Here is a 120283-nt window from a genome sequence, read left to right on the forward strand (position 1 = left end):
ATCGTATTCCCCCACCCCCAGGAGGGGTTTCAAGCACCAGCAGAGGCAGCAAAATCCTGGAACCTCATCCAGCCCATAGGCTGCAGAGGTTGCCTTGCCAATAGGGATGCAACGATCCACCCATTTCAGTTTTCTTGCTTTCTCATTTTTCCGGTCTTAAATTCAGCTCTCCGTATTTCTGCAGCCTTTTAAAAATAGAAAATGAAAATAAAATATAAATGAACATTCACCGGCGTTTTAGTGAGTGCAAATTTCTCTTGACAAACACATGTTTGTTACGTGGTTTTGACTGGTGTGCACACTTTCCAAGCAATTCTCCTGAACATAATACATATCTGTACACATTGTTTGACTGGAGAATGGCATTGCAAAATTTGCATAAGTATGAATTTCGAAGGATGGCTCTATTTCAATTCTCATATTGTTTTGAAAAGTGCAAATCTGATAGATTCACCTTTGAATGTGGACTGAATCAAATTTCTCCCCTGTCCCTACTTATTGCTGATGACAGATGATGGTCAGGATTACCAAAGTTCTCAGGAAGGGGGCAACTTCAGCTCCCCACACCCCACCCCCGCCAGACTAGGTGTAAGGAAGCTGGCCCCTAGCATGCTGCCATGATGCTGTACTGGATACCAGCTTGGTTGATTCATGGTGCACCCACAGAAGGCACCATGGCCATTGCAGGAATGGAGAGTTGGTCCATACGTTGCTTGACTCCAACTCCCATCATCCAGCAAAGGGCAATGGTCAGGGACGATGGGAGTTGTAGTTCCCCTCCTTTGGGCTTTGGGTATAACAAAAAACATGGCTGTTTATGGCCAAGGATTTTATTTCTGTTCTGTTTCTGGGATAATTTCCTGCCCTAAGTGGACCAAGTTACACATGATGATTCTCATGTGTAGTTTGTCCTTGATGTGTTTTTCATGGATAAAAAGCTATTGAAGGCCGTGATCTAAAACTGGAAAACTGGAGAGCTCTCCTAAAGTTGAATTCCTCTATGCACAGAGAAAACATCCCTGAGACCCTTTTGGCTCCTACCACCCTAAAAGTCCCTGGGTTGCAGGCACTCTTTATCATGCCCTAACGAAGGCTTCCCACAGTTAGCCGATGAATTGTGTAAGTCATGACAGTTTGTCTCTGCTCTGCGGGGAGAATTCTATGATGATGAATGTGACTACGTGTAGAATTATACTCCATAGACTCTTTCTGAAAGTGCACTGGCCCAGATGAATGGGGGGGGGGATTGGTATCTTAGAAATTTGCCTCTGAATACCAGTTGCTGGAAATCAAGAACAGTCCAAGACATTTTTCTGCCTGGAGTGAAAGACAAGATGGCAACTTCACACTTCCATCCACTCTATAAGCAGAAGGTGATGGGTCTGGTAGCTGGAATTTACCTTCATAGTAGTAAGGAGACTTTGTCGTCCACCACACCTGACAGAAGTTGGCTTATTATGGAGGCCCACAGGACAGGCAGGGTGGTACACAATTGTATCCTCCAGCAGAGGGCAAGATGGCAGCTCCATCTAACCCTACAACATTTGACGCCTAGGGCAGTTGCCCCACTCTGCCTAATGAGAGGGCTGGCCTCCCATTGGGAATCTTTGTTTTTCCTCTGTTGCACTACTGAATAAAGCTTTCTCACTCAGGTCCTTCATGGATCTCACTCTCCCTTCCCCCTATAAACATGGGGTCAAGAGAGAAAACTTACCATATTCTAACCCGTTAGTGCTGATAGCTCTTTCTAGAGGACCCATAAAGTTTCAAATCTCCAGATGAGGCATTGCATCCCTCAACATCCCCTGCTTACAACCTGTGCAATGAAGTTTACCATATGTGCCCACAACTGCCCTTCTGCCTGAGGACAGCTTTTGATCAAATTGGTCAATAGCAATCAAGGCCCTGTGTCTGCATCAGTAGCCAATTGCCAGCAAGCTAGAGCTGGTGGCATACTGATGCCTTCAGCTAGTGCATACACACACAAACACCAACAATAAATGGGAAACTAACTTTGGGAAATTCTGTCTGCACATCTTTGAGGATGAATGAAGAAGCCCTTTGCACATATCCTAAACTGTACATTCGTTTGTTTGTACGACTTTAAAAAAACAAACCAAAAGCACACAATGGCTCTCACATCTTTATACTTCCAAGCTAGGCTTGGGGGAGATGGGCTTGATGTACTACTTGGAGGGTGCCCCATAAGAAAAGAAGCAAGTATTCACATGATCGACTTGTTTCTCTGCCATCCTCTCAAAGACGACTAAACACAATTAGTAATAGCTCAAAGAGATAAGTAGATTTGGGGGTAGAGTGCCCCATAGCTCCCATACAGGATGAGATGCCGTGTGTCTCAGTAACAGGCCCTCTAGCTGTTTGGTCTGAGCCCATTGCCGTGGTTTGAGGGAGTGCAGAAAGGAAAACTGTCAAGGGGTGCATGTGTCCAAGCCCCCCCTAGAACATCCCCCAAGTAACTGGCTATATGCCCAAGCCTGTTATTTCAGTAGCTGCCATAATGCTACACATTTGTCCAAGCTGCTTTCCTCTCTCTGCTCTGGCTGCAGGAAGTTCCCTTACTCCAGCAGAATGCAAGTCTCCGAATTCCTAGTTGCCCCTGACAATAGGGGTTTTGTGTGCATAGAGAGTGGAAGGAGCCCAGCTCCTTCTCAGGGCCAGCCCAATTTCTCTGTAGGACCAGGATCAGAGGTTGATTCCTAACATTCTTTTGGGACATTGATCAACCAAGACCAGTCACAAATAGACATTGTGGGTGCCTTCAGACTGTCGGGGTATTGTGGGAGGGATTAAAGCGCCTGCTGGGAAATTTAGACTTGCACATTTGAAATGGATTCAGCTACTCTGTTGCCCTAATTCAACAAATCTGCTTTGAAAAGGAAATGGATTTTCTGCAGTTAGGAAAGTGACTTGGAAATGTGCTTAAAAGTGTGGAATGGGTGAATGACTAACAGGAAGACCTATAAACTCCCCAGAAGCAAATAAGAATAAATGCAGGGTGAATGTTCATTGGCATATAACTTCCAACAAACAAATCAGAATGGAATGCACATAGAGACCGGAAATTATTTAATCTTCATGTAAACTTTGTGTAAATAGGTAATCTGGACATGGGCGTAGCCAAGGGAGGGCAGGAAGGGGCAATCCCCCCCAACAATAAAAACCAATAAAAATACATAGCAAACTGAGTTTTGGGGGGGGCAACAAAAGGCCTGCCCCTTCCCCAAAAAAATCCTGTCTATGCCCATGAAACTGGAAGAGCCCTGTGTTAATCTCTTAAGGCATGATACAGACTTCTGCATGGGCAACAGGAGAGCAGGGTCACAAAAAGTATGTTTGTGTACTCCGTACGTGTGCATATTTCACAAGGACGGAAAAGACACAAAAATGCAACTGTATAGTGGTACCTCAGGTTACAGACGCTTCAGGTACAGACTCCACTCACCCAGAAATAGTACCTCGGGTTAAGAACTTTGCTTCAGGATGAGAACAGAAATCGTGCGGTGGCGGTGCAGCGACAGTGGGAGGCCCCATTAGCTAAAGTGGTACCTCAAGTTAAGAAAAGTTTCAGGTTAAGAACGGACCTGCGGAATGAATGAAGTTCTTAACCTGAGGTGCCACTGTAGTATCCTGGGCCATTTGGACACACAATGAAATAAATAAACCTGAAGACACTATCATATTATAGCAACAGCCAGGAAGCAAAAGCAACAAGATGATACTTTTAATCGCATGTGCAAAGAGGTGTGGAAACTAGTTTACTGTTGTTGCCAGGGAAATCCTTCACATGGAGTGAAGCTAGGGTAGCAGTGGGTTTCTAGGTCTGGAGATACAGGTCATCTGAGAGCTGATTCTAAAGTCTACTGTGGGACAAGCAAATCAGCCACAGATGTAAGGAAATGCACGGGGTCAAGCATGAGAAGCTGTTGTGCGGGACTGTTGGGAACGGCGCCACCCACTGCTCCCCTGGGATGGCAAAACTGGTCCAGCTGGATGTGTCAACAAAGCTGGGCCAGAAATGATGCAGTGCCACCAGCATCAGTTCTGGTACATGACACAGAAAAAGCCTCCCCTTGGAAGGTAAAATAAGGGTCAATGTAAAATATACCTTACCAAGGTCTTTTGCAGGCAAGGGACAAAACAGTGCCTTCCCACGACATGTATAGAAGCTAGCTAGACTGGTCGTTGAACATGACTTCCACACTGGTGACAGGATGGTATCCTCTCCTGGCCAGCAGGCTAGCTTAGCGGGTGAAAGGGAAGACTACATAGCACCTGTGGCTCTGTCTTTTCCTCCCAACATCTCACCACCACTCCTCCAAAACCTCACTGCCCCTCACTCCAGCCTCCACCACCTCAGACGGATGCTTCACTCAACCTGAATGTAACAAAGGACAACTGGCAACCTCCATAAGCGCATCATGCCAGAGCACATGTTGCTGTTGAGGCATCAGCCAGGTGAAACATTCTACATGAGATGCTCTGCCTTTCACACTGAATGGCACCTGAGTCCTCCTCTCACCCTTACTCTTCCCCTAGTGCTGGCAGGGGCTGTTGGGACTTGTAGTCCAGCAACATCAGGAGGCCTCCAGGGGAGTGAAGACTCTCCTGGAACATCACACCTAGGCTTTGTCCTTCTTGCTGGTTATTCCTGCCATAAAGTTCACCCTTTATGTCAGGTACTCAGTAGGGCGTTCCCTTTAGTAGGGTATTCCCAGGCAAATCTGGCCAGATTCTCCAAGCAGCAATATAAGAAGTATTACATTTGGTTTACAACTGTCATTGTTCCCTGGGTTGCAGTGATAGGAGGAAGAAATGCTCACTAATCTGGAGCATTACTGCAGCCCAAGGGTTTGCCCCATATCCCAGAAGTACTGAAACAAACAAACCGGCGCCATCTGCCGGTCTGAAGAAGGACCAAGAGAAAGGCTGGTGATAATAAACAGAGATCGAGATGCTCCAAGGGCAGAACAGCAACTGCACACGTAAAAGAACTACACCTTCACGCACGAGACAGACACCTGAAGTAACGCACACAAGAATCTACACTTAGGAACATGTAGATTTCAGATTGTGTATGGTTTCGTGAATCCTAGTTATGCTCAGAATCGGCTTCTTGCATTTGCAGACGCACAGCTTTTAAAACGAAACTTGTCCCACTTACTTTGACCCACATTTCCCTTTTGCTTTCCACTTGTGAGACTTCTCGGGTGTCAAAGACCTTTCCAGCATTATGCTGTCCACACAACCGCTTGTGGGCTTAATTCAGACCATGCAAACATTATCGATTTCCCCCATTCGTGGACAGCATATGTATGTGTCAAGCTGGTTGCTGGCTCTGGTTTGGAAGTTATAACCTGTGTGGATTTTGCACAGCCTACCCTGCATATTTTGACATATTTGTGATCATGGGGGAAGACTGCATGGTCAGTCTCTGCAAAACAAAAAAAGAAACTGTTCCTCATCATCATCTCTAACCATACTCAACCTAATTGACTTAACATAGTTGTTGTAAGTATTATTGAGAACTTAGGGGAGGTTGTTGTTGTTGTTGTTGTTGTTGTTGTGAGAGCCAGTGTGGTGTAGTGGTTAAGAGCGGTAGTCTTGTAATCTGGGGAACCGGGTTCGCGTCTCCGCTCCTCCACATGCAGCTGCTGGGTGACCTTGGGCCAGTCACACTTCTCTGAAGTCTCTCAGCCCCACTCACCTCACAGAGTGTTTGTTGTGGGGGAGGAAGGGAAAGGAGAATGTTAGCCGCTTTGAGACTCCTGAAGGGGAGTGAAAGGCGGGATATCAAATCCAAACTCTTCTTCTTCTTGTTGTTGTTGTTGTTGTTGTTGTTGTTGTTGTTGTTGTTGTCTATATAGACAAAATAATAAGTCCAACATAAACAGGTGAGCAAGCTCAGTCTGCACCGGGGCTGAGATAATGCTGACCCGCAGTGGAAAATAAAGATCATGGTCATCTGCTTTTAGAAGAAGTAACATGACAATCCCACTCACCCCAGCTCTGGATTTATCAATGGGTAGGCGGATCCCACTTCCCCATTGTGACTCTGCATCACTATGCGGGTTTCACAACATATTTTGGTCAGAGTTTACGAGAAAAGGCGGGGGGGGGGGGAGGGAAGGGGAAATTCCAGTAAATGCCTCTAGTTCTTCATTCTTGAGAATAGGAAGTTAATGGACTTCTTGTTGGGACTTTTCAGTTTCTGCTTTAACAAGGAAAAAGGTCTTTGTTTTCTAACCTCTGCCTTATGTCAGGTCCTTGCAGTAGCTGTCAAATACTTATGCCTTTCCCCCATTAGCACTAGAGATACAGCTTAGTGTAGTGGTTTGAATGTCGGACTATGACCTAGGAGACCAGGGTTCAAATCCCCACTCAGCCATGAAGCTCACTTGGAGAACTTGGGCCAGTATCTGATTCTCAGCCTAACCTATTTTACAGAGTTGTGGGGATAATGTGAGGAGGAGGAGGAGGAGAACCATGTGTGCCACCTGAAGCTCCTTGGAGAAAAGGGTGAGCTACAAAGGCAATAAATAATAATAATAAGACTGTGTATTATTATACTGGGCACCTTCATGAGTTTCCCATCAGAGCTTTGTGGCAAAGAGAAAGGAATTGCCTCCCTTTAGAACAAGTCACTGATGAAGACGTGTCCTGGAGTCTTATCTTCCTCGCTGATCTGGTTGGGGTCAACAGGTCTTGATCTGGCGAGGGACTAAGCGTTCCCAGCTTGTAAACAAGCAGCCTTGGCTGCTAGCGCCCCCTCTGGGGAGAAACCTGTTCTCCCTGATTCTACTAAAGCCGGTTGCTTGCAGCTTCCGCTGTCCGTATGATGACATATCTGAACTTTGGTACCCCAGTTGCAAAAGGGGCCGTGGACCTGGGATGATCAGGGCAAGTGTCTGCTGATCAACCTGTGACAGCATGATGGTGATGAGTGTTCTTGGAATGGAAAGGAGGACTTTGAAGTTCAGGGAGAGATCAGGATGACTCAAGCTGTGCCCTGAATACAACAGACATTCTTGCCCTTTCACCTACTTTTCACACTTGCTCAGTTATAACACCACGTTATAAATCACAGGCACATAGGAAGCTGCCTGTACAGAGTCAGACCTGTGGTCACCATCCAGGAGTTCGCTTTTCTAACTAGACCTTGATCTGAAAGCATAGGTGCCAACTCCCTGGGACACTGGGTGCCCAAGCACCCGCAAAATTCCCCATGAAGGGGACAGGCACCCACAAATTTCAGTGCCAGGGCCATACACACTGCATGGCATCCATGGCCCTGGGCACCCACGGTCACGGGTCCAAGCTGGCACTTCTGTCTGAATGGCTGCATAAAAATTAAAAAGCACTTTGACGTGCTTTTGAACTGCTAGGTTGGCAGGAACGGGGACCAAGCAAAGGGAACTCACCCCGTCGCAGGGTTTCGAACAGCTGACCTTCCGATCAGCAAGTCCTAGGCTCAGTGGTTTAGACCACGGCGCTACCCACTGTGGGGTAGAGGGGTTTAGAGGGGTGCAAATGTGATTGACTAATCAGTCAATTTGTCATTAGTATTTGGGTGGTGCAAAGCTTGCTGGTATGTGTGTCTGTATTAACCAAAGCCAGTTCTAAACAGCATTGCACTTCAATATCAACAAAGCTCTAAAATGGTCCATATTCATTCAGCTTATGTTTAGAAGATTCAAAACTTAATTCTTCTGATGTGCTTTTAATTAATTCCCTGCCCAGTCCTGTAGCTCAGGGCAGTTTGCAGCATTTCTACGATATTTCTTCATGCTACCCCAGGGATGTGAAATTCAGCTTTATTTTGGCTTGAGCTTTTTTTTCACATGGCTAACCCTTCCCCACCCACTTTTTTTTTTGACAATGAGACTTCTGTGGAAGGCAGCTTGTGGCACGGAACTGAAGGCCACAATGGGAAGGTCCAGAATGGTCATAAAAATAGAAGCAGAGTGACCTTTGACTAGGAAGCCATTTCTCAGTTTTATTAGCTTGAGGAAAACAGGAAGTCTCATTGGCATAGCCAGGATTTTTGTTGGGGGGGAGGCCAGAACCTCAGTTTACTATGTTTTTTTATTATTGATTTTTGGGGGTAGCTGCCCTTCCCTGCCCCCCCCCCCGGCTATGCCCATGGGAAGTCTATTATTAGGATCAGAGGCCCATTTGGGTAATGACAGCTTGACTGTGCCGTCTTGTTTAGTTTGTCTCTGAAATGCAGGATGATGCTAAGAAGGTGTTGAGAAGGAATTCCAGAGTTTGATATTCCAGCACCCAGTGGGCTTTTCCTGGTTTTTAAAGGATGTACAAATTCATTAGGGTGAAGCTAGGAGTAGCCAGAGCAGAGAAACAAAGGACACTTCCAGACTATCACTATTTTGGGGTAGAATTCAGTCACATACCACCAAATCCAGGTTGTGCAATTGCAGTGGCGTAGCGTGGGTTGTCAGCACCCGGGGCAAGGCAAGTAATTTGCGCCCCCTAACCCGTGGATTTGCGCCCCCTAACCCATGGATTTGCCCTAACCCCAGATGTTGCGCCTGGTGCGGACGGCCCCCCCTGCACCCCCCACGCTACGCCACTGTGCAATTGCAGCTTTATTTCAACAATTTTGTAAATTTATTTTGACAATTTACATACCACTTAATTACAGTGGTCTCTAAGCAGTGAAGAAGAAAGCCAATAGCAAGGAAACTAAAAATCTGTTAAAGTGATGAATTCAGAATTAGTAAAATGCCTGAAGGAATAAAGAAAAATCATCAGCAGGTACCAGCAGTTCAACAGTCAGGGGCCCTGTCTGACCTCATCTGGAAGGCAGTCCCATAAAATTGGGCTTGCAATACGGAGTGCACGGCTCCTGGTGGACAGAGCCACGCATCTGAGCCATGGGGGACCATTTACAGTGACCCCAGTGAAGACCTCAGTGACCAGGCAGAGATATAAGGGATCAGGCAGTCCCCTAGGGTATTGTAGATTAAAGCAACCTGTCCCGGTAGCATATGGGCAGCCTGTGCAATTGGAAGGCCTTGCACAACAAACCTGCTTCCCCAAAAGAAGATCAAATATTTTGCAATAAGGGACTTCCGGGTCAGCGCCATCGGCAATGGTGGATTTCCTCTGACTCAGAGGAACCTGCTCCGCAAAAATCGGGTCTTGCCGCTGCGGCGAAGGCGGAGACCCTTTAAAAATCCCAGGCGGAAGAAGCCTGGGAACGTGGGATTCGGCTGACACCAGGAGCTCCCCCCCTACCCACAGGGAAACCCCTTTTCGGGGCTTCCGAAGTGACGCGGGGTGAGTGGCGCGGTGTTTCGAATCGACTGCTATTTTCGCGGAGTGAAGCCACACAGCTGTTGCCGGAGAGCGCTGACTTTTTTCTGTGGACATTTGGATTTCAAACAACAACCCATGAGTAGTACGGAAATTGGATGCTTAAAATATCTCTAAATTTGGCACCGATCGCGGAAGGTCCAAACAGGAAGTCCGCCTCCCCTTTCTGTAAATAATCTAAAGCAAAGAACCTGTCAACTAAGGTCGTGGAGAGTTTTTGTTTCTTTTTTTTGTAAAGGACTTTAATTCTACTGATTGAGACTATCAGAAAATTTTCTTGGAAGCAGGGGAGCCTGCAGGGGAAGAATAAAATTTGGGATTTGATGTGCCACCCCCCCCCCCGGACCCGGGAGTGGTCCGTGAGAGCCCGCTGATGAGGAACAGAATAATTTGACAGCTGTCAAGTTAGCTGTCAAGATACAAAAAGAGGACTTTGTTTTTATTGTCTATATTTGCTACAAGTTTGTATTTTAAATGAAGGAAGGACTGTTACAATTTAACATGTGGGACCTTTGGGTCTGTGCTGAGAGGAGTGAGAAGAAACTTAAATTCCCCTAGAGGGAGCTTTGGGATATTGCATCAAGGACCAGCTGAGAAGTTGGTTTTCGACCCTGGACTGTTTAAGAATGGCTGTCGGGAAGGAAATTCAGTTTTAATTGAATAGGACATTCTTTCTCTTGGGAAAGTTGCAAGGTCAGATAAATGTTTTGACTACAAATGTTACAACTTTGGGAACAAGAGTGAGTACTAATAATGAACTTGATAAGAACTCGGCACAGGAATTTTATTCAACTGAACAAACAGGGAAATTAGAGAAGGAGAACTATGTTGTCTCCGAAGCGAAGAAAGGGGGAGCCGTAACCCTGCAGATGCAAAAGGCGAGTTACAACTTGAAGCCTGACATGATGGTAACAAGGAGAAATAAATCTTGGAAGATGGAAGCCTGGCCTGAATTGGAAAGTGAAAAATGGAGGGATCCCCTTATGTGGAGACCAGATGACCTTTGGATTACAAATCTGATCCAGGTGGAAGTTGGAACTTTGGGGACCGTTGGATCTGAAAGGAGAATGAAACAAGATTTGGAATATTTTATAGGCCCTATTTTCAATTATGGAGGTTTGGCTGGAAGGAATGTGGATGCTGTTGGGTTGGAGCTTCCCCGAGATTTGACTTTTAATACTAAAAATTATCAAAAAGACTGGCAGAGGGGACATGAAAGAGATTTAAGAGCCTCGGATTTGAGATCTCCGGGCTGATGGCTTTCTGAGATTGATGGACTTATGCTGGGGACTGAAACCGGGAAGGGGTTTGGGTGGATTGGAAATTGGGAACTCAATATGTATATAATATAATTTCCTTTTTGTTTTTCTTTTAATGAGAGTAGGGAAATTCGTGGAATGGAATCTTTTTCGACCCTAGGGAAACGTACTAAGAATAAGTATTTAAAGTATACCCTTAAAAATATCGCAAAATCAAGGATTGTTAGAAAGATGTTGGAAAAAGAAAACTAGGTGGTTTTGGCAGAAATGATATAAAGGATTAAGTAAAAATGAACTGATGAAATTGATGAAAGAGAGAGCGCAAAACTATGATATATTAAAATAAATTATTAAGGTTAAAAAAAAGGTTGGAAGGATTTGCTGAAATGAAAATTTTTGAACTAGAATACAAAAATGGGAGGTGTGAGGAGGTCAAGGAAATAAGTAAAAGAAGAAAGTTATGTAAAGGTTTAACTTGCTTTTCTTTCTTTTTTTTTCCTTTTCTAAATGATTTTTGTACTTTTTCAGTCTTTTGTATTTCTTTTTTCTTTTTTTTGTAACCTTCAAACTCTGAATAAATATTATTAAAAAACAAAACAAATATTTTGCAATAAGGAAGGTGATGGGGAAATGAAATGGAAAGCATGGGACAGCATTTGTTTTGATGCAACGTTGTCTTACCTCCCTGCAAACAAGTCTGAACAAATGCTCATTAAGTAGCCAACATCGTCTAATCTCCCTGCAAACAAATCGAGATGAATGCTCAGTAAGCAGGTCGTCTGGAAGAGCCCCAAAAGAGTTTGAGGAAAGTATACAGGAATGGAGGTGCAAAGCAAAGTGGCACAGTGACTACTTGGCACCAGAGCTAAGCCTTCTTCTGGCTGGGCATTGGTTGGGGGCTTAGTTGCTACAACAGGAACAGGGCCAGTCCTAACATTAGGCGAGGTGGCCTTGTGAAGCAGCTGTTTTCAGGTGTGATGAAAGGCCATTGTTGTATTTTTGCTGCCAGGGTAGGCAGAGGTGCTTGTGGGATTTCCTGCTTCAGGCACCCAAATCTCTTGATTGGCCTTTGCTACTATGCTCCTGGTCTTGAGAGGAGGGATGCAACTTGCTGCCCCACCTTGTGCAGCGTTGGGTGGATGGGCAAGAACTATCATTCTTAAATGCTGTCTCCTTGCCCTTCTGACTTGCCTCTCACAGCAGCCTTGAGACAAATGTGCATCTCTCTGAGCTCCATGCACAGAAATGCATTGCCAAGAGCTGCTTCCTACTCTTGCTCACACTGGGAGTGACTGGCCTTATATAGAGATATCTACGATACTTTCATGTGTGCAGCCAACTTTCCCCAATAACTTATGATGGCATTTGGCTGAGTGTCCAGCACAGGATTAATGCTGCCATTAAGTAAACCTGCCTTTACAACCTCCCCTGCCAACTGAGAACTTCCATCAGCAGCTGAGATTTTTCTGTGCCCTGGACCCTTAACACTGTAACATGAATAAGAGCCCTTATTCACAATACACACATATTTTTAATATACTGGCTGATGCATCCTCCACTAAACTTCTACTTTCTCTTCTGGACTTCTAGAGCATTTCAAGCCCAAATCTCTATTTTAAAAGGGGGGGAATCGGTCTCATCTTCTTCATTTTCTCAATTCCATATCTTATACTACCCTCTGGTGTGCAGAATATGAATTACAGAAATCTCCAGTAAATTACTGAGTAGTCAAAGTATCACAGGATACTTGCAAGAGAAAACAAGCACAGCTACCCCTCTGAAATTTGAACCCAACAAACATTTATCAGTTGCCGGTATGTTTGATCTTAAAGGCCCAAGGGTGAAATGCCTCTGACTAGAACCTAATTTTTCTAGATTCTTAACTTTCAGAAGTAGTGAGATAAAATATTTTACAGCTATAAATCATGAACCCTTGTAGCTTATATATAAAATAATAAAGCATGCAATAGCAATTTTTGAGACTAGGATGCAAAATTGTCTGTATCTTTAAAGGGGTCATGAAAATAAGTCAGAAGCCAAAGATATGAAATTTTGGATTTATTATTAATAAGCGAGATAATCCATAAGGAAGCCAATGCACAAATTACACAAAAAGTGACACACACACCTGTATATGACCGGTGTAGGAAGCAGCCATTTCCCCTAGAAACATAGCACTTAAATTTAGATGATCTGGTGGCTATCTCTCTTTTTATCCCACTGACCACATGCAGTCTTTAAGATGTGCATAACTGCTCAGCCACCATCATTTTTGAAATAGAGAGACACTGCATCCGAGCTGTGCTTTTTTTGGGGGGGTAGCACATGGTCACATGGTGTGCGTTGCACACTTGTGCCAGAAAATGGTGGGAGTGGTATCTTTCAAATCACCAACCAGGGCTTCCAAACCAGGGGTTCCTAGTGCTTTCCAATCACTGCACTTCCATTGTAAACTGCAAGCATGCTATTGAGAAGTAGTGGTGACCGCTACTTTGAACGTGGTGCACTTGCTCCTGGACCCACTAATCTGCAATAGTTATCAACCAATTACTAATATATATGGCAAGGCTATTGAGAGGGTCATGGCACAGCAGCTGTAGGTGCTCTTGGATGAAATTGATTATCCAGACCCATATCAGTGTGGCTTCAGACCTTGTTTCAGAACCAAATTGACCTTGGCTGTCCGAATAGATGGCCTTCATAAAGAGAGGGATAAGGGGAGTGCAACCTTGTTTCTTCTGCTTGATTTCTCTGTGGCTTTCAATGCCATCAGCCTGGGCATCTTCTAGGACTGGTTCTACAAGGTGGGTGTCAGGAGCACTGCCATACAGCGGCTGTTGTCCTACCTGCCGAGTGGATTTCAGGGAGCATTGATGGGGAGACACTCTTTAGGCCCCTGGCACCTGTGTTATGGGGTGCCACAGGGCACTGTGCTATTAATATCTATGTGAGGCTGCTGGATGTGGTCATGAAGGGAGTTGGAACAAAGTGTCAGATGGCACACAGCTCTATTTCACTACAACATATGAATCTGGAGGAGGTGTGCAGGCTGTGGACCAGTGTCTGGGTGCTGTGGTGAGCTGGCTGAATCTGCAGGTGCTCCTGGATCCGTCTTTGTCACTTGAGGGACAGGCAACCTTGATGACTAGGAGTGACTTTTACCCACTTTGGTTGGTAAGACAGCTACAGTTCCTGGACAAAGATAGCTTGGCCACTGTGGTCTTGGCATTGGGAGAACAGCCTTTACCAAAGGTGTCATGGGCTTTGAAGATGCTCAAACTCAGGACAAAAAGGAGAAACGTGCCAAGAGGAAGGCACACTTGGCAAACCCTCACCATGATCAACTCCCACCTGGAAACCTATGTCCCCATTGGGGAAAGACGTGTGGATCCAGAATTGGCTTCCACAGTCACTTACGGACTCACTGTTAAGACCATGTTCATGGAAGACAATCTTACTTGGCTATGAGTGATTGCCAAGGAAGAAGACTACAATGCACTCTCTGTGAGGCTCAACCCAGAAGCTGCAGCCAGTGCAAAAAGCAGAGGCTAGATTGTTATCTGTGGTACCCCACTGAGGAAGCTGCACTGACTTCCAATATGCTAACCAAGCCTTAAGTTAAAGCCTTAAACAATTTGGGACCAGGTGACATATAAAGGACTGCCCTGTCTGCACTCCTCAGATGGGGCACTGCTGTGGGTATGGCATGCCCCAGAGAAATGCTTAGTTTATAACTGGATTTTTCATATTGTAGCTCCAGTCTGTCAGGAGCCGGCGTGAGAAGCAGGTCAGCAATAAAAAACACTGCTATGAGTGAAGTTAACTCTTTATTCAAAGGAACAAAACAGCTCAGCCCTAGTGGTCCCAGCAACCCATCCCAGTAGGTCTTGCCCCAGTGAGGCAGTTGTGAGGACCACTCTCTAAGCCTCCTCTCCCAATTCCTTCCCAAGCAGCTTAAAGCTTTGTCATCTTTTTTCTCATTGCGCTGCCCTCTTCCTTTCTCTGTGTGTTTTGGGAGACTGGAGGGGAGCTGGTTGCAGCAGGAGGGGGAGACTGGTTGGTCACTGTGAGAACAGGATGCTGGGCTAGATGAATTTTGGACGAGACAGGGCTCTTCTTATGCCATTTTGTTCTTATGGGCCAAAGAACTCACCTACATTTGCTGGTAGACACAAGTTGAGGGAGTCGACACTTCTCTCCCCATTCCCCCATCAGCCTAATGGAAGCTTTCTTAGTGCATCTGCAGGTGAGACAGCTGTTCTTTTTGTGGCAGGGATGAAAAGGACCATCTAGATTCTGCAGCATAAAGAGGTACGGGGCAGCATCCTTAGGAAGATGTTAGTTTTGCTGGCCAGGTTGTAGGGAATTGGTGGGAATCTAGGTGCATATAGGAAATCCCGTTTGCAGCAATGTTTAGGTGTGTGGGTGAGCATGTGAATGGGAAGACACATCCACAAACATTGGCAAGTCTCCAGTTCTAACAATGTACTGTGTGTGGCTTGAGTGATGCTTTTGACACAATTCCATGTGACAGGGACATAAGCAAACTAGGGAAATCTGAGCTAGGCGGAAATACTGTGACTTACAAAACTGGTTGGAAAATTACTGAAAAAATAGTTCTTAAAAGAATCCAAATACTGTTTTCATTTTACAGATGTTGAAATGGCGGCTCAAGATATGCCTCTCAGCAAGGCTCCAGTCATTCCAGCTCATCAAACGAGTCTTCCTCCTCTTCCCCACGAGCCGAGTGTGTAATGGCCTTCATCCACCGCTGCTTCAGCTCCTCCGTCTCTGCCACCAACGTATAGACCTGCTTGGACTGCACCAGTTGGAAGATGTGACGGGGGTCGCTCTGGGGCATCTCTTTGACTTGGTAGCCCAGCAGGGGGATGGAAGTGTGAGCCTTGACGTCCTGGGAGGCAAGTGGGAAGAGAGGGGGGACGAGAGACTCAAAAGGAAGCAATTCCAGATGTTCCAAACTGACAAAACCAACCCAGAGCTGCTCCCTGTTTAACAAGGGGATTGTTGTCAACGTGAGCTGGTTTTGCAATGTTTAAGGACTAAAACTATTCATGGCATGCAGCTGCATGTGTCTTCCCACTAATGTGGTTATTTCTTGGTTTTTACCAACGGCAGCCTCAAGAGGCCGCTGTAATTTAAACAGAGAAATAGCAGGGGATGCGGTCGCTTAAGCCTTTCCTCTCTAGCCATTTTTGCACTCAAGGTTTCTCCCATCAGGAACTGCCCGAGGAAGAGCTGGGAGCCTCTGCTCCTGTTTATGGTGGGCCTGTGTACTGAGCACTTAGAACAGCAGCTTGGGATATCTTGGCAATTAAGTACCCTCAAGGGATGGAGAACCAGTGTGGCCCCTCCAGGTGTCGTTGGACTCCCACTCCCATCAGATGCAGCCCGCATGGCCAATGGCCAGGGTTGATGGGAGTTGTAGTTTGGCAACATCTGAAAGGCCAAAGGTTAGCCACACCCATTGTGAACCATCTGAGCTTCCACACAAGAACAAATTCTCAATAAGCCCACACATACCTGGGGTGCAGCGTAAATGTACAGCACAAGAGGGTCATCTCGTGGGATCACAAACCAGCCACGCATGCTCCCCTTTCCGTTCTTATCCAACAGCTGCAGGAAACTGCACATCAGGCTCTGCCCCGATATTTCTGCAGACTCTTTCTGCCAATTAAACAAAAACACCACACCATTCCCTTAATGCTCTTTAGCCCAGAGGCCCCTACTGGCTCCTGTGTCTATAGAATGCAATCTACAGAATAGAACACAACGAACAGTTCAGGGACTCAGCTGCACAGCTGCAGATAAAACGTTTTAAAAGTGGTGTAAAGTGCAATATACAAATGGGACACTAGATGGTGATAGTGAGCTATGCAAAATTCAATGTGTTTTTCAAAACATTTTTTTAGAAAAGCATTTTCACAGTGTTTTTTATATGTGTGTAGATTCCACCCTGGGCCTGGTTGCACCAGTGGATAAAACAGGCAGGGAGAATGACTGTTTTCACTCCTTTCTGGGTCATAATGTAAGGGTGGTACAGTGATTAGAGTGTTGGATTAGGAACTGGGAGACTAGGGTTTGATTCCCCACTTGGCCATGAAGCTCACTGGGTGACCTTGTGCCAGGCACTACCTGTCAGGGCTGGAGTCAGGCATAGGTCATCAACAAAGCAATAACTCACCCTGGGCCAGTGAAGTAAACTCTTTATTCAAGGAAACAACCACAGCTCAGGCCTAGTGGTCTCAGCAACTCTTTCTAGGAGGCCTTGCCCTGATGAAGCAGTTGCAAGGACTGAAGGTCCCCACCTTCCCTATGCCCACTAGGACTCCTCCTCTCCAGGGTCTTTCCAACGCAGTCTCAGGCTGCGTCTGCACACAACCAGTCCCTGCTCTGCCCATTTCATTTCTCTGAGAGTTCTAGGAGACAAGTGGGAAGGGGAGCTGGTTGCAGCCTGTCTCTACTCTGCCTCTTGGCCACCCTCCCTCCAGCCTATGCTTCAGCACCAGAGTGTGAGCTGCTCTCTGCCATGGCTTCTTCACATTCACTAAATCCTGTCTCCTGTCCTGCTGCTGACACCTCCTCCTCCGAGTCTCCCTCTGACCACTAATCCCCTGTCTCTGAGCATTCTTCCTCTGGGGGTTCCCTGGGGGGGCGTTCCTGACTGGGGCTTCCCACCACTCTTCTTCATCCAGCCAGTCCACAGCACTCCCTCTCAGCCTAACCTCCCTCACAGGCTTGTTGTGGGGAATAAAGGAGGAGAGGGAGAACTACGTAAGCCACACTGAGCTCCAGGGATTAAAAGATGGGCTATAAATGCAATAAATAAATAATACATAGAAAACCTTCAGTGCCTTGTGTCAACATAATAGGGGCTGGAGGTCTAGTCTATTGGGTTTTCAATCTTCAGTACCATGGACAGAGTCCCTCTCACTCCCTTGTCCCCTGTCTTTCAGTTCCACTTCACACCTTTTCTGTGGCAACCAGGTTCCATCGCTATTTCCGGCAGTAAATATGTAGGGCGCAATGAGCAGATGCTTGTAGGGAGCCATTATTTGCCAGGACACTCCAGTGTTTCATCCCGTTCCGTTAGGTGTAAGCATCACCTCCTACTTACTTTACTTGCCTAATTTGAGGAACCTGAATGGACTGAAAGGAGGAAATCCAGCACAGGTGACCAAGCCATGGCTGAAGTGGAGGAAAGGCAGAAAATGGGGCGGGCAATTGACTGAGACAGAGAGGATGGAGACGTCTCAGCTCTGCTTCCTCCTCACCTCCAGGATGCCTTTATGCCTTGCCTGCCGCTCGTCGGGCAACAAATGCCCCGTCAGGAAGATGTAGCACTCCACGCAGACGCGTTTGGGCCCACTCTTGTCGTATTGCAATTCGGCCTTGTACTCGGAGCACCGGCCACACACCACCTGCCTCCAGGAGAGGAACCAAAGGGTTGCTGCAGTGTAGATTCACAGAGGAAACCCCCATTCTTCTTTAAAGAAGACCTGAACCAAAGCTGAACACAGAACTGGAAGAGTTCAGCATCTGTCCCCACCACCACCGGCACCCAGATGTGGCTGGACCAAGCATGGTCGCTCTTGGGATCAGTTCTCTGGACTGGCCCTAAACCAACTTGGAGTCCCAAGGCCCTTCCATGTGGCTGCCCCACCCAAAGGAACTCGGAGGAGGTGTACTCACATAGCCGCAGGCCCGGCAGTGGTGCCTTCTGCGTGTGATCGCATTGAACGGGCCCTTGCAACGCATGCACATGGTCACCAGCTTGTCCCTGATCCACTGAGGAGCCCGCTTGCCCAGCTCATCAAACTGGCAATGCTGAGGGTAAAACAGACCATAAGAACGTGAAGATTTACCCTGGTGGATATGATCACAGGGTGATGTAGTCTATCATCCTGTTCTCCCAGTGGCAACTAAGGTTCTATGGGAAGCCTGCAAGTCAATGTCAGCCGGGCTGGCAATAGCATAATGGCAAGGGTGGATCTGCTGTCTGAAGCAAAATACAAACTAATGCACGGGCCGCCCCTGCCACAAGCAGAACCTGAGTGCAACAGTGCTTTCAGCAACTTATGATTCCCAGCAACTAGTATTTAGGGGTATATTGCCTCCTACAGTGGAGGTGGAACAGAGCCATTGTGGCTAGTAGTCGTTGATAGGACTTCTCCTCCAGGAATTCGTCTAATCCTCTTTTAAAGCAATCCAGGACATCACTACATCTTGTGGGAGCGAATTCCACAATTAAGCTATGTACTGTGTGAAGGGGGGTGGAATCAAAGAACCACTGAGATGGACTCTCTGGCAATGAAGGCAATTATGGCTACACCTCACAGGGTCCAGGACACAGACAAGTATGAAGCCTCTTCCATATTGCTTGGCACCACTGCCAGAGCCTTGTTAGGTATAATTACCTCTTTCCTGCACATTCCACTCCTCTCTCTTGTCCGCCAATCATCACACACTTTCCATTTCCCTGTTGCAGATTTCAGAATGTTCACTCATGGCCTTCCTATTAGGCAGGCATGTATTGCTTTTAGCACTGGCTCAAAACTTTTTTATTCCAGCAAGCCTACCTAGGCATGTCATTTTAGCACGTCATTTTTGACAAAAGTGTTTTAAGATTACCCATTTTATCTTATATTTTTCATGTAACTTATATATGTGTGTGTGTGTGTGTGTGTGTGTGTGCTTTATTGGTATTTTTAATTTTTTTAAAAAATGACAGGATAAAGTAAGCTGCTTAGAGGTCTTTTGTTCTATTAAGTTTTCTATACATTTTGTGAAATAATTAAAATAATATAGGAAATGCTTTTAGAAGTGAGGTGGAGCCAGGAAGAGGAATAGAGGAGTGGAATGGACCGCCTCAGAGAGTAGTGGACTGTCCTTCACAGAAGGTTTTGGATAGCCATCTCCCAGGGTTTCTTTAGCTGTGGGTTCCTGCATTGCACAGGGTTGGACACCTCTACAATTCTATGATTCTATAATTCCATGAGTGAGTACAGTCAGGAGGATTACAGTTAAATCTTGCATCTCGGCTTCCGGCCCTTGGATTGCCACCTTGAAGGTCCCACTGCTTTTCTCCTTCTTGTCAATGGCAGACTCAAAGGCCTGGAGAAGAAAAGCAGAAGTTGAAATAAAGCTCTGAGGCTCAAGCCACACATGCAAGTGGTTGAAGCCACATCTGCCCCACTCACTTCTGAAGTATGGAAGTGGGGAGCTGGCAGTCAAGAGGTGCTAAGCTCTCCCCCTCCTCCCTGTCCCCATACCAAACGTTACCTACTCTTTTCCTCCCAGCAAGTTCTTGTAATAATCATTTACGATTTCATTGATTTTGTTAAAAATGGCAAACACTTTGCCTTTCTCACGGGGCAGGACCTTGACGTAGTGTAAAGGGTAGAAGCATGGGTTACCTTTATCCAATCATTCATCTCTTCCTGGGACCTGCGTAGAAAGAGAAGTCACCTGTTAGAGAAGAATAGTCCTCATCGTTCTGCATGAGAATCAGAAAAGGCAAAATTCTTATGTCAGTTACCTGGTTTGCAATTCTAGAGTTCGTTGTTTCCCTGATACAAGGAAAGCATAAGGAAACTGCACATCATTCAGCTCCCGAACCTGCAAGTCCAGATAAGTAAAACAATTAGCACTGATGTGGGTCAAAAGTTGCTGCTGCTGTTTCTCTGATGGCTTCCGCTGCTGTCATATTCAATTTACATCCATACCACTGAGATCAATGGACTTTAGTAACGGGTCTTTCAAGGAGTCTGCACCTCTCACTTAAGTAACGGGATTTCAGTCAGTCTACTCTGAGTAATGCAAGTGTTGGATATTTTCACACACAAACAGTGAATTTTATTTTTTCGTGCTTTGTTCCATGAGCTGTCCTGGTAATTTTTGGAAGTTGAAGGGATGGGCTACAAATTTGATTAAGTAAATAATCAACAAATCAAAGGGAAGAGAGCAGCAAGCAAACACCTGAACCAATCCACATGCAAAAGTTTGGCAGGGAGGGGAATGGGGACAACTCACCTGAAGCATGCAAATATTTAAAAGTCCCAATATGGTCAGATATATGCCATACCCTTCCTTGGGTAGCATTTATAAAACCATGGGCCAGATTCAGCTAGCTGTTCCTGCAGGCAAAAGCCCACTCAAAGACTTCTGCTAGCACAAGGGGGCTTTCCTCCCTGCACACACAAACACCCCCAAATTGGCTGAGGGGGGTTTAGGAGAACACCCAGAACAGGGTGCAGGGAGAATAGAAGGAATATTGTTCCTTCCAGCAAGCAGAAATGATTGCACTGAGACTGTGATCTCTTTAGCACCACATTGCATTCCTCCCCTTATCATTTTCCCCCCTACATATGCGTATTGGGGGGGGTTTACTCTGCTTCCTGCTCTGCTTGTTATATTTTTGTTTTATGTTTCTCCAGATGTCGCCATCCTGTGGAAAAATATGGGGCAGGGCCACCCCCCACCCCATGAGTATAATTAAAGGGAATAACCTGCAATGAAATTCTCTGACCTTCATGCCCTCCACATCGATCCGGCTGTGCACCTGAAACGCTGCGCCCACTTGGATGACTTTTGGCACACAGTACAGCAGCAAGTTATTGAACTGAGAGAGACAAGAGGTGGGGGAGAATAAAGCCTTGGTGGGAGGGGGGCACATCAAGTCTGAACAAAGAAGGGCCAAAAGAAGAGAGCGAATGTCAAATGAACCAGTCAATACAATAATGGTTTGTCTCGGTTAATCTCTCCCTCTGAAGACTAGAGACTTCAGAATATGAACCACTCCAAACAAGAGAAGAAGGAATTGTTGCCACCAATGGGTCAGGAAAGAACCCAGTGCATGTATCACTTAGTGCTATGCCAGCCTTTACATGACCTCCAGATGTTCTGGGCACCAACTTCCATCAGCTAATGAGGTACTTGGCTACTGCGGGGGGGGGGCATTTATTGCTGGCACACTTCTCATTCTCCCTGGTTGCTTGAAAATCAGAATACAATTATCATTTGGATTATGCACTTCAGAGGCAGGAGGGCAATAGCCCTGCTCTGCTGTTGCCTGCCCCCCCCCCAGCAGATGGTATTCATGAACATATCGCCTCTAAGCCTAGATGTTTCAAATAGCCACCATGACTACAACTAGTGGCCACTGAGTAAATTATCCTCCATGAATTCTTCTCATTCCCTTTTCAGTTCATCCGAGCTAATGTCCACCACCACATCTTGAGGCAGCAAATTCCAAAAATTATTTGGGTGAAGAAGTGCTTCCATGCCAATCAGTTTCATTGGCTGACTGTCTTCCTAGGTTCTAGCATAAGGAGAGAGGGAGAGAAACTTCTCAATCTATTTTCTCCACACTGCACATAATTTTCAGTGCAATCCAGCGCATGCTTACTCTCAGAAGCAAGTCTCATTGTATCCAGTGAGGTTTACTCCCATGTGGATATGCATAAGGCCACAGCCTTTGTAAGCCTCTGTCACAGTCTCAGTCACCTTTGTCCAAATCAAAAAGTCTCAGGAGTTTTAAGCCTTTATTTGTAGGGAATCAGATTCAAGGCTCTTATTATTTGCCCTTCCCTATACACTATACACTATACACGCGGGTGGCGCTGTGGTCTAAACCACTGAGCCTCTTGGGCTTGCCGATCAGAAGGTTGGTGGTTTGAATCCCCGCGATGGGGTGAGCGCCCGTTGTTTGGTCCCAGCTCCTTCCCACCTAGCAGTTTGAAAGCACATCAGGTGCAAGTAGATAAAGAGGTGCCGCTCCGGCAGTAAGGTAAACGGCGTTTCCGTGTGCTGCTCTGGTTCGCCAGAAGCGGCTTAGTCACGCTGGCCACATAACCCGGAAGCTGTCTGAGGACAAACGCCGGCTCCCTCGGCCAGTAAAGCGAGATGAGCACCGCAACCCCAGAGTGGTCTGCAACTGGACCTAACAGTCAGGGGTACCTTTACCTTTACCTTTATACACTGTAGACATACCTTGCATATCTTTCCAAACTCCTAAATATTTCTTTCTTTCTTTTATCCGAACAGCAGCACAACTTCTCTGAATTGTGCAAAAGAACACAGATGTCCAACAGCGATGTATTGCTATCTTCCCTTCCCACCATCCCCCAACCTGATTAATCTCTTACCAAGAACAGGTATTTCTCTGTTGTGTTGTTGTGCCGGAATGAGATTTTCTGAATGGGTCCCTCTTTTATCAGCTCGTTGGAAGGGTCCACGATGTCATCTTCAAGCCCCAGCCTGTGATACACCTCCCAAAGGTTCTGGAGTCGTTCCTGCAGGACCATCAGTATTAAGATGAACAAGACAGGGACCAAATAGCTCTGTTGCAAATGTCTCTGGCTGCAAGGAGTCACTCGCATGAGTTCAGTGCACTCACCATTTCTGCAATGGCAGCATTGGAGTGTTTGGCTGCAGTGAAAATCATTTCCAGGGCTTCTGCAAAAACACCAGAGAAACATTTAACTCTCAGGGCTCTCTCACACAACCCATTTGTACACCTGTATTCCTTGCTATGGCAGCACTGGAGGGGCACTCTGTGAGCCTTGGAGTATTTCCCCTTGTGCCCCATGATAAAATTACATTGGTGCCATGGACTGGTATTTTAATATGTACTAAGAATAAATCTAAAGAAGGAAATATGAAGATGGAGCGATCCTGGGTAACTAATAGGTGTGATCAGGTTTTTGAATATTGAATTGAGTCAATTGCATAAATATCATCAGCTCCTTTTGATTAACTGGATGATTGTTCTCCTTGCTTACATATATAAAGGGAATGTAAAAGTAATTACATGTATATATGCATACGTACATTTAAATTTAATAAAAAAGATATAGATGAACCAAGATCATATTTAGGAGGTGCAGGGAGTTTTCAAAACAATGACGTCAGTAACACATTGATGGACCTTCTATCTTTGTAGTTCTTAAAGCAACAGAAGTCCAGCCCTGAAGGGAATGAATGCAGTAAGCTCATTGCCCAATCTCCAACACTTTCCCAGGGTTCTTGCAGTTGCAGGGCACTGAGCAGGAGAAGGGAGGCACAAGCCTAGCAGGGGAATTGCAAATCAACCCTGGTATGAAAGCCTTAGAATCACTCAACTATCAGGTACATGTGTGTCACTGCTAAAGGACAGTCTCCTCCAACAAAACAACTCCTCTGTCAACTTTCTTCTTTGCCCACATCACAGAATGGACCAAATGGAGCTCTTACTCTCTGCATCCTCCCTGTCCAGTGCCTCTGGAGGTAGCTTTCGTATGTAATCCTTCAGAAGGAGTTCATATCTAGGAATTCTCTGTACTGGCTCCAGCATATGATGCTGCAAGGTTAAGTTGGCTGAGATCTCCCGTCTCTGCTCAGGATAGTAACAATAGCAGAAAGAGAAAGCAGAAGGCATCATAGACATGAGCATATAAACATTAAACTACAGATACTTGGCTGGCCTCACCACTTCACAAACCAAGATGACCATCTACTGCAACCTTCACCGACACGGTGGTCTCCAAATGTTTTGGACTACACCTCCCATCAGCCCCTGGGATGGCTGAGGCTGATGGGAGTTGTAAGCCAAACATCTGGAGGGCACCAGCTGGGTGAAGGCTTATCTATCATGTCTTGGTGGTGTAACAGATGGAAGAAATTTAATGCTTTGGTTCAAGTCTTTCTACAGCACAGAGATGGAATGTTTGAGGTCCTCTGGAAGCAAGAAATTCCCAGCCACTGCAGCAGAAGGAGTCCAGTGTCTCAGGAAGAACGTGAGACATGGGACCAACACAATCTTTTGAGACCTGGGGTACAGGGCTCACCAAGAAGCACAGAAAGAACTACAGAGCCTATTATCCCAGCTGAGAGCAGCTGGCTAAAGATTGGTGTAGAAGACATTAGTCACCAGGCTAGGCAAAATGGGTGAAGAAAGGCTAGTCTGGATGGAGAAGGCAGTGTCCTTCCAGTATTTTCTCAAGGAGAAGAAAATGCCTAAGTTCCATGCTACATATATGCATGTACAGTGGTACCTCGGGTTACATACGCTTCAGGTTACATACGCTTCAGGTTACAGACTCCGCTAACCCAGAAATATTGCTTCAGGTTAAGAACTTTGCTTCAGGATGAGAACAGAAATTGTGCTCCGGCGGTGCGGCAGCAGCAGGAGGCCCCATTAGCTAAAGTGGTGCTTCAGGTTAAGAACAGTTTCAAGTTAAGTATGGACCTCCGGAACGAATTAAGTACTTAACCCGAGGTACCACTGTACACAGTTATGGTGTGGGTGGCCTCCTGAAGCTACCCTGAGTTTTAAAAAAGGTTACTGTGCAATAAGCTCTGAGACCCTTTCTACAAGACCAAGTTCAAGGTGTTACTTTTAGTATTAACAGCTTGAGACCAGTTTACATGGAAGATCATCTGACTCCATATATACCCTCTTGACTGCTCCAGTCTGCAGAACTGGCACTACTACAGGTATCACATAATACTCATTCTGCATTTGTAAGGAATTAATCTTTTAGAAGCCACACTTCCAAACTCCCTGCCTATTGACATCAGGTAAGTGCCTTCACTGTTCTTGTCAGAGCCTGCTAAAAACGTTTTTCTTATATGTATATGCTTAATAAAAATTTAAAATAAAATAAAATAATAAAAATAAAAAATAAAAACATTTTTGTTCAGGGGAGCCTGCCCAGATATGTAGAATTTTGACAAGTGTTTTTATCAGGGTTTCTTTCTGGCTTATCATTGATTTTAATTATGTTTTGAAGCTTTCAAATTGTTTTATAATTGCGAATGACGTTCTTTCATTATTTTTGTAAACCACTTCAATGTGTTCCCCCACCCCAAACAAGCAGTATAAACATTTTATGAAAGAATAGCGAAATAATTTTCACCTGAATGCTTGAGATGAGTTCCTGGAATGGCAAGGACTTTTCGGACCACGTGGTGATCAGCTCGACTGCCTTGTCAAAGTTCTTCACGTATTCGCTATACATCTTCAGGAAAGGGGCTACCTTCTGGATGATGTCCCCAATCCTGGGATTGGAATCCCTGCAGGCAGAAGCCAAGAGAACAGGTCTGCTATTTGCATCTCTGGAAAGGCAGCCAAAATGGTCCAGGGAAGATGCTTTGGGAAATGCCTGCCTGCCTCTATCTCTGGTCTCAACTGCAATGCCCAAGCATCACTGGCACTGGTTTGTGACATCTGCAGGAGTCCCTGCTGGATGCTGCCCAGCTTCTACACAGTTTTAACAGTACACCACAGCACAAACAATCCTGGCTGTCTCTGTTTATTAACATCTTCAGTAAAAAAGAAAAAAGCTAGGAAGTGAAATGATTGTCCTCATACGTCCTCCCGTCACAGGAAGACAAACAGATACATGCGAGAAGTACTGCTGATTTAGTTCTTATTTATCTAAGATATTTCCTCATTGCCCTTCATCATATAATTGCAAGTCTTTGTTCTATAAAGGTACAGTAAATGTTGCCAAACTGCCCTCTGCAGACAAAGGAAGTATGTAATACAAATATATCTATTGTTTCACACCAAGATTAGTCCTTTGTCAGATGGCACAACCTATAATAGAGATCTATTTCAGGTTGGGACAAAGAATTAAGGTTTTAACTCAAAGTGACCCTTCCACAGACCTCTTGTAGGGTATCTTTTCAGATTCTAGACTTCAAATAATACAACAGTTGCTTTCAGTTGCATAAACCTTCACACACACACCCTCACTTCCCTTTCCAGGAATGCAGTGGGGAAAGGGGTATGGCTGCCATAACTCACCAGTTCTCCATACGTTGCTGCAGCTCTGGCAAGAAAAACTGAGCATGAAACTGGTAAATGGATGAGATGTTGGAGAATATCATTTTCACCACCTCTTCTGGGAATGTTCTTCCACTCCTGGCTTCCTTCAGCAGCTCTGAGAAAAACACCTGGAACCCAGGGATGGACAAAGCTGTCAGTTTTGGTTTTTCTTGGTTGCTCGTTTTTCCAGCCTTAAGTTCAGTCGCCCACATTTCTGCATCAGATTGTGATTTATTTATTTATTTATTTATTTATTTATTTAACAAATCCACCAGGTTTTCATGCACTTTTATTTTAGTATGCACAATTTTCCAAAGTAAACTTTCCCTTCACCTGTCCCTCTAGAGCTCTGGTTCCCAAACATATTTGGTCTACTACCCCCATTTCAGGAAACAAAAACACCATTACCCAGAATGCCCCTGTCAAGTAAACTACAGACAATCCTCATTTTGCACTGGGGTTACATTCTGGACCCCCTGCACGCATCAGCGGAACCCGTGTAAAGCAGTCTGCCGAGCCCCCATTCCACCCTTTCAGTGATGTTTTAGGGATACTTCTGGATTCGGTGCCAACCCGTGCGTGCATGCGCAATCGTGCATCAATCAGAAGCACATAAACCTGTTGTCGCCCGTAACAAACCAACCTGATCCAGAAGATGAAGGCGGCTGACATAGGCCTGCTCTGTTTGCAGGAGCTCCAATGCTATTTTTTTCTCTTCTGGCTCCTGTGTGTATAAAGAGAAAGTGTTTGATCATGGGGAGCATTAAGCATGAGCCCAGTGGAGTAGATCCTGCTCTCCTGTCAGTGGGGGCACTGCAGATTAGTAGGGCTGGGTTCTCTAACTAAGGTTGTGTTTGTGTGTGTACACAATTATGCATATTCATAGGAACATAGAAAGCTGCCTCACACAGGGTCCTGCCATTGGTCTATCAAAAAGAGATCATTTCTCACTCTAGACATTGCTTGCCTGACAGCGCCAGTTGCCCAGAACATTGGCCCTACTCTATGTGATCTGTAACAACAACAACAACACAACAACAACAGCAACAACAATAGTAATCTGGCGGTTAATGACCTGGTTTTTGTTGCTGCTGGAGTCTGTCCTGAGGCTTGCCTGGAAGTCTGCATCTTGTGGAATCCTCCAGCTGCCTGCACTGATCTTGCCGCGGAAAGAGCTGAGACACTTGACTGTGAGCCCTCTGGGAGCCTCTCGTGGCTCCATCGCTGATTCTGCATGGCAGGGCATTTGGCTGTGCGGTACAGGCATTTGCTTGGCTTTGCTCATAGCTCTTCTGCTAGTCGCAGGTGGAAGCAGGCAGGACACCATGAGATTCGGTGCTCTCAAGCAGGGCACAGACTGAGGAAGGATCTGCTCCTTGCTGGGACTCGGGCAAGCTCTAGCCACAGAAAAGACAAGCAGTTTTAGAATGACATTATTCAGCCCACTTCTGCAAAACACAGTGCCCAGCCAAGTAGTCTGTGTGGTGAGATCCAAAGCAAAAGCAAAACATTCAGAGACAACATGGGGACCAAACCATCAATATTTGGACCTCTCTGAGTTTTACAGTGCTGTTCTCCAGCACTAAGGGGCAGGAAATGTTCATGTCACTGAAAATAACATTCAAAATCACACTATAGTAGGGGAAATGTAAATACTAGGGAAAATACACTGCGTCAAAATGTACGTGGGAGGCAAAATTGCCTTTCAAAAGAGAGAAATTAACACTGAAATGCTGGCGAGTTCTCATGAGGACTTTTTTGTCAAAACGTGGGGAACTGAACTTTAGTTTGGAAAAATGAGAAACTGAAACAAACTAGGATTGACAGTTTTACCCATATCTAAATACAGGCAGCTGAATCGTGACTGCCGATTTCCTCCTTCCCACCTAACCAGTAGCTGGGGGTGGGTTAATTTACATCCAGAAAACAGAACTAAAATAAAAGATTAAGCAAAAAACAACAACAACCAGGAGATCAGATCTCTAGCCTCCCACATCCACATCATGATCTGTTTGGGCCCTGGGAAACAGGGACTTCTGAGACAGCAACAAAAGCTCTCCATCCTTAGTTACACAACAGCATCAGCAATTGTAGCTGAATAACTAAGATTGCAAGTCACGCAATCAAAGATATTAATTGTATGAGTTTGAGTTGATTCATTGATTAATGCACTGATTGCAAACATTTTTAATGCTGTCTTGGGGTGGTTTTTGGTGGGGTTTTTTGGATAATGCATGCATGTGTCACAGCAGGCATCAACTTAGAAGAGGCATACTATCGTACCTGAGAGAAAAAGAGAAATGCATGCTATCTGCAGAGTTTTTCTTTCTTAAATAATGGGTGAGATCTGCCTACCAGTGGAACAGGCTTCTTCTTGTGCAAACAGGCCATTCCTTTCCTCTCCTTCTCCTGCAGCTGACATGCACTCACAAAATTTGCTTCAGATGGTTGGGGAATGCATCAGAACAGATTTTTAGGGCAGCAAGCTGCAGGCAGGAGGTCAGAAAGAGGACATCCCACAACATAAGCAGAAGTCCGCCCATGTGACATTGGATTTAATCATTTATTTTCAAAAATCTGCACCCAGTTAATCTAGGGCATCTTTTTTTGGTACCTACAAAAATATTTAACAGTGCAACCCTACACCAGAAAGTAAGTCCTGTTGAATTCACTTTCACAGGTAAGTGGGTAATAGGACTGCAGCCTAAATCACTAATCAGTTGATAAACATTGCAACCCTGTAAATAACATAATAGGCATGGATGCATAATGCATGCACAAAAGCTTTGCATCCATTGTATGAAGACCATCATGCCTACATATGTGAACAGTGTACCACTGGACACCAATACATTGGCCCATGAGAAGCTAAAAAAACCAAACAGTTTGCCTGTCTTCTCTTTCATAGAACTGCTTGTGCCTCTTGTAGACCAAAACATCATATGAAAGCTATGTACCTGCACATTAAGGGTCATGATGTAGTGCTTAGAGCTGTGTTTCTCAAACTTGGGTCTCCAGCTGTTGTTGGACTACAACTCCCATCACCCCGACCACTGGTCCTACTGGCTAGGGATGATGGGAGTTGTAGTCCAGCAACAGCTGGAAACCCAAGCTTTGGAAACACCAGGAGTGCCGGACAAGGACTTGGGAGCCCAGGGTTCAAACCTCCACACAGCCATGAAGCTCACTGGGTGACTTTGGGCCAGTCACTGCCTATCTGCCTAACCTACCTCACAGGGTTGTTGTGTGGAGTAAATGGAGAGGGAGGGAACCACACATGCCACCCGAAGCTGCTTGGAGAAAAAGTTGGGCTATAAATCAAATAAATAAACAATCCCGAGAACTGTAATTTACCCCTCACAGAGCTATTTGCCAAGGCCCTTAAAAACTACAATTCCCAGGATTCTTGCAATGGGGAGGGGATGTGCTTTAAAAGGTATGATACACAAGCCCTAGAGCAGGGCTGAGGAAGTCTCTTTCACATTTACATTGAGAGTAGCTACTGAAGGCTACATCCTTTTTTCTGTTCCACAATCAGCTGTCATAACTATCCTTAAGCTTCCTCATGTATCCAAAAGTCAGCTTTTATTTCCTCTTCCGAAGCAAAGTTTTGCCTTTCCAAAACAAGCCACAGCTCAAGATTAACCAGAGGCAGCAGTCTTGCTAAAGGGACAACACCCTCTGGGCTGACGTAGGGAATGGGCAAGTTAAGGGAAGGAGCTGGTAGACATTTCGCATGTTCCCCACCCAGAGATCACAGCGCATGTCGTGGGGCCAGAGAAGAAGGCAGATTCTGCCTGCTGCCCTCACCCTCCTGCCGTCACACATTCAGCAGAAAGCCTGAAATAAGCCTTTGCAGGGCTATAGCTTTGTTGCACAGTGGGAACTCTGCACCATTAGGGTGGCAGGTTGCCTGAGGAGTCTATGTGCCTTTACAGCTGTCATTGCACAGAGGTGCTTTTCGGAATTTCTCCCCTGAACGCGGGAGGTCAGGGAGTGAGGCCAATGGGCAAAAGCCACCCTTCCCTCTGCACATCCCATAGAAGCATGGAGAAGATCTGAAAAGGGCAATAGTTGCCAGGAGATGACAACAGCGCTACAAGCAGATATGCTGCAGGTGTAATATATCATGGCGATTTAATTTCAGGGTGTATACTCAAGAACATGGATCCAAGAGATTTTAGAGGCACTTCTCAAGGCAAGATGCCTGGCAACCTAGAGTGGTTGCTGACGGAGAAGTATGTGTGCTTGAATATAAAAGAAGCATAGGTACATATTAAATAACTGAGGGAATAAGCTCCTCTTTTCTAGTCTACTGTCTATGGGCTTCTTTAAGGTGTAAGCTTCCTTCAGTTTCCCCTTGATAGCTCAGTTGATGGAGCATGAGGTACTTAATTTGAGGGTTGCATTGGGCAAAAGATTCCTACATTGCAAAGGATTAGACTAGATGACTCCTGAGGACCCTTCTATCACTACAATTCTATGATTCACTTGTGATTGAATGAAGTTTGTGCTTGGGAGGTTTTTTACACTTTGAAGAAAATATCACAGTAATATCACACACATACATTTAAAAAGGTAGTCCTCTTCCCACTAGTGTATTCCAAATTGCTTAGGGCCTATGAAAACACCACAGGAATTGTTAAGTTGTGGATGAACATATCAGACGACACAGCGATTCTTCAACAGCTCTTGTTTATTCACAGGCAAGAACAGAACTGAACTGAAGGGTTCAGCCAGCCTGCTTATATAGAGCTCCACTACAACACAACAGTAGCCACTTTCTGTAACTAGCCAATCACTGAATGTCACTTTCAATCCCTTATTTGCATATGTGGACCTGAGTGAAAACTATCTACTGTATCCCCCTGCTGGCCCAGGGTGAGAACTTCAGTACATAACAGGAATATTCTCTCTCCCCGCCGCCATCAGCACCTTTTCTCAGAGAAACTTCTCCTGTTGTTCAGTTTACCTTGGAAAAAAGAAGCTCCCAGGCAAATGGAGCTTTTGACCATTTTGTCTTGGGAGTTTTAAGGGTTCTACTTTACAAATTCAGCCCTTAAGAGTTCCACCAGGTCAAAAATGAAAGGTGAAGGTGACAGTCAAACTGTAGGGTCGGACTGGTATAATGAAGCCAAAGAACTGGAAGCAAGAGAGGCAGTGGGTACGTCACGTCCAAGAAAGCAGGGAAGCCCGCCGGAAGCGCCAAAGCCATTTCTATCCCTGAACCTTTCCATGCAATCAAGACCATCCACAAACAATTCTGCTTCTGTTCCAGCTTTTGACTGCTCCTTTGTGAGACACAGATTGAGAATATAGTCTCCTCGCTCTGCGTATACTAAGAAACAGGAACAGCAGCTTCACAGTGTGCTAAGGAAGCACAGTAACAAACACAGTGAAGCATAATTTCCCCTGTTTCATTTGACACATGAGGAGAGGGAGACACGGAAGGGAAGGAAGCGTTGCACTGAGATCAGGCAACAAAACAGTGGCAGGAGAGCAGGGCTGCCCTTTTGCCAAGTCAGGCCATTGGTCCATTTAGCTCAGTGTTGCTGACACTGACTGGAAGCCGCTCTCCAGGGTTTCAGGCTGGAGTGCTTCCCTGCCCTACCTGAAGATGCCAAGGGCTGAACCTGGAATCTCTGCAAGCAAAGCATATGCCATACCACTGAGCTTCCCCAGGCCTTCCCACTTCCTACAACTGTAAGCTATGTGAAGATGGAAAAGAGGCTCAGCGAAGTCAGGGTGTGACTCCCATCAACTCTCAGGACTATTTCACAAGGGGCATTCACATATGCTTTTGTTTTGTAGTCCTTTGCATGGTGTGTGTGTTTTCTCATATCTGCATGATGAAATCATGCCAGTTTGCAATGTAACTCTAATGCGGAGGTATAACAGAAAAGAAGGATGCCAACTTAAAAAAGAAAGTGCAAAGCCACATCTGGACTTAGGATGCCGCAAAAAGACAACCAGATGGCAGTCTTCATAAAATCCAAATCCATTAAAATATAAATCAGGCTGATATCTTTTCATCTGACAAATAGCGCAGAGTCCAGCCACCGGATTTATCAGCAGAAGGGATGCAGCATTTCAGGGGTTTACGTGGAAATCCCTTCCTTCTCTGAGCCACTGCAGAGTGCCAGGCCTCTTGAGAGCAATGGGGTCAAATCCCCCTGCAGTTTTCTGTTGGTTCTTAATTTGTTTTGGTTTTACTACAAAATGCCCCTTCTTCATTTTGTACAAACCTGTGCTCCGATTTCCCTATTTAGCACTGAAATATCATGTTAGCAACGGATGAATGTATAGCGGAACTGTCAGAGTGCAGAAAAACTTGGCAAAGGGGGGGGGGCTACCCCACTGGATGCCCAGCGAACAGCTGTGGCCAAAAATGTGCACCCATTTAATCAGTAGATCGGAGTTATCTACAGTGAGACATGCAATGGTTACTGTATAATATGTTCTGCATGCAGCTGCCTTTGAAGGGCCTCTGGAAACTTCAGGTTGGTGCAGAATGCAGAAGCAAAGGTGCTCCCAGAAACACTGGTGTGTGGACATATTACTCCACTATCAGAATAGCTGTGCTGGTTGCCAATACATGTCCAGGTTCAATCTGAAGTGCTGCTTGTCACGTCTGAAACCCTCCATGGCTTGAGCCCAGGGTACCTTCACCCACAATATCCTGCACAGACAAGCTCATAGAATTCCATTTAGGTGAGTGTCTGAGCTGGCGAAGAAGACAGGGAGCACTGAGGTTTCCTGGCAGAGGAAATGGCTTTGCTCACTCTGTGGCCAGCACTGAAGCAGATTGGGCTACGGAAGGAGAGCGCTCCTCCGCAGCTTACAGTAAGCTTGTATTACTTATGAGAAAATAAAGAGTAACACCCACCCACATTGATTTCTGCTTCTTACGGGCAAAGCTTCCACACTTCAGCAACGTGTCAGAATTATGCATGGATTGCAACACTATCTAGAACAGTTTAAATGACGCTTTAAAACAGGGATGGGGAACCTGTTGCCCTCCAGATATTGTTGGATTCAGTCATCCCCAGCCAGCATGCCCAATGGTCAGAGACGATGGGGGGGGGGACATAAGAATAGAATAAGAGACTGTTGAATCAGGCCAACAGGCCACCTGGTCCAGCATCCTGATCTCCCAAATGTAGCCAAACAAGCTAGCCACCCCATTATTTATTTATTATTATTATCTATTAGGAATATTTTTTAAACAGCTAAGCATCACAACAACGGCGTAGTAGTAGTATACAAAAATGAAACAGCTAAAACAGATTTTACAAATAAGAAGAAGAAAAAGATGCTGCTCCACCAGTAAACGGATCCTGCTGGGACAGCCTGTTAAAACTAAAAAGTTTTTAGCATCTGACACAATACTGCTTTTTACCCTGAAGTCCACAAAGTCTGAATTTTCTTCTTAGCCCTAGATGATTGCCTCTGTGGGACACGGCAAAGGCAAAGCTGCTTGTATGACTGCAAATTCCTCATTACACTTCCCAGTATGGTGTGTGGCTGCAGACCACATTCCCAGGTGACAATTTGGATTGGCACTGATGTCTCTGGGAGTGACTCTGAATGAGCTTTGCAGTGTCCATGACTCAGGAATATTCTCTGCCAGAGACAGGAATCAGGGGAATTTAGCAATTTGGTTGCCAAAGGATTATCAGTATTAAATAAACAGCAAAACCATAGGTTTTGGTTTTTTTTACCATGCTACTTGAAACGGTCCTTACACAATTTCTGCTCTTTAAAAAACTGATCTCTTATAACATCTCCAGGGGTGCGGGGGAGAGAGAGAAGATTTATTGTACCTGAGCTTCTCAAACGCATCCACAAGGTTAACCACAGAGGTGGCTGTATAGCTCTGCTCCTCCATCGTACCGAGACCTGTCAGTCTGAAACTGGACTTGCCGTTCTGAAGTAATGGTCAAAGCAGGACCCACACTGAGGATGCACTGTGATTTTTTCACAGCTCAGTCTTTCTGTTGCCTGAGGTATTTCTGAATAATTTCTTTTGAACCACTGGGCAGAATATTCAAATTACTGAACAGTTTGCAAGCAAACTGGTGCCTTCAGTGGTATGTAGGGGGGAAACCCTTCTGGTTTACCATAAATAGAAAAAAAAATGAGGAAGTACTGAAAAGCAGAACGCTGGCAGAAAATGAGCAAGATTTACAAGGGTATACAAGGAATGTAAGCTTCTTATTAAGTATATGATTTTATTTTTTAAGGAAATGTATCGGAAGTGGTCTTTTCATTTAATTCTGGCTCTGCCTTGACTCTTGTTTCGGTCATGCACTGTATCTATTATTTTCTGCTGCAATACAACTTCAATTTGCAATTCCCACCTCTCACCATCAACAATGAAAGAAAGAAATTACAATTATTTGTGACAGAATAACTAATTACATATGTAGAATGTAAGATTTTCAGGATTTTGCTGCTTATCTCTTGTAGTCCAAAACATTTGAGGAAGGCTGCTCAAGTCTAGAATGTATTTTCACAGTATCCTGTGCTTGACAAATTTAAACGCCAGGGGGCTCCATACAGCTACTCTAGCATGTGCAATATTAGGCAATTCCCAGCTATAGACAATACATATATAAATTGGCAATTCAATTGCCTACTCTACAGACAGAACTTCCTGATTACATCTGACACCACTGGGAGAGGAATTCTCAGAGGACTAAAAGTAGCAACTGCTCAGAGGAGACAATGGGAAAATTCAGGACTATTATAGTTTTACCTAAACACACTTTTTTAATCTAAAAAAGTGCTCTGCCAATGTTTTTTGCACCAGACAGGAAGAGAGACGTAAACTGTCCAATATTATTTCCCTATATTGCGGATATAGAAGGCATGCATAGGTAGACAATAGTTTACAACAATCCTGCAATGTAGACCAGTATCACATCCATTTCTGCAGGCCGAGGCAGAGTGGCAACTCTTGCATATCCAGTTAGCAAGCAGTAGGAATGAGATGGAGTTATGTGGTAAGTGATCTCCAAGTTCCCTGCAATTTAGCCCCCCCCCCATTCTCCCCATATTGCAGGTTGCCATAAACCACTGTTTATTATCATGGGCGCAGCCAGGATTTTTGTTAGGGCGCAGGCTTTCATTGGGAGTGGGACAGAACCTCAGATTTGTATTGATTTATATTGATTGGGGGAGAGGAACAGCTGCCCCTGCCCATGTTTATTATGATCTCCAAATGAGGGTGAGATGTATAGATACTGGCTTAACAGCAACTCTATAAAAAGGACTTTAAGAAACTGTCCTGTTTTCAGTCTTTACTGATGAAATAAATACAGCTGCTAGTACAAATTTGTGGTACAAGTGCACTTGGAAGACTAAATTTCTGGTCAGCACACCTTACGGGGGATACTGAAGAGCTAGAAAAGGTTCAGAAGAGTAGTATGCTTCTGAATATCAATTGCTGGAAACTGGAGGAAGGAAGAGCGCTGTTGTGCTCAGATCCACTTACAGGCCTCCCATGTGCATCTGGTTGGCCACTGTGAAAACAGGATACTGCACTAGATGGGCCATTCGACTGATCCAGCAGGGCTCTTCTTCAGTAGGGCTGTGTTGTTGACACATGAGCATAGCAAATCTGCACCCCACAACACCACACCACCCCGGCCACTGTGTCTGCACGATCCTGACTTCACCACTACCCTGTCCCAACCCCACCACGATCCAGATGAGCTTCTGCAATGTCCATGTTAGAAGGGTGGCTCTGCCGCCCCAGGTGGGCTGCTACTGAGAAGCAGTAGGTCTCTCTCACTTGGCACAGCATGAGGCTCTTAATCTCAGTGTTGTGGGTTTGAGCCCCACGTTGGGCAAAAGACTCCAGAATTGCAAGGGGTTGGACGAGATGACCCTCATGGTCCCTTCCAGTTCTAGGATTCTATGAATGCCAGTTGGCAGGAATCACAAGTGAGAAGGGTTGTGTGCTCAGGGGGTCCTATCTGCGGGCTTCTCATTGCCATCTGGTTGGTTTGTTGTGAGCAGAAGATGCTAAATGAGACGGGTCTTTGGACAGCTCTTCTTCGGATTCCGGTGCAAGAATTCACACACCAAAAGCTGTCAAGAGGCAGAGACGGCCAGTGGAGCAGTTGCACAGGGGTTCACTATGCAAGATGGACGGGCTCGGACTCATAACGCAAGCTTTGCGTGTCTGCAGCTGCAATCCTATGCCCACTTGCACGAACTCAGCATGACTTACAACCTGAGTAGAAATGCGGAGGATTCTACTGTCGACCAACCGAAACCATCCCACGACTGTGTTAAAACAAAGACAGACATGGGGTGCGTGCGTGGATATGCTCTCCTTCACCAAAAACTCTCTTCCAACCACCCAGTCGAATGCAAGACGGCGCTTCGGCTCTTTCCACACAGACCCGCCGAGATTTTTACCTCTCGAGGAGCGTAAAATGGGGATTGTCAAACCAAAAGGCTGGGCGTCAACTCTTTGCTATCTCTATGTTGCTTATCGCCCTAAACAACTTTAAATGGTTCCGCCCCCTTAATAAACTGGGGGCTCCTGTCGCCCAAGGGCGCCCTTGGACTCGTTTCCACTAGGTATTTGCCAGAAGGAAACATGCCTGAGAAGGAGCCGGGCGCTTCCGACGGCAGCCTTCTACTCTCCCCTCTGCACAACAATGGTATCGTCCAATGGTGACAGAGATAGGGAAATGTAGACTTCGAATGGTTCTATGGTTCTGCCTCGGGGTGCACTTCGAGCGCCAGATCCCTCCCCGCTTTGGGTTGAAATGACGGCTCGAGCAGAAAACAAACACGGAATCCCGGACCCGTGCCTGGGCAAACACGGCAAGCAGTGGCCTCAGATGCGGATCTTCTGCGTTTTCTAATGCAGACCATGGATCAGACGGATTCCAAGCGCAACTGAGCGTTGAATCGGGGCTTAGCGGGGGTCGAAGAAAGGCCACTCCAACTGCAGACTGCAGTATTGGCAGCGGAAAGCCTCGCTTTCGTAAGGCTCTCTCCCTCCCTGAACATTTTTAAGGGTTCACCACTAAAAATAAAGCTTAAAAATCACATTTCTTTCCAATGAAATAACATCTGAAGTAGGAAACGACCCTTTTTCCTGGTGTTCCTGGATGGATCGCTTCTAACTAAAAAAAACCTCTTGAAACTCTGGTTCATTATTTTCACGTCCCGCTTTCACGTCCGACCCAGGATGGGGGGTGGGGTAGCATGAAAATGAACCCGGAAGTTATCGTTATTCGTGGTCACTCTACTATTTTTCTGAGTCTATGCAAGGAAGCAGCCCGTTCCTTCTCCCTGCCGCAGCCCTTCCCCTTGCGTGATGTGATGACGTAGAAGCCCGGTGACCGAAGCGCTCGGTCATGTGACGAGGGGCACGGACCTGTACGCGGAAGTGCGTTCCCTTGTTGGATGGGGGCAGAGGGGATGGCGGCTGTAACGGTGGGCCCTGGGGTACCTCCCGCAGCCGCTGGGCCAGGAATGGGGCCGGGACCGGCGGATGGGGCCGACGCTCTCTTCGTGGCCTTGAGCGCCGGCTTCACGACCTTGAGCCACCCTCTGCTCTATGTGAAGCTGCTGGTGCAGGTGCGGTCGCATCCGAAAGCCGGTTCCGGGTGGGCAGTCTCTGTGGGCCTCTGACGGAGCAGGCAGCCCCAAGAATTTGGGGGTTGCGAAGCAGGGCCCGAAAATTAATTAGAGTTATTGGTATTTGCTGTTTATCTTGGGATGTGCCTCCGGGCATCCCTGGGCAAGTAGGTGCAGCCTTCGCCTTAATTATTGGGGCTGCCCCTAATTAGGGCTCAGTTTCCGGGTTTTGTGGAAGATGTGACCCCTTGCAACAGGCGGAGGAGGGTCAGTACCTCATAAATGAGGATTATATCCTTTTTGCAATTTACCTAGATTTTGTAAAGAACGTTGCTGTTCCATTTGCTGTATAAAATGACACTGTCACAACTAAAAACGGTGTGTCTATGAGGATGATCTGGACTGTTTACCCTTCACCATAAGGGTTCAGAGTGGGTTAGAACAATGCAAAAAGACAATACTAAAATTAGCTATGAGGCACCGGGCCTGTAAATCTTTTAATTCAATAAACGGTTGGTGTTGGTGAAACTGAGTAAGAACTGAGAACAAATGGGGAAATGTACCATCTATATAGGATGTAAACTTATGAATGAAGAACACTGGTATGGGGGAGTCTTCCAAGAAGCAGATGTTGCCTGATTGGTATCTCTTTTAAAGGTTGGGCATGAACCTCTTCCTCCAACTGTCGGGAGAAACTTGTTGGGAAGAAAAGTACTTTACCTACCTGGCTTTTTTACATATGGTGAGCATACTTTAATAAAAATCCACGGAAAGTTTGTCAGTACAGTGGTACCTCGGGTTACGAACACTTTGGGTTACAGACTCTGCTAACCCAGAAGTAGTACCTCAGGTTAAGAACTTTGCCCCAGGATGAGAACAGAAATTGTGTGCCAGCGGCACAGCAGCAGCAGGAGGCCCCATTAGCTAAAGTGGTGCTTCAGGTTAAGAACAGTTTCAGATTAAGAACGGACCTCCAAAATGAATTAAGTTCTTAACCCGAGGTACCACTGTAGTTGAATAAGGATAATACTGTTGATAAGTCAACAGTAGTATAGTGCTGTGATAAATCAGTTCTTTTTTTAAAAAAATGCCTTTTCTGTGAACAAAATTGTTTTTTTATGAGAATATAGATACTGCAGGAGGAATACTGCTTAGATCTTCTTGATTTGCAATGATCACAGACAAAGACAACAAAAAAGTTACAGCTAAAATTGTATGGTGCACTAGGTTTTCATAGTTGAAACTGGGAGTACTCTCCAGTAGACCTTATCTTCTGAGTAGGCATGTGCTAAATTGCATTATTGCCTTTTAAATCTTGTAGGCAGTGGCCCAATTGCATGTAATGCTAAGTCATACTGTATCTAAGCATGAATGCATGAATATGAAGCTATTTGCAGTAAAAAATAGCTGCTGCTGCTCTACACGTGAAACCATGGTTTGGCACTACTACAGCTGAACCCAGGCACATAGCTAGCCTCACTCCAGACAAACCATGAGCCTGGGTTCAGATATAATGCTAAGCCAAACCATGTCTTCATTTTGAGTAGCACAGTAGCAGGACTGGGGGAGGAACAAAGTGGCTGTAATTTTTACAGTGAGTCCCCGCACGCTTAGCCATGGTTTGGCTTAGTATTGCATGCAAACCAGGCCAACACTCTTTATCTCATTTATATTGCTAGTCATTTTGTAAGAGGAAAAAAGTATTGTCTGTGCCATAGATTGTATGGAATCATTGTTGGTCCTTATTGACTTAGAAAGGGTTGCACGTGCTGCAAAAAGTGCAGTTTGGTGTGAATAATATCTACTTATATGAATAATGCTAATAATAATAATAATATAATACCAACAACAATAATATTTCTTATACTCCACCCATCTGACTCGGTTGCGCCAGCCACTCTATGTCACTTCCAACAAAATGACAGGAAAAACAACAGCAACATACCTAGTGTTAGGCCAGAAAACCCTTTTTAATTGATTGTACCTTTTTTGATTTTGGGACATCCTTTTTGTAAATTACTTTGAAGGGTTTGTTTGTTTTGCAATCAAGCAGTGTATACATTTTATAAAACAATCAAATTATAAAATAAATCATTTCGTTATAACAGATATTAGCTGTGGAAGTGTTACTATGAGTAGTGGTATGATTGTTGAGGATTTAGTTTGCTACTTTCAGCCATACCACTTATGTGCTTCCCTTAGAGAAATGTTTGGCACCTATTAAAAAATATTCATTAGCAAACTGTTTTGAATAAAACAGAATTTTAAAAGACAGACACATTTATAGCATGTAGAGAGGCAAAATGTGTATACATCACTGCATGTATCTATAATACTCATTGCTTTCTATTTATATAATGGTATAGAGCAACCATACTATGACTTAGAATCTGGGGAGTTTTTTGCTAATGAAGCTTTTTAAATGCATTTCTTTGTGATTGTTTTATTGTGTGAAGCATGACAGTCAACTGAAGAGCTAGTTAATACAGCTGTTTAATGAAGATCACTTTGTAGATTTGCTTTTACAGAAACATTTTCACTCTTTTGAAAAAAAAAATACAGCTAGGAAAAAATACTGCTTTACAGCAACCTGAGAGTTGGAAAAGTGGAATTAGTCTTATATTTCCACTGTAGCAAACAACCACGGCATTATACTATACTAGGAGCACATTTGAGTTTTTCCTCTCTGTCTTACCATCTGATGCTTGTAATAATTTAGGCTCTATGCAATTCCTTTCAAAACGTTTTGCAGATTATAACCTGAACCCTTTGGGGTGGAAGGAGGCAACACAGCTAAGCAGGAGTTAAAGGAATCTTCACACTCTGACCTAGCCCAGTAAAATCCAGTGTAACTCTTTAAGGTAGGCAGACCACAGCTGAAAGATTTAGTTGGCAATGTCAGGGTTCTCCTCATTTTACAATGGGATCTTCAGTATCAGTGGATAGTCTAATGCCCTGAGACGTGTTATTCCAAATAGATGTTTAGTCAGCTGCAAGTTGGAGCTTCTGAAGACTGACAACGACGATGATGTGACACCACAATCGTTTATTTCCTAGCCAGACACATTGTGGAAGTGGATGGGAAAAGGGGCCTTTTCCGTGGCCTTGCTCCTCGAATTCTCTCTAGCACTTTATCCACCGTAAGCAGAGGGAGAGTAAAGAAGGTAAGGATCAAATTTGCTCTCTGCACTCAGTGTACTGAAGGCTAGTTGTGAATGACTTTTTTTTTTTTAAAGAAAGTCAGGTCAGCATTTCATTATAACTCAGGTGTCAGCTGACACCACTGTGGAGTGAGAAGGAATGAGCTTCAAGAGCAACCACCACTGCCACTGCTCTGGTTGTGGCAAACAGCCCCTTTCCTTCAACCAGAGGCAGTAAATCCTTTGCAAGATCCTGAGTTGCTGAGCTGAAAGAGCAGCAGCTGCTGCTGGCCTTATGCTGAACGGAGGCCCTCTGAGCATGTCTTTTAACTTTTCCCCCTTTTTCATTCTGTGAACAATTTCCTGAATCCTCAGCACTTATTTTTTTTATTACGGTCCTACACTGATGGCCCTCTTGGACCATATTTTAAATTAATTGATTATTAAGTCACTATCAGGCTGCTTTAGGAATGTCTTGAGTGCCTTCAGCCTCCCTAAAATAATGATGTGCTGATCCTCTCTTAGTGACCTTTTATTTCCTGTGAAAGCCTGTTAGTCTGACACTTCTTGGCCTGCTCAGTCTTTGACAGTGGGGCTGTTGATTTCACTTTTCTAATCGTCAGTGACAGCTCCTCATTAAGCATGGGAGGAGTGCTGCTCTGTCTCCTGCCAAGATGAGTTGGCTGCCTTCCACTCCGTCCCCTCCTGCTGTGCACAGGAAAGCTCCGAAAGCTCAACACTGCCTGATTCAGCTCTATGGTTCGGGAGCCTGCGCCGGCTGCCACTCCCTCCCGTCTGTGCATTGCTTGGAAGCGGGAAGAGAGGCTCATTCATGCTCCTTCGGTGCTTTCGAGTCTGGGCCTCCTCATGCTGATTCTCTTCCTGCTAATGATGCTTTAGACACAGGGTGATGAGCAGGAGGCAAGTGCATGCTTCCAAGCTGGGCATTTTCAAAGTGGAGAGCAACTTCCTTCTCCATTTCTGTGAGGCAGAAAAAGTCGTGTGTGTGTGTGCGCGCGCACACACACACACACACCCGACATGGCTCCCTTGCAGCAAGAGCATAGGGAGAAGGGAAGGAAGTTGGGGAAGGGCCATAGCTTGATGATAGAGCACGTGGTTCGCATGCAAAAGGTCAGCGGTTCAACTCTGGGCATTTTCAGGTAGGACTGGAAAAGCACTGGACAGCTGTGGCCAATCCATGTAGACACTTATCTAGGTTGGCTAATGGACTGACATGGTTCCTACTTCCTTAAGCAGGAAGGGGGAAGCAAAGATGGGGGTGTAAGCTCACTGGGCAAGTCACTATCTTTCAACCTAATCTGTGTAACATAGTGATCCCCCCTCATGTATGGTCCGTTGAGCTCCTCTCCCATTTCCCCCCAGGTATATTATTTATTTGAAATGGGGAATAGGGAGCCTTGGCAACACCCCTAAGAGCAGATGCATCAAGTGCCATTGCTCATCATAGCCAAGTCTCTGAAGGGAGGTGAGCTTAATGTCTGTCCAGGATTTAACTTCCTTCCACATGGCCTGTAAGACAGAGCTATTCCGCCTGGCTTTCAATTTGAACTTAGCCTGATCTTTTATTCCCCTTCCTTTCCTCCCCCTCCCCTTTTTATGAAGATTACCCACTCTGGTAATCTTCCCCTGGTCTCCTCGCTGGCCCAAATAGGACTAATTTAGCCAACTAGCCCTGGTGGTCATATAATGTTTATTGGATGGATTTCCCCCCAAATTGATTTTTGAATTCTGAATTCCTTGTTATTCACGTTTTATACTGTATTTTATGCTGTTTTTTGTTGCATCAATTAAGTTTTTTAAATTTGTTGTTAGCCACCCTGAGCCTGGTTTTCTGAACCGGGAAGGGCGGGGTATAAATAAAAAATAATAATATTATTAATATTTATTATTATTTTGTCTTTTAGGCCTTTCCTTTGGAGGATATAGAACATGTTTCTAACAAGGATGATGTGAAAACGTCCCTCCTGAAAGTGGCAAAAGAGGTGGGATCCATTATTGAGCAATCTTTCTTTACTTAATCTTTCACCTAGTGTTTGGAAAAAAGCAACACTGTTTTGCAACTTTGCATTCTAATAAATCTAGGAAAGTTAACATGGTTCATTTCTCCCCAACTTCCTGTAAGGCTAAACCTAGCTTGGAAAACTGCCTTGGGCTAACGCTGTGAGAAGATTGGAAAGGTTGAAAATGCAAACGTGGGGTCAGCCTGATTTCTTAAGATTCTGGCTCTTCTGCCACCCAAGAAATTAAAAGTTAAACTGAATGGATTTAATCTCACTAAATAATTTCTGTGAGCACAATGGAATTTCACCACCCCCAAATCTTCTTCAGAGGGTAGAGAGAACCTGCAGAGGACATTCGGCAGATGAGTGGGGAGAGGGAAGGGAAGTTCCATTGCCATTGTAGAATTTTTTTCTGCACTTGCACAACCGAGTGTTGCACAATACACTTATGGAAGAGAGTTCCCTTCCTCCCCTTGTGCAACCTGAAATCTGCTCCAGAGGGTCCCCCAATGCTCTGGAAAAGATTTTGAGATGGAGGGGTTGCAGAGGGGAGAAGGGAGAAGTTCTGTTGTTCAAGTAGGAGCCTGCTGTACAAGTTTCGTGGCAGCATTAGATACCATCAAATGATTTTTGAAAATGGCACAATGAGAATATAAAAGACCTGAAAGTGGTCTTCCAACATATATAATGTTGTGAGGCTTGAAAAGTTTCAAAGAAAGCAGAAATTTGCCTTCAGACATGGGTATACCTCTGAGGTCAAATTGTTTGTGTTACCGAAGTTTCACAATCTCTCCTCTCTGAATTATCTCGTATACAGTTACATCAGAATAAAGATATGTGGGAGGCAGGTCGTGGCTTGAGGTAATGAGACTCTGGGAATTGCTGCCTTCCGTGTAGCCCCCCCCCCCCATTTGTTTTTCAAAACACAAAACTGAAACACTTAAAAGCAATCGGTTTCCCAACACAGTCCTAATGACAGTGTGATCAGTTGCAGCCATGCCATTTCTCAGAAGGTGGTTCATACTGCACTCTGCTTGACCTTCTTCCTCAGACCTCCCATGAGATGATGATGCAGTGCGTATCCCGGGTTATCTCTCATCCGCTGCATGGTGAGTTGTGTGTTCTGCTGTCTTTCAATCTCTTTCTAACCTTGAGGGTTGTTGGGTTTTTGTTTGTTTTTTACAATCGAGTGGTATAACAATTTTGATAAAAAGAAAGACTAGCTTTTAGTTTGTCTCTTGAAGCAATTGTTTTAAACAAAATTGGGAAAGATATTCCTAGCCATGGCAGGAGCCTGATCTTGAGTCAGACTCATTTGAGATGTTCTTACTAAAGAAAACATTTCTCTCTCCCCCTTTCAGGTGTTAAAACCTATAGAAAATGAAGTTTGCTGTCACTAATGATTGCTGAAGTAAATTTGACTCTGCATAGAAATACAATAGACTGAGACTTGTTCCATTTCATGACATTTTGGTCCTACAGCTTACTTAATAATAGGTGCATGTGCTGAAATGTAAGAGGGATATTCACTCTACAACTGAAGAAAATATTTCATACATCTAACAGGGCAGATTCTGATGAAGGGATGAATAACCTGTGGCCCTCCAGACATTGATGAACTACAGTTCCAATCACTCACAGCCAGCAAGGACCAGTGATCAGGGATGCTGGGTTGTTGTGTGGCAGCATCAGGTGGGCCACAGGTTCCCCATAATCAGTGAAATCTTATGCAACTTGCTAATGTTTAAGGAGCCAGAAGGCGCTCCTAGGGTTTTTGCTGCTATTGAGGTATGCATTTATATCTCTGTTAAGCATCATGAACTAAGAACTATGACTAGTAGAATGCTGCATTTTGGGGGGTGGATTTCGTGCCTCATGTACTGCTTGATAGAACCTGATGAAGTGATGAAATGGTTTGCAACTGCAGTTGCTTAAATCCCTCTGTTTCCCTGCAGTAATTTCAATGCGCTGTATGGTCCAGTTCGTAGGACGGGAAGTGAAGTACAGGTGAGATTGTTCGGCCCTTTGAGAGTTGAACCTGAGAATAATAGCCTTGGATAAACTATTTGCTCAATGTGAACCAAGCAGCATCAGCATGAACAGCTCCCCGTCTTTCATCTTACTCCACTGTGTCTTTGACGCTACGTATCCATTGTCCCACTAGAATTTTATGTGTTTCAGCATCTTCTCTTTCAGACAAAGAGGTGAAACACCAATACAATTTCATAATGGTCTCCTTGTGCAGAAATTTAAGATAGTGCAACTATGCAGTCACAATTTTAAGTATTTATTTGCTTTCTATAAAAACATGCATATGATGCTTTGGGGGACATACTCCACCTAAGAAAGCTCACAATATTGTAAAAACGCAATAAAAACAGCACTCTAAACTAATCACAACTAGCAAAGGCTGCAGCCTTAATAGTTATTAAAAAGACCATTTAAAACAGTTACAGAGACTAATAAAACAACTAAAGAGTGCTATAGTATGTACCAATTCTGGAAATAAATTAAAAATTGCAAAAGGCAGCTTGTAAATGATGGCTTTTAAGGGTTCATTTAAAAATCTGCAGCGTGGAGGCCATGCACACTTCTTAGGAGAGAGAGTTCCACCTGAATAGAGATAGCTCGGTTGCCAGCTACCCATCTCCCGGTAACCTCATGCTTAGCTTACTGCAATGCAGCATATACACAGCAGCTTTCAGAAATAATCCAGAAACTGCAGTTGGTCCAAAGTAGGACTACAAGATTCCTTGATTCTTTCTTCAGTGACTCTACTGAAGAAGGTGTCTACACTAAGCAAAGTGAAGTGGGTGGCTATGAAGGAGAGAGGGCCTTCTGTGTGGTGGCACCCCAGTTCATCTGAGAGAGGCTGGTTCGGTGCCTCCTTGGGGTTCTTTAGTCCCCAGGTCAGGATTTAAAAAAAATAATTCACAGGCCTATTAGATATCTGTGAGTAGGAGTATTCTGAATTGCACATATGTGCTATTTATATGCTTTGATTCATCCCTGCTGGACATTTTTATGCTGCAAACTGTTATTTTATTATGGTGATGGGAAGCTTTTTGAGAGAGAGACCGGGGGCGGGGGGGGGAGAGATGCATTCTGAAGAGAGGGTATTTGGTTGGAGGCTGTGTGAGTGGGACTGAAGGTGGCTGTGGGCAGGACCAGAGCCTTCCCTCCCCACAACCCCCTTTCTCGTTCCCTTTTCTTCCCTGGCAATGGAGAGATTACTCCTGGCCAGAGGTCTGAACTGCTGCTTGCTGAGGGCTTTGAAATTAGGCCAAGGGCTGCTGGTTGTCCACCCCTGTGCTAGAATCATAATGCTAATTTAGCTGTTGGTTTGTTCCAAGGAGAGGAAGACAATTCTTCTTTCCCCTGCTTGAAGCATACAAGTAGCAGCTGCATAAATGTGCTGCTGACTGCAGAGGCGTGTGAGAGTTGCTTCCCCGAGTCTTAACCATTTCCTTTCTCAACAGGGGCGTGTTCAGCTCCATTGGGACAATTTGGAAGGAAGAAGGGCTGCTGGGATTCTTTGTGTACGTGAGTCTGTCTGAATTCCTAGCAAACCTTACTCAATCTGAAACTTTTGTTGTTGATCAGTTGCCACACCCTGGGCGACCTCTTATTCCAAACAGTCATCTGCCAGCAGAACGGGAGGTTGCTGTTCCCACTCCTTAGGATTCAGTTCTGCACTCAACATTTTTCTAACAGACAGTACATAGGATGCTGCTCCAAATAGGATACTCCTTTGGAATTCTAAAACTCTGCAGGTACATAGAGATAAATTTCGGCCCATCATGACCAGGCAGTAGTGTCTCCTGCGCGTCACATAAAAGTGATGAAAGCAAATGACTTGGGGCTTCATAGGCAGCACCTCAGCCTTGGAGCTCCTCCCTGCATTATGTCAGAGCCTAAGGCACTTTTTGGAAGGAGTCCCAGACTTACTACTTAAGCAACAATAATTACTAGGAATGGCTCGGTCAAAACAGCAATAAGGAGATCAACAAATCTTATTCTATCTGTGATTACTTTTTAATCAGCACTGAGGTTTCTAAAATGCATCTGTGCTGTAGAATGCCATGTAGAATGAGTTAGTGATTTCCTTTTGAATTAACAGAACTGGAGGATTGGAATCTCTGTATCAGGGTAGGGGTTAACCACATTTTCTGGTCACTCTTGATGAGATTTTTGTCTAAATCGCATCTTTTTTTTTAAGGCAACGGTTTTGTTTTAAATAGCCACAAAACTCTTGTAGTTTAACTCAAGTCTTTGTTATCCAATTTTCCTTCTTGGTTTTTCAGCGGTTTAGTTCCTCATATCCTAGGCGATGTCATCTTTCTATGGTGTTGCAACCTTCTGGCTCACTTGATCAACACCTACGCAGTGGATGACAACGTGAGTGGTGGGGTTTCTCATCCTGTTGAGTTGCTTGTTGGTTTAGTGCAACAGTGGATCTCTGGGTGATTTGCCCTGAATCAGCACACACACACACACATCTGACTTGTGAAAAAGAATGCTTGGGAGTAAACCAGGAGTGGATTTTTGTATGGAAGGACTTCTAAACTTATCCTTGAATTTCTGGACTTCTTAGTGTATGTCCACCTGACTGAGCTACTATTTTGCACCTGGCACTCATGCTTTAGGGACTACTAGTTAATACTGATACCACAGAAACATATGGGTCGGAAGAACTTAGCAGACTTGCTTATAGCTGAAATAAAACATGCTATGTTTTGATAGCAAAAGTGTGAAGAGAGAGAGAGAGAGAAGCAGGAAATTTTCAATGACTTATTTGGACCTAGGTTGAAGCCTTGATTTGCAGAATGTTCTAAACTGAAGGGGGAGGGGTGTCATCTGTAAGTGAAGCCTTTCTCTGCTTTGTTTCCACAGCTCAAATTGAGCATGGTTTTAAGTAGCTGACAAATCTCAGCAGAGAACATGAACCCAGCAATACTGTTCTGCTCGTCTGTAAACTTTACAAGCTCGAGCCGTCACCATATAGCAGCCAGGAAGTGCCTTTGCCACATTCTAGCCAACTTTTTCTGTTCAGTGCACATGGCTTCTCTTAAGCATCATTGATTCCCCACATTCAGTTTTTGCCTAGTTTGCAGCATGATAATGTGGGCTAAGAAAATATCAAAACTCACAGACCTGTTTGCTGGGAGCTGCTGTTAATACGGCTCATGAAGTCTTTTCCCCTTTGGGGACATGGGATCAAATATTAAGACAGGTGGAGTGTAACTATGGAAAAGTTATTTCCAAAGAAGAGCAAGCTGAATTGCCTATACTTGTGTAACAACTCAGCAGTCTGTGTGTATCAGTCCAGTGCAGATATGGGGAACCTCTGGCCCTTGACCTGTTGCTGAACTACAATTTCCATCAGCTCCAGCAAGCATGGTCAGTGACCAGGGTCGGTGGGACTTGTCGTTCAGTGACATCTGGAGGACCAAACATTCCCCACACCTGGTTTAGTAGGTGCCCCTTGTCATTTTAAAGCTGTTGCTGCCAGCGTTAGCTCAGATCTGGTTTAGATTATATCTAGAACTATGCCAGTCTCTTTGCATATTCCATGCAGCCTTGTTGATAACCGGTGATCTGCTTGTATTTGCTCAATGTATGTGATAGTCTGAGCCTGAAGAAACCTCTGATCTCTCTTTGTTTCAGTTCAGCCAAGCCTCTGTGATACGAAGCTACACCAAGTTTGTGATGGGGGTATGTAAGCGATTGTGCCTGTTGGGGGAATTGGTCGACATATGACTTGTTCTCCTTCTCTCTTCCACTGTTCTAGGGAAATCAGTGCACACCCATGTATGACTTCGTATAAGTACTGAGTCCCAGCAACTGGGAACTTCAGATCTCAGGGTTTGAACGGTTGATTTATGATCCTGACTTAAAGCAATAACTGGCAGCTTTTTTGGCAAGTGTGCCTCAAATGTGGTCCAAAGTATGAAACAGTGCCGCTACAGGCATTATTGCACACTGTAGTAGCTGTAACCCATCCCAGGCCTCTGCTCCTGGCCTCTTCTCATCAGCATAGCTTTGCAGAGGGAGGCAGGCTGTGTAGACTTGGCTCACTCCCAAATAGTCATACCTTGTGTTGTGTTCTGCCCATGTTATGGACTTTCAGCTTACAAATGCAGCAAACCTGGAAGTGTTTACCTCCGGGTTCGCTGCCCATGCATGCGCAGAAGCAATCAGCACGCTTCGTGCAAGCACAGAAACGCTCGATCGTGCCATGCACATGTGCAGAAGAGGCGCTCTAGTTACAGACTTTTCAGGGTGCAAACAGCACCCCGAAATAGATTAAGTCCACAACTAGAGGCACCACTGTACTGGCTCCCACAGTCACTGCTTCTTGCTCCACCAGCGATGGTGCTTATGCCACAGGTTGGCCACTTTAAAAAATCTGGTCTGCTTGAGGCGAGGTGAGTTAGATGAAAGGCCCAAGTCTCCTACCTGTAAGTCCTATGAAACTGCAACTGGCGAGTGGCCAAAAAATTGCTGGTCAACCCAAATTCTCCTTGGGCTCGAGAAACTGCCCAATGCCAAACCAGACTTGAATAAACCCACAATTAATAAAGTGCAAGATGTGGGTGGGGAAACCAGTTGTCATCATAACTTAAACTTAATGCATATGGATCTCTTTCCATGTGTAATTTTTAACAGGCATGTGCAGCTTTGTTGTTAAGCATCTTTCAGCTGCAGTTCTTCCTGCCAGTTGATGTATATCTGGGGCCTGTTATGCTGCTTTTCTACATAACTGACAGTTAAGCTGCCTCGGGTGAAAAAGTTTCTCTCTCTGCACACTCAAAATATGCTGGTCCTGTCTTGTTGCATGAGGCTTCTTGCTCATTGTTTTTTGGGGGGAGAGGTGGGGGACAGTGTCTCGCTCTGCCATATGGAAGGGAATGCCTTAGATATGTCTTTGTTTCAGATTGCTGTGAGCATGCTGACGTACCCCTTTCTTCTTGTGGGAGATCTCATGGCAGTGAACAATTGTGGGTATGTGATTTCACTCTCCCCACCCCCACCCCCAACCAGTGTCATTAATGAAAACTTAATAAGTTGGCAGAACTACTTATTCTAGTCATATTTTCCTATACTGAACAGCTTAGCCTGGACATATGCACACACAGCATGAAAAACCACGCCCTCGCATCCCTGCACGCACGTAAAAAAGTGATTTGGGACAGACAGACTTCAGGCTGATGTGTTTGGAGATGATGTGCACTGAAGGAACCAGGAGGAAGAGAAGACATTGGCTGTGTGTATATGTGGAAATAGCCCACAGTTATTTTTGCTAGCCAGCCAGCATTTTTAGGTCAATAAACATGAAGTGAACAGCCTCTGTGTCTCTCAGGTTTGTGAATGTTCATGGTCATTGAAGGAGATGGAGTTAAGTCGGTGGCTTTTTGTAAAGTTTCTGCAGCTTCTAGAACAATGAGAGGGTTTGGTTTTCTGTTGCGTATTGCCCCCTTTCTAGAGCAGGGACTGTATATATTTGTGTCTGTCATAACTGAATAAATGAGAGCATCTGGAGGCAGTAATGATGTTGATTCCTGTTTACACCTTGATTGCTTGCTTCTCTCGCCTTCAGTTTGTTCTCTTCCTTGACTGCTCTCTTTGCTGTATAGGTTACTTGCTGGCCTCCCTCCATGCACCCCTGTGTTTTCCTCTTGGATTCAGTGCTGGAGACACCTCAGTGCTCAGGTGAGCAGCCATGTTTACTCTGAGATGAGTTTAGCCAGAGAAAGTAAAGCTTTGGTTCCTGAGCAGTTCCTCAGTATGGATGGATGGTAGAAGCATGCATCCTTTCTTGTCCTGAACAGAAGTGGATGATTCGTAACTTTTTACAAATCTGCCTTTGCAAATTTAGCCACAGAAGAAGCAAAATGTCACCCCCCAACTCCCCTGCCATTTTTACTCTTTAGTGTTTTCATAATCTTTAAAATCTTGTTCAGACTAACATCAGTAAGGATAATCTTCCCAGTAAAGTCTATTCCTGTGAGATTTGGTGTTCGTCCTTTTACACCACAGTAATATTATGCAGGGTTTCCTTAGACGTGTATAAAATACAGTGGTACCTTGGTTCTCAAACTTAATCTGTTCTGGGAGTCCGTTCGACCCCCGGAACCATTCGAAAACCAAGGCGTGGCTTCCGATTGGCTGCAGGAGCTTCCTGCACTCAGTCGGAAACTGCGTCAAACGTTCAGCTTTTGGAAAACATTCACAAACCGGAACACTTTGCGGCGTTCGGGAGTCGATTTGTTCACCGACTAAGCCGTTCAGGAACCAAGGTACCACTGTAAGAGGAAAAAATGAATGCATATGGGGGATTACTATTTGTATTTTGCTCCTGGTTTACTTTTGCTGCATCCAGCACCCTTATTTACTATACTTTTTTTTTTTTTTTAAATGACAGCTCTTTTAAATGTTGGTTTCCAACACTTCTCCTGTTTTCTTCTCCCTAGGGGCAGCTCTTCAGAGGCTCCAGCCTACTTTTTCGTAGAGCATCTGCACCAGCATATCTTATTGATTAATCTCATCTGGGAGAAAGAGGTCAACCTAGACTCTTGTAGAAGAAACCTTCAATGCTTGCTTTGACATTTCCTTTTTAATTTTGAAGTCAAAGGTGAAAGAGCAAGAGCATCTTCTCCCCAGCAAATTGGACTGGCTTCCTAACTGCACCATGTTGACTTAAGTTGCCAGCTGATCTTGCCAGTCAGGGTGGGGCAGGAACACTTTTCAGTGCCAGCCAAGCCTAAAGTCCAAAGGGACAGCCTTACTGGAGAACGGTTATAGCTTCTGAAGGCTTGGCATGCACATGGCTCTCTGGAGTCAGGGACACAATGAGAAGTTTGTTTACATCATTCTTTGCACTGCCTAAACCAGCCGAAACTTCAGTTGGTTGCAGTCTCTCCTTGGTGCCATCGTTAGACAAGTAAAATAGAATAGCCATTATTGCATTAGTCTGTGGACCAGCAAAACATTAGACAAATTGGAGAAGCTAAACTTAGCTCTGTCAGCTTTGGCCTCTGCCTCATTGGCTAGCCTACATGTTAAAATCCCAATTGGTTTTAGAATATTTTTCATACTTAGGATTCAGGAGAGCCACAGAAAACGTACCGTAAGTGGCAGTATTATTCGTTTCCTAACAATGACATGCAGAGAGCTGAATCTTGGTTTGACATAGCATCTCTCAGGTCTTCCGCCACCCAGATTTTTCATGGGGTTCTTCTCTTAAGTTGGCACATAAGAGTAATCAATTTTATCTGGGTTTTGAACAACCTGAGCATGGGAAGGGGGTGTTGAACACTAAGAGGGAAGATACATTTCCTAAGGGAACATAACTACAAGCACCTTAAGACTGAGCTGAAAGTTGCTCACTAATAAGATGTTTAAGCCAGAATTGGTATAGCTAGTGCTGTTTTTCTAGAAAAAGAGGTGCCAGAACTCACCATGAATGCTTCCCTTGTTCTCTCAGAATGGCAACAGCGCCCACCTGATTGGTGCTGGAACTGAGTTCCTGCAAGTTCCGGCTGAAAAAAGCCCTGGGTATAGCATTTGGTGAAGATACAGGTAGCACTAATAGTGTCCACAGGGCCACATGTGGATACCACATGTGTACACTAGGGCTCTTCTGCCACGCATGAAGCCAGGGGACCTTCTGGGGTGGGATTCAGTGGCACACAAGGGGATGCAGCTGGGGGCTGAATCATGGCCAGACTGAGATAGCATGTAAGCAAAGAAAGGAAATGTTTTCTCTGGGACAAAAACACACACGTTGTGCTGACCTGTATGTGAATAAGCTTGTCAGACTTGCTGTTCTAGACCTATTTCCCCAGTGCAGCAGTGCTCCCCACTGTGAGATGATGCTGGGCATGAAATTCTGCCGTGTTAAGGACTTGTAGCTTTGTTGTGTAGAACAGAACAGTTTTTGCACATTGGTTGTCATAGCTAAGGCTGCCTTCTGATCATGTGAATTTGGGCCATGATTAGTTTTTCTAATTTCTGCTTTAGAAGTTCATGTGAGTTGGCTCTGGTTGACATGAAGACTTTCATTATTAGATCAGTTCCACAGTCAAGGGGGTGTCGTGTGGCTACTTCGCCACAAGCATGGCTGACAGTTCAGTCCACAGCCGACTGCTTCCCCCACTTTCGCATCTTTGCAGTAGCGTGGCAAACGTTGGGAAATTATCTTCCTGGCAAAGCATCTACTTTACCAACAATTTTGAGACTTCTCTGCTAAACTCATATTCTCACCACACTTTAGTTCTGTGAATTGGTGCTGAGCTTGAGACAAAGGCCAAGCCAACTCTTGTCAATTAATGTGGTTGTCCACGTTGGTTGCTTTGTGGTTGCTTTGGTTCTGCAACTTTTAAACTACTTGATCTTGTATGCCACAACAGTCTATAAGAAAGGTCAGTTTATTTGTGAATTGCACTAAAGTAGTGTTTCATTTCAGCAAAGATGTGGTTGTAGCACGCTGGCTCAACTTAAGTTCAACTGTTAGTGTTTGTCTTCAGGAAACTAGGTGATGAGGGAGTGAAAATCCAGCATTGGGATTCTAAAGGCAACTAACTCCTTGTCCAGTAAAAGTGTTAGAGGCATTCCTTCGTTTGTGATCAGAGCTTATTTATACACACAAAAAATGGCTTTATTCCCGTCCAGTGCTGCTGTACATAGGCTTTCCCCGTTCCATTTGCTGTGTTGTTAGTTCTTTGTTGTATGTGCATGAGTGGTGTATGTGTTACTAAGTAATTCCAAATGCATCTATGCTGGCTTCTGCAGTGCCTGGGGCTTCTTTCTGGGTCAGAAGGAAGGGCATTAATTTTGTAATGTCACACAGTGAAAAATGATATGGATGTCTTGTGATTCCCCCCCCTCTAAATCCTTGGGGAGCCTAGGAAGAGCCTGGTCTTGCTTCTTGCATCCAAGGAACCGCAACAATTCCTCAGAGGAGGAATAGGGTCATTTGTTTTCCAGATAGGTGTCCCAAATCTTTTACTTTCCAAACATTGTCATTTGAACAGATACTTGTCTTGATGCTTTGGGGATCTTGTCCTGTATAGCATATTTGTACATGTATTATTAGTACATGTGGGAGGCTCTTGTGGTATCTAAAATATCTGCTACCTTATCCCTTTGACCTAACCCGTCACTTTAATGCTTTTACCTTTACCATAAAACTGCATGCTATTGTTTTTATAACTGTTAATTGAATTCACTTTGAAATAAAACTGTGGAAAATGACATCCCTTGAGCTTCTTTAATGTTATGCATGAACCCAAGGACTGTAAATCTCAGCCGCCTAGTCTGTTTGTTTTTAAATCTAAAATGTTCACACACACAAAAACACCCATTGTGGTTATGTGCTATGTCCATCCTGCTCAAATGAGACTGTAAAGGTCAGACCCAATCAGAACAATGAAACTAGAATGAAATGTTCACTCTGCACCACAGTGTTGCTGTGCAAAGGCTACAAAATGCAGTTGTACCTCAGTTCTCGAATATCTCCATTGACGAACGTTTCAGAACTTAAACGCCGAAAACCCGGAAGTAAATGCTTCTGTTTTCGAAGGCACCTCGGAGGTTGAACGGCTTCCCCTGCTTGTTTTTCAATTTTCTCAATTGAATTTGCAGACAGTCCTTTGCACCTCGGTTTTTGAACATTTCGGAACTCAAATGGTCTTCCAGAATGGATTACGTTCGAGAACCAAGGTACCACTTGTACTGGTATGTTTTTCAGTAAGTCAGTTTTCGCATACCCACCTTCCTTATTTATGCCCTACTAAGGCTATTGGCCATGTTGGCTGGACTTGATGAGAATAATAGTCCCGCAACCTCTGGAGATCACCTCTGATTTATAGGAACATGGGTATCAGGGTTGGGAAGGACTCCTTTCAGAGACCTTAAAAGAGTTGCTGCCAGCCAAAGTAGACAATATGGGACTATATGTTCCGTGGTCTGACTTGGTATAAGTCACCTTCATATCACCTGGCCTAAAGATTTTTACACATCAGTGGTTCTCCATCAACCACTTCAAAATTGCTGAGGGTCTTGGTCAACCACTTAATTACTTTTTTGCCTGTTGTAGGAATTCGAATTGTAATATACAGTATACGAAATAAAAGACTCAATAAAAATACAATTAATATTCAGCATGATGGATGTGCCAACTCTCATCTTCAGCTACAAATCCTCAGATGCACTTCAGGTCACCTGAATGAAGTCCACAGACCACAGTTTGCCATCCCCTACCCTAGACAATAGCCTCAATAGACTGTCTTGGACTCCAGGCTGTCTTCCTTGCTGAAACATCCTCTTTTCACTAGATCCCAGGCTTTGGCAACTCATAAACATAGTTCAGTTTGTTTAGAGATCTGGTAAAGAATGTATATTAGATTAGGTAGACATTTGGCTTCTGGCAGTGGATTTATTGTACAACTGACTGCTAAATTATTATTAATAAAAAGTAAGATCTCAACAGCAGTGACAGGGTCAGGGTCACTTTTTCACCTTTAGTAAAGGTGCTAATTTATATACGTAGTTGTATATGAAGCAAACTTTGCTTTCCCCAGTTACATGCAGATTTTGTTTATGAGCTTTCCAATAGCACTGTGGTGATCGTGCTTAGGGTACTTTGTTTGAGGATCATATCTTCTGAGGCATAATAAGCTTCTATGCAGTGCACCATCAAGAATTTGGGAAAATAGCCTGGGAAAGACCCTTTTCTCTCTGGGTCAGCGCTACATCAGTTCACTGTAGAAATCCAGCCATGCATTGGTGGGCAGACAAGCACAAGCTTTTCTGGTTTGAGGGGGTTGGAAGTACTAAAACAATACATTGGCTCCGCTGAAAGAGAGCACACAGAGTCGGCTGTAAAAATTTGGTACCTCTGGCCAGTACGTAGCGTGCCAACCATCTCCTATTTTTAACTTGAAGTGGTTCAGTTCTGAGTGTTCAAAGGGATTTCTTCTTATGAAACTGCTCAGTACGTTCCCTTTTTAAAATTCATTCACTGGAGAGGAAGGGGAGTGTGGATCAGCCCTTCCCAGTTAAAAAGTCTGCCTTGCAGGGGCTTGTGTAGGCGAATGTTCCTGTTATACAAATTTCTCGTCTTCCCTTTTCTCTGTTCCCATCCATTTTCACGTCCTTCCACAGTCTACCCCCAGGGACAGCCCCCTCCTCTCCTCCCCTTTTGCATCTGCTTCCTTCCCCTTTTATATCTGGTTCTGGCAGCTACTTCCGTCTGGTGCCTCTGAGTGCATGGCATATTGTCCTGAACAGCCAATGGCTTTCTCTCTGTGTGTGTCTCTTTCACCCCCAAACATGATGCAGAGCTGCTGTTTTGCAGGAAGCTGCAGCTAAGAACATTTGTGGCACGTGTGGGTGGCTTGCAGCTCTTTTGTTTACAACAATCAGGGTCCAAGGAAAGGAGATTCCTGGGTCATCTCCAGCCCGTACGCTGACCAGAGAGCCGCAAAAAAAAAGGGACCAGTCTACAGGGGAATGTTAGTTGCTTTTAAAAAGTCGAGCAGATTGACTCGCTTAGATATCCCAAGTCGCATGGGCATCCATATCATCAGAGCCCCCTCTTTAGATGACCCATTAGTGGAGCATTTATGTTGATAAGCTTATCAGCAATGAATTTTTCTCCCAATGAGCTTCTGTTGCCACATGGTGGAAAGACTGCTGAAGATCAGAGCCACTGAGATGTCTATTTCAAGTGAGCATCTTTCTTAATTCTGAGAACCATGCAAAAAGACAGATCTGGGTGGATTTGTCGTGAAACCTGAGTTCTCAGATAAAAGCTGAAACGTCTGAAGTTTGCCCAAATTTCAAATGTTGATGCTCTTTAATTTGGATCTGAAATGTTTATCCTAAAAATCAAGCACTTTACAATGAGAAGGTGGCAGTATGTATGCTGCGGTTTGTTTTGTTTTTTGGCAGGTATGAACCACAAAACAGCTCTCCAGCTGTCTCCATAGCCAGCTATTGCCAAATATTGTCGATTACAGTACCAGATACCATGGCAAGGCTGTTCTAAGTGCAATGCAGGGAGTAAAATGGAAGATAGCCTCTGGTCACAGGCTCACGATTAGAACCAGTTGGACTTGCCTTGCTTCACAGGCGTCGGGTGCAAGTAACTACATGTGCATGTGCAATCTGTAGAATCAGGCTGATACCTTTGCTTTCAGATTATTGCTATCACAGCTATGGGTTTTTGTGATGCTAAAAGAGCTTATGTTGTGTAGCTCCTGTTGTGAAGATATTCTAGATCATCTTTCCTTAAACTCTCTCATCTACTTGAAAATCACTGTAAAGGTAAAGGTACCCCTGACCATTAGATCCAGTCGTGGACAACCCTGGAGTTGTGGTGCTCATCTTGCTCTATAGGCCGAGACGTTTGTCCGCTGACAGTTACCAGGTCATGTGGCCAGCATGACTAAGCTGCTTCTGGCAAACCAGAGCAGCGCACGGAAACACCGTTTACCTTCCCACTGGAGTGGTACCTATTTATCTACTTGCACTTTGACGTGCTTTCGAACTGCTAGGTGGGCAGGAGCTGGGACCAAACAACGGGAGCTCACCCCGTCACGGGGATTCAAACCGCCGACCTTCTGATCAGCAAGCCCTAGGCTCTGTGGTTTAGACCACAGCGCCACCCGCGTCTAAACTCTCTCATCTACTTGAAATCACTGTAGTAATCAAATACCTTCATACCTACTGGGAAGCTCATTTGAATGCCAGCCTTTATGTGGTCAACGTGCAAAAGAGGAAAGAAGTAGTAGACTTGGGGAGCCAAGGGAATCCTACAAAACTTTTAGGAACAAAATGTAACAGGGGGCCCAAAGCTGAATGACCACAGAACACTACTGGAAAAATATGGGGGGGGGACCATGGAGGAGGGAAAATATGGACTACCTTGGAAGACGGTGTGGCTGATTGGCTGGTAAGACATCCATGCTGCACCTTTTGTTGCAGGTCCCAGTTGCTAATTATTGTTTGACACTGTCAAGCAACTGAAATCAAATGGCATTAGAGGTCAAGCCGTGCTTTCAAATGTTTTGACAAACACTTGAATATGCAGAGAATTTCTGGTGTGTTATTCAGCGCCGGCATTCGACAGGAATCTTTTTTGGAAGCAAACAGCTTTCAGCTGAAGCTTGGATTCTTCTGCTCTGAAGCCATCCTGTAGGCAGGGACTGCCAGCCTCCTGCCCTCCAGAGGTTGCTGGAACTGTTACTCTCACCAGCTGCAGCCAGCCCATGCTGACTGGGACTGAGGAGAGCCATAACCCGAACCGTGTGGAGGGCACCAAGTTGAGGAAAGCTGCTCTAAGCAAACAGAGGGAAAAGTGAGGCCTTTTCAGGGCCTCAGGCTTCAGCAAGGTGTGCTTCAGCTGCCGCCTCCTACCTGTACTCCAAGATTATGGAGGCTGCTCTACACGCAGAACCAGTGTGTGGAGATGACGCACTGCCCCATGCTAAACAGAGGAGCCATTCTTGAGGCTGTGGAGCACGCCCTTGGCCCAGAGCGATAGGAATGTTTGCTTTTCTCTGCTCCTGTTGTACTGTGCCAGAGCAGGCAGCACGTAGACAAGAAGACAGCAGAGCCCAGCTAGAGGGGGTGGGGTCAGGCCTCGCATTCCCACTGAGCAGCTTGAAGGGCATGACTGGCTTTGGTAGGGAAGAGAGAGTGCAGGGCAGACAGCTAGCTATGCTACAGTCCTAGAGGGTCTCCTTTCCTTGGAGCAGGGAATTGGAAGGCAAGGAATTTCGTATTTCAGGTCAATGTGAATGTCAAGTAGGGATCGGTTAATCTGCCTATTTTTTGTTTCTCTCTGTTTCTTCTTTTTCCAGCCTTAAATTCAGATGTCTATGTTCCTGCTTCAGTTTTTTTTTAAAAAAATAAATGTAAAAACAAATTATGAAATTCATCAACATCGTAATAGATTTTACTGCAAATTTCTCCTAGTTTCTTATTCAGTTTTACTGAATGTACACATTTTTTTGCAAAGCAGTTTTCCCTTTAAAAATGCATGTCTGTATGTCACTTTCACTAACATGTACACTTAAATGCACACTTTGTCTCAAAATTTGCATTTTTGTGCACATGGCTTGGATGGAGAACTGCATTGCAAAATTCAGAGAAATGCAAATTTCGAAAGATGGCTGTGTTTTGGTTTGGGTATTGCTTCAGGAAGTGCAGATTAGGTAGACTTGTCATTACATGTGAATTGAATCAAAATTCTCCCCGTCCCTAATGTGATATTATCAGTAAATGGAAGTCTGGGCCAAAGGCAGACATGTGCTGCTGTTGATTTTTCTCCCAAAGGAAAATTCACATTTTTCTCTCTGTAAAAATATGTATCCATGCTTTAACATATTGACACAAATAATAACTATCATCCATTTATTATCTATCTATCTATCTATCATCTATCTATCTATCTATCTATCTATCATCTATCTATCTATCATCTATCTATCTATCTATCTATCTATCTATCTATCTATCATCTATCGGTATACTTTAAAATGCTTCCAAAATTTATCCAAGCATTGCTAGATTAGTGTGATATTTGTCTTGAATATATTGCCATAATATGAGCCATACTGCTGGGGATATTTGAAGCTTTTCCTAGGTACTGTGTGAAGTGCCAAGAAAACCTAAGACAATATTTGATCAGAGATCACGGTGGCCCACAGAAAATGAATGTGCGTACCATGGGGCAAGAAGAGCTTTGAATCTATATTATCTGCATTCAGCTCTGCTGGCTGCTGCTTTTTCTTTCCTGCCCAAGATTGATGTGGAAGGTTTGAAGTGCTAATTTGTAGTCATTAGCACCTCATTCTCCCAGTACCCCTTCTCTTTGAGAACAGTAGCCATACTGTCTGTCAGGAGATGTTCCTAACTCATGCTCTTAAATTGTATTTTATTGTACATCTGTGGTTTGGCTTGTAAATGCCTCTAGGGACATGTTTTCTTTCTTGAAAAGCTATATACAAATTTATTAAACAGATACATTTAAATGGATGCTCCATCTCTGTGTACCTCATGAACTTGCTGCAAGCCAAGACTCAAGTTACGTAAATGAACGAATCTTCAGGCAAAAAATTAATGACCACCTTGGTTCCCCCATTGTTCCATTCCAATATCATATGGTGCCTTGCAAGACTGAGGGTTGTTGGAATTTCAGCATAATGAAATCTGCAGTAAGGAATTGAAACTGTGTTCGGGCAGCACTTGCAGGGCTCACTTTTGCACTGTAGTTCGAATGCTTGGAAAATTCATTCTCTGCAAATTCAGATGATGAACAGTCCCAATCTGTACCTCCCACACTAATGTGAGAACTGGAACCCATATGTTTTTGGATTTTGCACTTTTCCAAAATTTCTGATGCAATTCCTAGGCTCAAGATGCATTTTCAAACTGCATATTCAGTGAAATATGCTTTGAAATGTGTGGTTTGAGAGGAAATGCATTCCGAAAGGTGTGTTTCATGAGACAATATGTTCAAAATGCATATTCTTTTAGATACCTATTTAAATGCATTTTTTGAGAAAATTAAATAGAAAACTATAAATAGATAGCTAGGTAGAAATATAATAGACTGATGTCGAAAGGGGACAGGACAGTCTTCTGAATAAACACACCAGAAAGAGGCATGGGCCAGAAACAGGTGATCTAGTCATTCATTGACCTAATGAAATAGATGGGGCAAATCTTATAGAAGAACATGAGAAATGCTACTGTGCTTGTGTCCCACCAGTAGGCATCTGATTGGCCTCTGTGGGAACAGAATACTGGACTAGAGAAGCCTTTGGTTTGATCCAGCAGGGCTACTCTTGTGTTCTAAAAGCGTACTATTTCGTTTGTTAATAAAGATCGGCCCGTTTATTTATATACTGCATTCCTGCCAACATACTCAAGTTGGCTTTACGGTTTTGAATAAATCTCATTTTCAATGTATGTTTCAACTAGATTCGTTTTATCCCCGGATATATACTCCTACCTTCGGAGGCCTCCACTTGAGCCTAGACTTGCAGCCTGAAATGGCAGCCATTACTCGAGCACAAGAAGGGACATCACTGGAATAAAACGACTTCAGTCGGAACCCAAGGAGGTTGCTCTTAAGCTCAGCTGCTTTCCTTCCAGCAGCTGGAAAAATCCAGTTCCAAACAGTTTGGATAGGATTCAAGAGGCGAAAACTAAGGGGGCGGAGGGGGAAGAGAGAGGAAGGAAAGCTCGTGGCGTTGTTGCGAGGTTAAAAGCACCTTGCTTGAGAATGCCGTCTCCCATTATTGATCGGAGAGTCATTCCTGGTAGGAGGGAATACGTCGCTATAATACTGAGGTAAAAAGGAAGCAGCTGGATTCCTCCCAGTTGGGTGCAGTGGAAAGGTGGCCATGTTGGGCAAGAGGTCTTCTGTGTGGTGGGAAATAATCTTTCTCCACAACTACAAAAGCACAAGAGTCTTTTCTGAGCGTGCTGTAGGATCCCGCGGCAGTATACAAAGGCCTTGCCATCATGGCGTCTCTTCGTCTCCTTCAGGCAGCGGCCCACAGAGTTCATGTGGTGTGTGGGGAGAAAGAAAAGGGGGGAGGAAAAGAGGGAGACTATAAATGCTGGATTCCTGCTTCTAAGTTCATCTCTTTCCCTCTCCCCCCACCGCCCTCCCCAATTCCAAATTGCTGCTGCAAGCCTTTAGAGGGCCACTTATGTTGATCCAGATGTAAGGAAAAGCCTCCCACTCATCCTCTTGCTCTCCCTTGATTAAAACATTATAATTCTTTAATCTCTCTGAATTGAGTTTCTTCCTTAAAAGCTGCCTGTTCTCTTTGATACACCAAAGCAGTTCTTGTCACGCTGCCAAAGGAGGCCGAGTAGAGTGTCACACAGCTCAAACTTTTACAAGCTGAGTGAGCAGGAAAACAAGCAAAGGCACACAGGCAAGCAGAGAGAAAGAGAGATACAGAAAGAGAGAAAGAGGGCTGATATCTTCCATTTTATTTTAATTTTTTTGGGTTCCTTGCCAAAGAGAAAGAAGAGCGTGCTTTTTTTCGTTTTGTTTTTTTGTTTGAAGCTCAGCCATAAATATAATTAACTTTTCCAGCAAACGTGATGGCCAACCTCTGAGAAACTTGGACGAGGAGAAAAGGGGGGGTGGGAAATGACGTCACCGCGATCTGGGGGTGCCTTTCGCGCTGCCTGTCAGAGCCGAAAGAAAAGAACAGGGCAATAAAACAACGGCTGCCTCTGTCTCCTTCGTTAAACACGGCACTAATTGGATGTTAATTTCTCTTTGCTCTTCTCGCTGTTTGATTGTAAGAACTCTCCTCCTCTTTCTCTCCCCCCCCCCTTGCAAGACTCTTGCCAGTCGCAGGGAGTCTATACTGTACATTCCCTCTCAATTGTAGGCTCAAACAATTCAGAAGCCCAGGCAGTATTAAAAGAGGGGGGGAAGGGGGGATTGGATTTAGGAGTTTCACGAAGCTCAACATTTTCCTTTCATTGCCCTGTACAGAGTTCGGAGTATTTTTTTTTCTCCCTCCCTTGCGTTCTGTCCAGTCTCCTTGGCAGCACGGGGGGGGGGGGGGAGAATTAACCCAACCACTGCCCAACTCCATGTGTTGAAACAGGCATTTAGGGGAGCCAGTGCAGGCAGGAAGCTGTTGCCGTCTTTGCTGCCCAGGTCACCCTTAAAGGGTGTTTGTGTTTCTTAGCTTGGATGCTGGAGGGTGCTGAGTGCATCTGATCGATCCATAATGTACCCACGCACACACACACACACACACACACAGAGAGACACGCACAGAGTGGTGCAGTGGAAAAAGAGGTAAGTTAAGAACAGGCTTTGAGGGAGAGCAGGGGGGGATTTACCAAGGGAGATGGTGGGTGGGTGGAGAGAAAGAAGGAGAAGGGGAGGGGAAGGAGAGGAAGGAGGTGGAGGGTAGAAATGTGGGAGTAAAGTCCTACCTGGGATCGGTGCCAACTTCCTGCACAGGGCTGCAGACCCGCAGCTTTGAGCAACCCACCAGAGGCGACTTTTCTCTCTTGTCACAAATCCAAAAGGCAAGGAAGGCAACAGGAACAGGTACAACAGATGCAAAGCAGCCTTCTTTGCCAAGGTGCTGGTGGGTAAATCCTTCTCTCCCCCCCTCCCCCCTCCCTTCTCCAATCCTTATTGCAGCTAGCTGTATTTTTTCTGTTTTAAGGATCCTTTCAAGCAGGCTGGATAGAGGCTTTTTTTGTTTTTCATGACTATATATCTCTATAGAGAGAGATATTGAGGGATTGAATTCTCACGCCAGTTTCTCCTCTCCGTTTGGATTAACATGCAGAAGATGTGCCTGTCACTTTGCTTACTGTCAGTGCCTGTTCAGGGATGGGAGAGGGCTTTGTTCCGCGCTGCCTGGGAAGCTGTGCCAACTCTGACTTGGCAGCCGAGCCAGAGTGGGCAGGGAGAACGCAAAGAGAGCGAGCGAGAGAATGACTGCTGAGGCTTCCAAAGTGGGAAGTGGCTGTAGGCCCATTTCCGAACGAGGCAGCTATTCACTCTGCCCCCTTCTTCTTCTTTCTTTCTCTGTCTCTTTCTAAGACTGGCACGGACAAAATGGAAAATGTGGGGGCCTGTCTGCTCTCCTCTGGCATGTCCCGGTGGGTTGGTTTTCTTTCTGTCTTTTCTTTTTTTCTCTCTCTCTTTTTTTAAAAAAATCATCCTCACCTGCCTCCGTTTTTGTTTTGTTTTTGTTGTCTCTTAGCTCCATTTTTCAATTGGCAAATGAGGCATTTCACAAAAGCGAAAATGCTTCTTGCATAACTAAGATGATGTGGGGGGTGGGTGGGTCTTGTGTTTTTGTTTTTGTTTTCCCGCCCTCGTATCTCTCTTGGCTGGGTTAAAGAACTGTGCCGCCACCAGCATCCCGAGTTCAGGACAGTAGGAGCCAAGATTTATTTTACGTGCGTACATTGCGGAGACCGGGGAATGCTTGTTGGGGAAGCAAGAGGGTGGTTTAGGGTGTTGGTTTGCTGAGGTTGGGGGGGGGGTTTTGTTCTTCGCTTTGGCCCTTTGGAGGGTGTTCCCACAAAAAGCTGCAAAACTTTCCGTGCACTAGCTCCTGAAAAGTCACTGGAGTGTTTGGCCGGGTTTTTTGTGGGTTTGTTGTCTTTTTAAAAGTATGTTAAAGACCATGTTAATAATGGGAGACCGTCCCAGGGGCAAGCTAACCAACGGTTCCAAGTGCTGGAATTCCTGCCAGCCTCCCTTTGTGCCAGCCTCTTGTCGGCCTTGGCGTCTCATTCGGATGAAGCCTGGCATGCAGGCACCGCCCATTTCTTGGCGCTGAGCTGCTGTGAGAAGGAAAAGGGAATGCAGGGTGGGGGCTGTCTCACTCAAACTGGCCTTGTTCGGAGGGGGGGGGGGAGAAAACCATTCCTGATGATTGTCCAGATAATCGGAACTAAAGAGAGCGACTACCGAGCAACAAAACCTTTCTCCTTCATGGCACGTCTCTTTCGGGTACGAAATCAAATGTAGCTCTTTTAGAAATGTTTGAAAATGCCGTTTTTTATTTGTCCAAATGTTCTGGCGCGTGCTTACTGCTACATCCTCCTTTCCCTGCCGCAACCTTCCCGCTTTTCGTGGGGCTAAAACATACAAGGTTTTTCAAAAACAAAAAAACCAGGCAAACTGATGTGGTTTTTTAAAAAAATTATTTGTACTGCCCACCCATAGATCAGGGCTCTTTTCTTTATTCTGGTTCTGAAAAAAATACTTCGATTATGGGTACCGGGAGAAGGGGGGCTGGGTGATTGGGGGTTTTTTTCCTGGATTTTTGCCACACTACGCAGCAGAGAGGAAAGTGTTGAATCATGTCAGAACTGCAATTCAACATGGCAGCCTTAGCTGAGAAAGTATGGCTTTACAATGTCGAAAGAAATGTCTTTCGTGGCAAGAAGTCTCTATTTTTGAAGGCATGGAATTTGGCAGAGCTAGGTTGACCAAGAATTGGGGCATAAACATTCCCTTGGATTTTTATTTTATTTTTCAGGGAGGGGGATTTTATGTATAGCCTTCAAGAAGAAAAGTTCGGCCATGTTATTCCTCATCTTGGTATTTTGCAAAATGTTAACCATTTACAAGCTGTTCTGTGTCTATCATTTAGACACCGTTTTTTATATATTTTTCTTTGTTTTGACTTAGCTGGCATAGATTTTGGACTTGGGAGGGCGGGAAGAGCGATTTGGTGCACGTTTGGTAGATTTCTGGCATCCTTCAGGGTTGAAGGATGACATCATCACTTGGTCTTTATTGGGAGAAATCTAGATGTAGCATGGAAGCAACTGGAAAGAGTAAAATGGGATGCTTTTCCACAGTGCCCACCTCACTTCATGTTTAAAGGTTTGTCCTTTCATAGGGGTAGCTCCACCCTTCCGTTGCCACTGGTGTAAACTTTGATGGACTCCACCACAGCAAACGGAGCCCCTCCTGACGTACACTGAAGGAATGGATCTCAGGGGCTGTGCTTAGTGTCTGTAAATCTGGCCTCTTTATGTCAAGCTTAATTTAGGCCCCTGTTGTCTAAAACAAAAGAATATTGTTTCCCCAAGAGTAACAGATTCCTCTTACAGACAACTGCTTCCTTCTAAATGTTTTGTGATTAACAAAGCTCCCAAAATGGGGGGCAAACCCTTGGAACAATAAACAGAAATTTCAGCAGGGGATTCTAAATGCTAGTGTTGAATGCAAAGGAACAAATGCTCTGTGACCCAGGAGTGCCGCAGCTAGAACTCTCATTGAATGCCGGACATGACTTCTCAAACTCTCTGAAAACCGGGCCTTGTACAAAATCTTAGTTTCTCTAAATACCCTGCTCCCCGTTGCCAGAGAGAAAGAGAGATTTCCGGCACTGAGGATAGACTTGTCCCCTTGCAAAAAAGGACTTACTACCTAATCTGAAGAGAAATCCCCCTTCACAGCCTGTGGAACCATCTCCTCCTCTGTGGTTTGCCAGTAACTCCTGTACAAGAAAATCGCTGGTCCTCTGCACATAGCGTTTATAACCCAGTGGGTTGTGTTTAAGGACTCAGAATGAGGTGATTGAAAGTTAGGATGCCTAAAATTCTCTCTGTGTGTTATTTGTTAGGATTTTTGGCTGTGTTTATTGCTTCAGAGTGCTTTTTTGAGCATGGAGTTAAATAAATCTGGATTGGGATATTGAGGTCAAAATACTCTTTTGAAAACCTGGATTCCTGTTGCAGGAGCATAGCTTGCGTGTTTGCTATGAACCCATCATTTTGGACCTGGATTGCCTTTTGCTTCTCAGCAGAAGCAAGAGCTAGCTTGTATTTTGATGTCCTCAACTCTAAATTGGCCAGAGGATACAATGCACTACTCTTGCCATGATTAAGTGTTAACACAAGCCCACCTATTCCAATGTAAATGTGATCTCACTGTTATTTAACTGTTTGAATGTATCTCCTGCCCTATCAAGTAGGCCAGGGGTAGCATGCAATATTTTAAATCATCCTTTTCCAACTGGTACCCTCCATATGTTATGGTCTACAACTCACATCAGCCCCATCTCCCTCACAATGCACACACCCATCTCAATGCCATCCAACTCTAACTCTCTTGAAGGCCTGGAGTGTACTTTTATGAAAGCTTCAGAATCATGCTGAAATAATGTAAGTCATACTTAACACAGTCTATGAGGATGCATTAAAAATACTGCACGGTGACCTTTACAGGCAAAAGTAATAAATGTGCACACAACAGCTGGAAGCAAGGTGCATAATGGGAATGCTCAGCATCACCATGAAGGATAAATTCAAACATCTGTATCTCACTGAGTCATATTTTCTCAGTTACTCACCACTGAATATATTCCATAGTGACGGACGCGCCCAGTCCAGCTCTCCCCAGTAATCAGTTGGACCTTACGAGCACTCCCGTCAAATGCCCTCAAAGGCTCAAAGTTTTTTTCCCTGGGCATTCAGTAGCAACACTATAAAAAAGCCCATTTGATCAAATGCTTGGTAATGATGGGGCAGGCTGCTGGAAAGATCAGAGCAGCAAGATATCAACCCCATTTCTAGTTGGGAGTAGCTCAGAAGGAACTGGACACAGTTCAAAATAGAGGCTTTCAATAGGAAGAGTTCATATTTCGAGCTCCTTTGAAGTTTCGCACGATCTTTAATATTCATCTGTACAGATGTAACACCTTTGCTAAGTTTAAAACTTGGGTTGCCTGTAATTTTCTGGAAGGTGCTCTAAATGAGAGGTGCAAAAATTCTGGTTTTGCATGCAGCTTAAAAACTGGGTTTAGCGACTGGCACCAGGCTTGCCAAGGTAGGGCAGGGATCTTGTTCATACTCCTCTGAAGTTGGCTGCTGTACGTAGCACTTGGCTGTTGTCATTGCCACCTCCTTTCCCATCTTTTCCCAACACATTTCTCTCCCTTGCCATTTCCCCCCTATTCCTTCTAGGAAATCACCATAGCTCCATAGATCTGTGGTTGGTGATTATGTTCTCATTGAGCGACATTGTTGCTGATGAACACCTTCTAGTTGGCAACATTAGTAGGTCCTTTCTTTTTCTAGGCACAAATCCATTTTGTGGGTCCATGAATTTATTACCACCAAATAATAATAATATTATAATATGCCACCCATCTGACTGGGTTACCCCAGCCACTCTGGGCAGCTTCCAGCAAATTAAAACACAATACAACATCGAACGTTAAAAAATTCCCTGAATTTCCCTGAAGAAATACAGACGTTTTATCCACAGAACCTCAAAGTTTCCATTTGTTTTGTCTTTTGTCACACTTTCCAACAGGTGACATTTCAGCACCCTTAATGAACCACAGTTTGTGGGCTTCTTTGATTTAAAGGCATGGTGTGATCTTAATGTACAAGCGTTTAGTATGATAGCATTCAGGCCTTATAAGTGAGCAGCATCCATTTAGCCTGGTGGCGTACCCCTTTAATTTTGTGTGTGTGTAAATGTAACTTCAAAGTCTGCATTTCCTTCCACCCCAGAATGCACAATTCAGCATTTAGATGCCAAAAATGTGTGTAGCTTGTTGTCACTGTACATCCAATTAACTTGGACTTCCTTTTTACATAGCTTATCCTCCACATGCACACCCTTAGCAGATCTGATGAGCTCCTGTCTTTAAAAGCTTGTTCCATAGCCAATCAGTTAATATCCAATATGCTGCTGCTCTTGTTGTCTTATTCCAGCTAAGCTGTACATCAGGGGAGGAGGAGAACACAGGTATGACAGGGGAATATTCATGGGTGTGTGTATTTGTTTCAGAATGGAAGAAAATGTGAGCTTGTTTGGTTCAATTCCCATTCATTCTGAAATCAACACAAAGAAGAATGAACGGGTATACATGGGAGTCCCATTCATTCAATTTGCACCCATCTGTGCCGCTTGGGGAAAGGGTTTACGCCTCTCTCTCATGGTGGCAGCAGAGCTCCTTTGGGCTGCTGCCATTTCATTTACTCAAAATGTCCCTGGTGTGTGATCCCAAAGCATTCTGTGGGGATAGCAACTGTCAGTAGGAGAAGCAAGTTTTTGGAGCAGTTGCCATCTTCTAGGAACATAGGAAGCTGTGTTACACCACGTCATTAATCCATCTACTTCAGTATTGTCTGGCAGTGGATCCTCAGAGTTTCAGGCAGAGGTTAAACTTGGGATCTTCTGCATGCAAGTCAGATGTTCTACCACTGAGCTACAGCTGTTATCCCAATAATGTCCCAGGACAATGAAAGATCCAGAGGATTCTGGGTAAATAAAATAGTGCACTCACCCCTCTGGAAAAGCCTTAGAAATTATTGTCATTATTTTTTTCTTTTTTAAAGGAAAAGAATATAAGGGAAACAAACAGAATAATGAACCAAATGTGGGTGCAATTAATACATTATAAAAGATTGTGATTTCAACAAATGAAATGAAAGCATGCTTTAATAATATGAATGAAGTAAGAAAAAAGTTTTATTGCACACCACTGATTTTCGACTGTAAAGAGATCTTGTATTTTTTCTGCACACTTTTGTTATTCTTTGCTCCACTCTAAATAAGTGTGGGTCTTCTTTTTAATCATAGGTGTGCAAAGCGCCATCTCCTTAGCCTTTGGCATTGAGACAGGAAATTGTATAGCTGAAGCATCCTCGGCTGTGCTTAGCCAGCCTAGTCCTATTAATTCAATTTAGCTGGGCATGAGTGCAAATATTGGCTTGAACCATCCACAACAACTAAAGTGCAATGCTATGCTGAGTAAGGGAAACAGAGTTATCTGGTTCATTCTCATCTAGCAGGCAAATCTAGTACAATAACATTAATTTGGTGATTTGGTGTCAAGGACTGAGCTCCTAAGATGCTCAAACTGTCCTCAGGATGCAGAGGAAGGAGACAGCTATCTGCTGTAATGCTGAAATGGACTTGTGAATAGGATGGAGAATAAATTTGGTTCAGGTCTTATTTGAAGCCAAATCTATCAAATGTGCACTTTCCAAAACAATGCGACACAAAACACAGCTATCCTGCAAAATTCGCACTTACCCAAATTTTGTTTTGCAGTTCGGCAACCATTGCTTATGTAAATGCATATGTTAGGGGAAGGTTGCGTAAAAATGAATATATTGGTAAAAATAACACACACAAATACATTATATTGGAGAAAATTGCTTGCAAGAAATGTATATGCAATGGAACCTCATGTTACGGATGGGATCCATTCCGGAGGCCCATCCGTAACACAGAACTGACGCAAGCTGAAGTGCTGCATCTGCACACGCACTTCTGCGCATGCACAAGCGGCGAAACCCAGAAGTGACACTTCCGGACTGCCACAGGACGCAACACGAAAACACATAACCTGAAGCGGACACAACATGAGGTATGACTGTATGCAGTCAAAACTGCATATAAAAATGTTTATTGGGAAAATTTGCACAAAAGTGCTGATGAATTTTCATAAGAATTAAAAATATATATAATCAACCACAAAATGTGAAATGTGTAAAATTGGAAAAATAAGAAAGTGAGAGAACCAAAATCGACAGATCATTCCATCCCTATTTGTGAATACAAGGGAGTCAGACTGCGCATTAAATGCAATATCATGAGTGGAGTATTGTATGTAATTTATTATCTTCAGTCTGTACTTTTGTCACTAATATATTTCTCTTACCATCATTATTTCACTGTATTTAATGTACCATATTATCAATAGGGTGCCCTGTCTTTTATTTGGCTTTTCATGTACCCTTTGTGGCAGAATTTAAAGTAAATGTGATAAGCTGAATATTTCACTGGAGTACAAAGTGCTGGTAATGCTCTAAATCCCCATATCTTACCTTAAAATTGCCATAATAAGTAAGGATCAGGTCCTCGATTGAAAACCTCACTTATCAAAGCAGGTGGGAGCATTTCTATGTGGTTTATCTCACTGATGCTTGACTGTTCCCTTTTGTTTGTGCATCCTTATGTACATATTTATTTCTGCCTATTCCCATGTCGCTAATACTAACAGGTCTATGTAAACAGCCTCTTAAATCAATTGCTTTGGTTTCTCAAAATGCGCTGAGTAGAAGAGATACTATGACAAAGTTTGTCCTTTTCTCAAGGGGCCATAATCTCCTCTCATGCCCTAGCTAGACTTCCAGTGCGCTGCCCATGTGATCTGTAACCCAAGCTGATCTATAGCAGGGCCCTATCCTGTTAAGATTTTGATAATATTCCATTTCATCTCTGATGTACCTAGAGGACTTGTTTAGTTTGAAATTATGCATAGATGTGTATTTCCCATGTGCATTTATGAGGGGAAAGGAAATGGAGAGTGTTGCATTGCAATCTGTCAATCTATCCCATGCTATGCAGTTCACAAAGTTAAGATTCACAAATTTAGTATGTTCAACATATATATACAGGAGTGACTTACACATCCTAATGCCAGTCATGTCTTGCTCCTTTAACTGGGCTGTCTCCAATGGCCATTTATATCTGGGAGAAGTCTAGCACCTCCAACTCCCTTTATGATCTTTTGAAATTTGCCCTTTTCCTTAAAGAGGAGCAGACCACCTCTAGTTTCATTTGAAGGAAACGGAATTTGGGGTGCAGTGGAGTCCTTGGAATCAGAGCAGCTGCTTTGTGATTTGGTTGTATCATGCATGTGTTCTGCACAGAGATCAATAGTCATTCCTAAAGCATGCAGCAAGCATGCCATTCTACCACTGATGCCCCACCTATGCACAATGAGTATGTCAGTCTTCAAACCAGGCCCACCATCCACCTGGTTAATGTACTTGCAGGAGAAAAAAATACTATTAAGTGTGCAGCTTAGAGATTATTCTTTCAGTGGGAAATTGAAAATAGGAAGAGGCTCCACGGGGCATGTCCTGATCTAGTATATAACCTTTAGAGACTAACTGAATTAAACAAGACAGATATGCCTTGACTCTCTTTTTCCATAGTCTTCCTAACGTACCTGGCTGGGAATTAAGTTCCCTTCAGTGCTTTGTGTAGCTTTTACACAATGACCTGCCCTGATCCTTGCTATTAACTGAACAGACATTGGCTTATGAGGTTGGATTTCAGCAAATTTCCTTGGGATGTGCTGAGAAAGCAGTTCAGCTAATCGTCTCTTGACCGTTGCTTGTAAGGTTGACTCACTGCTGTATGCTAGGTGAACCATATAACTGATGCCACCAACTAAGTCTGACTGGTTTTTCCCAAAAAGAGACCAATATCACTTGATCATCTCTGAGAAAGGGTGTGCAGCTGATTTAGGCACCCCTGTCACCTGTCCCCCCCTTTCTTTTTGCTTTGGCACATTCCATGGAGGGGCACTGTAGACTGTGTTTCCAGTTGTTTACTTCCAGAGTAACATTTGAACCCAGATTTGATCCCAAACGTTTTCACTAGATATTTGGCCCTAGAGTGGCACCCTACCCCATTCTGCCAAGCACCAAGCTTTGAAACATTTCTAACTCTGGACCATTATATCTTATGTCTGGTATCTGGCCCTGCTGAATAACTCTCACTAAGAGTTAATCTGTGCTCTGCTGTCACACCGCTACGATAAAAAAAAAAGAAGATTACTCCCAGAGCAAGCACCTCTTCATTTATAATAAATCTGCCATTAACTATACAAGGATGTCTCTGGCCTTAGCAGCAGAAGTAAATAACTAAATAAATAATACAGCTAAATAAGGTGGTTTGAAAGAATTGCCTTCCAGAGAACTAATAGACCATGCCTTCATATTTGCATTTGATAAAAGCATCATGTGAAATATTACAAATGTTGCTACACTAGTCTCAAATTACTGTCAAATCATTCTTATCAGCTCTAATGGCATGCCAAACAATAAAAGGGTCATCACCAGCCCATTTATGAGATTGCTATGTGGTTTGTTCCTTCCTATAAACATTTTAAATATGTCCACTTGTTCATTAACATAATCTGCTATACAGTCTATCTTTGTTTCACTATTGCTGGCAAAAGCTCCCCCAGCTTTCAATATTTTGCCAGCAAAATCAAGGCTATTACCAATAAATTTCTCACCAAAACTGTATGCTTTTTCATGGCATATAGCTTCAGCCCTGATGGTAACTTATATACAACAATATATTTAGTTTTTAAAACAATGTTTGTCCAAAAATCTGTCGCTTATTTGAAGTTCAACTGGATATGCATAAAATATAGATCTGCGTGATTTCACTTCCAATTTCTGCCAAATTATTTTAATTTTCAATAGCATGTAATACCTTTGACATAACAGACAGCAAACATTTTTATCTGAGTTTTCATTCAGTTATATTACTGCCTTTTCTTACAAATATATATTCAGTGAGCATTCAGAATTGCAACTTGTAGGCCTTTTCCTATCTGAAAGCACTCAAATTCCAAGAAGGAAATCAGCGTGTAGAAGGATCTTCCATGTGTGGTTATATTTCTTTGGATTGTGAACCAGATGCATAAATTGGATGTGCAGCTAGATGCAGATGCCGTCAACCTACATTACACGGGTTTCAATGGGAAGCACATCTCCCTTCAATACTCTGGTGCAACTAGTCTTGTGTAACAATGTGAGTAGAACTGCAGAGGAATAAGGATTCTTTGGCTCAATTCCCATTAGTATTTCATATATCTTGGATGAGAAATAGCCTCTCAGATACCTTATGAGGTCAACACTTCTATTAATTCCTGTATTTAGCCTTTAATTTGCAAATACTGGCAACAAACAAGGATGATTCTGAATTTTGCCCTTCAGTTCGTTGTAACTTATAATATATATAGGGGGTTTGAGCTCTTCTAGAGGAACTATAAGCTGTTCATGTAACATCTTTCTCCTTGTCAGTTCTTCTTCATTCTTTTTCTGTTGTGATGGAAAATCATGTCTTACGCAATCATCAGAACTTGGTTATTGGCTTCTTTCACAAATATTTCTGAAGGATTCCTTAGCCATAACAACATAGGCTTTATATTGATTACCACCTTCATGCTGATCTCTACGCCTTTCTTCCTGGTTCTCAAGGCTCTCCAAAGCTCTCCTTTGCATCCTCCTTGAGTGCTTTTGCCTGGCTGGAATGTGTCCTTGAAGTTTGACAACACCTCTTGCTAGTCTGGATGGAGGATAGAGAAATGTGGAAGTGGGAGGGAGTGTCTGTAGAACCTCTGATTGTTGTGTGGCTGGAATGTAGCCTATTCTACAAAGCTAAGAGTCCCATCCATTGCCCTGCCCCCTCTGGACCCATTCACCGCAGGCCCACTGCCCTTTGAAAGTTGCCCACGAGAGAATGCATTCCTCAGGATGAAAAAGGCTTCCCATTCTGTCCCATGATCTAGATTTGGAGTGGACAATTAGAGGACTTAACACGTCCAGTGGCAATTATATTCTATATAAAGCTTTGAGCTTTTTCAGATAGCTGGTTTGTCTGGTGATGCTAGTAGTAAAATGTAGTGGGAATGAAACATTTGATGGATAGGGTCCTAACTAAGCATGGGAGGTAGGCACTGCCATCACAGGTTTTGTGCCATCTCACTGATCTTATCCATCCATTTGGGCGCAATGAGATCGGCATGGGGATTTCAACAGCAGGGATCATAACTCTCTACATAGAAACTCCTTTCAATATTGTATTATAGAATTGTAGATACTTCGAATGACATGCTGAAGACTGTAGCACCAGAATATGCTAGCAGTCAAGATATGGTGTTCACATTCAAGCTACAATTCAGTTATGCTCAACTATTACTACTACTGCAGGTATTGATGAAAGATGATGTGGTCCTAAAAAGAAACTGGATTTTCCCTTGCAAACTCTCTTCCTGGTGGCATGAGGAGCCATCTAGAGTCAGTGCTGTCCATCTGGCCAAAGACCTTTTGCTGAGGGAACCCTAACTGGGCTTTTATTGAAATATTTGTGGAGCTTCCCACCGGTCAGGAAAGTTTGACACTGCCAGGTGGTTTCCATTACCCTACTTTCTTCCCATTGGGAATTTTCCTGAATAATTCCCCCCCCCCCCCCGTATGTCCCTTTTTGGCTAAGACGTATAAGCTGAGTCATGTTTCTACTTGTGCCAGGAGTAGTCTAGTCCTAGGAAAGGCGTGTTTCTCCTTTAAGATCAGCAGATTCAAACTTCAGGAGCAATAGCATGTTAGAAACCTCAGAAGCTGGTCTTTTTAGGCTTAGGTCTTCTGTTCAAATAAGCAGGAAAGGAAGGTGTGTCTCTGTGGAGCTTTGATGTTCCCTATTTTTTAAACTGAAAACACACACTCATATCCTGGCCTCCCTCTCCTCTCCCCTCCCTTTCGTTTTTTGTCTCCCTCTTTTGAGGCGTGCAAAATGGCTGCCGCCTGGCCAACGTATCTTCCGTCAGGAAGGGGAAGCGAAGAGGCTGGGACGTGGCTCTCTGGCTATCTTCGGCCATGTTAGGACCTAGCTCTCTCATCTCTGCATGGCACCATCTGTAACAAAACCGAGAAAGCCAGTTTGGAATAAAACCAGAGTTGGAGGCAAATGTGGGTAGTTTTGGCGTGTGCCGAGTGTTGCAAATAGGCTTGGTTGCCAAAATGAGCTATTGTGTTATCGGTGTAACAGTACTCGGAATGTGTGACTGTGCCTAGAACCAGCTGGAAAGGTTTGTTCGCAGTATGAAAGGGAAACGGTCAGTCTTGTATGTTTCTTGTATCAGTTGCTGTTATGTTCTAGGATTGTAAACAGTTATATGTGGTTGGGCAATGTGCTTATCCATTCTGCAGGGTAGGGTTTAACTTATTTCATTTCTTGTATTTCATCTATGAAAATGGAATTCAGTATTTTGGGGGGGTCTGATGGTCGTTCTGTTGTTGGTCTGCATCTATCAATTTATCTATATCTACTTTTTCTCAAAAATGTTATTGTCCAGGGAAATCTAACTTTAAAAAAAAAAAGCACTGTGGTGGTTTCTCAGGGCCCATGATTTCTTGGTTGTTTATAGGAAAAGTAGAGCTAGCAACGTAAGGAAAACATCTTGTAGAAATAGGTGTGTGTGCTGAAATAAATTGTGGGATTCCATGACGTGTCATGCAAGGAGAATCTGAAGAACAGTTGGAAAGACCTTGGTCTCATTTTGAAGCATCTCTCTACAAAATCGTGTAGAGAGTCTGTTAGTTGAGTCTGTTAAGGAATGTATCAATAGTAGCAAAGAGCAAGTACTAGAGAAGAAAGTGGTCCATGACTATTTTATGAATACCTACTGTAAAGGTTTTAAACTTTAAAGGACTGGATAACTTGAGACTAGCAGCAGCAATGTATTTATATCTATATGTTCCCATCTATCTATCTATCTATCTATCTATCTATCTATCTATCTAATTTCTCTCTCTTTAAGCAAATTTAAAAGATCACAATGGATTCGTAAAAAATGGCAATAACTACAATTCTGTTATTAGACAGTCATTTTTGAAATGCTTAACAGGGAATAGAGAAGAAAATGCCTTTCCCCTTTTATATATGGACAATGAATTTCTATACAATAGATGAGTAACTGCAAACATGGCAGGAAATAGACTAGAACAGCCCTCCTCAGTCTGGTTCCCTCTAGAAGTTTTGGACTAAAAAAGTAAAAATAAAATAAAATACTGTACTTTATCTCACTATATGGTATCTAGCATGCTGAAACCATATTAGTGCCATGAAGTTACATTCTAAGGACTCTCCTGAAAGGGAATCTACTTAATAAAGTAAATTATGGATATATAGAGTGGCTCTAATTTGCAGCTATGATGTGTGTTGTGTTTACATTTACAGTGGAACCTCGGGTTGCGGATGTAATCCGTGACAGAGGCACGTCTGCAACCTGCAGCATTCATAACCTGCAGCACCGCATCTGCGCATGTGCGTGATGCGATTTGATGCTTCTGTGCATGCGCAGGTGGCAAAACCAGGAAGTAACCCTTTCTGGTACTTCCAGGTTTCCCGCGGTACACAACCTGAAATGCGTAACCCGAAGCGTCTGCAACCCGAGGTACCACTGTATAAATATTTTGTACATGACTGATGAAGAGTTAGTAAAAATCATAAGCACGATGCAGGAACAGTTAAAGTGATATGGAAATTTGTAATCATAGTGAAAACCGTTGAAGGTAATTAAGGAAGTTGTGACAATATATTTAGAGCTGCAGACCTATAACCAGGGCTGGATTTAGATTTGATGAGGCCCTAAGCTACTGAAGGTAATGGGGCCCTTTATATGTTCAGCTGTCCTTTGTCAACAACAAATTGTCACTGTTTTTTGTGTGTTTTTATGGACCTAATAAGTATCTAAATCCATTTGCACATAACAAAATATGCATTTTATCAAAGTAATTGTTGAACTGAAATACAATTAAGAAGAAGTATATTAATAGTGAAATAATTATTAAGCTATTTTATTTGTTTTTTATCTTATATTTTGGAAATGTACACCCAGGTGGGTTTTTTCCCCTATAATTTTTTGGGGGCGCCCCCAAGAGAGTGGGGTCATAAGCTATATTTAGCTTACTGTATACGTAAATCCAGCACTGCCTATAATCACTTATCTGAAGCAAGCAGTATTAAACTGAATACAGTGGTGCCTCGCAAGACGAAATTAATTCGTTCCGCGAGTCTTTTCATCTTGCGCGGTTTTTCGTCTTGCGAAGCACGGTCAGTCGCAACTGCACCTCTTCAAGCGGTTTTTTTAAAAAAGGAAACAAACTCACAAGACGTTTTCGTCTTGCAAAGCAAGCCCATAGGGAAAATCGTCTTGCGAAGCAACTCAAAAAACGAAAAACTCTTTCGTCTTGCGAGTTTTTCGTCTTCCGAGGCATTCGTCTTGCGAGGTACCACTGTAGACACATACAGGATTTCACTGTAAATCAGTAAACTCAACTGCTATATTCCTTAATACAGTGATTGTTTCTGATATGAGTCGTTTTTACAAACGTCACATTAATCTCCAACTTGAATTACAGCTGAAGCAAAAGAAGGGGGAATTTCTCACTTGAGCTGTTCCTATTTTTAAAACATAGCATGAGTTGCATAGTTTGTCTAAAGAATTGAGGTGTCAAGCCATTGAATAATCTGTTGAGCTGCCTGTTGAGTTAGGAAAATATTTTCCCTCCCAGAAGTGGGAATGGCAACGGGCCATTCTAAGAGCATTTCCAAGTTTCATTTATTAGTGCAATATGGATTGTAGCCAACTAAAGTTTACTAAGAGTAGACCCATTGAAATTAATGAACCTAAGTTAGCCATGCTCATTAATTTCAGTAGGACTGCTCTGAGCAGGACCAGCCTAGGTTTCAACTCTATATGTGCAGTCATCACCTGCTTATTGTTGTGAACCAGAAATCTTCCCTTCAGGTAGTGCTTCTGTTGCAGTGATACTGGGTGGTATCAAATTCAGAGATGGCCTTTTGAATTAAATGGGCTTAAGTCAGTCTTATAACTAACTTGTCCACTGATGTAACTCATTGCTTTTTCCCGGATTGCAAAACTTTGTTGCTGGGGAACTGCCTGACACTACCCTCATTTCTCATGCTATTGCCATATGGAATGTGCCTGTAGCATCACTGGTGCTGAGTGAAATGAATGAGAACTTTAGCGTATTGTGCACTTCCTATAAAGGCTTAGTTTAGTTTAATTCAATATGTATCTCCTCCTAGCCCAGGAATACTCATAAAGCCTTTCTAAAAGTGGAAGATGGACACACATCTAGGAAGACCATTCTGCTTCAAAAATGCTGTCAAGGCAGCTGATGGTCATGTTAAATAAATGCATGCAAGCAAATACATGCAGGGCTGTGGATGGCCATGTCTTCATTTTTATTTCCTCCCCTGCTGAAAATTCTTTTTTCTTTTTTTTAAAGAAAGCCATCAGCATAGAAATGGGTAAATCTGTTAGTCTGGGTATCTCTCAGTTTCGGATTTTTTTCAAGCTTAACCTGAGTTCCTCACATTTCCACATCAGTTTGTTGCTGTTGTTTTTCAAAAATCCTAATGAAAACTCACCAGCATTTTAGTGTAAAAGTCTCCTAATTTTCGTATGCAATTTTGCGTGATATACAGAATTCGGCAAATGGATATATTCCCTCTAATGTAATGCAGCTTTGCATGCAGCTTTCACTGATGTGTGCATTTTTTATGCACACTTTACCACGGTATACGAATTTGTGCATGCATTACTCGGCTAGAGTATTGCATTGCAAAATTCAGAGAAGAGCAAATTTCAAAGGATGCTTGTTTTGGATTGCATATTGTTTCAGAAAATGCAGATTAGGTAGATTCACTTTTAAATGCAAATTGAACTGAATTTCTCCTCCATCCCTATAACCCACTGCAAGGCCAATACTCACCCCAGTCCATTGTCCATTGCTCAGATAAGGGACAAATTATTGCTTTGCTACTTTCAGACTAGAATCTGCTATCCTACGGCACCTAGTCCTTATTTTACAGCTGTACACATTGTTGTGTGCTGATCTTTGCTGCCTTTCTGCTTGTGGATTAATGACTGCCGGATCTGTTTATCTGTATGAATTTTGCGATCATTTTGGTTTTCAGATTATGGCTGTCAGCTGCTTTTAAACAAGGCATAAAGTGGATGCAAATTTTAAGTAAAAGTTTTTTATATATAAAAATGGGGTTTGCTTTTGTTTTGTTTGCGAGAAAGTTCCTGAATGTTTTACAGATGCTTCGTTGCTTCCCTATTATTTGGACTTTCATTCTTGCCATTAAGGATTGAGCTTGGCATTTGGCAAACTAACTGAAAGCAAAAAAATTTAGAATAATCTGGGTACTTCAACTGGGCACACACAGAAGAAAGCCCATGACGGTTAAGATGCTACTGTGTGTTTTAAATAAAATAGTTCCAAGTCTAGATTAGAAAGTACTCTGGATGCAAATAGTAATACTGCAATGTTTTGAAAGTTTGGGTGACTTTAAAAAATATTCATTCCTTTTTGTTTTCCTGCTTTCTAAAGAAATCAGTTACACAAATTGGATATCAAATCGCTGCAGCCTTCCATAGGCAAATCTAAATGACAAAATGGCTGACTGTCAGCCATTTTGTAGGAATGCAGACAGCTGACTTAATGCAGTTCTTTTCTTTCAGGTTGGTTGTCTCCCAATTTAGCTATCACTGTGCGGGACTGAAAAGATTTTAGGAGAGACTGGCACAAATTTTTCTCTCTGGGAAATGTCCCCGGATCGTTTTGGCAGCGCCTCTCCGGACTGTGACTACACAAAAGCTGAAAGCAGCGTCCTCTTTTAAAAGAGCTATTTTGTTCTTTGTTTTTTCAGTTTGACAGACTCTCTTAATAAACCAGATCAGCACCTGAAGCTTTTAGAAACGTCTCCTAAAACCTTTTTCGGTTTTGAAGTGAGCTTAGGATTTCACAATGGCTCAAGTTTGTTTGCATTCTAAATTGCTGCCTTAACTACTTTCAGACTTTCACTTTCTGGCATTGCGAACGCTCAAATTCTAAGACATTTGATCAGATATGCTGGTCATGGACAATGCTGCTTTGATACCAAGCCATAGGGAAAGCACAGCTGTGGCATCTCTCCCGCCCGCCCCCCATCCCCCAGAAATGTGCATGAAACCAGCATTCAAAGCACCTGATTTCTTGCTATGGGTGATTTTTTTAAAAAAACCATGACATCTTGAGAACCATCCCAGTCTGTACAATGAATAGTCTTTGCAAACCGTATTGCTCCCCCCCCCCACTGCTGTGTTAAACTGCTTGAACTTTTTAGCTGTGGCCGTGGGGGGGGGGGGGCGGAGAAGAACATTCTGTTTTGGTCTATGCTCTTTCTGGAGACTGGAGCAGATATTTCCTCTAAAATCTACACAGAGAGGGAGGCGGTGATGCCAGCATGCCGAAGAGCTCTATTTCTGTACAGAATGCTAAACTTTACCAAATAAATACATTATTTGGGTATTAGGGGTGGGGTTTAAAATTTCCCTTGTTCATACGATGAATTTCTTTCCTGCCAGATGTTCACTATTTTTATCACAACACACGCGCGCACACAATGTTGGGATTATTCTTGCATTTGCTCTCCTGGATGCCTTCCTCCCTCAGCAAAGTTGTGTGTGCCTAAAACAACTAAACAAGTAGGAAACAATAATTTCAGAAGGGTGGGCAGGGGACCAGCCTTACTGCCTGCTTTTCTGGCAATTGGCCCGAAAGCAAAACAAAATCACTTTCTTTTAGCTGCTGGATTTGCCTCTCTCTCCCCCCGCCCTCTCCACAACCGTAGTTCCTCCCCATCCTGTGCTGTACAATGTAGCAGCCATCAGAGGAATGGAAATGGAGCTTTTATGTCATAATTTCAAGGTTACAGCAGGTCCCTTGCTATAAGGAGGGCAAGGCAGGGTTGTGGAAGGACAGCCTTTCTCAAGAATATTGCAGGGCTGTTCCTGAACATTCACCTTTCATCATTTTTATGTATCTTTTGTTTAACTATGCATACTGTTTACTGGAGCACAAATCCTCTAAGTGGTTTGCAAGACATTCTAAGAAGTTTATTTAAAATGCCATTTAAAAAATAAACATTAAAAAGAAGTTACATTTTAAAATAATAATAATAATAAAAGCAGTCATTTTAAAACACTGAAACCACATGTCAGAAAGGCTGGCTTGGTGGAACAATAAAGTTTTTCCCATGCTCCGAAAACATTATTTTAGTAAGTCTCTAGCTCTTTTGGAGATCTCATTTAAATAACAATAATGTGGACAGTATATTCTGTTCACTAGCACAATACTAAGCAAATGCGGTTTTGATTTCCAGTGTTCTGACCAAGGAGTGTAAAGGCACGGAGATAATAAATGCCAAGTGCCTATTAATTATTTAATTTTACTGGGGCTTTAAAAAAAGATTCACATTATTTAATTAAATACTGTAGACACATTACATTACTTATATTTATGCCTCTGCAGTTTTATGTTGACTTATTTATGTTCCCTACCCACCACCACAAAACGTCTGGCTCTGATCGCCGGTTCAATGCCCACTTGTGTGTCTTTCTGATGGTCTTATTTAGTTGTTTTGTGTTTTCTTCCTCATAACAGCTCTTTTCAACTGCGCTTGCACAGTTTCAAGTTAAGGCGGGGTACTTGTTACAGTTGGCGCCTCTGTCCCCTATTGTAATACTAAAAATAGAAAACCAAGTTTCCTGGATCAGCTTCTAGCTGTTGCTGTGAGGGGCAATGCAAGTTATTGTGATACTTTGCTTCCCATGTTGCTCCTTGCTTTATATAACGTTGTCAACTGGGAATTGTAGTCTCCTGGATCTACAGCATTGCTTGCTGGGAGTGGTAGTCTCACAGCTCCAAAATAAAGGGATTAGGATAGATAATTCTCTAGAATATTAATCCATATAAATATATAACATATATAAAATTGAGGTTAAGCTTTAAAAATGAGAATGAACAGATGGCAACCCTAAAGAGGATTTGCTCAGGCATTGCTAAAGGTAGATTTGCGATGCACTTGTGTCATGTTTAATGAATCATACTTCTTTTTTGAAGGGAAAAAGGAAGGGGGAAAGCTCTTTATCACACACAACTTTTTCTCATCCGCAAAACAGGCTATCTTGAATTTGTCTGACAGCAGTGTTAACATGAACCCTACTTCTTGAACTGGCAAGACCCAGCACAAAGGCCATTCTGCCTGCAGAATATTTTCTGCCTTTCTTTAAAAACAAACAAACAAAAAACAAACCTAAGAGCTTCACACATACTAATGCTCAATGAAGACTAATCCCCGTGGTAACATGTTGGCCAAGAGACAAATTAAGAGAGAAACTTTGTTGTTTTTAGACGATGATCAGCTAGTGGGATGGAAGAGATTGGTGCATGTAGAATAAAAAAAATTAACAGGATGCCAATATATTGCATGCTCCGAGGCAGGGCGGCTGTGGGCCCCTCACAGGTTTTTGGACTCCCCTCAGTCTCTGCCAGCATGACCAATGTTCAGGGATGATTGGAGTCGTAATGCAGCAACATATGGAAAGCCACAGGTTCCCATTCATATTAGACTGATACTAACATGGCCCCTAACTTTGGAATGACTTCCCTCAGGAACCTAGTGTGGGGTCTTCATTGCTCGCTTTTCAGCAAGCAGCAAAGACCTAGCTCTTTAGGTTTCATTCATTGTATGATTTATTAGCTGTTGTCATGTTTTAAATTATGTCTGTATCTCCTTTTGCCTAGGAATTTATATTGTTTTAGTTGTGAGCAGTGTTGAATGTTTTGCTTTTTAAAGATATCGTTAGCTGCCTTATGGGTCTGTTCCAGTGCCTTTTTTCTTTAAAAATATGTTTAGGGGTACTCTCATTTTGACTCAAGAAGAATCACCATTTTATAGTTCAAATAGGGAAAAATAAATACAGAGAATGGACAAAAGTACAAAGATTCACATAATATTTAGGAGTATGCGTACCCCTGCGTACCCCCAGAAAAAAAGCACTGGTCTGTTCCAACTGTAGAAGTATTTTAATTCATAAATAAATGAAGATGAGGATTATAGTGCAGTCTGCTCAGTGATTTTAATTTACTATTGTTATTTTCATTATATAACACCCAGTAGCCGTCCAGAGTGGCTGCTGGGGGAACCCAGCCAGATGGGCAGGATATAAATAATCTATTATTATTATTATTATTATTATTATTATTATTATTATTATTACCATAGATTCATGCATGTTATTGTCTTTTGCTGCATATTGGGTAGTGGGTTTTACATGTGCTTCCAACTACATATCCAATGTTTTTGACAAACGCACAGCTGAACTGGGGGAAGGCAAGTGAAGGAGTAACAGCCTCAAAGTGGTTGCAAGAGGCCCTCACATTGCGCTTATGTTTCTTCGTCTCTTCTTTTTGCAGGCTGCACTTCACCAGCTCCCTCTTCCTAAAGCCTCCAGACCATCGCCGTTCTCCTCTGCCATTGCTTCGCCATCGAGTTCGCCATTCAGGATCATCAACAAAATGATGCTGTCCTTGAGGCTGAGGTAGTAGATTGAATAGTTGTGGAGCCATATTCTCCCTCTGAGCTAACTATACAATCTACTGTCTTTCCTAAGGAGACAGTCAGGTCATCTCACCCTTTCAGATCACCCATCCTCATCTGCCATGGAGAATATCGCTTTTGCCCCCTTTGGCATCGGGCCCACGCTCCCACAGCTGCTGGAAATTCTGGGACATCCTCTGTCCTGCCCCGTGGAGGTGAGGTAGTAGGTTGTATAGTTTGTGGGAGGGATTACATCCCAGTTCAGGTGATAACTATACAGTCTATTGCCTTCCTTAAGGAGCAGCAAATCTGCCTTAGGAACAATTTGATGCACTCAACTTCAGAATGGTTTCTCCTTTCATGACACGGGACCCTCATTATGTTCAGGAACTTGTTTCTTACAAAGCACACCATGAGTTTTCCTTTTGAGGGTCCTTCACGTGCTACTTTCCCTCCTTCCCTTTTCCACAAGAGTGAGTGGGGAACTTTCTTCTGCCCAAAGGTCACATTTCCTTCCGAGGGCCACAAGCCTATAGTGGAATGATGTTAAGACAATTGAGGGTCAGTAATTCCTGGATGATCAACTGCAAATCACCAGTAGATCCTGAACTAACTTTCTCTCGTTCCTGTCCTACGTACATGGAAGATGGACAATTTTGGCAGTTTTTCTGGTCTCAAATTCAGTTTCCACATTAGTTAGCAGCCTAGCAGTTGTGCTTTGTACTAACTGCAGTTTACCAGATCATTGGTAACTGTAGCAAAACTATAACTCTCCAGGAGGGATCACGACCCGCACCCCGATCTTAGCTGATGAAAACTGTTCCATGCCTCTTGGGCCTCTGACCATAGAGCTTTCCCTCACATGAAGCAGGACACAAGCCAAAGTATATTGTATTTGTCTTACATTTTACGTTATGTTTTAAAATAGGTGAGTTGTGAAGTATGGAACTCTTAAAGATTGTATATTGTTCTATGCCTTCATTTTTTGATTCTCAGATGATGTCAAAGGGCCAACTAATAGGAAACCAGTATCTTCTGGATGGGCCTCTGGAATGACTGTGGTGGGAGACTAGAGAGGCTGAGCAGGCCAGGAAGCACAGACATGTGCCCAGAACCAGGACAGAGGCACACAAATAGAGCACAAGAAACTCTGGCCAACTCTTGTTACATATCACTGTGACTCCTGCTTCAAGTTGCACTTGAAACAGAGACCTAGGGAGAAGGATTGTGTGGGTCTCCTAATGTTTCTGATCCACAGCTCCCATCATCACTGATGATTAGTCATGCAGGCTGGGGCTGATGGGAGTTGGAGTCAAATGATACAATGAAGACCACATGTTCACCACAGGCATAATACATGGGCAGGTTTGTATGGAAGCAGGCAGCCCTTGTGCAAGAACCAGTAGCTTGAAGTTTTCCTGGAAACACATTCATATCTAGTGAAGGTCTTTGAACATTGGAGAAAAACAGCCAAATCTATGGATCCCTGTTATTAATTGTGCTGCCGTATTTTGTACCAACTGAGGTTTTTTAATTTTTCCTTCCGAGATGGCACCACAATTAATGCACTGCAACAATCCAGTTAAGTGTGGTAAAATCAGGTTGGCTAACAGCAACTGATACAAATCTCCCCACACATCCAGATCTCGCTGGTGCCACAGACAAGACACTGGGCAGGATGGTCTCTTGGTTGGACCCAGCCAGGCCAATCCAGTTTAAATACAGCCAACCACATGACAATAAATTTCTAGGAAAAATGCCAAGTGTAAAATAAACCCTTACATTTTTGCATCGCTTGGGGGAGAGGAGGAGGAGGAAGTGAGAGATGCGGGAATTCAGAATGGAGCGTTTTTGAACTTCTCATTGGTTTTGCTGCCGTTGGAGTGCGTGGCTGGCTTTGTGTGCTGTCTGTGGCTAGATCAACACTCGCCTCAGACTTGCTGTAGATACCCAGCACCTTATGCCAACAGTTCAGCTCTTATCATAGTGACAGGGAGCTTGCAGAAGCTGTTTCATGAGTCATGAAAATCCATAAAGTGACTCTGAGCTTCAGCAGCAGTGACCTACGAACGTAGCACCCTCTCCTGCTAAATGCATGCAAATGGGTAATTCGCTGGTGCCAGGCCGCATGCAAGCAGCTCACCATTGGGGGTCACCATAGCGAGGGGAGCTGAAACCCCAGCTGCACGCAGTCCTGCCTCCCTGGAGCTTCACCCTTCCTATGCGCAGAATGTGTAATTCAGAGACTTGTGAAGCCTCTGACAGAGCGAAGGGAGGGGTAGCTTGGAGCTGGTCCATGAATGCTAACAAAAGGGCTTGTGTTTGACAGCTTCAGCTGCTATAGCAACATGGCTGCAGATAAAGAGTGTTAGCTGTCCCATCCTGCAACTCTCGGGAGAGGCAAGTTTAGGCAAAAAGGGAGTCATCAATGCCCACGGCCAGCAGGGCAAGCGAGGGTGGGACTGCCAGCTCCCTCTCATTTGCCTGCAATCCACGGTTGTAGGAGGGGTTTGCAGCTTCTGCAGCTCTTGTGCTTGATCTATATAACCTTGGTAGATATTTTAAAGTAGCTTTTATCACCATCAACAATGAGCCCAGAGGAGACTTTTGAGCACTGGTTGTGCCATACAGAGGCATTGTAGCAATGTAAGTTTAAGGGTTTCGTCCCTTAACTTAATGTTTTTATTTAAATAAAAATGTCAAAAGTTCCTCTCTCTGTGTTTTGGAAGGTTACTGAGTAAACATTTGGGTTTTGACATCCAGTAGCAAGTAGTGCGGTGGATACTTAAAACAATCCAATGAAGTGGGGGGGGGGGGAGACTTTTAGGAAAATTTGAAACGTGCAGCGGGGAAAAGTTGAAATACATATTTGGATTTCAAAATCTGACATCAGGATCTAAGAACTGCATTTATAAATCAAGATTTGTCATGGGCGATTTGGAGTTCGAAATATGAATATTTTGAAATTCACCGGATTTCACATTTTTTCTCAATATTCCCCTGACTTCCTCGAGGCCAAAGCTGAGGAACCTGAAGCCCTCCAGAAGCTTTAGGATCATCTGTGATCACTGGTCATCTGAGATCACTTGCTGGGGCTGAACCAACAATGTTAGAGGGTCTTAGATTTCCCATCCCTGCTCTAGGTCATGGAGGATAGTCACAATTCGAGACAAGAAGTTAGATGATCTTGAGATGCACCTAATAAAAATGTTCTTCTAGGATGACTCCACAGTTTTGTTTATTCTTTCTTTTGTTTTTAATCTAAGTTAGAGGTAAGCAAGAATGGCCTTGCTCAAGAAGCTGGGATCAGCTGTTCCTGCATTGGGGAGCCTGACCAGATTCATAGCTCATCTGAAACAAATGATGTGGCACCTGCTTTTCACATTGTCGATCTCAAGTGTTTCAAAATCTTGAAAAGAGCAGTGATCTGACCCAAAAAAAACCACAAGCACCTTTTTAAAAAATGGATTCATGCAACAGCATTCGGACTGTAGTGCAGCCTTCAATAACCTGGGGCCCTCTGGACATTTTGGACTATAACTCCCATCATATTATCCGGGGCTGATGGGAGTTGTGGGGAGAAAGCCAACATTCATCAGTAGAATCTTTGCATGCAAAAGTTCCTGATGCAGAAATATTACAAAGTTAATGAAAGTTAGAATGATGTTGGACTGGAAAGTAAATGGTTACTATTAGTAATGGTTAAGACAAGGAGAATAAGGAAGAATAGTCTAAATTTAAATTAAAATAAGGGAAGATTTGCTGAACAATCAATAAGAATTTGGAATACAGAAAGGGGAGGCATGAGGAAGTCGGGGAAGATGGGATATGAAATTAGGATATGAAATGATACATGTTTTTTGTTTCGTTTTCTGTTTTTTGTATGTTTATGTTCGTTGTATTGTGTTTAAATGGAAAATAAAAATATTATATAAAAAAAAAAAAAAGTTCCTGATGCAGGGGTAGACAAATAAGGCCCGGGGGCCGGATGCGGCCCAATCGCCTTCTCAGTCCGGCCTGCGGACAATCCGGGAATCAGCGTGTTTTTACATAAGTAGAATGTGTCCTTTTATTTAAAATGCATCTCTGGGTTATTTGTGGGGCATAGGAATTCGTTCATTTTTTCTCTCTTCAAAATATAGTCCGGCCCCCCACATGGTTTGAGGGACGGTGGACCGGCCCCCTGCTGAAAAAGGTTGCTGATCCCTGCGACGCTTCCAGTGAAAAAGGAACCTCAGATGCTGAAAAAGACCTTGCCCCCAGGTCTTTGAGAGTAAGCCACTGCCAGGCTGAGCTGGCTGTACTGAACCAGACAGGTTGATGTTGTGATTAAAGCAGCTTTAATATGCTTCTCTGCTTCAACCCTCTCAGCCTGTATTGGCTAGTGTTCTGGTGGCAGAAAATACATATATAAGGGCCTGGGGTTTCCTTTCAAAATGTTGCAGCAGCCTTCTCCAACCTGGCGCCCTCCAGAGGTTGCTGGTCTACATCTCCAGCACCAGCCAGCCACCATGACCAATGAGTTGAGGTTGACAATATATAAAGCGCCACAGGTTCCCTACCCTTGTTAAAGTAGATGTGAAAACATCCAAAATGCTCCTTTTGGCCACATTAGTGGATGATTCAGGGCAGATAGGAGCCCAAGGCTCACCTAGTCTTATTTCTGAAGCAATGAACCCTTATAAATGGTATTAATGATAATTTATTGTTACACCCAAATATGGTGTATACATTGAATGGGAAGAGAAAAGCAAAAGGTATTTGAGACATCTTTTAAAAGCCATTAGCTTGTGTCTGATATCTCTTTGGATGTTGTTGTGTAGGGTTGCCATACTTTGAACGGTGAAAATCCGGACAGAAAAGTTTTTGAGCTTTTTAAAGTTTTGCCCAAAGCTGTTGAGCTCTGTGGGCAAAATCGAAAAAAATAAATAAATACTGTTTTTGAGCTATTTTGATGGGAAACAGCAAAAAAATAATAATAATAGCACTGCCAACATGGGCTGCTATACGGATTTCCCCGGACACTTTCCTGATTTCTGCCTGGACACTGCTGCCGACTGCAGCATTCCAGATATGTCTGGGAAAATCTGGATGTATGGCAACCCTATTGCTCTGACTCCAGTTCCCATCATCCCTGGCCTCTGGCCATGCCTGGGGCTGATGGGAGTTGGAGTCCAACACATACAGTGGGCCACAAATTCCCCACCCCTGTTTTAGTCACTGTATTGGTGATGCCTAGCAGACCATTAACCAGTCATCACCAGCATCCAGCAGCAGCAGGTGCAATAGCTGTACAAAAGAAAAAAGGGTGAAAGGTAAAGGTATGTATTTGTAATCAACGTGTCCAGATTTGCATGTTGAATGGCATCTGTGCAGCATTCAACTAAAGCACACGTGGCAGACAGATCATTTCAGCACATTCCATACTCTCAGCACAACCCACTTTTAGGTGTTTGTGTTGTTTAATGGTTATTACAAGAGAGAAGGATCAGTAGGTCTTAAATCCTATTAACCATCAAGATTACACTCCTTTCAGCTTGCCAGAGCGCAAGTGTGAGATGGCATTACTTTTGATTTGATGCTTAAATACAAGTGAGTTTCCTGATTAATTAAAGAAGTTAAAGTCTCTGTAGATCTGTGCCAGAAACAGGCTTGCTGTCTGTTCGGCACTGCTCAAGGATCTGTGTTGCCTTTCCTCTTCTTTTTAAAAACCGTCAGCCGTTTAAAAATACAGTCAGCCTTCATCAGTGCCATCTACTGGCTAGAAGTTAGAACAGCTGGTGGGAATATGTGACCTCAAAAAACCTTAGCTCTTCATTATGCAACTGCTGCATTACTGTACAGATATTAATGAAAGAAGCGCTCTGCATACTTTAATGCAAATTAACCAGACTCTAAACTCAGGAAATGCCCATTTTGGGCATGGTTTTGCTGAAATGCCATGCAAACCATAATGACACAAGAGTGCACAAGTTACCATATGTTAGCATTCAACACCGTTGTTAGATGCAATTTAGAGTGTGCCGATGCCACAGTTTCACTATTGTTTAAGCATTATATTAACCACTGAAATTTCCCTAACTTTGTAGCATTTGCACTTCTGCAACAGTAATTACTTCTCATGTAAAGTTCAGCCGAAACTAAAAAACACACCTTATAGTTTGAGTGGCAGCACGATCCTCTGCATGTTTACTAAGAAGCAAGTCCCACAGTGTTTAATGAGACTTATTCCCATATACAGTAAATGTGAACAGGATTTCTGCCTTCATTATTCTTCCTTTCTGCTGGGGTGTAGAATGGGATTAAGTGTCCATGCATTCCTTACCTCTCAGTTGATCAAATGATGGAATGATAGTCCCGAGCCTGTATTTTTCAGTAAGGAAATCCTGACTATCCCATTTCTCTGAGGCCAGGATGCTAGTTAATGTGGGAAATGCTATATAGCATTCCTTGATCTGTGGCCTATACACCTGTTGAGTCACTTGCACTAGTAGACAAGCTACTCTCCCCTTCTCAGGTGCCTTCAGCAGGGCAGGCAACTCCACTTGCTACCTAGTTCAAACCCTCCTTTTCAAAACAGCTCCAGCAATGTATCCACAAGAGAATCCAGCAACCACCCAGCAAAAACAGTGCATTTTCCAGACCAATGGTTTTCAGAAGAACATTTATTAATAGCAGGATTTTCCGGGTGCATTAAAAGACACACCTCACAATGTTACTTCATTGCACCATTTCAAAATTAATCCCGTCTTCACAACTCTTGTTAGCAAAGAACACCACATTGGCTGACCTCCGTTTCAAGTAGCACCTTCAACTGGATCTTAGCTAGGCCAGCTGTGGCTTGTCATGATGAGGTTAGTATAATGCAAGGACCATTCAGCAATACAGAGGGGGGGAAAGAATGTCTGGATGTGGCGTGCAATGAACCTAATTGTCCAGCAATTTGGTCTCCGTTCTTCATTGGCTAGAGCCAGTATCATCTGGTTTGGCAAGGTGTGTGGTTGGCATCTCACTTTAAATATATCCCTAATTTGAGAAATCCATCTAAAATACTGCAGCCACCCCACAAGGTGTTTTGGAAACCAACACACCTTGTTTTGCTGGGTGACATGGAATGTGCCCAAGAGGCAAGGCAAAACTGATGAGCTGATCTTTAGAGCTGATCTATGCCAAGACCTGTATGAAAGAACTGGGGTGTGCAATGTTTCAGCTATTCCTTCAAACTAGGAGTCAGCCATTGCTAAGAGAAGGCACCTAACCCATGATCCTCCAGATGTCAGTGGACTACAGCTTCCCACATCTCTGAACATCAGCCATACTGGCTGGGATTGGGAGGAGTTGCGGGACCACAGCTTCCCCAAGCCTGCCTTGCTAGGCCTTCCTTAGAGACAACTGGAAAGGGCCGGCTCCATATGGATACTGGAGAACTTTGCCTTATTGCTCTCAGATTGGAGACAGTAGTACAGCTCACTGCCTGCAGAATTACAGGAAAGAAATGAACTGATGTAGTCTTGGTCCCTTGGTCTCACTCCTATGAACCACACCACTGGCTAACCTGGAGTAAAGGATGGGATATTGAATGACTTCAGGAGCAGCACATGATCGCAGATCTTTGGAGGTGGTGTGGCCCCATACCGGGGCGGTATCCAACTGCCTCGTTCCATCAGCACTAGGATTTCTACTTGTGCAATGGAGCTTTCCCGCTCTTCTCCCCATGCATGTCCCACACCCTCCCCCAAACTGTTGCGGAGGGTCAGGAGAAGCCCCAGAACAGGGGGCACACAGGTAGAAGAGGGGGCAAAATCCCATTATGCAAGTGGAAATCCTTGTGCTAACAGGATGAGGACATTAGCACTACACTGGATTCCACCCAGGGAAGTAGCAAAGATGCAGTAAACTGGGCACAAGTTCTGATGTACAATCCTGCAAATTTTACTGTGCTGCCTAGGGCTGATGAGAGTTGGAGTCCAGCAACATGTGAAAAGTCACAGGTTCACCACCTCTGCTTTAGGGAGCTGCAAATACTGTGGGCCAGACTAAGCAAAGGCTGCTCCTGTAGCTATGACAGCCTAAGTTGCTCTGTGTACCCCTGTAGCTATGCACACTTTTAGGTGGGATGCAGAGTTGCAGTTCTAAGCCCAGTTACTCGGAAAGTGAGCTCAGTTGAAATGAGTAGAATAGTCATCCAACCAAACATGCATACTATAGCATTCCAGTATTGTCAAGTAGTTTCAGGTTGAACTTGGTGATAAGTTGAAGGCATATTCACATACCTGGCTGAGATGCTAGTCAGTTATCAAGCAATGTACTTTTGCATATTGTACAACAGTCACATGATAAGAAAGCTCAGTCAGTTATTAGCTGAGCCAAGAGGCATCTCACACCATCATGTTTCATCCACTGTAGCAACTGATAAAAATGGCTTTGTGAATCAGACTCATACAAATGATCTCTCCTCCTTCATTTACACACCCACAAAGAACCATACCATCACACCTGAGGCTAGATGCCAAGAAGTAGGAGCTCTGTTAGACTCTCCAGGCCTTTTTATTGAGAGGGACCTTAGAGCACATCACATGCTTTGCATGCAGAAAATTTCAAGCTCTATCCTGGCATCTCCTCTCTTTTCCCTCTTTTAAAGAATCAGTTAGCAGTTGATAGGAAATACTTCTGTCTGAGGACCATTGCCAGTCACAATTCTGGGCTAGGTGACTTGACCTGATAAAGGGCAGCTTCCTATGTTTCTAATCTAACCGGAATGACCACAGAGGTCAGGGGGAGCAAGAAACAGGGGGAGAGTTTCACCTTTGTCTTTCACGCACCCGAAACACAGCAAGATGAAGAAACAAACCACAAGTAGCATAGGAGAATGGAAATGGGGAGCAAATATTCTTATGAGGCAACCATCAAAGGAGAAGGCATATCAGAACAGGAGTACTCAGGAATGGAAAACAGAAAGGCAAAAAAAGGGCTGCTACCTGCTCAGAATCTTTCCTGGGTGGGTCTGTCACCAGATCTTTGGTATCTTTGGCACCTGGTTGTGCTTTGAAAAAATGTAAGAGACGGGTCAGCTGAAGAGAAGAGGAACCTGCCCTGGTTCCGTGCAACAGAAACAGGAAGGGATGCAGCATGCTACCAAAACACATGTGCAAAGCTCAAAATGCAGCTATCTTGGGGGGTCTAGTCTAATACATATCCCTGATATGCAAGCAGGCCTAGTCAAACAAGTCCTCTGAAGTGCAAGGGCCATAGCTCGGTGGTAGAGCATCTGGTCTGCATGCAGGAGGTCCCAAATTCAATCCCAGCACATCTCCAGGTGGGGCTGGGAATGCACCCCAAAATCTGGAGCTCTGGAGAGCCGATGTCAGTCAGCGTAAACGATACTGAGCTAGATGGACCAATAAGCTGATTTGGTTTATAGTTTTCTATGTCCCTGTCAGGTGGTAGAAGGAGTGGAGACAATGGTGGAGAGAGGGGGCTAAAGCTTTAGATACCCATATGGCACAGAAGAGGTGAATGAGCCTTAATAATGCTGCCTGATCAAAATACTGTGGTTTGTAGAGTTCCAATGGAAGAAAGATCTACTGTAATGAACAGAGTTGAAGAGCTACAAATGCAAACACTCACAGAGGCACTCGCTTCACTTTCACATGCAAATATCTGGTCCACTTGCACTTCATTTATTGATTGCTTAATGTAGCTCTTGTGCACTGAGTTTCTATAGAGACTCACATCACTCTCCCTAATCAGTCATTCATTTTCTCTCCATCCTCCTTACAAACAAGCCATATCAGTTTGCTTTACATTTCAGGTGGGCACAACCAATTCTTTGATCAACACAACTGTTTGTATTCTGAGCCACAAAGCTCCAGAGTCTGTAGCAAGGGAGCAAAAATTCATGTTTTGGGATCAGCTAAAGGAATTCAGTAGGCTTGCAGGCCTTTGCTTATCTTGCACAATTTGTTCAGCTTTCAAGATACAGGTTTTTTACATTATCCAGGTTTTCAAGATCCAGGTTTTTATCGGCATTTTGGGGTAAAGAATGGGTTGCCAGTGGAGAATGCAGACACCTTGTCACCAATTCACAAGCAGAATGGGAAGCCTGGGAATGACTTCCAGGCACAGTCCTGCAAATAAATAGATCCCCCATTTGTGATGCACAGAGCACAGACAAGAGGGAGGATGATCACAGGTGAGTCATTGGGTGGAATGAGGTTTCATGACAGTATGTCATGCTTGACCCTAGCAAAGCTTAAAGAGAAGGAAAGTAGGGAAAAGAAATCAGATGTGCTCCACATTCCTGAACAGGTGAAAACAGGGGTTGTGGAAATAAATTGCAACCTCCCAAGAACATTATTGCTTGGGCAAGATTTGTACCACCATCTACAGAATTTTCAGCCACTGGCCATGCTACAGTGCTATTCCCAGCAGACTGGCAAACTCACTAAAAGGGCAAAAAGGGAAAGAGAAGACAGAGGGCTCAGCCTATAAATACGTTGGATCAAATACTGCTATAAACTGTTGAGCCAATAAGGCCTGGCCTTCCTAAGTGTATTGCCCCACTTACTATGCCTCTGCCACCGGGGAAGCGGAGAAAAGCACGGAGCATAGGGGTACCTGGAAGTCAGCTCTTTAAGTGCAGTCTTTATTTCTTCATGGTGGCTAATCTGTTTGCATCCAAGGCAAGGCAGGCAGACCGAGATTGAAGCTGCCTTAGCTGCAGTGTTGTGAACAGGTACCTTATCTGCAGAGACCTGAGCAGCATTGCTGTGCTTGTTTATTGCTTTGGAGTAAGCTGACAAGCGATGGCGTGCAGGTGTTTTAGAGACGGGAGGCTTCTTTGGGGCGGGTAGCTTGGAGAAGAAGGGGTGCTTATGGGCTGAAAGGGGTTTGGGCATGGAGGGAGGTTTACCTGTCGATGGAGGTTTAGGGGCGAATGCAGGTTTAGGGACCAAGGGTGACTTGGGGGTAGAATGCACTGGTGTGGGGGGAGTTGAAGGTGGCTCAGGTTTTTTAATGGTGGCTTCAGGTGTGGCTAAGCCACCAGACGGAGGAAATTCTGCGGAAGTGGCTTTTTCAGTTCTTGATTCTGGGGAGGCAGGGCGAAGAGTTGTAGCTCCCATTGTCACCAAAGAGGAAACAGTTGCGTCTGAGTTTGATAAGTCTGAAGTTAGCTCTAGTGAAGAGGTTGGCCCTTCAGCTGTTGGGGATTCAGATTCTGCTCCTGTTTGGGGACTGTCTGGCGTATCAGGTGCTGAATCTGGTGTAGTTTGCAGAGCTGGGCTTGCAGTCAAGACAGCCGTTGGCTCCGGCTTAGGCGATGCGGTGGCGTCTCCCATGTCAACACCAGATTCTGGTGGGGGAAAAGAGAGACCAGCAGAACAATCAGCAAACAGATGCACAAAGCCGCATCCTCCTCCCAGAAAACCAGTGAGAACGGAAGGCTGATATTTCACTTTTGCACAGAAGGTGAGCCCTACTTTGAAACCGAGTGTGGCCAGGGTCACAGGCAGCAGATTCTAGATGCCGTTAAAGGGCAGCACATTGCCATCCATTTCTTCATAACCTGGACTGGAATGTCATTTGAATTTTCTCCCAAAGGTGCAAAAACATCTTGGGCAGAACTCAGTGAAATGCCATATAGCATAGCACTCAAGCCATAAGACACCCCAAGCGGAGACAGAATGCATGAAAGGAATGTCAGTGCCATCCCTACAATTAGGGTGAGGAGGTCTGTTTCAGATGGAGCAGCATTAGGGGGCAGCCAATGGTCAATTCATAAACTTCAATGCCCAGAATTCTTTGAGGGAAAGAATCTGTTCCAAATGTGCTTTAAAGGTGTACATGGCCTGTGTTTGCATGGAGCGACATAACCATCCATCTGGGGACCAATAAGGGCTAAGACCTCTAGCGTGCATAGACTCAAGGTGTGTGTGCTGCATGAATTCATATAAGCCAAAGTGCCACTTCCTGGTGCTATGGTAAGGACAAGAGAAGCTAGCATGTTTTAAACACACTGTCATCACCCTGGGAGAGGAAGGGGATTAATGCTGGCAGGTCCTTATGTATAATGGTGGTGCACTGAAGGCAGGAGACAGGTGTTTGCAGCTGAAAGGGAAACTGTTCCTCCAAGCATATTTGCCCATCCTTGGCAAAGCAGCAAAACAAGAGGGAAGAAGGAATTTACTTCTCCTGTTGGAGAACAGCTTTGACAAGGATAATCATTGGGTGAAGGCAGCCAAGGAAATCACTACACTCCTAGGCGGCTGGATAATCTGCACCTGTCAGCCAGTGGAAATTTATTTCACAGTAATCCTGAGTGGCATTAATTTGGGGTGCAGATAAGGAGCTCTCCACCTTATCTGCTGGCTCCTCTAGTTCCATTCACTTACCACAGAGAGAGTCCTTACAGGAATAGCCATCTGGGCACATGGAACATGGAGCCCCTTCCTTGTACGGTTTGCGTCCCTTTATGTTCCCCCTGGAAGTGAAAAGTCCCAGGCGTTACTCAAAAAAGGACTAGGCATTTCCCTAAGGAAGGAGAGTGTTGACACAATAGAAATAAGAATTTCATAACATTTTGTTGCTCCCTCACATTGACAGCTGCACCTAAGAACACTCTATGATCACCGTTGATGGCTTTTGCCAAGAGTTCATTTCTCCAGCATGTAACTACCTTCCCAGCATCACTCGGAAGATGGAAGGTGGCCAGCTCAGCTAAAGAGGATGCTTTGAGGGACTGCCAAAAGGCATCAGTTATTTGGTGCCAGTTTGTGTCTCTTTTGTCCTTGATTCTACAGCCAGTAGACCTTATGAAGATGATTGGAAGTTGCCATTTTAAAATGAGGTAAAGGAAGGCAGAGAAAGGACAAAGATCATCGGGAACATACTGACCAATTTGACCCCATTTTCAGAAGCGGCAGCATCACAGATCTGTTAATTCTGGAATTAATACAAAAACCTGGTGCCAAGAGTAACTGCAGTTTAACTAAGGTTGACTCCTGAAGTGGCTCTTCATTATCTTGTATATTTACAGTACCTGTTAACTCCTGTCAGAAGTACACATACAATGAAATCCAAGTAACTGTTTGCTACCTTGATCTGTAACTATTGCTGTTATGGTGTCCACTTACCTACCCCAGATAATGATGGGCAGCAGCCCTCATAACCTCTTACCATGCTGCCTGGTCTTGATGGGAGTGGAATAACTGGAAGGCTCCACATGGACTACCATTGCTATAGTTCCTTGTTCACAATAAATTCTATGACACCCCCCCCCAAAGATGAGAGAACAGCAAAACTCTGCAGCCAAGCTGCCAAGAACATAATGCAACAGTTCTGAAGGAGTTGTACTGACTGTCAATATGCTACTCTGCTTTGGGTGGAGGGGGGAACAGATGAATCTGTCAGTTTCAGTTTTTCTCAGTTTCTCATTTTCCTCCCCATCAGTCATTCACACTTCCATATCAGCTTGTGATTCCACCCCCACCCCCCCAAAAAAAAGTCCTCATGAGAATTTCTCCTAATGTACACATTATTAAATTTGCTCAATGTACACATTTTTGTAAACCAACTTTCCCTTTTATAATATGCTATTTTCACTAATGCATTTTTATGTACACTTAACCTCAGTATTTGTATTACTTGGCTGTAAACTGCATTGCAAAATTAGGAGAACTGCAAATTGCAAAAGGCATCTGGGTTTGGGTTAGGGAGATTCACTTGTAAATGCAAACTGGATTGAATTTCTCCCCCCACCCATAGTGCTTGTAGTGATAATTAAAACCCTACATGGCTTAGGATCTGGACACTTAGTGAAATTCCTTCTCCCATAACCAACCTCCCTATCTGCTAAGACCAAGGGAGCACCCTCTTGCCACTGCCATAGTTTTGGGAAATTTGGTACTATGCATTATTTTAAGTATTACCACCCACCCTTCACCAGAAGAGCTGAGGGCTGCTCACAGCAATGTAAAATAAAACATCAAAAACAGTTGAAAATAAATTGCAGCAACTGCACAAGCAGGAAGAATCAACATGGTTCAAAGCACACATTCCAGCCAGGCAAAAAAAAAAACCACTCAGGAAAAAACACCCCGGCCCCAACAAAATGAAACTTACGGTGGCTGATAGTTGCAGACTACCAAATGCATGTCGGTGTCATTCAGGAATTCCAGGGTTTCGCAGAACACCGTCCCACAGCCCATACGCTCACTACTTGCCCAGACCACCTATAGAAGTAAGGAAGAGCAAGTTCTGTTTGCTATTGCAGTCAGAAAAAGAATTGACAGATATTGCCACCCTAGTCTTGAAGCATTTGTATGGAAGCCACTGGTCCCCTGATGGCAGCACAGCCCATACTTTACCTCAGGATGAGAACAGAAATCATGCGGCAGTGGCGCGGCGGCAGCGGGCCGCCCCATTAGCTAAAGTGGTGCTTCAGGTTAAGAACAGTTTCAGGTTAAGAACGGACCTGCAGAACGAATTAAGTTCTTAACCCGAGGTTACACTGTACATGAGAAGAGCCTGCTGGACCAGGGCAATAGCCCATTTACTCCAGCATCCTGTTCCCACAGTGGCCAGCCAGATGCCTATGGGAAGCCTGCATGCAGGACATGAGTGCTTGTGAATCCCCAGCAACTGGCAGAGGCACATCGCCTCCGACAGAGGAGGTAGAACGCAGCCATCATGGCTACTACCACCATTTCCCAGGCTTTACCCTCAGCTCTTCCCAGGATGACATAATCCAGAGGGGTTCCCTCAGCCTCCTCTCCTTGGGAGTCCTCTGGGCAGACGCTGCTGCTGCTGCTGCTGCCACCCTGGTCTCTGAGCTGCCCCCACCCCCACCCCAAAGAGAGGTGCCTCCTCACACTGCCCCACAGGGGCCTGGGACTTGTCTGCCCATTCCCAATAGCAAGGGCTCCCTTGCCTGCTTGCTTGCTTACTCTAAGGCTGCCTCAGCTCCTGGCAACCAGCACCCCCTGGCCAGCCCCAGAGGCCCCATTTGCCTGCGGAGCTTGTAGCCAGGGCTGCTACAACAAACAGCTGTGCAAGCTTTTGGGAAGCATAGATGAGAGAGGGCATCAGAGGAGGGAAGGAAGGAAGGAAAGATGGACAGAGGCCAGTGTTGCCCATGGCACCCCTGACCATCATTCAAGGCACCCCGGGGTGTTATGGCACACTGGTTGGAAACCACTGATATAATCAGATACCTGTGTATAGTGACCACACATCTGCCCTTCTTGGCAGGTTAATGTTGTCATATTATAAAAGGCGTACTCGTTGTACCACTCATCCACCGCCATCTTCACATCCAGGTCGCCAGACATGGCAAAGAGGTTCTCGCCTCGCCGTCCGCGCTCCGCATTGTGTTCCCAGATGCATTTTGTTGCGTAGTCCTTGGCAAAGGCTTCCAGCTCTGGATCCCAGCTCTGAAATTAGGACAAAGCAGGACGTCACCATCACGCAGAACGACTTCTCATACAGGCCAACTGCAGGAGTGCTTCCCGCTGGAATTTGGTCAGCGTGCCTGGCCAGCCTAGCAATAGGAAGGCCTGGAGCTCAGCCCAAGGCGAGGGAGCTGTTGTCATCAGAAGGAAAAATGGGAGTCAGTCCTCAAGGCAGCTTTTCCAGCTTCAGTTATAAATGGTTTTCACATGTACCCTTCCTAATTAGCTAGTGTATCCAGATGCAGCACACTTGTTTAGAGACCTCTGAGTGGTTCAAGGCATCTGTAAGGCACAATCGCAATCATTTCTGGCTATTTGGAGAACACTGAACCTCTTCAGGTGCCTTTGCAAATACCAGTCCAAGGCAAATCTGTCTGCAATATCCATAGTGAAAATATTGCAGCATCGCTTAACCTGCTTTACTGACGAAATGGTTGAACCACAGACAGCACAAGATGCTTCTCAACCGTACAGATTACTGTATATTCATTTATATAAATAAATAAATTTAAAGTAGCAAAATATTGGTGTTCAGTTGACTGATGTGGCAAACATTTTTTTTAGATGTGGCAAAACATTTTTAAGCCAGGGAGCTTTAAACATTATGCAGGATGAAGAGCTAAAATTATGGGGCAGCCACTCTAGACTGCAAGTTGGAGATTACATTTTTTTAAGGCTCCAACTCTTGGTTTGCAATAAACTACTACACCAGCAAAACATAATTAGTGCTGTCCTCACTCTGATGAGCTAGCTTACTACAAAAAATTCGTTTTTAAAAATTTACTTATTATTTATTAACTGCAATTATAGCCTGTTCTTCATCCAGAAATGTTCCCAGAGTGGTTTTTGTCAACAAAAATGACACCGTCTCTGCCTTCATGACACAAAAGGAAAAGGGGATGAGGAGGGAAGAGGAAAAACAAGCAAACCAAGGCACAACATTCTTAATGTTACAAAAGATCTTATAACAGTCAGCTAGGATGAAAAAGGCCTTCTCGGAGTTCAAAAGGCAGGCCTGTCAGACCCCAGAGTCTGTGACTCAACCTTCCTGGTCAGCCAGAATTTGCTGACTTCATAGGGTGAGGCTTTGGCCTTCTGGGTGACCAGATGGAACCTGCCAGCTACTTATCACTCCTGTCACTAGAGGTAGACCTGGTGCGGTGGGCAGCTGACTCCACCACTTCCCACTCTCTGAGCAGATTGTTTGCTACTCTTCCTCACAAGGCAGTTGTTTCTGAAATCCTCTGTGATGATTTTATACGGAGGAGCATTAAAAAAATGCTTCCCAGATGTCGTAATCTAGCACGTCAGGGAGAGGGCCGCCATCCAGGACTCTCACAGCCTACCACCTCATTTGGCATAAGGTGCAGGATGGATTCGGAGGCCAGTAGCAGAGCTGAGGTACAAAGCCCCCTCTCTCCCTTACAACCCTGCTAAGAGGAAGGTACAGTAAATATGCAGAACTCCTCCCTACTGTGAGGATAAAGTCATGCCCAGTTTAACAGCTGTGCTTGGCCAGAGCCAATGCAAACATCTGGAAAGCTTGTTACTTAACAGAGACCAACAGCTGCTTGCCAGCAGATCCCTCTAGTGCCGTGATAGACAGTCCCTTCTTATCCAGCTGAGCTCCACAGGCTACTTTAGCAGCAGCAGTTGCTAAGCAGGAAGAGCAGAGAGCGTTTACGCACAAGAGAGTGCGGTTAGGGAAGGTTACAGTACAAAACTGAGGCAATGTTTTCTTCTACTTCAAAGGAGCTGCCAGGGCTTCTGCGCTGCCATCCAAAACAGTCAAACAAAAGCAAGAGACAGCCTTGACTAACAAATTCTGAGGCCCACCCCTCTAAGACATCTTGGAGCGAGCCGTTTGCCGCAAGGAATGGTGTGTCATCTATTTGGTCAGGAGGAGAGAGAAATTTGCTTTGGTGGAGGCAGAGGAGAAATGGTCCTGGTTCCACTTCGCTTCCAAGCGTGAAGCTATTCTTGACATGGAATCCAGCATCCCTATGGTGAATTTCCCACCCTGTTCTGGCCGCAGGTTTTGTTGAACTCAACACACTGAGTTTCCTCTCGCCTTTCCAATGTGACAGGCAGGATTGGGGAGTTCTACAAAACAATGCAGACTGAAGGGTGGGAATCTCAGCACAGAGCTAGAACAATGCACAATGGAATTGCATGACTATGACCATGTGGAGGAAGGTGGGAGGGAGCCCTGCTGAGTCAGGCCAAGGGCCTACCTAGTCCAGCATCCTGTTACCCAAAATGACCAACCAGATTGTTCTGCAAAGTCCACAAACAGGACATGCAGACAATAGCCTTGCATGAATTCATACACCTCTAAGTTGTCCCCACTTTTCTCTAAACTAAATTGTGCCAAAAATTGTAACCTTTCCTTGCTGGAGAGCTGCTCCAGCTGCTGGATCACTTTGGCTGCCCTTATCTATACCTTTCCCTGTCCTACAATATCCTTTTCAGAGGGGCAACAGCTTGAACCGTGCAGAATATTCCAACAATTTGGCAAATGGGCAAATGGTGCAGATCTCTGAGCAGAGGCAATATATGCAGAAAAGGTCACACTCCTGTGAGCAACCGCTCTGCCCTGTACTAACTTGCAGCTTCAGGATCAAGTATAAGGGAAGCCCCAGATAGGGTGCATTACGGTAACCACAACGTGAATTTTGGAGAAGGAAAACTCTGAGCCTAAACCTCTGCTGCCTTGCGGGATATCTCCGGGAGAAGAAAAGATGAAGGTGTAAACCAGGGGTAGGCAATCTAAGGCCCGGGGGCCGGATCCAGCTCAATTGCCTTCTCAATCTGGCCCGCAGATGGTCCGGGAATCAGTGTGTTTTTACTGAAAAAGATTGCTGACCCCTGGTGTAAACCCCACACAAATCTGGAGCCGAGTCCCTAAAATGGTTGGATGGTGCCATGTATGCCTCCTTCCGGCAACTCCTGCAACGAAGCTGGTGCCAAACGTATTGCTCTGCTTTCCCTTTGGACCTCCATACACCCTCAGGTGGTCACTCCAGTGCTGCTATGATTTTTCAGTGGTTTGACTTAACCCGCGGAAGTGCATTCCATTGTCTCTTGTTCTCTGTGTTAATATTTCATTTGGTGGATGTCAAAGCGAGATTCAAGTTCCCCATAGTTATTCTATTGTAATATCTGGTGGAGTTTTAAGGAGGAAGGTCTGAGTAAATCAAAGTATTTAAGAGACGGAGTCTCCTGTGGTTTTTAAATAAACAGCTGGAACTTTATTCAGCCCAAGTGGGATCCAGCAGTAGGTCAGGGAACTTCTCTTGAAGGTCACTTTGAGGGTAGCTAGTCTTTTTTATTGATAATTATTGTTGTTGATATTTTATTGTTATAATTTATTGCTCAGCCTTCACCCAAATGTCCCAGGGTAGGTTACAATAATTGAAAACAGCTTGAAACAGCTGACAAGCACAGAAACAAGGTGGGTCCTAAAAATATGCATCTCAAGGGTCAAAGGCCAGGATGAAGGGGTGTGTTTTCAGCATTTGCCAAAACATGTGTAATGAAGATGCCAGACACACCTCTGTGGGGAGGTTTTGTTGCATGACTTTTGAGGATGCCAAGGAGCACATGCAGAAGCAGAACAGGAATCTTCACAGTCCTGCATTGCAGATGTGAATTTTCAAACTCCCATAGGAATACATGGAGACTTAGCATATAAATACAGCAGAACGGTAGAGATCTGAGCTGCTAGCATGGACTCTCCTGTCCCAACCCTACATCACTTCATGGAAAGTACCATTTTTGAATGCATCAACATGTGGAAGTTTCAAAAAAAACAAAAACTTTTTGCCAATAAAAAGGTAGCCTGTCAGGGTAAAAGTTCAAGTTCCTTTATGTGCTAGTTTTCTATTTGCAGGGAGTTGGTTATTCAAAGATCTGTTGTAAAAAGTGGTTCTTCGACCTGTAGTCTGGAGTGACATAACCCATTCTCAGAACCATCTTCATCAGCCTGGTGCCTTCCAGTTGTTCTGAACTAGCCCTTTCATCAAGCTTAGCCCCCAGAACCATGCTGGCTGTGGCTGTTGGGAGATAGAGTCAAAAATTTCTGGATGGTACCAGGCTGTCAAAGACTGCTTTAGAACTTGCCACTTCATTCCCACCACATTCTGCTACAAGGATGGAAGGCGCTCTCAATTGTGGTTCTCTCCATTTCTCATTTTCCCAGTCTTAAATCCAGTTCTCCGCATTCTGCAGCAATTGAGGATTTTCAAAATAAAAAATCATCAGCATTTTGGTGCAGATTTTTCCTAATATACACATTTTTATATGCATGGTTTTTTTTACTAATGTGCACATTTTTGCAAGCATTTTTCCCCTAACCTCATGCATTCTTGTGTGCTATTTTCATCAATATATTCATTTTTACACACACTTTCCCCTAATGTATGCATTTTTATTTTTAAAAAACTGTTTCGTGAACTGCATAGCAAAATTCAGATACATGCAAATTTCAAAGCCTAGCTGCATTTCGGTTCACAGGTTGTTTCTCAAAGTGCAAACCTGGATTGATTTGGCTTCAAACGAGACCTGATGCTATATATGATAGTCATATGTGGGCATGGTTTGGAGAAAACAACTTCCTTAATTAGGCCCGCAGTCCCCACACCCATTGCCTTATGTCAGGCATAGGCAAACTCTGCCCCTCCATCATCCCTGACCACTGGTCCTGTTAGCTAGGGATGATGGGAATTGTAGTCCCCAACATCTGGAGGGCCAGAGTTTGCCTATGCCTGCCTTATGTTCCTGTTTTGGCTGCTGCATCCACAATGCAGGTTATCCAGCATGCAGTGCTGGTAGCAGCACCTGGCACCTTTGAGCCTTTCCAAGACCACCACAGGTGCCTGCCAGGTCCTCACTTCCTGCCTGCTATAACGCAGTAGCACAGAGTTTTACAGAATGTACAGTTCTTTCACTGGCCATTACAACTGCCCTGGACCTGAAAGCACTCCCCTCCCATAGTACAACATATCCCTTCACTTAAACAATATTATGACACCCCTCCCCTTTTGATCCTGGAGAAAGCTTTGGCACGCTTGCAGGAGGCAGTTAAGTCAGGAGGACTTCACACTTGGATTTTGATCTGTGCTGGCAGAGGAAGCTGGAGATTTGGGAGCATAGCTGTCAACTTTTCCCTTTTCTTGCGAGGAATCCTATTCAGAATAAGGGAATTTCCCTTTTAAAAAAGGGAAACGTTGACAGCTATGTTTGGGAGGCTGGCCGCACATTTTGAGAAGGGTCTTCCAAACTACTAAGGTTGTCTCCAAGCCCAGTTCCTTCAATTTACTCTATGGTAACAAACATGGCGTCTGGGTCAAGAGGGAAGGTCTGCTGCCACCTTCTGTGGTGGTGAAAAAATAAAATTTTGAAAAGGATTGAAAGGATTACTGCTACTGCTAAAAGATAATCCCAGCCCAAAATGCTGAAGGCAACACCAATTGGCCTTTTGCAAACAAGGCTGTCAGATTTGGGGGCCTTGGAGAGAATAGCCTAGCTCAGTGGTTCCCAATTGGGGGTCCATGGCACCATTCACATAACAAAAACATTTTCAAAAGTAGGGAGTCCATGGCTTGGCTTTTGAAAAACAAGGGTCCCACAGTACTTCGCTAATTGGGAACCACGGGTCTAGCTTATAGTTTTCTGGGGAGAAGGTGTTACCATTAAAACTATTAGGTCTGTGGTGCAATCATTCTCCTTTTTCTTGATCAAAATAGCTTTGAAAGGTTGGAAGAACAGAAGGTCAGTTCCTGGGACACTAATTCCTCCCCCTCTGGGGCAGCCCTCTGCATAATTTTTGGGAGGGGCTGAAATGGCAGGTCCAGCTTGAGTTTATTATTCCCTTTTTCGTGAACCAGAGCCAGACTCCATATATAAGGATCCAACAGCTGGTTTTCTTGTTCCATTAGAATATAGTTTGGCAGACATAGCTTAATGTATATATAAAAATTTCCAAGGCAACCAGTTCTGCTGATCCAAACAAAATTGAAAAGTGTGACTTCAGAGAGGGGGGGGGGTTGGGAACAGAAGAAACTGACCGCAAGTCTGATGTTAAAGAGGGGTGGAAAGCATAGGGAGAAGCATGAAGCAGATGGAGGTAACTTTTAGCATCCACATTTTGAATAGAGAGAAGGAGCATTTCCAGAAGTAGTACTAGTACTAATACTAATACTAGTACTAGTACTACCACACAGGATACATCTAGGAAGTATAGCATAGGGGCTGACATAACTGAAATTCTTTAAGCCCCACGGTTGCCATGTCACCTGAGCAGAACCCGATAATTCATTTTTTGGACTAGCAGCCATCAGCACCATTCCCATCTGTATTGCAAGTATAATCAAACACGTGACTCCTGAGACACACCTGATAATTTCAAAAGCCTTCAGCTTGGAAGCAGCCTCACAACATCAGCAGGTCTTTCCTACTCTTCAGGCCAGAAGTGAAACAAAATATATACACATCAGCACGTTTTGTTCCACTAAAAAGCCAAAGGGTCCGTCCTGAAGAGTAGTTCTTCACATTTTCACAACGTCCTGCTGAAGGCCAGATGGAGCATATTGTTCTGGTGGTTGTTGATCTGCAGCTGCTTCCAGTTTTAAAGCTACTACTTCTTACCTTAAGGTTTAAATGGCTTACAAGGCCTAGGTACTGCAGAGCTGTCTTTCTCTGCATGTTCCCTCCAGTGTTTTCTGGTTGACATCAGAAGCCACAACTGAGATGGGGTGGGTGGGTACAAGAAGCAGGGTCTTTTTGGTCATGGCACCAGTGCATTGAAATGTATTTGCTGAGATCTGTCCGGTCTCATCTTTATATGAATTCCACCAGCTGGCTAAATGTGGGGTTTTTTAGAAGACAGATGTTTTTCTAGCTATCGTTCCGCCGAGATTGATTATATATTGCTGTCTGATTATGGGTCTGGTTTATTGACAGGGTATTATTTTAAATGTCTTGTTGTTAGCTGATCTGAACTCAAGAACAGAGGGAAAGTGGGCTATCATTAAAAATAAATAAATCCATGACCTGCTACAGGAAATCACTTAAGGAAAAAGCACACCACATTCCATGCTCCATTACTGTTTGTGCTTCACTTACTGAGAGGACCACATACCCAAACACCAACTGCAGGAGGACAGATCTAATCAAAGGGCTATGAATGGTTCTTGGCAGAATTCTTACAGCAGGGATGGGTAACCTCAGACCCTCCTGATGTTGCATGATTCCAACTCCCATCAGCCCCAGACAGCATGGCCAGTGGTTGGGGATGATGGGAGTTGTAGTCCATTAACACTTGGAAGAGCACCAGGTTAGAAAACCTCTAAAAAGTTTTAGACTCTTACTAGTTATCCTCTTCAATCAGAGCTGTTCTTTTTGTGTTCCGGTTGCACCCCTACAATCACTCATCACAGACACCTGGTGGAGCTCATCTGCTGGGTTTTTTTGGGAAAAGCTAAACCCACCACCAGAAGGTTGGTGAAAACATAGGACAGGGCCTTGTTGGTGGCAGCACCCCGGTTATGGATCTCCTTCCCTAGGGAGGTTAGACCTGCCCCCATCCCTGGTGAGTTTTGTTTTGGAACGAGGGTAAAAACATTTTTATTCTGGCTGGATTTTGACATTATTTTAATCTTGGTTTAAAAAGTTTGGCTTAATTCTGTTATTGCTTTGAATTGTATTTTCTTTTCTTCTAAAGCCACCCAAAAGTGATATAGAATATTTTAATTACTTTTAAAATAAAGTATTCTTAGCATCCTGCAACAGGCAACTACACAATCTTATCTCAAGCTCCAGCCTCCTTAAAGTATCAGACGTATCAGGATGTGTATGGCTATGCTTGTACAATTCAGAAAATTCAGTATTTTTAAAGAAAACAATTGCAGTATTTCAGAAAGATATGCATATGTACAAGAACCATGAAAAGATTAATACAGGCACAGCTGAGGTATAAAAGTGAAATATAATTAAATCCATCTGTATCAGCCTAGAAATGCCCAAGACGTACAATGCATTTGAAATGTCTTTTTAAAAGTGGTTTTTATGCTGAATAAAGCCAGCATATTTCACAATTCAACAGCATTTAGCTAAAATTTGTTTTTCTGACTAGTTCAGTATTTATTGAACTTCTAACTCATATTGTACCTATACACTTGTGCTTAAAAGAAGGCATCCACCCATGTATGTTTGTAGCATCAGGTGACGTCTGCCATGGCTTCCAGTATTTTGCGATGACAGGAGACAGTTCATATATTCAGCTATGAGTCACCATGTGGGGGGGGGGGGACGTGCAGTAAAATTTTAGCCTGTGTGTGAATCTGCCCCAAGCAAATATGGTCCACTAAGCAACAACAACAAAGTAACTAAGGGTCAGTTTATTCTTGAAGGTATTTTTGTTGGCTGTATGTTTAAGTGTGTGTGCTCCCTCCTCCCCCTCAATCCTTTTTCCTTGTGTGTCATGCCTTTCTAGAGATTGTGAGCCCGAGGGCAGGCTCTGTCTTTGTACCTTATTTTCGTAAGCAGCTCTGAGAACTTTTTTTTTGGCTAAATGGCAGGGTACAAATGCCGTAAATAAAATAAACATGATCGTTGCATATCTTGCTTAGCTAACACGAATCTAAGGACCTGCTTTCTGTTGTATGATTAATCTCATCACAGAGAAGCTGAGAAAAGTGATAAACCCAATTAAGGCTGGTGATCATTTGTCATCCCGTCACTTATCACTCACATTGAATGTGAGTCTAACTTTGGGTTAATTTTTATATTTGAAAAAAGCTTTGTCATCTGTACACAAAACTGTATCATAATGGGGGCAGCCGTTGCTGCCAAGAAGAGATGCTGTTCAAAGTCATCCCCTGCTTACCTTGCTAAGCCATTCCCATCACCCAGGTTCCTCCAAAGCTTCTCCTTCCTGCTCTAGCCATGGAAGCATCACCTACCAGCTATGGTAGCTAAATGGGATAGCTAAGTTCAGAGGCAGCATAGAGTTATGTGCTCTTTCCCCCACGTCCTCTCTGAAAACATCACAGACACATTTGGCCAGCCACTGCAGGAGCCACCCTAGATGCGATGTGGGAGATCCCAATGGGTCAACACTTAAATGCAGGCACCAGGGAGGGGCTTGCCTATGCCCCCTTCCCCACCCATGGCTAATACCAGCGGCAGGACAGCAGTTTAGATTTAGTTGCAGGCATAGGAGCAAAGTTTAACCTGCCTCCCAATCACACTGCGGCTCTGATCTCCTCCCCACAGTTGCTTTATAAATCTCAAAAAGAGTCAATATTCAGGAAATCAGTTGACAGACCTCCCATATTCCATCTACTTTGACTCTTAAGAGGTCTGGGTTACATGCAGATGAGTTACTTACTGAAGACCACAAAAAGTACAAGGCAGAGGTGCAATTCTAGCCCAAAACATTAACTCTCTGGATCATTCCCCCCCCCCAAAAAAATAATTCCACATTTCCCACTGGCAACCCCCCCCCAATCAATTCATTTACTCCCAAAGACTCACTTCTCCTGCCCCCCAAAAGACGGGGAAACCCCTTTTTCTCTCACCTCACTTGTGCTTGCCCAGCCTTCCCTCAGTACAGCCCGATTTCTTGTTCCTCCCTCTGCCTCCAGTTCAAAGAGGCAGGACTCAGATTTAAAATGTCCAATCAGCAGGCCCTCGACATCCCAGCCAGGCCAGCCTACCTCCAATAAATTGCATTCTCCATCAAAACATCGTGCAGGTGCCGGTCCTTCAGCTTTCACTGCAAAGCAGGTAAGCAGTGAGTTCTCCCACCCCTTTCCTGAACCTAAACAAACCTGAATCATAGGAGGGGAAGCTGAAGCAATAAGCCCAGCAATGAAGAAATAAATTTAAAACGAAACCTTTTTGCGGGGGGTGGGGGGTGGAGATGGGTAGAAGTAGGTGTTGCGGATCTTGTCAACAATGATGGCACAGGCACTATCCAATAGATTCCTGTTGAAACTAGATGACCATGTTAACACACAGGGTCTCATTAGTAATGGTGCAGCCTGATCTTTTTTATTTTCTTTTTTCTTTCAGTATGTATAGAAGTACAAATGATGCTCTAGTAGAATTGTGATCCAAGTAGATGTGCGCTCTCAGTACAAACAATAAGGGTGGAAGGGAACAGAGGAAAAGGAACTTGCCCCAAAATGACAAAGCTGCTTGATATCATAACCAGGCACAGAATTGTGGCGGCTGGGTCCAAGCTGCCTTCTTTAACTTATACTAATTCATCACAGGAAGCTGATAAAATGCAGGTGATCCTTCCATTGGAAAAGCTCCAGTGAAATGCTTAGTGCTAGGGTATCTACAAAGCTCAAACTCATTTGAGGAAACAGGCTTCTGAAGTTAACAGAACACCTTACACACAAATAGATCACAGTGCTTATAACAAATATTTGGCATGTAAAAGTACACCATGGAGATCTACAGAGAAAATCAGTCTAGGTGCTCATTTCAGTTAGAACCGAAAAGCTTTGCACTTACTTGTCTCAGACACTTAGTTAGATGCAGACGCACAAAAGAAAGGGAAACTCTAAACCATCATTTTATTAAACAAACAAACAAGCAAACAAAGTTGCTCTTTCCAGAGAAATATTCTGAGCAAGAAGACAGAAAGTCTCTGAATCACCACATTACAGCAAAGTCCAGGGTTGCCCACGGCTCACTTACCATTTTCAGCATATCTGCAGCTGGAGGGGAAACCTTAGCACGATACTGATTGTGCAGGTCCACGAGTAACTTCTTGTCCTCCTCTGTAAAAGAGCAGCCGAGCTCCATCGCTGTGAGCAACAGGAGGAGGAGGAGGAGGAAGAGGGGGGGAATTTGCAGGCCTGAGCTCAGCATTGTGGCACTCTCTTGTTTTAACAGCCCACGGGTCTGGCAGACAGCTTTAAATCCCTTCCCAGAGTAAGGAACACCCAAAGCCCAAGATCGCAAGGAGGAAATTTATCTTTTTATTAGAATGCCTTTCGGAGCCATAGAGGGGACACACCCATCTCACAGAGTATCATTGATGGAAGGAGAATAATGGTCCTTAAGGGACGGTCAGATGAGCCATGCCCATTCGATGAAATCAATTGTGTGCATGAAAATGATGCATCAACTGTTCCTCCAGTAAGAGGAACTCTGGCTTGCGGGGTCATGGTGCTGTAACCTGATGCTGAAGCATACCAGTAACCCTAAGCATGATCCAGCCCATTTGTGCACATAACCCACCCCTCCCCTCACTTTCCAAATAGTTTACATGTCAACCAAACTCAAAAACTACCCTCAGGGTTGTCTTCACTCATCAGCAAAATTATGCCAGACACAGTGACTGCATGTGATGGTGCTGCCAGTAACACTGAGTTGAATAATAATAATAATAATAATAATAATAATAATAATAATAATATCAGGACCAAAGCCATTATCAGACTTGGATCAACCCTGTGGTCCTTCCAGACCATTGTCTATCTACACGGCTCAGGCTGGGGAAAATGGGCAAGGATAAGCTATATGTCTGAGCAGCAATGAGCCCCTTGTGTGTTGCAGCGCAATGCAAATTACAAATAATGCAGAGTACTGCCTTCATTTTCAACAGAGGGAAAGACTTTTGGCAGTTTTGCACCGACAGCAATGATAAAGAACAGCAACAGCAAAATAGATGGTGAAAGGCATATGGTGTTTTAATACTCTGATGGTATCATCTGGAAGTTGAACCAGATATGGCAAGATCTGCATGTCCGCAAGAGGTCAGGGGAACTCGACGTGAGGATCCATGACCCAGGAGGCTGTTACTTGACATGGAAGATCAGGCTTGGGCAGAAAGACATGCCATCTACAGAGCTGAACCTACAGTTTTTAGAAAATATCTAGTGAGAGAGAAGCAGCCCGTATAGCTTCATGGTGCTTCCAAACAGTGTTTTCCAATTGATGCATATTAATTGTGAAGTCGTTACTTCTGGATCCTGTGCAACATGTATTTCCAGAAGATAAAACTTGGTGTGAAATACAGTTTTACTTCTGGGAAAAGTGGTAATTGCTTACTGTAGCAAAATTAAGCTTTTTTTCCCATGAGAACTTAACTGGAATTTTGAATGCTCCGTAGAATGTGGCTGCATGCCGGGGACACTGGTTAGATATGCCTGGGATATCACATGAAATGAGGAACAGTTGTGCAGCACCAACACCACCATTAATAATATCCTTTTAAAAAAGGCTTTCTAGGCTATGCTCCTCGCTACACCTTCAAACGGGATAGTAGTGCTAACCTCTTCCCTCAGAACTGCACCCAGGTTGTGACTCCTCCGTCTCTCTCTCCTTTCGAGTTCTTTGAAGGCTGTGTGCTGCTCCCCACTCTCTCATAAAGGAATGCACATCTGCACTAATCATTTTTGTAAACTTGCAAACGTGGGATGTGGGACAAGGTTATACCTCTGATGCAAGGCTTCTGCTTTTTATGCAACTTAACATTGTTTAGGGCAAGTATAGTGTACAGTACAGTGCTAAGATCTGGGTGGGTGGGTGATTGATTGATTGACTGATTGAGTGATTGAATCAGTCTTTCATGGTTAAACAACCATCTGGAAAGACCCTAATCATGGATGATAGATAGATAGATGATAGATAGATAGATAGATAGATAGATAGATAGATAGATAGATAGATGATAGATGATAGATAGATGATATAGATGATAGATTTGTGGCTTTATACCAGGCATCCCCAAACTCAGCCCTCCAGATGTTTTGGGACTACAGTTCCCATCATCGCTGACCACTGGTCCTATTAGCTAGGGATGACGGGAGTTGTAGTCCCAAAACATCTGGAGGGCCGAGTTTGGGGGTGCCTGCTTTATACCATGAAGGTTTCAAGGTGACCTAAAAATTATATACAATAAAAAGTGATGTGCAGCAAAGAAAAATGTTGGAAGTAGCCCCAGGGTGTTGATTATAACCACCCCAGCAAATCATATCCAAAACCCTCCAACTATTCATTCACATCAGTTGCATCCCAGTAAAGGGATAATCCACCAAACAATATATGGACTGCCTTTTATAGGCTATCTGTTGTAATGCTATATGAAGACAACCTGGCCATTCCTATCCTTCTGCAGGTCATTGCATTGTATATAAAATCCCAATGGGTTTGCAAACCATCTGACTCCTATACGTGAATGAGAAATAGGTAAGCCCAGTCCCTGTCTATAGCTGAGAAATACACCTGTCTTTTTACAACGATTGATAGAATATGCAGGGTAGCTTGAAATCTTGTCCAGTAAAGGCACCTTCTTCACATTAATATAAAGCCGTCTGAAGCTGAAATACAAGAGCTAATAGAGGAGATTGAGAGCTTATCAGGGGTACAGTTAAAGGGAAGCAGACTGTGCCTAGGCATCGCTGGTCACGATAAGCTCCATTTTATATAATATTTAATAAGAAAGTTCATTAACTAAGGGAATGGAATCACTTTAGTTTCAATGCAGTCTATGTAGTGAGATTGTTTTAAATAGTTTATTTTGAACACATTGTAAGTCTTATCATCATCAAACCTTTTATTGGCATCACATACAAACATCCATAGCAAATCAATACAGAATTACTGCCTTCCCAGTGACACAAAACATTTGTCGAATGAAAGAGGCAGAGCAGTCTAACATTACATCTCTAGGTCTCCAGGGAGATCAGACGTCTGCAATGTGTTTCGATGACAAAAACCAGATAAAGATATTTAGCCACTAACTTGGTGAGCTCCTGATTATTCCCCAATAATAGAAAATGTATGACCTCTAACTCTGGTTTCCATTTGGGGATGCAGAGTTGATCTAGAAACTGCTGCCGGAGATCAACATATAATTTACAATTAAGTCTTATGGGAAGCCTAAATTCCCATGGTATATAATCTGCAGCTATTGTAATTAATTTAAAAAACGAGTGGTTTCTCGCCACTGAATGAACCATGACCTCATGGAAGAGGCAGGTTACTTACCTGCATCTAATTCTTTGAGTGGTCACCTGTGCTGTCCCATATATAGTTTAATGGGTGTTTTTCAAAAAACAAAGGTAATAACTTTGGAGGTAAATTTCCCTTTGACTGGCACAACCATTTTGCCTGTGGGAGGAACATCAACTCATGTTTGCAATATTAAGAAATCCACCAAACACACACAACATAATAGATTGGCAAATCAACTCTGTGAAAGTGGACGGCCCTCATCCTGCATCTCATGCTTTCACGCCTATCTGACACAAAATTCTTCAATGTGAGCTTCTTGGACATGCTCCTAGTGGTCTCAAACCCAAGAGCGAAGTCTTCCACACAACCCACTTGCTACATGAGTACTATAGACTGCAATCGAATATGAAAGACATTTGAGTAAGTACCAATAAGTGGAAGCAAGAGGGTTCACTGTGTAGCCAACGAGAGCTGTCACAGCAACTGAAACTGATTGAAGAGACAATAGCAAGGGCAAACAGGGTGAAACTGAACTCAGTGTCATAGTGGCCCTGGCCAAAGATTTAACTGCAGAGATGGCCTGCTCCCACAGAGTTGCTCAAGAGTCTGTTATGACATGCATTCTTTGTCGATTTCTGACAGTGGGCGGCAAGAGCCTACAACATGGGCAAGAGTCTATAAGACGTTTCTCACCCAGGCAAACCAGCTGTGCCTAGAGGGAGCTTGCTCCCACAGCCATGGCATTCTTTTCTAAAAAATGCCTGATGCGCTATACAGTGGTACCTCGGGTTATATACGCTTCAGGTTACATATGCTTCAGGTTACAGACTCCGCTAGAAATAGTACCTCGGGTTAAGAACTTTCCTTCAAGATGAGAACAGAAATCGTGCTCCGGTGGCACGGCAGCAGCAGGAGGCCCCATTAGCTAAAGTGGTGCTTCAGGTTAAGAACAGTTTCAGGTTAAGTACAGACCTCCGGAACGAATTAAGTACTTAACCCGAGGTACCACTGTATGTGGAACTGCACAGAGACCATTAAGGAAGACTTAAGTTTTATCTGTGCTTCAAGATCAGCTACCATGACCAAACATGAGTGCAGTTCAGGCTTGAGTTTCCCAGAAAAACACCCAAGTCCTTCCTCTGCAAATCTTGCATCAGCTTTTGATTTCACTGACCATGGTATCTTTCTGATCATCTACGGAAGGGGGGGCAGTGTTTTAACAGTCTCTCCCAGCTGCATAAAAGTGTCCGCTTGTAAAGATTTCACACTTTAAAAAAAAAAAAAGCTTTTGTGTTTTTATCTGCTTTTAATCTTCTTACATGCAAATCACCTTGAAAGAGCAGTTTAGAAAGCAATTCATAAATTGTAATCATCATCATAACCGTACCAACTCACTTTACCAACATGTATACACACATGCTCCATTATGCTCCAGACCAATTTCACTCTAATGAGTACAGGGATTAAAACTCAGAACATCAGGAATTTTAACAGAGTATTTTAACAACCAGTCAGTTGGCACCTGTCTGTCTCGGGAGGCAATGGAAGAGTGCGTGTTCAAGGGTGAAGTCAAACCGATGGGAGAGTTACAGCGCCAATATAGTACTACTAACAAATTGCACCAAGTTTATTGGCCAATATAACCTAGAAGGAAATATTCAGAGTGAAACTAGCTCAGGAAACATTTTGAAAACTCATTAGCAGCAGAAAAGAAACTGGAGAACCAAAAAGAGCCGCTTAAATCCTTGCTTGCAGCACTTCATCAGGACACTGTAACGTGAGTGAATGTGCCGAAGGGGATAAACAAGCAGGTGAGCAAGCGTTCCAGTAGCGATGGAGAGAAAAAAGAGGAATGCAGAAAAACAAATGAGGTGACTTCAATCAGAGCAGAAGTGACACTTTGAAAAGCCCAGTTATTATTATTATTATTATTATTATTATTATTATTATTATTATTATTCTATACCGCTCTTCATCAGAGGCTCACAGGGTAGGTTACAATACAAAAACACAAAACTACCCAATACAGTAAAAAACTAAAACAATACCCACACAAACACAGTTTAAAGGCCATAGGTTGCTTAATTAGCCAAAGCTCTGGGAAAAGAGCAATGCTTTTGCCTGGCACCTAAAGATGTGTAATGAAGGCACCAGGCGTGCCTGCCAGGGGAGAGCATTCCACAAATGGGGAGCCACTGCAGAAAAGGCCCGTTCTCATGTTGCCACCCTCTGGACTCCTCACTGAGGAAGCACACGAAGAAGGGCCTCAGATCATGATTGCAGGGTCTGGGTTGGTTCATATGTGGAGAGGCAGTCCTTGAGGTATTGCGGTCCCAAGTTGTTTAAGGCTTTATAGGTCATATAGACTTTCAATTGGGCCCAGAAACTAACTGGCAGCCAGTGCAGTCAGGCCAGAACTGGCGTTATGTACTCAAACCATCTTGCTTCCAGGCTGCCATCCTCTCCTCGATTTCATCCCACGACCTTGGAATCCAATTGCCCGGCAGCACCTGCACTTCACCCATTTCTCTTGAGGCTGCAGAGTCCCAAATTACCATTTATTGGATTAATATCCCACCTTCTTCCATACAACAGTCATAGAGCAGATCACAACAAACACAGTACATCAACTCAGCACAATATTACATCTGTAAAAGGTAAAGGTAAAGGTACCCCTGCCCGTACGGGCCAGTCGTGTCCGACTCTGGGGTTGCGCGCCCATCTCGCTTAAGAGGCCGGGGGCCAGCGCTGTCCGAAGACACTTCTGGGTCACGTGGCCAGCGTGACAAGCTGCATCTGGCGAGCCAGCGCAGCACACGGAAACGCCGTTTACCTTCCCGCTAGTAAGCGGTCCCTATTTATCTACTTGCACCCGGGGGTGCTTTCGAACTGCTAGGTTGGCAGGCGCTGGGACCGAGCAACGGGAGCGCACCCCGCTGCGGGGATTCGAACCGCCGACCTGACGATCGGCAAGTCCTAGGCGCTGAGGTTTTACCCACAGCGCCACCCGCGTCCCTATATTACATCTGACTGTGGTTTAATTGAAACATTTCTATGCATCTGGATAATATTAACACTGCCTATGCTATTGTGCTGAACAATAACGAAAATTGGTTTGGGAAGGTTGGGTTGGGTCCCCCCACCCCCATTTCAGGGTCCTATCCAGAACTGTTTGTTTTGGAACTGATATTTGTTACACCAAATTCTAGAAGACAGATCGACTTCCCACCCACAGACTGACGAACTTGTCTTCTACGGAGCCTGCTAGACAAATATTAGGTAAGCGCATGAAAATGTGGCTCTCATTATTATTAAGTGCTTTAGCATAGAAATGTATGGTCCAACTATAACAAGCCCGGTTGTAACTGGGGAAAAACAAATGTGGCTACGTAACAGCTGCATGTGCTTCGCATTTTGACACATTGTAGACTGGGAGCCAAGATGACAGGCATGCAGTGAGGCCCTGCACATAAAACGTTAGGAACATATGAACTGTCCTACTTGCTCAGTGCTGGGATGCAGCTATCATATCCCCTCAAAGGACAACCAAAGCCAGATGTTTCAGAAGAATGCCAAGAACTCACAGTGGGCAGATGTGGGCTAATCCAGATGCATGGTAGCTTCATCCAATAGCTTGATATTGCATCAAGGCAAATAATAATAATAATAATAATAATAATAATAATAATAATAATAATGCTGTTTTTAGATGCATTAAATGCCCAAGCTCTAAACATTATTTTGACTGACATCTAAATAACACGTCACTCTTTTTATCTTTCTACAGTATGTATTCCAATACAGTGGTACCTCAGGTTACATACGCTTCAGGTTACATACGCTTCAGGTTACAGACTCCGCTAACCCAGAAATATTACCTCGGGTTAAGAACTTTGCTTCAGGATGAGAACAGAAATAGTGCAGCAGTGGCGTGGCGGCAGCAGGAGGCCCCATTAGCTAAAGTGGTGCTTCAAGTTTCAGGTTAGGAACAGACCTCCAGAACGAATTAAGTTCTTAACCCGAGGTACCACTGTATATTGCTTCATGTACAAGTCGTGTGCAACAATCTGTGGAGATGCTCGAGTCTCACTGGAGCTTCAAAATCGCAAGGATAACCTGCACATGTTGGGAGTGGCCTTGAAAAAATTATATAGGCATAGTTCAACATACCCTGATCACTGGAGAACCATAAAAGTCAGACATTTGTCCATTTCTCTCCCCCCCCCCTTCTTCATGCAAAATGGGTCATTCAAAGCCTGACACAAACAAGGTAGTTAAAAGCATTTCCAAGCAAATATGGGAGAGATGACACGTGGGGCACACATGGACAATACGCAGTGCCCCAGTTACTACAATAAGCAAGAGGACTCCCTAGCAATTGGATGGGAGCTTTTTTCAGAGGTGGGGAAGCAGTATATAAAAAAGTGGTATGAGCTTTCAGTGTACGTAGAAATTTGCAGCACCCATAGCCCTATGCACAGTCAAAACCTGGGGCAGGAAAACTTTACCTAATGCTGGAGATCAGCATTGTAGCTCCGAGGAAACCAAACACGGCATAGGGTGAGAATATTGGACGGTGGGGGTTCTGCTGCTCCTTCAGTTGGATCCACAGGAGAGGGTGCTTCCAGGAGGAGCATGTGCAATATGTTTAAGCTCATTTTACTAACAAGTGAATGTGTTCTAGGTTTGTTGGTAGGTTTGTTATCTTTGTTGGTAGGTTAGGAGCTTGAGTTGGTGCATCGTGAGACAATATGCCTCTTGACTTCTCTGGACCAACAAGAACGCCCTAGAATTTGTATCTTATTGTCTTGCAGCACAATTCAATGTCATGTTTTATGTCTATAAAACATCTAAATAGTTGAGGTTCTATTCTCTTAGTTTTCATTTCCTATACTGTACAACCATCTCTCCTATTGGATGCCATGACAACTAAAATTCCATTACATCAACCGGGGGAACTGGATGGCTCTGCTACCCCTGCAGGCCACTGTGACAAGTGGGTCGAAATGCCCACCTATCTATTCTATGACAGGCCCCATGACATCAAGTGGCTTTAGAGATCTGGACTGGTGGCCGATTTGTAACTGGCCAAGTTCAAGGTGCTCCTTTAGTATAGGAAGCCCTCAACAGGATGGGATCAGTTTACTTGCAGGGTTGCCTTACCCCATATATGCTCACTCAACCGCTCCGTTTGTGGAAATGGCACTGTTACTGCTGCCACGCTATGATCATTCCAGAGTTGTAGGAAATCCATCTGTTAGTGTGGCACGACCTACGTTGTGGAACTCCCTGCCTATTGACAGCATTTTTAGCACCTGCTTAAAACATTCATTTAAGCAAGCCTATCCAGGCCCATAGATGCTGATATGCTTCATTTTTTAAAAAAAAATTGCTGTTAAAAACATTTACAGATTATTAAAATTAACTGTTTTTACTGATAACCTGAATATTTCCCATAAATTGCTTAGAGGATTTATTACAATCAAGCGGCATTTAAAATTCGTTAAATAAATAAAAAATGCAGAAGGAGGGGGAACTTCAAAGGAAAGGAATCCAGATTGCGCCCCTGAGTCTTTCTTGTATTCCTTTATAGGCGCAGCTTGGATTCAAGCCATGTCTGCAAAAGACAATCCCTGCCACAGGGATGGGCTCCACCTGGGAGGTCCCGAGTGGAGTCGATCCCAACAGAGCTTGCACCTGGTTCCAAATTTTAAAGGCACTGAATGCAAGCCCCACTTGAAGAAGAACTCTTGGGAGTGCTAGGGGGAAATGATCTTGTGAATCAAACAAGTTCTCCTGGTGGGCCTATCTTGGCCAGCGGTTCCTCATGCCTGACATAAACAAGTGTGTCTCACTTTTCCAGAAAACCAACCAAAATAACACAACTAGTCCTTTCCTGCACCTTATCCAATAGCTTACTCATTTCGGCTATATCTAAAACTTCAAATCAGGTATTCTTTAACAGCAACAATTTCCAGACGGTTACTGGAGGCCATTCTTGATCTGAAGAACTGCCAAAGGGAGACTCCATTATAAAACCACTGAATTATGACTTATCAAGGTCAGTTCTAACACCCATGGCCTGACGGTAGCAGGTCTTATTCCACAATGGCAGGATGTCTGTATCACTACTAGAAATGGTCACTCTAATAATTTTATATCCATTTGCACTGTAGCATAATTGTAACGCTCTGCATTTTTATTTTTATTTTGCATTTCGTTTCCCTCTGATGACTCTGTTTACAGCTGACCATTCCCCTTCCATCTTCAAATCATGTGTACATGTACTTGTCAACTAAGGATAACATTTCATGCATCTGGTGAAGTGAACTCAAGTCCTTGAAACTTTATATGCCTTTTAAAAAAATGTGTTAGTCTTAAAGGCAGGTGGCTAACCTCTGACATTCCAGATGCTGTTCAACTACAAATCCCATTATCCCTGTCCAATGGCAATGCTGTTGGGGCTGATGGAAATTAAGAGTCTCAGCAACATCTGGTGGTTTAGCCACTCCTGCTTTAAGATGTCGCAGGACTTTATTGTTTCCCCTTAACAGTGGGTACTGATGCCACTTTCTAATTTTTGCCATAAACACATTTTGCAACAATTTAGACAACATTTGTCAGCCATCCTAACAAAGGCTCAAAAGAAAACACATCAAATGCAAGTCAAATACTTGTTCTTTGAAGGACACCGCCTTCTACCCAAGGATCAACCTGAGATAAATTTGGTGTAATCATTATAACATTTCCAACATTTGAAAGCATTTGGGGTTTGTTTGTTTTTTTAAAAAATGCATTTACTTTCACTGAGGTCACATACCATTGATATATTATTTTCCTCCTCTCTATGGATATTCCCTCAGATCTGAAACTGAAATTGAAGAAATTCCTCCCATCATTTCTCGTGCTCTGTTCAGTTTTCCAAAATGGTACAAAAGCAAGTCATACAAAAGTAGCACACAAATAGAAAATCAAAATCTAACAACTAAATGATATCAGAATGGCACTTACCCGTGATTTCAAGCTGTCTCTTCAAAGAGGGCCCCTGCTTTCGAAACCATCTTTTCCCCTTGTGTTCCACTCTAATATTCAAATGTGTCT

The 120283-nt window shown here is 43.9% G+C and overlaps 3 protein-coding genes and 1 long non-coding RNA gene across 9 annotated transcripts; 1 reads left to right on the forward strand and 3 right to left on the reverse strand.

Moving 5' to 3' along the window:
• Nucleotides 1-14423: 14423 nt before the first annotated feature.
• Nucleotides 14424-37500, reverse strand: FGD2 (FYVE, RhoGEF and PH domain containing 2). Of its 2 annotated transcripts, none has more exons than XM_083617915.1 (16): nucleotides 34266-37500; nucleotides 27518-27839; nucleotides 27086-27166; nucleotides 26422-26570; nucleotides 25529-25685; nucleotides 23865-24003; nucleotides 23029-23087; nucleotides 22778-22924; nucleotides 21160-21252; nucleotides 20170-20249; nucleotides 20048-20078; nucleotides 19653-19745; nucleotides 18324-18458; nucleotides 17906-18052; nucleotides 16155-16298; nucleotides 14424-15525 (listed from the first exon to the last, which is right to left on the reverse strand). In XM_083617915.1, the coding sequence occupies exons 1-16, from the start codon at nucleotides 34328-34330 to the stop codon at nucleotides 15313-15315; spliced, it is 2055 nt and encodes a 684-aa protein (XP_083474041.1). In that variant the 5' UTR covers nucleotides 34331-37500; the 3' UTR covers nucleotides 14424-15312. The 2 variants fall into 2 exon arrangements, with proteins under 2 accessions (XP_083474041.1, XP_083474042.1); XM_083617916.1 differs by lacking the exon at nucleotides 34266-37500 and adding an exon at nucleotides 28726-28923.
• A 301-nt stretch (nucleotides 37501-37801) lies between these two features.
• Nucleotides 37802-54466, forward strand: MTCH1 (mitochondrial carrier 1). Of its 3 annotated transcripts, XR_014549115.1 has the most exons (13): nucleotides 37823-38046; nucleotides 38704-38788; nucleotides 41104-41210; nucleotides 43115-43192; nucleotides 44262-44319; nucleotides 45166-45217; nucleotides 46690-46749; nucleotides 47515-47608; nucleotides 48878-48925; nucleotides 50148-50215; nucleotides 50848-50923; nucleotides 51685-52461; nucleotides 52536-54466. XR_014549115.1 is itself a non-coding variant. In XM_083617927.1 (12 exons), exons 1-12 carry the CDS (start codon nucleotides 37873-37875, stop codon nucleotides 51751-51753), a joined length of 969 nt encoding a protein of 322 aa, XP_083474053.1. In that variant the 5' UTR covers nucleotides 37802-37872; the 3' UTR covers nucleotides 51754-54466. The 3 variants fall into 3 exon arrangements, 2 of the variants coding, with proteins under 2 accessions (XP_083474053.1, XP_083474054.1); XM_083617927.1 differs by having other exon boundaries at nucleotides 37802-38046; nucleotides 51685-54466; XM_083617928.1 differs by lacking the exons at nucleotides 50848-50923; nucleotides 51685-52461; nucleotides 52536-54466 and adding an exon at nucleotides 50324-50556.
• A 142-nt stretch (nucleotides 54467-54608) lies between these two features.
• LOC310764317 lies at nucleotides 54609-64035 on the reverse strand. Of its 2 annotated transcripts, XR_014549116.1 has the most exons (3): nucleotides 63200-64016; nucleotides 55350-61768; nucleotides 54609-55301 (listed from the first exon to the last, which is right to left on the reverse strand). It is a non-coding gene; the product is annotated as an uncharacterized lncRNA (long non-coding RNA). The 2 variants fall into 2 exon arrangements; XR_014549117.1 differs by lacking the exon at nucleotides 54609-55301 and having other exon boundaries at nucleotides 60136-61768; nucleotides 63200-64035.
• A 26368-nt stretch (nucleotides 64036-90403) lies between these two features.
• PI16 (peptidase inhibitor 16) lies at nucleotides 90404-110343 on the reverse strand. 2 transcript variants are annotated; one of them, XM_083617919.1, is made up of 5 exons: nucleotides 109916-110343; nucleotides 98966-99184; nucleotides 97875-97984; nucleotides 96146-96234; nucleotides 90404-95106 (listed from the first exon to the last, which is right to left on the reverse strand). In XM_083617919.1, the coding sequence occupies exons 1-5, from the start codon at nucleotides 110087-110089 to the stop codon at nucleotides 94265-94267; spliced, it is 1434 nt and encodes a 477-aa protein (XP_083474045.1). In that variant the 5' UTR covers nucleotides 110090-110343; the 3' UTR covers nucleotides 90404-94264. The 2 variants fall into 2 exon arrangements, with proteins under 2 accessions (XP_083474045.1, XP_083474046.1); XM_083617920.1 differs by lacking the exon at nucleotides 109916-110343 and adding an exon at nucleotides 100891-101289.
• Between the last annotated feature and the right edge of the window lie 9940 nt (nucleotides 110344-120283).

Source organism: Podarcis filfolensis, assembly GCF_964270895.1.
Source record: "Podarcis filfolensis genome assembly, chromosome: 6".
NCBI classification, from domain to species: domain Eukaryota; kingdom Metazoa; phylum Chordata; class Lepidosauria; order Squamata; family Lacertidae; genus Podarcis; species Podarcis filfolensis.

What these genes read in the sequence shown, in the direction of transcription:
- FGD2 (XM_083617915.1), bottom strand. Translation starts at nt 34,330, where the DNA reads ATGGAGGAGCAGAGCTATACAGCCACCTCTGTGGTTAACCTTGTGGAT. An exon ending in AACTCATCTCAAGCATTCAG is followed by an intron (nt 24,004 to 25,528) that starts GTGAAAATTATT and finishes TATCCTGAGCAG; the next exon opens with AGACGGGAGATCTCAGCCAA. An exon ending in ACTGCCGGGCCTGCGGCTAT is followed by an intron (nt 18,053 to 18,323) that starts GTGAGTACACCT and finishes TCCTGGAGGCAG; the next exon opens with GTGGTGTGTGGCCGGTGCTC.
- MTCH1 (XM_083617927.1), top strand. Translation starts at nt 37,873, where the DNA reads ATGGGGGCAGAGGGGATGGCGGCTGTAACGGTGGGCCCTGGGGTACCT. An exon ending in GGACGGGAAGTGAAGTACAG is followed by an intron (nt 45,218 to 46,689) that starts GTGAGATTGTTC and finishes CTTTCTCAACAG; the next exon opens with GGGCGTGTTCAGCTCCATTG. An exon ending in CCTACGCAGTGGATGACAAC is followed by an intron (nt 47,609 to 48,877) that starts GTGAGTGGTGGG and finishes TCTTTGTTTCAG; the next exon opens with TTCAGCCAAGCCTCTGTGAT.
- PI16 (XM_083617919.1), bottom strand. Translation starts at nt 110,089, where the DNA reads ATGCTGAGCTCAGGCCTGCAAATTCCCCCCCTCTTCCTCCTCCTCCTC. An exon ending in CTGCAGATATGCTGAAAATG is followed by an intron (nt 99,185 to 109,915) that starts GTAAGTGAGCCG and finishes TCCTAATTTCAG; the next exon opens with AGCTGGGATCCAGAGCTGGA. An exon ending in TGTGTGGTCACTATACACAG is followed by an intron (nt 97,985 to 98,965) that starts GTATCTGATTAT and finishes TTACTTCTATAG; the next exon opens with GTGGTCTGGGCAAGTAGTGA.